This window comes from Cibotium barometz, chromosome 60, assembly GCF_041138505.1.
Source record: "Cibotium barometz isolate CiBa-2024 chromosome 60, ASM4113850v1, whole genome shotgun sequence".
NCBI lineage: Eukaryota > Viridiplantae > Streptophyta > Polypodiopsida > Cyatheales > Cibotiaceae > Cibotium > Cibotium barometz.
This window is the reverse complement of record NC_141105.1, coordinates 31,955,829-32,100,007: the sequence shown is the minus strand read 5'-3', so window position 1 is coordinate 32,100,007 and position 144,179 is coordinate 31,955,829. Positions and strand designations below refer to the sequence as shown.

Sequence of the window (144,179 nt, the reverse complement as noted above, 5' to 3'; positions counted from 1 at the left end):
TTCCTTGGTCATCCTTTGCACTCCCTTTTTGCCTACTTTCATCTTCACTCTCTGTCTTGGAGCCGCTTATTCACCCCTTGTCTTTTTAATTTCTTCTCAATGTTCACCCCTTGTCTTTTTAATGTCTTCTCAATGTTCACCCCTTGTCTTTTTAATTTCTTCTCAATGTTCACCCCTTGTCTTTTTAATGTCTTCTCAATTTTCACCCCTTGTGTCCTTGATGTCTTCTCGATGTTAACCCCTTGTGTCCTTGATGTCTTTTCAATGTTCACCCCTTGTATACTCGATGTTCTCTAGGTTTTAGATAGGAGGAAGTCCTTGATCTTGTGTGTGAGGTGGCTTCACTAGAAGTCCAAAACTTGTTGGTCTAAGTGATTCCCTTGAGATTTTAGTAATAGAAAGGATTTACATATATTTAGATTGGGTGATCACTATATTAGACTAATCACCTCTGTCTCAATGAGTTCTGGGTCCAAGTTAGGAATGATAGGGTTAGGGTCAAAAGCCATTGTGCTAATGGGGATGAAGTTGACTAGAGGGTTTGTACCTCATGTGTTAACGAGGTTCACAATCTCATCTACAAAAAACTCGTCACCCTGAGGATGAAGGTTAAGAGATTGCTAGTTAATCAAGTTTTGAGCTCATGGTTACGGATGTGGTTTATGAGTTGGCATTGTACCTGTGCTATGCCTACATGAATGTGCATGCCTTACTACAAATGCAATATTAGGTATAGAGATAACTCGGTGTTGTGTAATTTGGTTTGTTCCTAAACAATAAATAAAAGAAAGAGAGACCTATTTATAAGAAGTGACTACCTTATAAGTGAGACTAATTTATAGATATAGAAAAACACATCTCCATATCTCTTGACAACGTTTAGACCGTGGAACCACTTCTTATCATGTGCCAATGAGGTGTTCATCGATGGCTTCCCTTCCCATGCATACGAGGCTACCTATGCAAATATTCTTCACGTACTTATGACCTTTTTGATGAAAAAATGTAAGGGAGGATTTTATTTTTGGTATTGCATGTGCTTCCTCTCACCCAAACTTCTAAATAACCAATTGAACATTTCATGGACGGTGTTTCTCTTCCTTATTCCCCTGCCATGCTTGGTGTTCTTAAGAACATTGCTTTCATGAGGTAATGGGATCTCTCCATTCCTTGTGCTAGACCCGAATTCATCGAGAATATATGTTGGAAAATATATATTTAAATAAATTTACACATGTTAGCAAGATCTTTCTTACCATGTAAAGTGTAATATGCATTTCTCCCCATGTATCAACCATGGCTGTAATAAACTCATCTTACCATGTAATGTGTAATATGTGTTTCTCCCCATGAATCAACCATGTAATGTGTAATATGCATTTCTCCCCATGTAATAAACTCGTCTTACCATGTAATGTGTTATATGCATTTATCCCCATGCATCAACCATGGCCGTATCGTAATAAACTCATCGATGCTCTTCTTGAAGGTTCTCACCTCGTCCTTTGTCAATCTTACTTTCTCAAGTATAGTAACAAGGCAAAGTCATACCTTTGCACGTTTTAAGCCCATTTTAGCCTCATTTCCTGTATGTGTCGTGAAGTCACATATTTTCTTCCACACCTCAAACTCTATATGCCTTTCAACATTTGTATGGTTGGATAGAAGTTGCCTTGCCTTTTGAGCCACCCATGCAAATTTTACTAGGCCAATCTTGTGTTTTCCTAGATGTTTTAGTATCCTTTATGAATTTAACTGATCCTCCATGCAATTCCACTTTTGACAAAATCTCCTCTAGTTTTCCATGCCAATAGACTCGGCACGTCTCTATTCCGTCTCCATATTCCATGCATAGTTGACATGCAACATGAGAAGCTTGTCTAATATCCTAAGCCTTGATGTGAAAAAGAAATAATTGCTCCCAGTATTTATTAATTTCATGCTAATTTAGGGAAAGAAATTAATTTCAACTCTTGATCTTGTTGGCCCATTTGTTGGGTTTTTTGCCTTCTCCTTTTCGTTTTGTGTTTCCCTCTTTCTAGCCTATTCGCTTTACATTCCTTCCTTTCTTTTTCTTTTCCTTTTTCTTTGCATCAATTCCTTTCTCATCTTCAACTCTAGTGTGGCAATAGAATAGGTATGTGAATTTTGAGTTTAACCCATGTTCACATCCATGCATTCTCTTCAGTGTCTTCAAATCACCTGTCAAGTGCCATCCACCGATGCTAAATATGCCGATTCCATCTACCTCTAGATTCATCCCTATAGGTTGTTGTTTAATGACATTGGGATTGAACTCCTTTCAAAATACCATTTAAAACGTAGCGATCCATGAAATATTTTTCTTAATAACTCAATTTTTTTAGGAGCCAATGGTGTCATAAGTTCATTTCTCTTTATCACTTAGTGCTCTATTCATCAATGTCAAGCTTACCCTCTCTAGCTTGTGACCCTTGACCACTTGACATTCATCCAACTTGATGAGACAAATATAACTATTCCATAGCACTCATCCCATGTCAATCCATAAGAGTTGATCATGCTTATTAAACTATAACTAAGACCAAGTAAAGGTTATTAAAATCATTTTAAGGAAAAGAAGTTACTTACAAGAAATTTTATGGAATATTCAGCTTGTGACCCTTGACGGCTTGACATTCATCCAACTTGATGACAAATACAATTGTTCCATTGCACTCATCCAATGTTAATCTATAAGAGTTGGTCATTGTCCATTGAACTATAAACAAATCCGAGTAAAGTTATTAAAATTATTCAAAGGAAAGGAAGTTACTTTTGAGATAGGCAATATTCAGCATAGTTATAAAACCGCCCAACATGGTGCCTACATCAAAATTCGTGCATTGTCTAGCCATGCTAATATTGTAAGGAGGCAAAAAATAAGGGTCTCATTAAACCTATTTCCCCTATGTGCATCTGCGAAGATTCTATATATTGCTTTATATCCCCTATGGACTAACAAGATCCTTTAGTATGCCAATAAACCTATTGTGTAACATGTCATGTAAACATTTGTTATTGGGATCGTCCAACATTGATATGTGCATTTTTTATGACATGCACTTCAAGTGACCAGTTCTTGTTTACTTTGCTCCAATATTGTATCCCATCATTTGACTAGTAAAATTTTTGCAAAACAAATCAAAAGAGTAACTTTAAGTAACCTATGAACATTCAATGAAACTTTTAAAAAATGAAATTAGAGAAGGAGCTCACACCTTGTGGCCCTTAGTCTTCTTTTTCTTGCACCACTACATTCGACAAACGAGTCCACCACTTGTTGCTTCTTTTTTCTTTCTATGAATCCCATGAGTATGCTTTTTATATTTGCAAGGTGTTTTTGGAGATTTCAAGCCATTCTCTTTGCAAATGAAAGTATTGTTACATATCTTAACTTTATCGGCTTCTAGTACTCTTGATGACAATATGTCCTCCTTCCCCAATGCCTTTATCTTAGTAGTTAGCTCATCAACTTGTTCTTGCATCCTTTTGATTATTTGATGACTTAGTAAATAAGATTCTCTACTTGTAACCTTCCTTGTGCTTCTCCTAGAGCTAAGAAGTGTAGCCTTCTACAACATTTAGTAGAATAAGATTCTCTGCTTATAACCTTCTTTGTGCTTCACCTAGAGCTAAGAAGTGTAGCCTTCTATAATATCCAAGAATAAGTTTGAGTCCATCACCCAAAAAACATAGAAACATAGTTGTGGAGTACTCGATAAAGGATCTATTGGGTAAATCTTACCATTTTTCCAAAGATCAATGCTCTTTCTAATATGTGCTTGCATGCTTTCCAACTTGATGTATGTGTAAATTTAACCTTCTTTAGAACTCTGAAGGTGTGCATATACTCATGGTCAAGATCTACATGTAACCTATATTTGGGAGGTTTATTAGAGATATCTTGGAGAGGGATCTTAGAGTAAGGGAGATGGAAATTCAGGGAGACAAGCCTCAAGGGAAGAAAAATGCCATGACAAAAAGCATTAGGGGAGTATGCATAATGCAAGGAAGAGAGGCGGTGCGAGGAAAAGTCTTAAATGAGTGATATAGGTGATTTCCAGAACAAGAAGAGGAATCACATTAAAAAAAGCTTCATAGAAGTGTGCAAATTACAAGGAAGAGAAGTGACACGAGGAAAAGCCTTGGTGACTAATATAGGTGATATAGATAAGAGGAAGGGTAGAGGTGAAGTAGTGGTGGTGAGAACACGCATGAGGGAGAGGAATGGAGAACTAGAAATATACAAGGGGTGACAAGTGGAAGAGGGAAGGAGAGGAGGGGTGGCAACTAGGGGAGGAAGAGAAGGAGAAGGGAGAAGAAAGAAGGTGAAAGGAGTCAAAAGTTTGAAATATGAAATTTAAATTTTGGGGGAGCAAAAAGTGACTCCAAGAGGATTGTATCACCAACAAGCTCTTGAAGCTTGGAAGAAGAAGAAGGAGATCGTGATCCGGCAAGAAAAAAAACATTGTTGTAAGTCCATTCTAATTTTCTGTCGAAAAATTCCATTTGCATTTTTTCCATCGTCGATCCCTCTTTGAAGCCTTAGAACCGTGAAGAAGAGGCATGGGAGCCTCTTTGTTGTGAGCTTCTAAAGAACTGAAGGTGTTGCTAGGAAGGTCTTCTTAGCCCACATTAAAAGGAGGAAGCAAGAGAGAGGTACATCATCGCTGGCAGGGCCTAAATTTGACGGCTGTTTTTCCTGTCAAGGGCCATTTTGCCTGTCAAAAAAGGTAGTTGAAAAAAATTCCTGTCAAACGACAAGCCCGAGAAAAAAATTTGCCTGTCACCTCGACAAGCTATTCCAAATACTGCCAGTCAATTGAAATTTGACATGCTTAGTAATTGTTACTAAATTTCCGTGTGGGCACTGAATGATGCATTTATGGCAATTAAGTTTGGTTGTTCCAGCAAGTACTGCTGCATGTGAGCGCAGATTTTCTCGCCAAAATTTCATCAAAAGTACCTCAAGATCTGGCTTACGACTAGACACTTTGGATGCTTTGATGTTTCTATCTATTGATGCATGTGGGAGTTCTTTGATTGACTGGGACGATGTGTTTGATATTTGGGGTAAAGCAAAAAAGAGGAGAGCTATGCCATTAGAGTGATTTTTGGATTGCACAACTTTGATGATTGTTCAAATTTTTAGTCTTTTGTCCGAGGTTTATTGTGATCTAGTGGTTTTTTTTAAATATCTTTTGATGATTAGGGATTTTGCACTGGCAAGATATGCATGAATGTGATTTTAAAGAGAGCTGGTCCGTAGGTTATTCTCTATTTTATGTGTTCTTTTTATGGTATCTATGTTGATATAAATTTACCTGTCATTTGACAAGAACTTTTTTGTTGAAACCTGTCAAGCGAAAGGCGGGAAAAAAAATTGCCTGTCATAAAAAATTTCATAGGCACCCGTCAAATTTAGGCCCTGATCGCTGGCCCCATCAACAGAGCATTTATGTGGTCCATCGACAACAACAACAGCACTGTCCATTGATGACGAGGGCAGCAGTACTGTCATCTATCAATGGCTGCGCCATCTCCTATAAAGCATCCGGCAATGTATCTCTATCCCTTGCATAGGATAAGCCAACAACATCCCTTTGTTTGGAGTGTTGAAGAAGAGGAGCTCTTTGACAATATCAATATCTACTCTCCACCTTGCCCATAGATTGGACACAAACCTTTTATGTGAGTCTCAGTGTCGATAAAAATTCAATTAGAGCAGTTTTAATGCAAAAAGGACTGAGGCAATCCTATATGAGACCTATGTATTACATTAACAAAGCCCTGGGAAGTGAGGTTTTGGCATGAGGTGGAACTGATGGTATGGAAATCGGTCTATCCAGTCAAGATACTGAGGAGTTACTTAGTATACATGCCCTTTGTGGTATTAACATCCTACAGCTTACTGCCCCATCTGCTAAGCTTTCTAGGAGAAAACCCCAAGGTACAGAGGTGGATCTTGGCCCTACAAGGAGCTTAATCAAGGAGGACAGTGTGAGGGAACATATGGTAGATATGTTAACCTATAGAGAAGTGTAGATGAAGCCCAAATTAGTTAAGGATGTTGAAAGACAAGTAGTTCCCAGTCATAGTCTACATGAAGAATTATAGGATGTTGAGGAGACTGTGTGCTTTGTTGGTGCTTTCAGTATGGGCAAAGGAGGGGTTGGATATGTATTTCTGAATGCACAGGGAGAAGAGGTTTGGTGAAGAGCAACAATGAGGCAGAGTACAATAGCTTATGTTGGGGGCTCGAAGAATGTAAAAGAAGAAAAATTAGGAAGTTGATAATAAAAGGGGATGCACTACTCAGCACACAGACAAATCCAAGGAGTTTGGATTTGTCTATATGGATGCTGGGGGTAGAGTACAATAGCTTATGTTGGGGGCTTGAAGAGTGTAAAAGAAGAAAAAATTAGAAAGTTAATAATAAAAGGGGATGCACTGTTGGTCATCAGCACAGACAAATCCAAGGAGTTTGGAAAGTCAATAAGGATAAATTGAAACAGTGGTTCTTCAAGGCCAAGAAGCTACTTGAGAGCTTTCAAGCTACTCAAATTTGGCATGCATCTAGAGATCAGAATAAAAGGGCTCATGAGCTGGCTAAGCAGGTATTGGTTCTAGCTATGCATGGGGTAAAGTTGCAAGAGCCCTTATATCAAGGAAGAGAGTCTTTACATCCACCAAAAGAGGAAAATGTTCTGCTGACTGGTTTTTCTGGGAGGGATCTGAGTGCTTCAAGCAGACATTCAGTGACTAGAAGGGCCATGAAGTATGTGCTAATAGGAGATCAGCTGTATCACAAGGGATCAAATGGGGTTTTAAGGAGAGTCTTATACCATGATGAGATACAACAGTGTTTAACAGCATGTCATGAGGAAGATTGTGACACTATGGGGAAGATATCACCAGAAGGAAAATCGTGGGAGCTCAATCGATATGGCCAAGTATGAACAGGGATATCACCCACTGGTGTAGAAATTGTGCAGAATGTCAAGTCTTTAAAAAAGGATGTTAGTACTAGAGCCCATGCAACATGTTATGAGTTATGGGGCATTTGAGAAATGGGGAGTAGATGTCATAGGACCTCTTCTAGGAACCAAGAATATGAAGATGTACATTATCAGTGCAATAGACTATTTAACTAGATGGCCAGAGGCAAGGGCAACCAGTAAAGCAAATGCAAAGTAGGTGAGTAAGTTTCTATGAGATGAATCATCCGCCGATGGTGACCAAACTTTGTGCGTATGTGGGGATTCCCCTCCCACCCACATGCTCGCAAAGTTTGGTTGCCATCGGACAATGTTTGGGTATGATGGCATGGGGAAGAGCGGGATTTTTTCTCGGATCTCTTGATCACAAAGAGACTTGAAAATTGCACACTGGCTACTTGGGTGCTACTTGACTTTGCGTCCAATACCAAACTTTGCGAGCATGTGAAGGGTTCGATGCTCACAAGGTTTGGTCACCATCGGACGATGGCATGGGGAAGAGCGGGATTTTCCATGGCCTCTTGAGAACTAAGAGACTTGAAAAATGCCCATTAGGCACTACTTAACTTTGTGAACATCGTCCTATGGTGACCAAACCATGCCTCTCGAGCACTAAGAGACTTGAAAAATGCCCATTGGGCACTACTTAACTTTTCAAACATTGTCTGTTGGTTACCAAACCATCAGACAATGTTTGGGTATGATGGCATGGAAAAGAGCGAGATTTTCCATGGCCTCTCGAGCACTAAGAGACTTGAAAAATCCACACTGGACACTACTTGACTTTGCGAACATCGTTCATGGTGACCAAACTTTGCGTGCATGTGGGGGGGTTCCACATGCTTGCAAAGTTTAGTCACCATCGAACAATGTGTGGGTAAGATGGCATGGAGAAGAACGGGATTTTCCAGGGCCTCTCGAGCACCGTGGGAGACTTGAAAAATGCACAATGGGTGCTACTTGACTTTGCAAACATCATCCAATGGTGAGACCAAACTTTGCGAGCATCTGGGGGGAACCCCCATCCACATGCTCGTAACGTTTGGTCACCGGATGATGTTTGAGTATGATGACATGGGGAAGAGAGGGATTTTAAATAGAAAATATGATAGCCAAAGTGTAAAAAACTCCATAAACCATGAACATCAACTAAAATGCAATGATCCTCAATAAAGACATAACTCATAAAATATAAACATCAACTAAGTACATCATAATGTGAGGTAACCTAGCTACTCTGGGTTTAGCCACTATCTCAATAGATTAAGGTACAATGTAAATGAGCTAACCCAGCTAGTTTGAGTTTAGTCACTGTTAATAAGTCTAAGTACACCATAAATGAGCTAACCCAGTTAGTCTAAGTTTAGTCACTCTGTTAATAAATCTAAGTACAATGTAAGTGAGCTAATCCAGCTAGTCTGAGTTAAGTCACTATCAATGGACACGTCATCTCTAAGCGGTGGCCGACATGCATGTTGGAGGAACGGGAGTCATCGAATCTCTACGGGGGGAGGTATGCCTCAAAGGTAAGCTGCTACAACCCTCTCCCTCTCTCGATGCCATGCTACTACAAGATGTTTCTGTTTATAAACCCAAAATCTATAATCAACAACAATGATTCGTGCCTGCCACTCTATACGCATGTAAGCTGCTACAACCCTCTCCCTCTCTCGATGTCATGCTACTACAAGATGTCTCTGTTTGTAAATCCAAAATCTATAATCAACAATGATCCGTGCTTGTCACTTTACACGCGTGTGAGCTCCTCTATTGTAAGGACACACTGCTCATGTGAAGCAGCACTATTGCCACCACCATCACTTTAGGTGCCATTGGGACTAGAACCATCCACATGCTCATATATGCTATGAGCCAGCCCTCATGAAGGAATCTCTAGTATCCATAAAACTCGTGTGCACTTCACTCAATCTTTGGAGGCACCTCAGGCTACTAAACTCTATCGTCGTCGAGGCGCCATCAACTCCTAAGCCACTAGCTAATGAAAATCCAGAGGCTTGCCAGTCCTAGCATCGACTCAAGCGAAGCCTAGGTGAAGGCATCAATGCAGAGAACTCTGTATGTGGCCAGGTCAACTTGTGCTTGGTAAGAGGGACATGCTAAGAAAAGTAGTAGCTCCTCGGTGATGCATGACAAATGGAGAAAATGGCCACATCCCAGAGCATATCTGCCAATACCATCTATGTCCTCGAGGCATAGAGCGCAGTAGGCATCATGGAGAAATGGTGGTGCATCCCGAAGGAGAGATCACCAAAAAACCTCCGTAATAGGATGTGGATACATGGCTAAGTAAGGCACTGTCACATCAGAAGACTTGCAGAACTCTGGAATATGTAGGATCAACTGCTTTGCCTTGTGTTGAGCAATCCTCTCCATGATCATATGCTGCTCTGCCGCCGCAGCTCTAGCACTCTCTGCCTCAGCCATGGCTTTCTCAAAAAGTAAAGCATACAAAAAATTGATTATTCTCTCTAATTAGGTATAACTTAAAGAAAGTTATAAGTTTAGACCTTAACTATAAATCTTTTAAATACAAAGAGAGAGACCTACCAAGTGGATATTAATATCTCTCGCCCAACGTGCCTCTTTCGTGGCTGCCTCTACCATTTACAATGCTACTCTAAGATGGTTAATCTGTGTTCTCGCCTCTAGCAACTCCTATGTGAGTCTCTCACTCGCAGAAGCAGATGTGGGACCCTACATAACACAATTAACCACCATCAATTTTAAACATCCCCTGGTCTGTAAACAACCTCAACTAACACTACCGCCGAGCTGATTAATGGTGTAGTCAACCTACTCCCCCAAGACAAACTCTACATATAATTGCTTTGCAAAGTAGAGGGGATCTCGTGGTTGTTTGACATCCTCCCATATGTGACAATATATCGACTACTATAGATATGTGCTACCAAACACTGCGAAATAGTAAGGGGGCTTTCCTACCCCTGACTGCATCCCACAGCTATTAAGAAAAAGGTCCAAGTATGCTCCATCTCTAATAGGTCCAAGCTCACAAATCGATATGTCAAGCCATGTGATACTAGAGAAATATGGTGATGTGCTATCCACTCATCCACATAAACGACATCGTGAAGGTTACGAAGGGATGAGAGCATTGCCTCTAAGTCCAACACAATATGTAAAGTAGATAGATGGTGTGTTTCTAGCACTCCTATGGATAGCCCCACTAACTCACGGTCTATCTGTGCGATGAGGTCCACAATAGAAGAGCGGCCCTCCTCGTGTGACTCCATGCTAGAACCTAAGCCTAACACAGATGGACATGCCAATGTGAAAGGTCCAATGACTAGTGCCAAGACAATACTAATCTAGCACTAATGAAGCTTTAAAACACCACTAATGTTGGATTCTAATTGCTCTTTAATCGAAGAGAGAACACAAAGGAAGGGAGAGTGAAACGGTGAAAACGACGAGAGAATAAGGGAAAAAAAACTTAGGGCTTTGATAATATCATTCAAGGTCATGTGGGCATAAATATTAGGGTTTGAAAGATGAACGGCTCTAACGTATGCGTGGTTTTAGGGTTTGTAAAATGAATGGCCCCAATGTATGCATGGTTTTAGGATTGTTAAAATGAACAGCTTATATCTCTCGATCGAGATACATGGACGGCTCCAATTTTAACCACGTATCTCGATCGAGATACATTTATGGTGGCTGGGATCGCATCTCAGTATCAAGGTACATGGACGGCTCCGATTTTAACCACATATCTTGATCAAGATACATTTACGGCTAAGATCGCATCTTAGTATCTCGATCAAGATAAATGAATGGATGAGATCACATCTAACTATCTCGATTGAGATATGTCAACGGTGGAGATCACATTTCCATATCTCGTTTGAGATACGTGGATTGTAGAGATGGCATCATTGTGTATGTTGAATGTACATCCAAGTGGGCATGTCGATTGAGATCCCTCATGGCATTGACGTGGATCCTAGTGGCCTACGTATCTCGATCAAAACATGGACTGTGTGACAGCCCTTCCAAGGCTGCTGACATGGCAATTGTTGGTTCGTATCTCGATCAAGATTTTGGGCTTTTGGCTCGAGGGGCACATGTCAAGTTGTTATTGATGTTGATATCTCAATCGAGATACCCCACCCCATCAGTTTTTCTACTTGTTGCGTTGATGTCCTATTTCCCTTGTGAATGAATGAAAGTGAGTACCCTTACCTAAGCTAGGCAAGTCTTTTGGAGCATTATTTCATATTTGGGAGCTTGTGGGGCATAATGCCCTAGCAAAAGGAGGCATGGATTTCTTGAGATAATTGGAGGCTTTATCAACACCCTACATCACATAACCTCAAGCTTTTACAACTCTATAAGTAGGAGATTCAACCCTTTGTCATATTTTTGAATTTTTGGAAGTATATATGTAAATTATGGGTTAAAAGAGTCTTGGAGTTAATGCTTATTCTAGCATGAATTATGGGAAAAAGAATCTAGGTCAAGATTACAAATAGATTAGGTTATGCTCAAATCGGCAAAACCCTAGTGCATTCTTGAGAGCATAGGAAACACATACTACAACCTTATCCATGGGAACCTGTAGGATAATGAGTGGGAAGATGAGATTATTCACCTTAGAATATCCAGCCTTTTTTTGTACATAAGGCTAAGAGAAAATGACCATAAACCTTGAAAATTTCTAGAGAGAGAGAGAGAGACAATGTGGACCTAGAGAGAGAGAGAGAGACAATGTGGACCTAGAGAAAATTTCTAGAGAGAGAGAGAGAGAGACAATGTGGACCTAGAGAGTGTAAAAATGCTCTATAAATTTTGTATAGAAATTGACCTTAACATTGGTGCCAAGTTCATCTTAAGGTTAGATGAACTTTTCTAAGGATAAGGGTAATCTTATATAAGGAAAAGACCCTTAGGAGATAGAAAAAGGATGCAAAGTTTGAGACTACCTCGGTGAATCTCATAAACCCAAACTCACTTAGAAAGTTAGAAGCTTTATCATCAATAATATAATTATGAACGTGGATCAAGACCTTAGAGTAAGAACTTGAATATGGCCTTTTAAATAAGACTTAGGGTCTAGTTATGATACATCTAGAAGACCTATGGCTTCAGAGAAAATGTCTTAGGATTGATTAAGGGTTACAGTTGGAAACCCTTAGAGACCTAGTGCTTATGATTTAAGGAAGGAAAGACTTTGGGAATTCGAATGTTTATTCAAAGGATCAAGAAGGCCTGAACAAGGACTTATCAGTTTGAAAAACACATTTGGATATTCGATGGAGAACGTGATTATCTCATCGAAGATTGCAATGGTTTACTCCATTTTGCGATGCACCATGTATGTGTGATGCATGGTTTCTTGATCATGTCTGATACTTATTTGGATACTGTTTATTGAAGTAATGTTTGTGTTGTGGATCTTGTGAAGGTACCACACAAGCTGATTTGATGCCAGAGAGACGTCATTCGAGTGGTGAATCCTATCGAGAAGATAATTGTCTGAGACCTTTACCCATCTTGGAGGACGTGGGTGTACTCATGACATGCCTGGTGTGAAGATAGAGGCGGCTCCTACATGTCATTAGGCTAGGCATGGTCTAGGGATAGACATACACGTTGGTCTCTACACTTTCGTGTGATCGTGATCTAGAGTGTTCATGCCTTGGGAATGGTATAGCCATAAAAAATAGCTCCTATTGATGTTGATGTGAGACATAGGGGCTCCTCACTGGATGGTAGCACAAGTTTAAGTGTTGGGCTCAGGGGTGCATATCTTCCTAGTTACAACGAGCAGAAGCATCGAGTGCGAGGAGATATTTTTGGATATATATGACATGGTTTTAATTGCTAGCGGATGATATTACATAGTTTCATTATGTATGTTTCACTAATTTTTTATGTATAAAAGCTTTAAGTTTAAATAATCAGTTTTCAAAAGACTTGTATAAAAGCTTTAATTTTAAATAATCAGTTTTCAAAAGACTTGTATTCTGTGGATTGTGTGTATAAGATGTTTTTCATTATTTTAGTTGGGTGTGTGGGTAATGAACTAGGAATAATCTAAGTGGTAGGGTGATAGACTAGATCTAGGGGGCTAGATGATGTCTTGGTTGTGCTATGGATCTAGTTGAAGTAGAAAATGGATATATCACTTGTGAAAGAAGCGGGTGGCAGGGTGGACCTGAATAAGCAGATTTTTTGCAAACAAAACCAAGATCTATTTGTAAAACTTAGAAAAGAATAGGTAACTCTAGGAAATGATGGAGGTAGTCCAAAGGCGTGAAAGGCTATTTACTTTATGATCGAGGGGTAAGATGTTAGTGTGATGTATGTAGCTGCCAATCGCCTCTTACTTGTAAGAATCATGAAGAGATCATGGTCAAGGAGTAAGAGATTTGTGTGTGCTATGCATAACCATGCCTCTTACTTGTGAGAATCATGAAGGGAAATATGTGAAGGAGGAATCATTTGCATTTCTTGGTGTAAGGATTGTCTGGCAGATGCGGGACGCATGACGTTGTTAGTTAGCAAATACTAGGCCATTACGTATGACACCCTCACCAAGTGGGACTCTCTACCCGATATGTGTAGACATCATTACCAGACTTCATACTTAGGGAAGACATATTTTATTGTATATAAGGGGTGGGGGTTCTCACACAGGTGGTATCAAAGCTCAGGTTATTTTTTTGAGGGATCAAAGTGTGAAGTAGAGCATCAATTTAGTGAGTATGATTGTTTTTAGTTTGCCAGATTAGAAAAAGGCATGGAAACTTATACAGTTTCTTCTTTTCTAGATGGCTCAGTAGTAGATCCCCGTCGCCATCTAAGGATTACGTATCATCAAGGAATTGGAGTCGGATTATATTGCTTACTCTTTTGAGCACCTACTCTCCTAAGGTCTAGAGTCACGACCTACCTTGATCCACCTTTATACTGATAGGTTCTTCCCGACTCAGGAGGACCGATACTACTTATGGTACTATGGCGAGCAAGGGTGTGAATATTGCACCTTGACTTCCAGATTTTGGGAGAATGCTACATTGACGATGGTACTCATGTGCAACTTAGAGTTATATGTGAGCTAGTGTTATGCTCTACCTTACTCTAGATTGCATTCTTTATTGCAATCTATTCTTTAGTGGAGATTGTATAGATTGCTAAGGGATTATATACCCCTAGACAGGATAGTTATTCTTGGTGGTGGGGAGGATGTTGACTTTGTGCGAGCTGATTGAGTCTTAGCTGACTCCACATTGTATATAAACAATCTTAATATATATACACAATGGTTTTTTAATTGTAAAAATTATCTTTATTTTTCTTATATCTTGTTTTTAAATTTTCTTATTAAGTTAAATTAAGTAAATGACGATTATAGCGATAATTACAAAATGGCATAGCGAATGACTCAACCATACCTATTTAATATATTGAGATTATCCCAAGAAGATGATATGATAGCATTTGCATTTGAACTTATTTTATCTTCACGTAATCAACACAAAAGGGTCATTCTGATGCGGCATTTTAAAAATCTCTTCTTCCCAACATGGCACGAACAAAAGCAACAATGGTGTGTTGTTAATGGCTCCTTTAGCACTGTTTATTCTTGTTGCCATTAGGCGGGAATGCCCAGAGAGAATATCTGTATAGCTATGATTTGCTACAGATTTGGAACAATAAATAGGCTCAAGTTATATACATCTGTGCCTAGATACCTTGTAACTCATAAAATTTCTTTATCCCTAGAACCCAGATCCTTTCAATAACCATAGATGGCATTATAAGACCCGTCGTCATGTGAGAAATGGAGTACTAAACCAAAGATAAATTTGAGGAAGCAAAAGACAATGTTGTACATAAATAATATTGATATATAAATAAAGCTTTTTCTTTTGTTGATCATTATCTTTAAATATTAAATGTATATCTATGTGACATAGTGAGCATCAAGTTGTTAGCCTCGCTTTCTAGTATATGACAAATGATAAAGTAAGAATGGAGATCTTTTGAGTAAATAAAGAGATCTTTTCTTTCACCTTTACTCAAGTTTCCTGTCTCAAAGCTTTAAGTTTGTGATTATCTTTTTCTAGAATAGTCACCATGATCCATACAGGTAAATCTTCCCACTCAGTCGAAGAACTTGACAATAACATTTGTGAAGCCTTACACAAATCTCAACCAAGACCTTTTGTGCTGAAGTAAATAATTTGGCCAAAGTTGTTTGTAATAACTAGATTGATACAATGGATGAGTATTTTTATATTGCCAGTTTACAACAATGAACAAAGCAAGATGGCATGTCTTAAGATCTTTTGTTTGGCTCATTTAGGCTAGAAGAATCTTGTTGAGGCCAACCACCTTAATCAAGACCAACTAAAGTGGGATGATTTGAAGATGTATTTAATCAAGACCAACTAAAGTGGGATGATTTGAAGACGTATTTTCTCTAAAGATATTTCCCACTAGGGTGTGAAGAAGATAAGATGAACAAGTTCTTGGAACTATCCCAAGATGTAAATCTATTGAGCGATGCGTATCATCAGTCTTGTGCTAATCTAATGCGGTTCACTCCGTCCATGGATGATACCATATTGCTCACAACGGATTTGTTTCTTATAGATAAGTTGATTAAAAATGCTAATCTAGACTCTATAGCTGAAGCGATGCATATGGCATAAGACTTAACCAAGGGGTACCCTCAATCTAGAAGGTTGCCTTAAATTGCACAAAGAGATCATCCACCCTAGTTGAGAACCAAAATCCACCCTCAATCTAGAAGGTTGCCTTAAATTGCACAAAGAGATCATCCACCCTAGTTGAGAACCAAAATCCACCCAAGTCAAAAAAGAACATGACTCAAATCTGAGCCAAGATTTTCAAAATGTGGAGTCAAGAAGAGAAAGTTCCTAAGTATCTGACGGATCTCTCCAATAGCTTAGAAGGGAATGAAAATGTTATTGATGTCACCATTATGAGAGAATGTCCCAATGCACCAATCATAACTTATCCAAGGGCCTTTATCCCAGAATTGGGGAAATCAAAGAAGGAACTTCCCAACTCAACGAGCTACCTCTAGAGCTATCATGGTTGTTGCTGATTTAGATGAGGATGATAAAGGTAGAATTCATGCAACCATTAAGCATCAAGGCCAAAATTAGTTGTTCTCTATGATTCGAGTGCCTACTAAATTACCAAGGTAAGCAGTTTGAGTTTTTGGTTGATTCTGCAAAAGCACTCATTCTTTCATTTTGCTTGCTTGTTTCTTGCAAAAGTTAGAACTAAACTAGAAACAAGGTAAACTAATGCAAGTCGAATTGGCTAGTGGGAAACTTTTACTCACATGCCATGAGACCGACAATCTCAAATTCTCTCCAGATGGAAACTCCAATGAATGTAAATTCAAGGTCTTGTCTTTAGATGTTTATGATGGAATTCTCAAAATGAATTGGCTTATTCAGAACCAAATAGATATCCACTACCACAAGGAGACCATCTCTTTTATGGATCTTCATGGAGTTAAGGTTCGAGGAATTGGAGTGGCAGGATCTCCAAAATTACAGTTTTGGTAAAGTTATCTAGAATGTTTAAAGGCCTTAAGAACAAGGAAGCAGTATATCTTATTAAGCTTAACTCTACTGAAAAAGAGTCAGGATCATTTGAACTTGAATGATTGAGTGAGTATGCAGATGTATTTCCCAAAGACTTAACACAAAAATGCCCCCAACCCGTGAACAAGTGGATCATGAGATAGATCTTGTACCCAGAGCTAAACCTATTGCAAAGAGGGCTTATAAAATGGCTGCCACAGAAGCAATTGAGCTCAAAGAACAACTAATATCAAACCTAATGTATCCTTCTGGGGCGGGCATGCTAGTTCTCTTTTAGAGAAGAAGAATGGAACTCTAAGTTTCTGCCATTGACTATAGGGGATTAAATCATCTTATAGTCAAGAGATATCTAGGATTGGTGAAGTTTTAGATCAATTGCATTGTGCGTGAATATTCACCAAGATTGACTTGAGATCTAGATATGACCACATCTGGATCAAGGAGCACAAGAAAGAACAAAGATGATATTAAATACTAGATATGGACACTATGAGTTCTCGGTAATGCCTTTTGGTCTGACAAATGCACCTGCATCTTTCAATTGGTATATGCAAGAAATCTTTAGAGAGTATCTGGATGATTTTGTTTTGGTATTCTTTGATGATATCTTGGTTTAGTCCAAGAATGCTACCGATCATGAAAAACGTGTTCGCAAAAGTCTTGGGAAGCACATACTCTTTACCAAGAAGAGTAAATGTACATTCTTCATTGAATTCTTGGGATTTGTTATATCCAAGGATGGCATTTTGGCTTACCCTACTAAGCTATAAGCTTTCATTTATTGGCCGGAACCAAAAACAGTAAAAGGCATTCGAGGTTTTCTTGGATTAACAAGATGCTATTGCATATTCATCCAAATATGCCAAGATTTCTTCACCTTTAACGCATCTTCTAAAGAAGGATATACCCTTTAACTAGATGCCGATGTGTCAAAATGCATTTGATAAACTTAATACTATCTTTGGTGATGACCAACCCCATGCTGAAATTGCCAGAATTTGGCAAGCCTTTTAAGGTAATCATTGCTGCAAGTGGCTTTGTAGTTGGTGGAATTCTTATGCAAGATGGGAGGCCATTCATAAAATCTTAAGCCCCCCATGAGTGGAATTATGCAGTCCATGGCTTGAAACTTTTGGCAGTCACTCATGCATTGAAGGTATGGAGGCATTATCTTCCTGGACAAAGATTCACTTTGATAACAAACCACAAAAGTTTGAAGCGGATATTTTCCCAAAGTGAACTCAATATGCATAAAAGGAGATCGATGCAAATATTACAAAAGAGTTTGACTTTGAGATCAAATATAAGTCAGGAAAAGAAAATGTAGCCATGCAGATGCCCTAAGTCAGAAAGTATCCTTGCTTAGTATAACATTTATATCAAATCCACTTCCTATAGAAATTAAAGAGAATATTGGTGGGAAGGATGCATTATTTGCCCTAAGTATTGCCTTGTTGATGGAGGAAAGTAAAACTGTTCAAGAAATGAACAACTTGAAGATATGTACTATATAATAATAACACCTTATTGTCCCAAAGAAATGGGGATTTCAAGAAGGGAATCTTAGTTGAGGCTCATGATAGCCCAATTTTTTTGCAGGTCATCATGGATATGTGAAGACCTTGCAATGATCAAGAAGAGCTTCTTTTGGCCAAGATTGAAAAAAATGTATTAAACTATGTCCGCCAATGCCTTATTTGTCAAAAGATTAAAGCAAAAAGGGATAAATTACCTTGGAATTACATATTTTGGATATTCCAATGATGAAATGGGAATGCATAAGTATGGATTTCATCACTATATTTCTAGTAAATGCCAAATATGATTCCTTGTTGTAGTCGACAAACTCACCAAAGTTGCACACCTTATCCCAATAAAGAAGACCTTCACTACTTCAGATATTGCCATGATATTTTTGTGTTAATCCCATTTTGGATTAACAAATATACTCCTTCATTTGAGGAAATTAATAAGTGTCATGCAAAGGCACTATAAAAGTTGTACATTATGAGATATTGGCCACCCAAGGCCTTAGTTAGTAAGTTATGGGCACCTAAGTGTGAATAAGGGCCAATTGTATATAAGGCATTTTCTCATAATAGAATGACATAATCCCCCTTGTGCTATGAGAGTTCTTGCCTTATCTTGTGAAAGAGAGAGAGAGTGTGAGAGTGTACTCTAGTGTATGTTCCTTCTCTATGTTTGTATGTGTAAAGGAGTGAGAGAGAGATTGCCTTGTGTTATGGTGTGAGCAACTCTACGGTGGCAGTGTGGAGGTGGAGCTTGGAAGATTGGAGCTTATTTAAGTGAGCTTGGAACCTCAAGGGATGTGAGCTCAAAGCATTGATAAGTACCCAATGATGGTTGTTGTCTATTTCTTCTTTTAATTGTGAATGTTTAGAGTTCTCTCTTAGGAAGTGTGGTAGTCATTAACATTTTTGGTGTCGTTGCCAAGGAACACCATTGTTTCTTCCATCCTCTTTGAGCTTCAGCTCCCACTATGTAAGATTCATAATTGCCTTTGCATTCAAAAAGTGTATTGTGATGAGAATGAATGGATAAGGTTTGATTGGAAGTGAAGAGTTGTTAGAAATTGTTTGTTTTTGGTGTGTGGGTGAGTACTTTGGTTGTCCTAGAGGAAAGTGTTGGAAACAATACAACAAATCATCCATGTGACATTAGGAATTAGGGCACATGGTTCATATGGTCACTTAACCTTAGAACTTTTGGTGGACTATGGTTTATGACATACATTATAATATATGGAGCATATTCTAGGCGCCTAGAGCAAGTGGGGGGAGATCTCCTTTGCACTCCAATCTAGGTCTTTGGGTGCTCTCTTCTAGATATAATTAGGGTTCTGCTTAGGGGTCAATCACACTCTAATCCATTGTACTCCAGCCTATATAAGAGGCTCTCATCTAATGCAAGATAACACAACCTCCATTATCCCATCTCTTGTATCATTATGCTGTCCATTTAGTTAATGATGTGATTAGCATTAATCTTCATCTTATCTAGTTTGTCTTATGCAATTATCATGAGTATGATCATGGTGTCTCTAGATATAATTAGGGTTCTGCTTAGGGGTCAATCACACTCTAATCCATTGTACTCCAGCCTATATAAGAGGCTCTCATCTAATGCAAGATAACACAACCTCCATTATCCCATCTCTTGTATCATTATGCTGTCCATTTAGTTAATGATGTGATTAGCATTAATCTTCATCTTATCTAGTTTGTCTTATGCAATTATCATGAGTATGATCGTGGTGTCTCTCCATCCACCCTAATTTCATCATGGTATCAAGAGCTCGGTTATCATCCTAATCTTACATTAGCTACTCCTAATCACCTTCTTCTTCCAAAGTAGGATTAGTCATCACTAATCTAGCCATGGCAACATTGTTGTGGACATCTCCATAGCCACTTGCTAGTGGAGGATAGAATCCACTCTACATACTCAACCAAAGCCCACATTGCCTCTTCTAGCTTCTTTCCAACTCAGAGGCGAAGAGGCGGACCACTTCAATGGCTGCACAATGAAGCTCGTGACCGCTAGAAAATTGTAGCGCAACCGGTGCCCAAAATTTTGGGGGAAAGGAGAAATTTTTCGTCCTCAAGCCAGCATTGCATAAATCCCCCCACCCCCAGGGGTTTTTAATCATTGTGAATCGACTGGAGAGCTCAAAGTTTTAAATCATCCACTCCAGGTTCCCCAATAAGTCATGCAACTTTTGTGGAAAACCAGGGCACGAAGAAAAAGACTGTTTCTATAGAAACAAATCTCAGAAAGCTCTACTTGTTGGAATAGCTGCCGCCGACAGCTCAAGCGAAGACATAAACAACAACAAAAAGGAAGGAGCCTCAGTGGAGGCTAACTTCATCGAAGATGATTGGGCTTTTTAGACCATTTAGGATCTGCTGCCTATAGTCACCCCTCTATTCTAAGCGAAATGTAAACATAACTAGTATCCTAGCATCTGTCTCATCAACTTCTAGCATTGCAAACCACCATGAGTAAGACCTACGGGCACTTGGATGGTCATCATAACTAGAGTTGTAAACAGTAACTAGATCTAGCATTGTCATCTTAGAAGCCATAGATATTTGTTGAGGGAGGGTGTTGGAAACAATACAACAGATCATCTATGTGACATTGGTTTGTCTTATGCAATTATCATGAGTATGATCATGGTGTCTCTCCATCCACCCTAATTTCATCAGAAAGATGCATCATTTTTTCTTTTAATTTTGATGTTTGTATCACCAAACTTACCGTGGAACGAGCAGGTGTGATACTGTGTTTTTTGTTTTTCTGAGGGATTTGTGAAGGTTACGGGAATAGGGAGCCGGTGGTTGTGCTTATAACTTACATTACATTCCTTACTTCTAGCACAACCATTCCAGAACATCTGGATAGGTAAATTACACCCAAACTTCATTTTGTCGATGCGAGGGTCAAACACGTGAAAGTGCAGAAAGCGGTTGTAAAACACTCATCTCTACCCTCGGAGGGATCTGGTGTGGTTCTCCCTTTGCAGAATGAATCACACCTCTACCAAAAGCCCTCAATTAAGAGTAAGGCCACTACTCTATTGTGCTCATTATGTGAAATTAGGAAACCATGACACTTCTATGTGTAGGTATCCGAGGTTCCAAACCATAGCACAACTGTCGGCACCTAGAGTGCCATTAGCCTTACTAGCACCACCTGTGCAAACCGTTGCGGTTGTAGGGCAGCCAAACCCATCCTACTTACTAAGAGGGATGTTCCAGATACAGGACATGTTGCCCCTACCGCCACCTGTTCTATTGCCACAACCACCACAGGCCAAAATCAACCAAGTATTGATTAAGGAGCCATTGGACGAGGGTGAGATGGTGCGTGAGGTAGAAATTAATAATTAGTATTATGAGGAGGCTGCGGAGATTACACCAGAGTTTATGTCTTACAAAATAATATGCTAGTGCTAGTGTTCCAAACCACGGTGCAATGGAGAGGTAAAGATGTGAACTCAGGTATAAGAAGGGGGCCACTACAATGTTTTGGTTGCGGTGGACCTCATTGAATAGCAAATTGTCCTAACAAGAATGTGGTTCATGTGCATTAAACTCAGCCAATGGCAGCACCACCTAATGACATGTTAACACTTACTTGTGTTAAGTGTGGGTTGATCATTTGATCAAGGACTGTCCATATCGTGCTAGTAGTTCCATTTCCACTTCTAACTAGGCCACTATCCAAAGCATAAGTGTGCAACCTGGGAACATCATGCCACTGAATGTCCTAGCACGAGCTTAAGACATTAAGAGGACAAAGGAAAGAACCCAGCAGGTGCTACACAACCTCTAGAACTGGTAGAAGAAGGAGAGTGAAAAAAGTAGATAAGGGTGACACTATGGTCACAATCCAGGATGGGTCCGAAGAAGATACTATTGACACTGGATCCACCCAATCAAAGGACAAAGTATGTGAAGCGTGCCAGCTCGGTAAGCAGGCCAAACATGCTTTTCCACATGAAAAGCATGTCAATGCAAGGCCATTAGATGTCATACATTTAGATGTATGGGGACTGACCACCAAGACTGCAACAATTGCAGGTTGCAGGTATTATGTTACATTCATTGATGACCACACTAGGAAAGTGTGGGTTTACTTCATGAAGGAGAAAAGTGAGGTGTTTGCTCACTTTTAGAGATTTAAAGCCTTGGTCAAGAAGGAAAAAGGCAGGCAAATAAAATGCCTGAGATCAGATGGTGGGGGAGAATATTTCTCCAATGAGTTCTGCGATTTCTTGAGGAAGTAAGGAATCAAGAGATAGTTTACATGAAGGTACACTCTGCAACAGAATGGTGTTGTAGAAAGAAAAAATAGGCACATTGCAGAAGTGGCACGTGCCTTGATTGGCTGAAAAGAATATGTCACATTATTTTTGAGCTGAAGCAGTAGCAATTACTGCTGTGTACATTATGAAAAGGACACCCACTGCAGCTGTTCATTGTATGACACTTGCATAGAGTTTACAGGCATAAGACCAGATGTGTCTCACTTGAAAGTGTTTGGGTTTATTGCATATGTGCATGTTCTTGATGAAGTGAGAACAAAGTTGGATCCAAAGATAGAGAAATGTATCTTTATTGGTTATGCTATGGAGAAGAAAGGGTATAGATGTTATAACCCTACCACTCATGAGATGAGAGTAAGCAGAGATGTATTTGATGAGATGAGTTGCTGGTATGCACCAATAGTGAAGGCAATAGAAGATGCAGATGTAAGAAGTGTTGATGTTGGACCACATGTAGAGCAGCAATCACAGGTGCTTAGTGGACCTGGAGAGTCCTCTAGCAGTGGATCCAATGTTAGTCCATGGTCAGACAGCAGGTTGAGGATACATGTAGGTACACATGTATCATGCAGAGGGAAGGAAAAGGTAGATCAACCTTTTGTGCCTAATCTGTCAACATGTCACTCATATGTGGATGGTGACTCTAGTGGCTCTAAAGCCTTGATGAGGAGCTTGGCATTCCATCTATGGTTACTCCTGGTGTAAGGAGAACGAGGACTGTTTTTAGGACACATGGTAGCAATCTAGGTGTACGCAAGTCTACGAGGGTTAGGTACCCTGTTGACATGTTGAGATATGATGGATGATATACAGCCCATCATTATGCTTACATGGTTAAAGCAATACAGGAATTGGAGCAGCCCACTTGTTTTGAGCAGGCACTTGGCAATATGAAATGGGAAAATGTCATGAAGGAGGAGATGGCAGGATTGGATTCAAATGCAACATGAGAGTTAGTGTCTTTGCCTAAGGAAAAGAAGTCAATAGTATGTAAGTGGGTGTATAAAGTCAAGCATAATGATAATGGTTCAGTGAGTAGGTATAAGCCAAGATTGGTGGCCAAAGGCTATGTGCAGACTTATGACTAACTATGAAGAGACATTCAGCTTGGTTGCAAGAATGGCAACCGTGAGAGCTATCATTGCTATGGTGGCTGCAGCAAAGGGTTGGTCTTTACATGAGATGAATGTAAAGAATGCCTTCTTGCATGGTGATTTGCAAGAAGAAGTTTACATGATGCAGCCTCTAGGTTATGAGAGTGATGCACACCTAGATTTTGTATGAAGGTTACGCAAAGCCCTCTATATGGCTTGGTCAAACAAGATCGAGGAGTATCTTGTTACCATTGGATTTCAGATATCCAATGTAGATTTTTCACTTTATGTGAAAAAGATAGATAGAGGGATCATGCTATTAGTCATCTATGTAGATGACTTGATTATCATTGGTGATAGTGATGACATACACAATGTCAAGAGGATTTTGAAGCAAAATTTTGAGATGAAGGATTTGGGTGAGCTATGGTATATCTTGGGCATAGAGGTGGTGAGATCACCTCATGGCATTTTGTTACTGTAGAGGCAATATGTCTTGCACTGTTGTCCAAGTATGGTATGACATGCTGTAAGCCTATTTCAGTGCCATTGGAGCAGAACACAAAGCTTTCCACAGCACAAAACTTTTCGCAGATACATGTGAGCTTTTGGAGGACCCCACTACATATACAAGTGCATAGTGGTTAGCTTGATCTACATGACCATTACTAGGCCAGAGTTATGCTGTTGGACTTGTGCGTCAGTTTACGCAGGCTCCTATAGGAAGCCACATTTGGATGCGGCTAGATGGATTCTCAAGTACATAAAGTCCACAATCGATTACGGACTTTTCTATGAGGCTAGTATAGAGATACAGGTACATGGGTACACAGATGTTGATTGGGCTGGTAGTGTTACAGACAAGAGATCTACTAGTGGATTTATGTTCTCATTTGGGAGTGATGCTGTGAGTTAGAACAGTAAGAGGCAGCCAAAAGTTACCTTGTCGAGTACAAAGGTAGAGTACAGGGGTGTTGCTATGGCAGCTTGTGAGGTAGCTTGGTTTTAGAAGCTACTTGGTGATATGGGTGAGCCCGTGGATAGGGCAGTTGTCATTTATTGTGACAACATGAGTAGCATACATTTGGCTAATAACCTAGTATAGCATGCTAGAACGAGGCGCATTGAGGTGCATTATCACTTTGCGAGGGAGAAGGTTCTAGGAGGTGATGTAGATCTGGTATACGTAAGCATAGAGGATTAGGTGGTTGACATCCTAACAAAGACATTGGGCACAAAGAAGCTCCACAGGTTTAGGAGCTTACTTGGAGTGCAGTGTGTGGAGTTAATCTCAAGGGGGAGTGTTGAGATAGCAAGCTCAACTAGTGCTACGGTGGACATTGATAACCCACCTGGGGTGATAGCTTCCGCACTTGTCACTGGCACGGTTGGTGCGATTATGGTTGATATGCTGCCAGTGGTGGATGACAAGCTGTTTGACTACTGTGGTATATAACTTTGATAAAATGCATATTGAATATCTGGACATAACTTCAGAAGATAATGGAACTCTAGGAGTTTATGAAAATACACAAGCCCGCCGCCCATGCACTCCCTAGTTCAATAGAGGACTAGGAAGAAACACAAGGTTCTTCAACTTAATATATTTATCTGGTGTTTTCTTCTATAGTCAGTAAAATACTAAACCCTTATCCAAGTGTTAGTCCAACTAACAAATCTGAGAGGCTGATTGCATTTTCTCTCGTCTTCCTTCTATACCTATAGATTTTCCCATTGACACTCTCACCCTCGAGGCGTTTCCGGCACACCACCCGTCTCTACCAAGGCCGCTTCAAGATGTATGTTGAAAATACAAGTGAATAGGGTGTATGCGGGGAACAAGCCCTTGGTTAGAGGCTATAAAAGAGAATGAGTAAATGTGAAAGAACCTGTAAAAAGGTGAGAAGAATCTACTGGGAGAGAATAAAGGGTACCATGAGAAGATTTAGGAAGTGTGGAGATATTCTGGGAGATATTCTAGGAAAAGTGAAGAGGTGGAGAGAATCAAGCAAAAGAGGTGGAGTGAATCAAGGAGAAATCAGTGGGATTAGATGCTTGGATGTAAACTCTATAAATTGAGGCATTTCCCTAATGAGAATTTGCTGGTTTTTGATTATCCATGCCTACATTAAACTATTTGCTAATTATTCACTAATTACATCTTAATTATTTACTAATCACTGGTTAATGATGTTGATTCTAGTATTTGATCCACCATAGCTCATCACATTCCTCTAATTTCAACATGGTATCAGAGCCATGCCTAGAATCCATCATTTTGTGAGCTCATTATCTTGCTAATTATTTTGCCAATTAGGATTAGTAGAAAATTATAATTTTCCCTCTTTTTTTAACTAGCCTCTGTACCCCCAGCTGGTGGAGGAGCTCTAGCTCCTTGCACACTTAAAATTAGGCCAAACCCTTTTAACCATAGCTAGCTATAAGCCTTGTGCTCTAGCTAGTTGAATCCACCCAGCAAACTGCCGCCTACAGAGCTACCGATTTTCGCTGATTTGCTAGCACCGTTTTTCTGGAGAAGAATGGAGATGTTGTCTTGCTCAGCTACAATGGGACTAATTCCTCTTAGCCCAAGGTGTTTTCAAGCATGCTCTACAAGCTGGTGAAGACAAAATTCAATTTGATCAAGTCTACAGTGAGATCCAAGCTCTTCATCAAATCTACATGTGACTTTGGTAAAACAGAGATTAAGCATTCAATATTTGGTCAAATCTTTCTTAGCCCAAGGTGTTTTCAAGCATGCTCTACAAGCTGGTGAAGACAAAATTCAATTTGATCAAGTCTACAGTGAGATCCAAGCTCTTCATCAAATCTACAGGTGACTTTGGTAAAACAGAGATTAAGCATTCAATATTTGGTCAAATCTTGTATTTATTGGCTTAATCCTCTACTAGACTCATTGCTATTGATGGCTTTGAAAGCATTTGAGCTCATTTGAAGTCTAAGGCACTAGATCTGGACTCCCCGCATACTCTGTTTTTTGCACACAAAACAATGGATTAATTTGCTAATCAGTGATTAATCAACTAATCACTGATTAATTTACTAATCACTGATTAATCAACTAATCACTGTATTTTGGTGCAATTGAGGGTTCAAATTAACCATTAGGTATCTGATACAGATCCCTATAACTTCAGATTACAATTCGGAGTTTGTTTGATACTCCAACCATTCCGTACAAATTGGTTACCCTTGATTTAATGTAATTTTTGGTAAAATTATGCTGGTAAAATTGTGATAATCATCATTTTGCATTTAACCCTTGGTTAATGCCTGTAAATCTCACTCAAATTCAAGATTATTCACGACCAGAGTTGCATTTGGGAATGTGCATAAGAATGAATGCCATATGCATTATGTATTGGGCACATTACATCAGTGTAAAAATGGGAACAGACACCAAAGTCAAGTTCCAACAACTACACTATCAAAAGTCTTAAGACAAGTCCAAATCCCAATTGGCTCCTTACTTGTTTAGTCCAAGCTGCTCTAGCCTCTGATCCTAAGGTTCAAGATGATCAAACCCTTCTTCACCTTTTCCCACATTCTATGATCACCTTTGATCTTCCAATTCCACCTTGTATCCGTGTCTTGGTCATCCAAAAGTCCAATCCTTCCTCGCTTCTCTCACATCTCCTGGCACAGGTTTCTTCTGTCTAATTCACCTCTATTCTAGCTTGATAATCATCCAAAAATCCAAGCTCTCTCTTCCTATAGAAAAAAACTTGTCATTTTTTCTTCTCTACTTCTTCCTGTGCTGAGAACCATGCATACCCCCAATTAGGAATTAACTCCCAAAGCTGTCACCTTCTACTCATACTTCTTTTGGGTTCTCCCCAACTGGTGGTATCTCTCCCTAATGCCAAGTGGACTAGTACCTATGTATGGATATTGGATCATCATTATGCACATGATCAACCATGGTAAATTTCTAACACCATCCTACATACATTCACACATATCCCAACATCCTCACATCATGACCATCCCATAATAATCTAAGGCAATCCCCTCTTAGATTTATACCCCCAATAGACCTTTGTTTCCATGTGAACAAGTTTACCATATTTGTGTTACATGCATATGATCATGTATCATCACCATGGGAATCATCAACAATAGCTCATTCTCATCACTCTCTACATGCACTCATTCAACTTTCGTCAAACCCCATACTATCAAGATTCAAGAACTACCTAGAGCTACTTCTCATATTCACACCTACCATGGACTTTTTGTTGGGGCTTTGATTCCTCACGAAAGCATCACCAAAATGCTCCTCACATACTGCCCCAACCCCAAAGTGGAACACTTTCCCAATTGTTCCACCATCTTGTGTACTGAATTCACATAATCCTGATATGATAAGGCCTCAACCTCAGGCCATTGACTCTATTGGGATATAGTCTACCATAAAATTCCTTGAGGTGGTAACTTCAATTGGAGAATGCTTGATGTATCACATATGGCCCTTCCCATTTAACCCTGAATTTAGAATGAAAAGTGTTGTCTAGAGCACTATTATACCTCATAACCAACAAGCCCTCAGTTAAACCCTTGTTCCCCAAAATTTCATTAAACTTTTTTTATCATTTTTAAAATTGCATTCTCATACCATTTGACTGCCTCATCTCTGTCTAACAAAAGAGCATGCAACTTGGCCCATCTATTCCTTTCTTGTTCCTCTTGTTCTACACTATGTTGCAGCATAAAGTCTAGAGAAGGTAACACGACATTGATGGGTAGCACACAATTCTCCCCATAAACCAAATGAAAGGGTGTAAAGCTTGTTGCATGCTTCTTTGAAACCCTATAGCCCACAATGCTCTATTTAGATATAGATCTCAGTCTCTAGGATGTTCCTCCACAAGCTTGAATAGCAGCCTCTGTAGTAAAACCCCATTGAAGCTCTCTACCAACCCATTGCATTAAGGATGGTAGGGTGTGGTAAACTTGTATTTGATGTGCAACAACCTGGTTAGATCTTGGATCAAATTGGCTCTAAATTCTTTGCATTGATCTATCACCAACTCCAAGGGAACCCTAAACCTGGGTCGCACCCATTGTGCATTTTTCAAGTTTCCTAGTGCTTGAGAGGCCATGGAAAATCCCACTCTTCCTCATGCCATCGTACCCAAATATCATTGCACAATGTTTGGTATGTCAAATAGCAACTAGCATGCATTTTTCAAGAACTTTAGTGCTCGAGAGGCCATGGAAAATCTCGCTCTTGCCATTGTACCCAAACATTGTCCTATGCTGACCAAACTTTGTGAGCATGTGGGGGGATCCAAATGATGGAAACACCATGGCTCCCCATCCTGATATGTACCTACATGGATCTATTTTTTGAAAGAGAAAAGTGAAGCCCTAGAAGCTTAGGTAGAGACAGGCTAAGAGCAAAGTTAGCGAAGACGAAGCTCAAAAGCCTCGCTTATATCATTCTCCAACAATCAATTGATAAGGTGCGGCCAACTTAATGAGCCGACACATCTTATCCTTGTTCAAAGGTCGATCTTGTGGAGACCCATAACCCCCACATGCTCGCAAAGTTTGGTCACCATCGGACGATGTTTGGGTCCCCCCCCACATGCTCACAAAATTTGGTCACCATCCAACAATGTTTGGGGCTCTCCCATATGCTCACAAAGTTTGGGCACCCATCAGACGATATTTGGTATATCAAGTAGTGCCCACTGTGCATTTTTCAAGCCTCTTCGTGCTTGAGAGGCCATGGAAAATGCCACTCTTCCCCATGCCATCGTACCTAAACATCATCCGATGGTAACCTAAATTTCTGAGCATGTGGGGTACTCGCAAAGTTTGGTCACCATCGGACGATGGTTGATATGTCAAGTAGCGCCTAGTGTGCATTTTTCAAGTCTCTTTAGTGCTTGAGAGGCCATGGTAAATCTTTCTCTTCCCTATGCGTCCAATAGTGGCCAAACTTTACGAGCATGTGGGGGGGACCCTCCCATATGCACAAAGTTTGGTCACCATCGGATGATGTTCGCAAAGTCAATTAACGCCTAGTGTGCATTTTTCAAGTCTCCTCATGCTCAAGAGACCCTAGAAAATCCTGATGTTACCCATGCCATCATACCTAAACATCGTTCGATGGTGACTAGACTTTACGAGCATGTGGGGGAGACCCCTCACATGCTTGCAAAGTTTGGTCACCATCAGACGATGTTCGCAAAATCAAGCAGCACCCAGTGTGCATTTTTCAAGTCTCTTAGTGATCTCAAGAGGCCAAGGAAAATCCTCCTCTTCCCTATGCCATCGTACCCAAACATCGTCCGATTGTGACCAAACTTTGCGAGCATGTGAGAGGAGTTCCCTCCCACTGTTTGGTCACCATTCGGATGATATTCGATATGAAAGTAGCACCCATTGTGCATTTTTCAAGTCTCTTAATGCTTGAGAGGGCCTAGAAAATCCCACTCTTCTCCAAAATGCTCTCATGGTCATCCACTCGAAGCTGAAAACGCGGGCAAGATATGTGTTTTTGACTCTATACTCAATCAAGAGCGAGCCTGAGAGCAAGCACTAGGAGTACTGAAGTGTCTCTAACTCCCACTGCCACTGCTTGGACTTAAGACTCCCTCGATGATGTCCAATCTACTGGTAGAACCGGCCTGCCACAATCATGTTGTGGGCATCAAAAGACAACCCATGATGATCCACCATCTTATCTTGGTTGAGGATGCACTTCAGCCTAGTGCAACTCATGAGATAGTAGTCTACTCCCTTGCTATTTCCCTCATCGACAATAACAGCAAATACATCACCCTCCTGTAGGCAAATATGTCAGCTCATCATTGTTGGCCATGAACACAAGTCCAATGTGCTCATTGGACAACACTCAATGTGAAGGATGTTCAGGAGAGAGCACTGTCTGTATCCATGCATCTACCCATCCTCCTCTCGAGGCACAATCTGACCAATCACCATCTATACATGCTCCACAAAAGCATGCAAACCGTTGTGTGTGAATTGTGGGGCTGCCATGCACGTGCTCCTAATGATGGAATATAAGCCTGAGGTTCCTGGTACTATGTCACAATCATGTGGGCCTCTACGGTTAATAAGGCCACGCTCCACACACCAAAAAAATCTCCTGACAATCCAAGTATCATGTGAGGGATAGGATGATGTTGTGCTCCCACACAAATGCTAGGAACGCCTGGTGCCATCTCTGAACCTCTCAACATCTTGCCGCAATTGATGACATCTCAAATCACGTTTCACACACGTGCCCGCACCATCATGCTCACCCTTCCCATGACCAGTCTCAAAGAAGCTCCAAATCACTTGAATACTTGATTGCACATGCCACCTATAAACCCATAAAAACAAGTTTTGATTATTGTTTTCTTTAAGATATTCTAGTGAATTTAGGTTATTTACGGATCCTTGAGAACTATAAGTACTACATGTCGTGCCAACTTGAATTGTGCACCATAACCATCCGACCAAATCCATCGTTGATGCCATGTGACCCCGTGATCTCATAAAAAATCATCATGGAGATGGAAACAGTATTCCACAAAATATACCTCATGTGAGCGATCATCATTGATGTAAAAATGATACTCCTGAACAATGGCACGGGCCTCGAGGGTACTCGCTATCCCATCTACATGTGCCTCTGCATGCCGATAGTTAATGTGGACCATAATAGCAACCTGGTGAGGTTAGGGGAAGAGAAGATTAGGTCACAAAAATCAATTAAGTAATATAGCTCAAATACAAAACAAATAATATGAAATATAACCATTACTTGCTCCGAGAAGTAATACTCAGATTATATCCCTTGAAAGGTGTGAGGTGTAGTTCTCTGAAAAATCGACTACAAAGACAAGCATACCAATAGGTAACTCCACCAGGCATGCTTGGAACTAGAAATCCTGCCACTTGTCACAATGAGTGTGCCGTATATAGGGTAGATTTTCTCCCTAAATGTCAGTATTGTGAAGTGACAATGTGGTGAATGTTTCTCCATGAGCTACAACTTCCTGGACTGCCTAGCACTATGGAGCCAATGTGTCACATACTCATAGCATCACTATGTCACTATCTCTTGGTCACTTATATACACACACAAAAGAGAGTGGATGAAATCACGAGGACTATGAGGCAACTCTCTATGCCCACTAACAGGACAGAACACATCATAGTTGGAACTCAACATGGTAGCGATAACATGTGCCGTGTTGTCGTGAGAGTACCTCACAAACCAAGGCTTACACCCCTCAAACGACCTTTACCCAATTTTAAGGTCTGGAAATGATGCCACAAACTGAGAATACAACTCAGTTTGGGTCATTTCAAGAAAGCAAGAACCATGTTCAATGAACACTCTCTTGCTTAAAGCTTTCTTGAAAATTGGTGAGGCACAATAATTTTCCTCCCAAAACCTTTCTATCGAGACTCAAGTGGCTTTATCTAGTAGACTATCATGCCTAGCTACATGACCACTACTCGTCCATAAAGCACCCGCCTCATTGGCATCTAGACTTTACGTCTACTAGAGCCAACTCTAAGTGCGTGTGGTGCTATGGAAAGGATGCAAGATGTGGCACTCACCTTACCCTTCATTTAGGAGCTACTTATGGCCACCACAATAGCCAGTCAAGCAACCAAAGCGTTTGTACAGTTCCTCTTCTTGTTAACTGCATAGGAATGATGAAAACTTTGTAGCACCGCCATGCCGGTTGTCCTCTGTCTTTGATCTCCAATGTCAAAAAGCGCCCTGCACTCGGCCATGTTGGGCTGATCGATCAAAGCATTAAGCATGCATGCTTGTGTGTTGAAGGCATAAGGTCTTTGAAATAGGATTGGATGATTGCATGGGCACGGCAATGCATCTCTGACTTTGATAGTTCTTTCCTATCCACACTATGGGCACCCAAAGGAGAAGGGGTGGATTCTTGTGGAAGAGAAGGAGAGGGTTCTTGAGGAGAAGGAAGGGCTGGTTCATGTGGATTATCTAAATAAGGAATAGTGGTGGAAAGAGGGCAGAGGGAGAGAAAGAGAAGGGGCAAGGCTTGGATTGTCGCCAACTGAAGGTGTTGCTCGTTGACATGCTTTTCACTCTCTGTTTCTCTCACGAGCTACCCTTTTCCTCTCCTCCTCTTGAGCTTGGTGGATGTAGGAAAGTCTAGTCCTATCACGTTTTTAACTCCTACGACTTTGAGAAGCCATTCTTAAGGAAGCTAAGAGAGAGAAAAATATGAGGGCTCAATGATGAGATGTGTGTTTATAAAGGAAAATTAGCTTATTAACTTCACATCTCATTGGATTTCCTATCTATATAGTGCATGATTGATTGGATAATTAAGACAAACATAAAGATAAAAATAAATCTATTATCCACTTGAAAAAATATTATTAATAACAAATATTTATAAATCTAAATATTTATCTAAATATTTATAAATCTAAATATTATCCACTTGAAAAAATATTATTAATAACAAATATTTATAAATCTATTATTTATCTTTGTACAACCTCTATTAGCTATTGGGGGGGTGGGCGGGAGGGGTATACTGACAAGATTATGACAACATAGACAACATAGAAGAGCTCAAAAGTAGGCATGGAAAAGAGAAGAATTGGAGGAGTCCTTGTATAGTTTGGCGACCCTCTGTATACATGAAGATGACCCTTATATGGCATAGCACACCATGCACATTAGTTAACCAATGCTAAGGTCAAGTAGTTGGCTAAGGATATCCAATGCATGAGCTTACCATGCCTAATGCAACTAAGAGAAGAGGAGCCCAACACCACCCTCTCAAAAAACCACTCTCCAATACCATTACCCCCCATACCACCTACACAAAGACCACTAGCAATACCATGTGTGCGAATCCACTTACCATTTTTCACTTACCACACTCCTCACCATCCACCAATCCACCTTGTTTCCAATAGACCATGGTTTTTGGGCTCTAACCATTTAACCTATCCTTTTAATTTTATGGTGCATTCACCTTAATTTTTCTATGGTGCTAGCCTCTTAATTTTGATATGGTGCTGGCTCTTAATTTTTGACCAAGCACATAATCCTAGGGATACTCCGACCTTAAATATGGACTCAGATTTTTCAAATTCTCTTAGGATTCACACATGGGCACAGACCCGAACACTTGTGTACAAGTGCTCCCATATTCCATATATAATTTCTCAAGGCATGTGAACCTTAGCATTTAGGGTCAAAATCAATGTTACTGCACCTTTTACCCATCTCAAAGCAATCTTTCCATGTGTTCACTCTATTTACACATTTTACCTTTCTTCAAAAGTATATGATTTTTTCATTTTTGAGCCAAAAAATCTTTTATTTAATAAATTCTTTTTACACGGGCAGGAGGGATTTTAGAAGTCATGAACGACTTCACACCTAGGATGGCGCAGCCAAAGATGGAGTCTTGTTTTCTTTGGGTTAGGGTAGTTTTAACATGTTATCTTTGAATTCTATGGCCACCTTGTAGCATACATCCAATTAGTTAGTGGTTTAGGAAAGAGAAAATATGCATTTTTGGATCTCATACTCCCTTTTAGAAGCACTACAACAACTATTGAATGGCAATAAGACGCAACCTCTCCCGAAACTTACATCGAGAGTTCAAATGTTTGAGACGTGCTTCTCCTATGTGTGTCCTAGATCATTTGGATTAGAATTAATCTAGTTTTCCATGAACCTCCATGAACCTTTTGGTATGCATCAATGTTAGCACTTATGTGACAAGTTGTAGCATCATAGGTTACCGGTACTCTGCATCTCAAGATTCAAGAAATCCTTAGCACTCATGCCAATGTTGTCAACAATTTCCAAGACGCCTCTCCTAATGATCATTTCAATTTCAACATAGTAGTGACTATTGTCCTCCTTAATATTTGTTGCCAATTGTCTCGGAAGAATGTTCTCACGACATGCACACACATGCCTTTTTAAATTTCACCCGGGAAAATTACACTACTAACCAGGTTATGTGAGCACTGGTTCTCACGACATGCACGCACATGCCTTTGGACGAACACAACATGAATGTGTTTTTCCACCTAGGACGCCGTCAAGATTCAACTATCGTGAAATGACGAACCGCGGTAACGCCTTCTTTGCTACGACCTCAATCTTCTACTCGCTAGCGCTTTGCTACGACCTCAATCTTCTACTCGCTAGCGCGATGAATACGTCGCGTACCTATTCTTCATGGTCATCCTAGTGAGCGCGTCTCGAACTGCACGCTTGTCTGTCTCGGTTTCCAGCGCCTCCTTTGAGCAGTCGCTGCAGCCCACTAGTGGATCTCTCTCTCTCTCTCTCTCTCTCTCTCTCTCTCTCACACACACACACACACACACATTGGAACACGGACCATTTTTATCAGAGATGGGTCACACTTTCCAAAACATTCATCTCTCGCTCTCTCTCTCTCTCTCTTTTAAGATCAAGAAGCACACACAGCCCAGTACACTCAACAACTATTATTTCCAAAGGGCTTGACCTAGTTACATAGAAGGTCCAACCATCACCCCTCACATGTATATTTTTTACATTTAATTTATCATTACTTATTTTGGCTTTCACATTTTTGTTGAAACCACCATTGGTCTTCAATTTGTCCGCCCTCCTGGCCACTAGATCCTCGTCTTCATGTGCCTATCCACACGACCATCCGCACGCCCACCCAACCGTGCACTACAAAGCCATGTAGCCTCACCAACCAGTCCACTTGGCAGGCTCTTTACAAGCCCCGCCCCCTTTCTTCCCCCTCATTCAAGGTTCGAGAAAGACGGGTTCACCTTATCCTGGAGCCTGCTCAACTTTGAAAAATCCGTGGAGAAAAAAAAAACACGGCCTCCAATTTTTCCAAAAGTATTAGTAATTATTCCCATGGTGAGAATGATTCATGTCAGGTTCACTCAAAAATGAGGTTCACTCAAAAATGTTTTCGAGGAACACTGCCCTCATTCCCTTTCTCTTTTTAAATTGTACCTGAGAAAGCAAAACATTTACTGAGCACAACCATCTGCACATCAAGAGCAAGTCTTAGTGGACGGTTTGACAAAGGTACATTATTGCAAACATGGACCGTGAATCTTTCATATAAAAAAGAGTGTTGTTACACGTTGGCAGGTTAATAATACAAACAAAGAAGGTAGTTGAAACGCCCACTAGAGTCTTGTTTCTTTTGATTTCTGACAATATTTCTGATTAGATTACATATACATTGGACATAACACTTGTGGCCGTGCTCCTCCGACAACAATGAGGATACCTACTACTCTTTTACCAGTTTAGGTAATAACTGCCTGCTTGCAGCAAAGGATGGCAGAAATAAGCACCGAGTGTCAAGGCCAGGATGGTTAAGTATGGTAGGCGTAGGAACTCTTTATAGTAATCCTCTGGCAACTTCTGCCGACCATCTACAATAGCTGCAAATGGTACAATGCTGGTACGTTTCTTCACGGCATCAAAAGCTTCACCATATCGGATAGCAAGCCGCCTGTCCCCATTCCAAACTCCAAAGAGGTGATGGGCAAGAAGGCCAAATGAAGTGGTCAGCATGAAAGAGTTGCCGATCCAAAGCGTGTGCGCAATGCACCAAAGAAATTGGCCAACCATCTGAAAACACCTAATGCTCATGATGAGTACAGAGTAATTAACATGAGCTCTTTTGCATTAATAGAGACCAAACGCTTGAAAGAAAATAATCTGAATAAGAACCAATCGCTTGCCTGGGGATGCCTTGTAATCCGCATGATGCCTGTCTCATACATGTGCATCTTCGGTTTATCAACAGCTGCTACCTCTAGCAAGTTGAACGTGGAGGGATATAAGAAGAAAAAAGAGATGAATGACATTGCCCACACAAACTCATGCATGCCGGGAACACCTCGCAGTTGCCATAATTGGGCACCATCATACCTATGATCAATAAAGTAGACCTGCGGAATCATGAAGAAAGATCACAAATGATTTACAAGGAGGCGCATACAAACTACTCAGCAAAGACACACAAAAGTTTATGTACATACCACGGCCGAAACTGCCAGAGGTAAGGAAAGTCCTGCAAATAGGACCCTGAAAGTGCGCTCACCGACTAATTTCTCGCCTAGGTCACGAAAACTAGCCAGGCCACTATGGACCAAGGCAAAAACCAGAAGAATAATCAACATGACCACCTGCAAAACAGCAAACAACCACTGTTTCTAAAACTGCAACTCCATTTGAAATCTGAAATAGCCAAGGTTAGCTTCTTTAAAGCATTCCTCCCCGCCCCTCCCACCGCCCCGAAACCCCCAACCACCAACAGATATCACAAGGCACCTGGATTAACTAAAAATAGATGCAGCTGTTACCTTTTTATCCTTTGTAGAATTACTTTTGATGAGCATTTCATATAACACAGCGTATTAGCTTTCAAAATTTTGGCATGCAGAAGGTGACCCTTGCAGCCTGCAGGTGCACCTAAGGGCCAGGGAGCATGCACTCATGCAAGTACATCTAACGGCCTGCTCACGACCTGAATAAACAGCAACAAAGAGGCGCCCTTTCACACGTGTGGGTATGCTGGCCGACAAGGTCCTGATCTGCACCTAAGGCTGCTATTGCCCAAACCTACTATTTTATTTGTTGCCTAATCAGGGATTAGGCTTGGAAAGCTGCCATGTCCATGTGTGCACATGACATCCCCTCCTGCTTAACTTTATGACGGGATTCCAACCTTTGACCTTAGATGATTGTAATCATCCCTAGTCTCCACGTACTCCCAAACTTGTCATCCTTTCCTTCCTGGCAACCTTTTCACTGAAACCTTGCCCTATCTCTGATTCCACTCCAAGTCTGATGTAGAGATCTGTGCATCTGTTCCACTTTGTCCCCTTGCCTTCTTGCCCTCTCCCTAAACACAAACATGAATCCGTCTTCTTAAAACTGATAATGGCACCCTTGGCTCCACCCCTTGGATGAACATCATCCCTCGGAGTTGCTCCATAAAAGCCTTCCTTGGCAGCCCCAACTGGCTATAGCGACTCTCGTGCAACCCTTCCCTTGGTTTTGCCAAACACCAACCAACTTTTGGGGGTCTTGACACATGCTGAGTTACTTTCCTTGGACCAGTGCACTTCTTCTAGGACACCTTCAGCACTTAGCCTTGCTGAGCCTAACTCTGACACAATGTTGCATGGTCACCACACCACCAAAAGATCAAGACATGAGCGATGGTTTCATCCATGCGCGATGCAGTAAGGGTGGGTAGGACATGGGCACCAACAGTATCTTAGAACCACCCTGAAGCTCTGATACCAATCTTACAAGTACCGAAGTTAGAGCTTCAAACACAGGCAGCAACTCACCCTGCTGCACAAGAGGAACAAAGACGACACATGGAGCACGAGCGGTTCCTTGCAATTCTTGAAAGGACGGTACTGGCAACTTCCTCGACTCACCTTCACGAAAGGGTGAATTTTAGTAAGTATAACGGCATACTTGACCCCACAACTTTGTACTGATGGATTCATTAGTTTATCTTCTAGCCTGGAGTAGCCAAGGCAGCAACTGCCAATGGCAAGGGCCAGAACCAGAACCAATCGGGGTCTACCCCAAGAGCCTCTCACTCCAAGAACTCGAACAATGCACCTTGCCTTACTCCAGACTAGAAGACTCAAGCCAGCAAGACACGTGGTAAGCTCAACCCTAAGGAGCACAACCAGTATAAGGAGGAGGGGCGATGTTCCTTTTGTCATACAAAAAGACATACTTCTAGGGCACGCCCTAAGAAGACCCATGCACAAACCACCACTCTCGGCTCAACAGCTTCTATGGTGAGCCAGACTCCCACAACACCGACTTCTTAGGTTGTCGCTAGTCCTCCAACTCCTAATCCTACGGATGGCGCCATTGTCAACCGAGAGCTCGAAGATAAGCAAAAGGGCAACCATGACCAGAAGTACGAGCCAAATGAGTTGCTCAAGACATTTGGCTACATAAGTGGCCAAAGAGTCCTTGTCCTATTTGAGAGCGGCAGTACGGAGATGTGCCACAAGGCAAGCTCGGTTCCCGTTGACTTCGATAGATAAGCACGTGGAGGGATTTAGCACAAACATGACCACGAGCATCAACTTTAAAGCTCGTCGTGCTAAATTAGTCATCCAAGATAGAATTTGTGCGAGATTTTATGGTTGCTCCTCTTGTAGGCGCAGACATTATCTTAGGGATCTAGTGGTTTCACAAGTTTACCCTAGATATTGACTGGAATCAGCACACTTTCCGGATTACCCGAAATGTGTCCAAGGCACCCGTGATCATGAAATGTAAGCCAAGGATACCTAACTTTCCGGTCATTAGCTATATCCACAATAAATGAGAGATTCGGAGAGGTTAACAATGTGCAATGATCTATGTTCAGACCACCCATATGGTTGCTAGTGCTTCTGAGAAGTACAAGGCCCTACATGACCGATTCTAGAAGATCTTTCTTCGGGACAATCTCCGAGAGGACCACAAAATTGAACTCCTCCCAGTTTCTGAACCCTCCAGCAAGTTTCCATATCACCTTCACAAGGCCATGGAAACAGAGTTGGACCGCCAACTCCAAGAGTTGATGTAATTTGATTTAATACGCTCTAGTGTCCCCCCGTTCGCAGCCCCGATCCTTTTTGTCAAAAAGAAGGATGGTCCTCCCGACTTTGCGTAGACTATCGCGCAATAAGCTGATAGTCAAAAGCAAGTTCCCAATGCCTCGGCCGGATTGACAATATATTAGAGAGGCTAAATGGAGCTAAGATGTTTTCGAATATTGACCTAAAAAGTGGGTACTAGCAGGTACGAATTGTGGAAGGGGACACCCCCAAAACCGCATTCCAAACTGAATGGCCCACTACGAGTTTGTGGTCATGCCCTTTGATATGACAAATACCCAAGCTACATTTAACCACATGATGATGCGTGTGCTTAGAGACTTGATCAACAAGTGTGTCTTCATCTTCTTGGATGACATACCGATTTTTCAGTACAGAACAGCAACACGACATTGACGTCAAGAAAGTGATGAAATTGCTGGAAAGCAATGAGCTATATGTCAATGAGAAAAAAATGGAGTTTTATCTATTCGAGGTTCATTACCTTGGATACATAATTAGTGCCGAAGGCATCCAATTAGGTCCCGCAACGGTGGCGGAAATCCTAAACTGGGAGATCCCACAAACCACTTATGATATTCAGTCATTTGTCAGCATTTGCCAGGCATATTCCACCCACATGACAAATTTTCTAACATCTTGGTAATATATATACCTAGATGAATCCAAGAACATGCCCAAATTCACCTTATAAGAAAGTACAATTTATAACCTCATGGTAGTCATCCACAAGACAATAAACCATAAACTCCATCATGCATAGTATGGACTAGATACTATGACATCCCCACTAACGTCATCAGTGCCCAATAGTGGGTGTAGAACTTGGTATCAAAGGTGTCAAGACTAGGAGGCACCGTATTCACATGACCCCTCGTGGATTATAGGCTTTCAAGGACCTTAAGGTTGCATTATCTAAGGCTCCTTGCTTAGCACTAGCCTCATGGGATGACCCATTCCAAGTGATCACACCTATGCGAGTAAAATCACTATTGGGGCGGTCTTACAGCAAAATGGGCATCTAGTCACTTACATGTCCGTAAGCTGATACAAAAGTGTATATGTCTCAACAAATTCCATGGCCTTTGTCCTACCCAAAAGGGTGACTAATGACCTTCTAAGACTGACTCTTGACCTTCCTCATAGTGGGGATCATATGACTAAACAATGGAAAAAGCCTTGTCTTTTATAGGCCCAAGAAAGGCTGGTCGGTCTGCCCTTCTCCCTGTCGCTTGCCCACGACCTGAATAAACAGCAACAAAGAGACACCCTTTCACACATGGGGGCATCCTGCGCCGGCTGATGGCTCCTTAAGCTAGCTGACAAGGTCCTAGTCTGATACAATGTTGCATGGTCACCACACCACCAAAAGATTAAGACACGGGGGATAGTTTCATCCATGCACGATGCAGTAAGGGTGGGTGGGACATGGACAGTAAGGGTATCTCAGTAAGGGTATCTCAGAGCCACCCCCAAGTTCTTATACCAATGTTACATGCATGGAAGCTCTATATCTTCTTTCAACCCTAAACACTGAGATAGGAACATCCTCATGCATAACACAAAGAGAGAGAGAGAGAGAGAGAGAGAGAGAGAGAGAGAGAGAGAGATGGCTGTGTATTTAGTATATTCATATGATACAAAAAATGTGCATATGTCTATACAAATTCCATGGCCTTTGGCCTACCCAAAAGGGTGACTAATGACCTTCCAAGACTGACTCTTGATCTTCCCCATAGTGGGGATCAGATGACTAAAAAATGGAAAAATCCTTGCCTTTTATAGTCACAAGAAAGGATGGTCGGTCTGCCCTTCTCCCTGTCAGCCTACTCACGACCTGAATAAATAACAACAAAGAGGTGCCCTTTCAAACATGTGGGCATCCTGCTGGCCAGTGGCTCCTTAAGCTGGCCGAGAAGGTCCCAGTCTGCACCTAAGGCTGCTATTTCCAAAACCTATCTTATCTGTTGCCTTTACGATTAGCCTTGGAAAGCTGCCATGTCATGGCACCCTTGGCTCCACCCCTTGGATGAACATCACCCCTTAGAGTTTCTCCATAAAAGCCTTCCTTGGTAGGCCCAACTGGCTCCCGACTCTCATGAAACCCTTCCCTTAGTTTTGCCTGATACCAACCAGCTTCTAGCGGTCTTGACACATGTGTTAGAAGTCATCTCCTGTCTAGAATTATACACCAGGGCCTTTGTTGTGGGTGTGCCCGCCCTTATGAGGTATTTTCCCATTTTTCCCCACTCTCCGTATTTTTCCCCTATTTTTTCCCATTTTTCTGAGGCTTGGGAGGGCTGCCAGAGGGTGCCAAGAGCAGTACAGTGCTGGCCGACTGGGTGTTTATCAGTCGTGGACACTCTTGCTGCTGGCCGACTGGTTTTCATCAGTCGTGGGCACCAGATTGCTGGCCGACTGCATTTATGCAGTCGTGGGACCTCTTTCTTCAGTCGTGGGCTTTTCTTTATGCTAGCCGACTGCCTTCCAGGGAGGTATATATAGGTCCTCAGCCCCCATACCTCATTTGTATCATATTCGGGATCTTCTTGTGTATATCAGAGCAGAGTTACACGCCTACATCTCTCTCTCTCTTGTGCTGTTTTTCTTCCTGCGTTTTTGCTCTCGTGTTCCCAGATCTGGTCATCATCTCCGCTGCATATTCTGACATGGTATCAGAGCCCTAGGCTCTAGATAGGTCTTGGGATTTGTGTGAGCAAGAGGGGGACTGTTTTGTGGCTGATTGGTGGACTGTTTTGGACTGTTCGGGAAGAGGAGAAGCAAGAGGAAGGCGGGCTGATTTGCTGGACAGCCACTTGCAGGTTTTAGTTCTTCTTTGTTCCCACCCACCCACCCTTTTCAGAGTACATCCCCGCTATGGCAGATCTGTATGAGATGGCCGAGAGGCATGTGAAGATCCCAACACTCCCCACGTTCCCGGTGGACCGTCAGTTGGACGGGAGCAACTACGGCATATGGAAGGTGATGATGGAATCTGTTCTGGAGTCATACGACCTCGCCAATTTCGTCGTTGTTGGTGTTCCACGGTCGGAAGTAGAGGAAGGGGAGTTACCGTCAACCCGAAAGGACCGGGAGGCCCAAACACAGATGTGGGATCATGTCAACGCCAGGGTCCGTTCGTTTATTTTCCTCAACTGCACACCGCAGGTAATCAATCATGTCAAGCACATGACGCTGGCCAGAGGTATATGGCAGCATTTGGCTTCTCTGTACAACAGGGTATCCCCTATGAAGAGGATTTCATTGGAAGTACAGATGCGGGTTATGAGCCCTGCAAAGTCGTCGACGATGCGGGAGCATATTAACAAGCTGCAGGCTCTTCAGCAGGAAGTTCTTCAGGCTGGGAAGGAGATATCGTCAGAGGACATGGCCATCACGTTGCTGTCACATTTGCCCTCTTCATACTCAGCATTTTACTCCTCTTTGATTACCAGTGGCAGGCTCAGCACCATCACGTGGGAGGAGCTTGTGCCCATGGTCTTGGACCAGGAGGAACGATTCACGAACCCTCCTCAGGGTGGAGGTTCGGAGGCCTTAACTGGCCAACGGTCGAAAGGCCGTAACTCGGGCAAAGGGAAGGCTTCATCGGAGAAGTCTTCTGAGAAGAAGTCCGACGCTGACCGCGAGAAACTGAAGGCAGAGAGGACCTGTAATGATTGTGGCGAGAAAGGCCACTATTGGAGGCAGTATCCCAAGCGGAAGACCCAGAAGGGTGAAGACTCCTCAACAGCAATCATGAAGACTTCGGCTTTTGTGCACCTGGAGGTGATGGACACCGATGCTTCATTTTCTTCAGGCAGGGAGGAGATTGGAGGACTCTCCGCAACGGATACTCGGGAGTGGATTCTCGATAGTGGTGCTTCCAGGCACATGACTCCTTCCCGTTCCGGTTTACAGGATCTCTGCAGACTTTCTGGTCATATTCTTACTGGGGATACGTCCACTATCCCAGTTCACAGTGAGGGCAGGATGGAGATAGTTCCCGATGGCAGAGGGGGGAAGCAATCCTCCCAGGTGTTGTATGTTCCGGCACTTGGTTTTCATCTGTTGTCAGTGCATTAGGTTTGCAAGACTAGCGTACGGGTGGAGTTTGATGAGCATTTTGTTGCTCTCCGGGACAAAGCAAGAGGCCAAGTGGTTTGGGAAGGCGGAGTGGAGAATGGAGTCTACAGGCTTTCAGCACTCTCTCTCCCAGGTCCTCAGGATTGTGATGAGTGGCAGTCTGGTAATGGCTACTCAAGTGTGGATACGCTGCAGGAGCGGGCTTTCCGAGACCAGGTGGTGGATAGCTTGCCAGTAGATGGCAGCAGTTGGCAGGAACTTTCCATTACTGATGTTGGTAGTTCTTGTGTTCGTGAGTCAGAGGAAGCTGAACAGGTCACTTATGCTCTGATGTCTCGTCGTGTTCGGGACATAGAACTTCCAGTTGTTGAGGATGTTCTTTCCACGGGGACCTTTCGGAAAGCCAGGCAGGTAGCAGGTGATTACTTGCAGAAGGAGGTGGTTTCTCCAGGCTTAGTGGTTCCGGATTCAGAGGGGGTGGTTGACAGGTTTCATCAGGCTTCCAGGACTTGTTTGTGCACCGTAACAGGTGTTGATCCTTGTGAGCAGTGTGATGTCTCTGTGACTCAGAAGCTGTATGGTTCATTGATCTGGTTGATGGACACCGGATTGGACGGGAGCTTCTTGATGAGGTTCTTCTAGGATACCTTCAGCACTTTGGGTTGCTGAGCCTAATTCTGATACAATGTTGCATGGTCACCACACGACCAAAAGATCAAGACACGGGCGATAGTTTCATCCATGCGCGATGCAGTAAGGGTGGGTGGGACATGGCCAGTAAGGGTATCTCAGAGCCACCCTCAAGCTCTCATACCAAGGTTACATGTGTGGAAGCATGTGCATGATCAATGCCATGGACAAACTTCAAACGTTGATCCAGAAAAGGCAGCCAGATAAAGACTTTGAAGAACCAAAAGTGGAGCACAAGAGGACAAAGGTGGATTTAGAGCAAGGCCTGGAGGGGCTTCTAGACCATGCGTTAGGAGCCAGATCAGGGGGGTCGGCTGAACCAGCATTGGAGGGCTGAAACGGAGGAAGGCTGCAGCCGACGCATCTTAATCAATGGAATATTCTGGTCGGGCAGCGCTGAAAAGGAAGTTGTGGACTGTGGACTGGCCGACTAGCAGTCGGCCAGTTGGCCAAGCTTGGAGAGGTCCTATAAAAAGGGACCATGTGCTCATTATTAAGGCATTCAGCCCTCTAGGGATTTGGGTCACTAGGAGTCCCATAGGGGGACAGTTTGGGGTGTTAATCACCTTTTATTCAAGGCAGCCTAGGGCTGTGTGTAAGAGTACCTTTTTGTACTATAGCAATATACTGAATTTCCAGCATCTCTCTCTCTCTCTCTACTCTCTCTCTATATCTGCGTTTGCATCAGCATGTTGCCAAGAGTGTTTAGGGCTGAAAGAAGACTCTCAAAGCTTCCGTGTGTTACACTCTATATCTTCTTTCAACCCTAAACACTGAGATAGGAACATCCTGATGCATGGTGCAAATAGAGAGAGAGAGAGAGAGAGAGAGAGAGATCGTTGTGTATTTAGTATATTCATATGATACAAAAACGTGTATATATCTATACAAATTCCATCGCCTTTGGCCTACCCAAAAGGGTGACTAATGACCTTCTAAGACTGACTCTTGATCTGCCCCATAGTGGGGATTAGATGACTAAACAATGGACAAAGCCTTGCCTTTTATAGGCCCAAAAAAGGATGGCCGGTCTGCCCTTCTCCCTATCGGCCTGCTCACGACTTAAATAAATAACAACAAAGAGGCGCCCTTCTAAACGTGTGGGTGTGAGGTGTGGAGCCACGAGATGGACTTTATCTAGTGGATCTGAAACTTTAGCTAAAGGAAAATATGCAACAAATTGGTGAATAAACTATGAAACTGCAGAATGATCACCCTTATAAAAATTTGGTTAAGCTTGTACGACGGTGGTTGATGGAGTGGATGAGGTACTAGGGGAGAAGCCATTACTTGGTTTCTGCATTTGTGAGGTCTCCATACAGACATAATGTCATGTGCACACATGGACATGGCAGCTTTCCAAGGCTAATCCCTGATAAGGCAACAAATAAGATAGGTTTGGGCAATAGCAACCTTAGGTGCAGACCGGGACCTTCTTGGCCAGATTAAGGAGCCGTTGGCCGGTGCCAATTTGGGAAGAGTTGTCATAAGTCTGGCTTGTAAGGTTGCTAGCAACTACTAATGCTGAAGTTGCATGGCTTCCCGATCGAGCTTATGTTGATATTCCAACCCCGCCCGTTCCGCCTAGCGTTGGTCTTCAGCCTCCCTATGTTTGGCTTCCTCTATCTGTCGTCGTGTCTCATCAAGTTCCCGTCTTCTTTGTTCCTCCATGAGAAGAAGCATGTGCTGAAACCCTGCTTTGTAAACTGCTCTTTAGGTTGCTCTTTAGGCTGCTCTTTTTTTTTGCTTTTGCTTCTTTTGCTTGTTGTAGTTGTAGTCTGAGTAACTTGTTTTTGCTCCATTAGCCCTTGAAGGAGTATATTTGCACTTTCAGAAGTATTTTTTCTTTTCTTGTGTCTTCGTGGACACTTTCTTCTCCAATGGTGTCTTCAAGGACGCTTCTTGCTTCTACGGTGATGCCTTTTTGGTTGCTTCTTTCTTCTTCTCTTGACATGGTAAATGGCTGGGTGTTTTTCCTAATCCCAGTTTTACCATTCATGGATTAGGTAGTCAATCTGGATCACAACCAAAAGCTCTGATACCAATGTAACATGCAATTGGTTCAATCATGTAATGCCCAGCAAGACCTTCTTTATACCTTTATCCTAGTGAACATGAAGCAATCCACTTTAATCTTTATACACAGGAGGTAGAGCTGAAGAGAGAGAGAGAGAGAGAGAGAGAGAGAGCAGAGATTACACCAAATTGGGTCCCAGTATACCCACTAAAGGGCCCTCTCCCGCAAGCAAGAGTATTTTCTTTATTGCCTTGGAGAACTCTTACAATACAGGAGAACTTACGGAGTATGCCTCACGGAGACTACCAAACGTAGCCCGGACGTCTATTGAACCATCAAGCAGGTTGAAAGCCACTTCAAATAGCCTTATGCACACCCAGATCTGGTGAGGGAGATGCACTACTGAAGGCTGAATGCTGAAGAAAACTTCGGGGCTGCCTATGTGTTACAAAATTGTGCATCTCTGTGTTATGGGATTGTGCCTATTTTATGGGCTTTTATCTATTTTCTTCTTGGTTAGTAGGTCGGGGAGCAGTGGGCCAGCTCTTACGGGCTGTCAGCCACTTCCTAGATTCACTATATAAGAAGTCTCCCAATTATTCACTTCTTGTATCCAATCGAAGCACAATGCAACACTTCTTTGCTGGCTATTGCCATTGTAAAGCTTCATGCTATTATAAAAGGTGATCTTGTCAACAAGCTCTCTCTCTCCTTTGCTCTCCCTCTCTCTCTTTTCTTGCCTATGCTTCCGCCTCTGCATACTCCAACACTATGGACTGAAGCACTATGTGCTTGGCTGAGACTTATGCATGCAAAAGACCAAGGTCTTTAGGCACAGATATTCTGCCCTGTTTCTACTGCTGAATGAATGATTGATGAGATGATTTATGCAAGAGATTATGAGGCTGCTTATAGTGACAAAAGCTACTGGTCGATGACCTATACTGTTGTCGGTCAGGAATGCTATAAATTGGCATTTAATGCTAAGCGCTTTTCTCTTGTGTGAGTCCCTGGCTGCTGGCATTTAATTCTTGCACTTTTCTCTTGTGTGAGTCTTGGCTGCTGGCCGACTGAATGCTAAGGCCTTGTATGCCTATAAGGTGTAGCCTATGGTGCCCACAATGCCCAAGGTTCATAGGCTGGTCCCTCCAAGGCTACCCTAGAGCATTACAGCCTCTGTATTTTGTTATCTACTTTGTGTATGCACCTAATGGACTGACTTAACATGCCCTAATCCTCGGATGACCCTGACATGAGATTGACCTACGTAGCTCATGCCTGACATGTCCCGGACTGGGAATCACAATGGGATCACGGCATACAACAAATATCCCTAATAAAGTTATTACATACTTTTTTTTTTTTCCGGAAAAAAGATCCTTCTATTAGTTAATGAGAAAACGCCATAAGGCTACAAAGCTCACCTCGCAAGGAGGGATAAAAACACAGTAAACTCCTAAGCTCCACCCCCGTGGCTGGCCGCTCTCTGGGGGGGGCTACCTAATAATACATGTGGGAGGTGAGAAAAGCCAAACTGGAGGCCTGTAGTGCCAAGTGACATCCTCGCCCCTCGCGGTGAGGAAAGGGCCAGGCTGCCAAGTGCGGAGGAAAGCCTTGCGGCGCCCTCTCATGCGGTCCGAGTCGCCCTGGAGTTTCCCCCAGTGTCCTCTCAAGGTATGAATGATGTCCACCCAAAGGGCCTGTATGACCTCCGCCGGTGGAGTCGCCTGGCGGTCAATGGCCTCCCTGCATCGGGCTCTCCAAATGTGCCAAGCCGTCATGCTGCTGATCAACTCCCATCTGTGCCCGACCCCCTCCTGAGGGGCTGCCGAAGAGAAATCTGGCGTCGGAACCACCACCATCACCCTGTCAGAGACCTGGATGGTCGCACTGCCAGGGACGTCCTCATATCCAAGGGCCGGGCCGCTGTCCGTGGCCCAAGCCACCGCACCCCACGTCACCAGCATCTCACCTGGTGAGCCTGCAAAAACCATCCTGAGAGCGCGCTGCCAGACCTGCTGTGCCTGTGGGCAATCCCATAAGCAGTGCCGCTGCGACTCCTGTGCATGGCCGCACCGAGGGCAGGACCCTGGGTGACTGCCGAAAGCTAGCCAAGCCCCCACAGCCAGTCCTCTATGCGCTGTGAGCCAGAGAAACAGCGTCACCTTCCGGGGCCGGAAGCTGGTCCAAAGGCGCTGCCAGAAGTCCCTAAGAAAGGCAGGGGAGAGCCCCTGTCGCCGCCAATGCTCGGCCGCCGCCGGGGTGCTCGCTATCCTGTGTCTCGAATCCGCCTTCCCAGCCTCGCTGTGTACTGAAAAAAGGGAATGCCTGGGCTGGTAGGGGCCAAGTAGGGATCTCGCCAAAACCACTCACCTGGATCCCACTGAAGGCGAATAAGAGGCCTGCTGTCCCAAGCCCATAATCTCCAAGAACAGTCCTCCCCTATCGAGGCCGGTGAGGGGTCTACATGCCACTGTCTCTGATGAAAGCCGACCACCCGCACCCTCTGAAGAATACATCCCTGGAACCCATCCAAATCTAGTCGTGTCCTCTGAAGCTGGCCACCCTCTCCCCACCTCGAAAGTGAGTGGGGCGACTCTCTCGGCTGTGCCGCAGACCGCTAGAAGGATCTCATGCCGAGTAAAGACACCCATCCACTGTGGAGGTGGAGGGTCCTGTACTGGGGTCCGCCACTCCCGGGGGATGGCCGCCTCAATGTCCTGTCTCATCAACTCTCTGCCCCTCATCCCACTGAGTCTCCTCTCCTGAGCCTCTAGAGGCAGCTGCTGAAAACCTATCCAGTCGTCTAGGGACTGGGCTGGGCCAGAGCTCAGCGGGCCCCACGACACGTGAGACCGCGATCCAACCATATGGCCACTGGGGAGACGAATCAAGGGGTTCCAGATCAAAGGCTGCCTCAGGCGCTCCTCATCGGTGCCCGGGGGAGTCTGGAAGAGTGACGGCCTCAGATGCGACCAGGCCCTCAGAAGGCTAGCTGCAAAACGCTCCTCGAAGCCTAGGCCCACTCCTCTGGATCGCTGCTCTGTAAAGATCCACCTGATGCTGGGGGTCCAAGGGCCGCTAAGAGAAGGGGTGCGGCTGAGCATCCTGGAAACAAGAAACTCCTTCCACGGCTCAGCGCTTGGCAGGAGGCCACGAACTACCAGCTTGCCAAGCAATGCTCGGCTTTGGCAAATAGGATCAACAATGCCCAGGCCGCCTCTCTCCCTCGGCTGAGTGATCACCGCCCATGCCACCTTGGCCCTGGCGGGCCGCCCGTCGCCACCGGACCAAAGAAAGTTCCTGATGAGCCTCTGCACCTGGCCAATGCACGCCCGAGAGAAGGCCCAGCAAGAAGTGATGTATCACATAGTAGCGAGCAGAACCTGGTTGGCCACAACTACTCGGCCAGCCAGAGATAAACGAGCGGTACTCCAATACAGAAGCTTCTTCCGAATGCTCAGAAGAAGGGGGGCTATCTGTTGCTCCGGAGATATGTCAATGCCCACATAACATCCCAAATAACGCACTGTAGTGCCGGGGGGCAGCCACTGAAAACCGTCAACTGGCCTCCAAGTCGGGGGGGGCATAGAGCTGACCCACAACCCACACGACTTGTGCCAGTTGATCAAAGCGCCCGAAGCTCTGCAAAACCTGTCCATGGCTAAGGCGAAGCGGCGGAGGTTCTCCTCCCCCCCTGAAGATAGACAGCAGTGTCATCCGCGAACTCCGAGTCTAGGAGCTCCTCCGAGGTGCGGATGGGAAGCTGGAGGCCCCGCAAACCTGTATCCTGTGCCGTCAAAAAAGTGCTCATGGCCTCCGCCACAAAAAGAAAAAGAAAGGGCGCCAAGGGGCACCCCTGCCACACCGAGCGCGAGAGCTGGAACCTCTCTCCGCGCACGCCCTGTATCAGCACCTGGCTATGAGCCGATGTGTAGAGTGCAGAGACCCCACGGATCCACTGAGGGGGGAAGCCCATCCTCTCCATAGTGCCTTCCAAGAAGGCCCAGTCCACCCGATCATATGCCTTCTCGAAGTCGAGAAGGAGCACTGCCAGATCCTCCTGTCGAAATCTAGCCAGAGCCGTAGCCTCCCAGAAAGAGAAAATGTTATCCAGAATGCTCCTATCCTGGATGAAGCCTGTCTGCGTGGAGTGGATGATGTCCGGAAGGTGAGGCTGAAGCCGCCTGCTGATCGCCTTAGCTAGGACCTTGTAGGCCGTGCCTAGCAAGGTGATCGGTCGCCACTGTCTAATCTCCAGTCTGTCTCCTCCCTCTTTGGGGATCAAGTGGATCAACCCCTCTGCCATGCTGTCCGGCATGACTCCTGACTCCATAATCTCCTGGAATGCCACTCTGAAGCCCCTATGTAAGAGGCCCCAGTACCTCTGGAAGAAAGCCACCGAAAGACCGTCCTCTCCAGGGCATTTGCCCCGAGGTAATGCCTGAAGAGCCTCCTCCAGTTCCGTATCCGAGAAGGGGGAGAGAAGGGAGTGCTGCAAATGGGCCGGCACAACCGGTCTCGTGAAGCTCCAGACTGCCTCTCGAGCCTCTCTCACCCTGTCATCTGCTGGCTCAGCAGAGAGAAGATCCCTGTAAAAATCTGTGGCTATAGCCCGAACCCTGGGGGGATCCACCACAACCTGGCCATCAGCCTGCCGAAGACGCCTGAGACCCTCTCATCTGAAGCGAGGCCCTGTCGCCTCAAAGAAATCTCGAGTCACTCTGTCTCCAGCCTGTGTCCAAAAGGACGCCCGAGCATGGAATCGGAACTCCACCCTCCTCTCCTCGATGGATCTGATCTCAGTGCGAGCTGACTCCATCTGCTCTGAGATCCAAGGGCTCGTAGGATCCCTCTCCTGGAGTCTCTGGAGGGACGCAAGACTCCTCCGTAGGCTCCGCTCCTGCTCTCTGAAGGCCTCCAGCCGGTCCAAGGCAGCCTGTCTGAGCATCTGGCTGATCTCCTGCAAGCCACTGGCAAGATCGCTGGCTGCCGATCCTCTCCTGAACTGCAGCTCCTGCCAGACCTGCTCAACTCTGATCGCAATCTCGGGCTCCTCTATGAGACAATCTGGAATCCGGACGCTCTGGCCCTGCTCTCCTCTCGTGGGGTCCTCGATCTGGAGACGCACTGGAAAGTGGTCTGAAAACGAGGAGCCTGCAAGTATGCCCACTGTGCCACCTCTATCACAGGCCCACTCATCAATGTAAAACCTGTCGATGCGGGAAAGGTTAACTCCTGTGGCCCGTCTATCCGAGCGCGAGAAAGATAGACTCCCCTGCAACCTGCCAAACTCCGGGAGAGTCCACGGATCCTGGCCTCTCACCTGTAGCACTAGTTCCTCCCAGGCAGCGAGCTCCGGCCCATGAATGGTCTCCTGGCTGCCCCCCATCCTGTCGTCTGCATCCTCCAGCATGTTGCAATCCCCTCCGAGGCACCAGTGGTCTGCCAAGGGGAGGGACTGCCTAATGGTGCTCCAGAACTCGGCTCTCCCGGTCGCCCCATTAGGGGCGTAGAAGTTGAGGAAGCCAATGCGGTCTTCCCCAACCCGAAGGATGATCCACTGCGCACGACCCTGGACCAGAATGCCAGAGTCCACAACCTCGGATAGAAGCTGCTCGCTGACTGAGATGCATACTCCACCCTGGTTCCCCTGGGAGCCATATGCCGATGACCAAAAAGTGTGACTCCTGCCTGGCAAGATCTTCCCGCAGGTGCGGGTACGCCCGGCAGAAAGGTGGTGCTCCTGGATGAAAAGGATATCTATGGGTCCTCCAACGAGAGCCCTCTGGATCTCCTGACGAAGTCTGCCCCGACCAATGTAGCAGCGATGTCCACCGAGACCCTGGATGTTCCATGAGAGGATCCTCATGGATGAGCTATGGCAAGTGAAGCAGCCTCCACTGGCTCACCCCTCTCAGCCGGCCCGGATGATCTGCCCTCCACTCTGTGAGTCTTGGGCGCCGGCTTGGAGGGAGAATAATCACTGTCTGTCCGGGTGCGGAGTCTCTCCAAAAAGAGGGTGACCTGTCTCTGTGTCCAGCCCCACTCCGCCTTCGCCCTGTCCAGGGCATAGGCGTGAGACCAATCCTCAGCATATATGTATCTAAAGGTAGGCTGCACCCTCGGGGCGGCATGCAAGAGAATCAGAAGCACCGCCTCAACTGAGGTGTGGACCGGATCCGCCCGCCAGTCTCCTATACCAAACAAGCTCATGCGGGCCGAGTGTAATCGGGTCTGCAATAGGTCCGTGAGCCCCAAGTCACTGAAGTGGTGGGAAAACTCCAGTATCTGATCACGCAAAACTTCCTCTACAGAGTTGCAATCCCAAGCTGTGTCTGGGGCAACACTGAGAGGAAAGGAGAAAGCCACCATGCTGCTCACCATAGAGGGAGAACGAGAGGGATGGCACACCACGCAAACTCGCAAGGGCGCGACCAGTGTCTCGAAAGGGCCAGCATCCAACTGGAGGCACCTGAAAAAACCGTAATCCACTGGTAGCCCCATCACTCGCGGGGGCCCCCCAGGGGAGGCTGGAGAGAACTCTGTGGCGGGCGAAGCAAGGATCGCCATCTCCACCGGCCCGGAGTGGCGGTGGAACAGCCGCTGGACTGAGCTCTGGCCTACCCAGCTGCGCTGCCCCGGGGCAGTGGGTGGTCTGGTGAAGTATCCTGGAGAGGCCGAGGGAGGGATGGGGGCTCGCGGCGAGGAGGGGGGAGAGCGAGGAGAGGATGGAGAGGCATCTGCCAGAGGATAGGTGTCAGGGGGGGCCGCCGGGGGAGGAGGGAGGGGGGGGGCTGGGGGGGGAGAGGGGAGGGTGGAAGGAGTGCTCTCCGGGTGGGGGGAAGGGGAGCCGGGGGGCGAAGAGTGCGGCCCGGGATCCTCAGGAATCTGCTCCAAGGAGGGGGCGGGGCCCCCCGCGGGGGGAGGCGGGAGCGGGGTCTCCACGTGGGAGGCTCCACCAGCGGCCTCAACGGGCACTGAGTCTGAATCCTCGTCCATCGGGGTGGGACCTGCTGGCCGCCTAACCCTGACAGGAGCATAAGTGCGGGTAGGTGCCTGTACGCCACCCGGAGTCGCCTGTCCGCCAGCCTGTCCGCCAGCCTGTGCTGCCTGCTGGCGTCTGCGACGGTCCCTGCGGGCCGGGCGTTTCCGCCGGCGAACCTCCTGCCATCCGCCAGCCTCCTGGGACTGCGCGGCATCCTCCGCCGGGGCCTGCTCGTCAGATGATGGCGCCTGCTGTGGCGAGCCAGGGATGTCCGGTCTCTGAAGTGGATGGCCACCCTCGAGACTCCTGCAGGGGGTCCAGAGGCGGCATAGCGTGAAGGATGAGTCCCCTTGCGGGGACAGGCGCGTGCGAGATGGCCCATCTCCCGACATGTGTAACACTGGCCGGGGAGGCCCGAATACTCCACGCGCTGTATCATATGACCTCCAGAAAGACAAGGGAGAAGGATCGTCTTCGGGAGTGACTCCGGTGACGGAACCACAACCCGAATGGCCGGGAGTCCTGCTGCCCGAGCAATCACTGAAGCCGCTGTCTGAGGCGTCTCCACCACCTGCCCGAACGCCTTGCCAATGGATGACAAGAGGGGCAAGTACTCCCTACGGAGTCCAGGAAAGCAGATAGTGACGGGGAAACCTGTCGCGCCTGCTAGCGGGTCAGAAGCGGGGTCGAAACCATGAGTCCATCGCGCCAGGAACGCCCGGGATGAGCGGAGGGCAATGGGGCTCCGAGCCAGCACCATCTGAGCTGCCTGTGGGGACTCGAAATCCACCTGGTAGTAGCCACGTCCCAAAAAATCTACGCTGACGATCTTGGCGGGCACGCCAACAAGGCTGCCTTGCAGAAGGTCGTGAAGCTCTCTCCGCATCGGACGGCTACCCACTATCTTGCAGACCAAGGAGGAGGCCTCAAGAGCGGAAACTGTGGAAACAAACAATTGAAGATCTTCAGCTGTGAACTCCAGACGGAGACCGGTAAATCGGAGCGGCTTCCATGGAGTCCCCAAAGGGAAAAAGCAGAAACCGGGGTCACCAACAGGAGGGACACAGCCCTGCGAGGAAAAAAGGGGAGGCGGAGGGCTACAGGATAGCGGGGAGCGGGGGGGGGGGGGGGGGGGGGGGGGGGGGGGGGGGGGGGGGGCTAATGGCGGGGAGGGAAGAGAGACGGAAGGGAGAGAGAGACGGCGGAGGGGGCGAGAGGAGGGGGAAGGAAGGAAGGGAGGAGAGAGAAGGCGGGGGGGGGACGACAAGGGGGAGAGAGAAGGGCGGAGGGGGGAGAGGAGGAGAGGGAGGGGGAGACGAAAGGGAGGAGAGAGAAGGCGGAGGGGGGAGGAAGAGGAGGCGGGGGAGAAGAGAGGCGGGGGGAGAAGGAGGGGAAGGGGGTTAGAGAAGCGGAGGAAAAGAAGACGGGGGAAGGAAGCAAGCAAGCGGCGGGATGGCTGGGCCGGCAGCGTGGAAGGTGGCGAAGGAAGAGAAGGCGGGGGGAAAGAAGGCGGAAACGAGGAGGGAGGCGGGGGAGTGAAGGCGGGGGAGGACGTGAGGCAGAAGGCGGAGGAGAGAAGTCGCAATGCAGGCGGACTGGCGGGGGGGAGAGGGGGGCGCGAAGGCGAGAAGCAGCGGGGGGGGGGGGGGGGGGGGGGGGGGGGGAGAAGCGGGGCTCGCAGGCGATTCACAGCAGTCGTCGTTTTCCGTCGATAAAGTTATTACATACTGTATAAGTGTAGCACTATTAATGAACCAGTGTATCACACTACACCTCAGTGCATGGTGCATGCGACAGGTAGCCACAAGACTGTCTGCTCAGCAACATCTCCTTGCTATCGGTCTTCACAACTTCTAGAAGTCTTGCTAGAGATTTGTTGCAGCTTTGTCCTTTTCTAAATGGTCCCAAAGCAACTTCCAAAGTCATGTGCATCACATATGTGAGTCCACAAATGGACATGATTTCCCATTTGCAGCCAATATCTAGGCAAGATATAACCAGTGTTTTGCCAGCCGTAACGGTGCTCGAACATGCCCAAGACTGCACCCATGGATGCGTCACGTGCATCCCGCACTTCGATGCCACGTGACATATCTGTACAACAGGTGTGGGACCTCGAGTGGGAACTGGTCCCTTGTGAGCCCCAATCCGGGACGAGTCAGCCACGAGCCCGCTCTAAGCGTCCAAGGTCACATGTACAAGTCCCGTACATGGTCTTAGTCAGGTGTGCAAGTCCCGCATGCCAGTCCGTACTGTGCTCAATGATGACAAGTGTTCGATGTGTTTGGCTTGTAGCCAAATACCAGGCATCCGAGTCTTAGAGCATGTAGTGGCATGTAGAAGTAAGGGGCAGCCCTTTAGGCTACCCCAGAAAGGGGTTTGTATCCCTTGAGTAGGCATGGGGTAGGCCTTGGGCCACCCTAAGGGTCTAGGTGACCCATGGCTATTGCCCAACAGCCAAGAGCAGGGCTGGGCATGCTGTCTGCCAGCCCTACTAGGGAGGCCTGGACAGCAAGGCAGCCAGCCCAATGGTCTGGGCAGCCCAGTCAGCCAGCCCTTGAGGCTTGGCCAGACTGTAGGCTAGCCCATGGGCAGCTAGTCCAGCAATGTAGGCAGCATGCGCAGGCTGGACAGCATAAATCAGGTCGTGGAGAGCTCATCAACAGGCCGACCCCCACCGACCAGTGTATTTGCTTGATTAGAATGATGAGAATCTATAGATCTTCTGACTCTTGACCTTTCACCTTCACCTTGGCTCTAGGATTTCCTGTGAATTGTAAGATGGTAAAATGACTCCCTATCTGTGGTGGGGGCCCTACAAAGGGTATTCGGGACCCAATATTGTGTCCGACTCTCTATCTGTGGTGGGGGCCCTACAAAGGGTATTCGGGACCCAATATTCGGGACCCACCTCGTCCTATTGGGGCAGATCATACATACTTGGCATTTTCACTAGCCGGATCACCAGTATCACCAGCCCCCCACATACCGACGCCACACACTACCATCTACTTCACACATGACATGGCAGACATATACACTGGTAGAGTAGAGGATGGGCTCCTACTCATGGATCCCCTGGCATCTATGGATACCATTACAGCCTAGCTCGCATCACTCCTACACACGGCTGCATTACAGAGCTTCCCACATCGTGTACACTCAGGAGAGCCTGCGAGACCTGGGACTATGCCCCAGAACAGATGGTATGATGACGAGTGCAGAGTCCTATACTCACGGCTCCGCATACAGAGAGCCTTGGGAGCCATCACAGAGCAAGAGTCGAGGAGAGAGATGAGGAGACTTACTCGTCGCAAAAGGCGGGCCTTCGCAGAGATACAGGAGCTAGAGATCTTTCATTTCTTCATGAGTAGAGATAGCCCTGTCTCATGGCGGCACTTCAGAGAGCCCTGGACCCCGACACCTATTGCAGACCCACAGACATGGCACACATATGCAGAGGGTCTATACCATGCCCCACAGCAGCCACCTATACCTCAGCCACAGGAGCCTCGACCTACCACAGCTAGCTTCTTTACCCACTCGATGGTACAGGAAGCTATCCGCCGCCTACAGCATGGACGGGCCGCCGACCATATGGGCCTGCAGGGTGAGCATCTCATATATGCAGTAGATTCTTTAGCTCCTTTTCTTGCACACCTGTTTAACAGGGCACTAGCAGAGGGTTTGCCTGCGGAGTGGACGATGCACACCATTGTGCCGATTCACAAAACAGGGGATATGCTCGATCCGAGCAACTACAGGACGGTTATGGTTGGCCACGTGACAAACCGTCAGTACCTCGTGACATTATCCGAGCAGAGTTTGCTGCGCCTCCTATGATGGTAGAGGCCATATTTCAGACTATATGCCTGCCAGACAGATTCAGAGAGATGCCACAGGACAGATTATCATTCAAAGCTTTTCAGGCATCTAGACAGTTGGCTGAGGCACGAGACAGAGGATCATGGTATGCACAGGTCACACATTGGTTCTCACAGCATGGCCTAGACATGGATCATCTACCACCATTCCAGTATGACAGGGATGCACCACATATCCGTCTCTCTCATAGTGAGAGGAACAGAGTATTGAGACAGGATCTATGGCAGCTCTATACACGAGAGACATGGATATCGCCTACACAGCCTCTTCCACCGAAGATGCTATACTACAGAGATCACTTCATGAGTATCACTGATGATGGATTTATAGAGAGACCTAGATACATGGAGGGCTTTTTACCACACGGCTCCCGAGTGGCTATTGGTCAGCTCAGAGTTTCATCACACCGATTGGAGATTGAGACTGGCAGAGCAGCACGGATCCCCCGAGAGGAGAGGGTATGCAGATTGTGCAGAGAGGAGGTGGAGAGTGAGGAGCATTATGTATGCAGATGCAGAGCATATACAGCCATCAGAGAGAGATATCCCAGAGCCACATTCCCTACGCCAGATCTTTGAGGCAGCAGAGCAGCGCATACTGGGGAGATACATTCTAGACATACAGCGCCACAGAGAGAAAATTATTACAGGCTCAGACAGCTCCAGAGGGGGGGCGACAGACACAGATTACTACATTTTTTCAGAGATCCATACCCCTCCCAGCCCCTACACGGCAGGGAATTACTCTCCAGAGAGCAGAGACACTTACAGCCCGCAGGAGACAGAGGACACCTGGCTTTCGGACACCACGCCTATACCAGAGAGAGATGACAGAGATCAGAGCTCAGTTTCACAGAGAGGGTGCGGAGCGACTGGCTCGCTTCAGAGCACACCCAGGCATGTTCTTCAGGGAGCTGTGGACACCCCCTTCACTGATGTATACCATTTTATACCCCCAGTATGGTACAGGATGGAGCTAGCTAGGTTGCATATCATGATTGTATACTCCATGCATATAGCTTTGCATTCTCCTAGTAGTAGAGCTCCATCCCCTGCACACCCAGATTCAGCTTTTTTATTCAATACTTTTTCATTTTGTTGGGATGACAGAGGATACCCCATACAGGTACTCCGATTTGTCTCATAGGCCGAGTTCGGTCTTTTGGAAGACGTTAATAAAATCTCTCTCTCTCTCTCTCTCTCTCTCTCTCTCTCTCTCTCTCTCTCTCTCTCTCTCTCGCATTATCTTCGTCACGAAAGATTGCTGAATTCTGCCCATTGAAGAGCTTCCGCATGTTACATTGGTATCAGAGCCTTCTTCTGCAAGTGTGAAGATTCAGCCAGAAAACCAGAAAAAAAAGGATTTTTTTTTTCACTTGTGTGGTTGGTTTCTAGATTCCAAAGGACCACCCCTTTCGGTTGAAGGATGGTTGGTTTTTAGCCCTCCGGAGAGTCTCCCACACACATAGTGGAGGGATTTGTTGCGGTCCGGAAAGGACGTGACTATTCCCACTATGGCGAACTTCAACGAAGAGAGAGAACAAAGAAATCCGGAACAAGGAGCACCAGGTGGTCCTTAGGTAACCCTCCTGAAGGGTTACTACCGCAGCCGAGTTCGCCACTCAAGTTGCAGATGTGAGCATTGGAGATTCAATTGATGGAAGACCATGCGGCAAGCATCCCGTGCTGCCACACAAGAAGATGCCAGACGACACGTGGAGCACGAAAGATTTCTTGCGGCTTTAGACGCAACAGCAACATCAGCTTCTTCTAGTGGAAAGTGCATATGTTCCGGCCAGCCACCTTTGAGGATGCACTCTTGCTTGTGCAGAGTGCTAAGATGAAGTACAATGAAAGAAAGCCCAAGACCTCCCAGCCTTCCACTCCCAAGGCACCCGCCTCAGGGGGAAAAGGCCAGAACTAGACGTGGTCTAAAAGAACGCGGAGCACCAAGCGAACTAAGGTGCAGCACGCAGAAGAGGGCCATCAACTAGCCGGGTCCCCCCCCCCCCACACCCTAACATCCCATGAGACCACCAATAAAGGTGGGGAATAAGGGGAGACCAAGGGGCATTTTGCCCTATATAGAGGGGTTAAGTTGACCCCAATCCACTATTTGGGATAATAGACTGCCACATGGCAACGTGAGAGTGGAGAGCAAGAATCCATTCCAACACGCCCCTTGGATGTGAAGCCCGAAGCCGAGCAACAAGAGCCGACAAGGCTCTGATACCATGAAAGAATGTGGAGCACAACCAACCGGATTCCTCCCCCCACCCAAACATCCCATGAGACCACCAATAAAGGTGGGGGTTAAGGGGAGACCAAGGGGCATTTTGCCCTATATAGTGTAGAGGGATTAAGTTGATCCCAACCCACTATGGGATAATATATTGCCACATGGCAGCGTGAGATGCAGAGGGCAAGAATCCATTCCAACAGGGTCTTCCTGAGGAGAGAGCACGGGAGCCTCTAGCTCCCAGAACTCGACTAATGTGCCCAAGATTACTCCAGACGAGAAAGCTCGCACAGGCAAGACCAGTGGTAAGCTCAATCTAGAAGAGATAGCCCAATACAAGGAGGAGGGTAGGTATTTCTTTTGTCATACAAAAGGACACACTTCTAAGGATTGTCCAAAGAAGACTACCACCCCCACCTTCACGACATTCGTGGTGGGCCCCGCTCCCACACAGACCCCAACAATTGTCCCTGGTTCTTTGGACACCGAGTCATCGGTTGGTGCAACCATTAGCCGAGAGCTCGAAGATAAGCAGAAGGGCGCCGAAGACTAGGAGTATGAGCGCAATGAACTACTCAAGACGTTTGGCTACATAGGTGGCGTGAAAGTCCTCGTCTTGTTTGACATTGACAACACGAAGGATGTGGTCACAAAACACCTGTTGACTTCGGTAGACAATAAGATCGAGGGATTTAGCGCACGCATGACGACAAGCATCAAGTTTGAAGCTCAAGGTGCTAAACTAGTTATTCAGGGCATAGAATTTGTGCGCGATTTTAAGGTCGCCCCTCTTGTAGGGACAGACATTATTTTCGGAATTCAATGGTTTCACAAGCTCCAGCCAAACATTGATTGGGATAGGCATACTTTTTGGATTACCCGAAATGTGAGCCAAGGATCCTGAACTTTCCTCTCATAAGCCACACGCAAGCTAAACAAGAAATGCGAAAAGGTGCACAATGTACAGTGATTTATATCCAGACTGCCCAGACAATGGCTAGTGCTTTCGAGAAGTACCAAGCTCTCCATGACAAACTCCATAAGATTTTTCTTTGGGATAATCTCCCTCCCCAGCTCCCCCTGTCTAGATCAAAGAACCACAAGATAGACCTCCTCTGAAGCTCGGATTCCCCGAGCAAGTTCTTTCTTGTACTCATTGTGCATCATCCATGATTGGAATAGTATGCTTGCAGACTTCGGGAGGAATCCCTTTCATGTTTGAGTATTTCCAAGCAAAAACCTCTTTGAATTCCTCGAGAAGATCAATGAGATCCTTCTCTTCTTTTTTAGTTAAGTTCATAGCGTTGTAGACTAGTTTGGGATCTTCACTAAGGTTCAGGATGTATAGACATAGTTCCTAACAAGATGGTGCGAACAAGATTTATGAATGTCAATAATGAATTCGATGTAATCCCATACCACCTATCCAAGGCAATGGAGACAGAGTTGGACCACCAACTCCACATCAACAAGTTCTCTGACCTCTCGGCGTATCTTACAGCTAAAAGGCAACAGATCTGAATGACTCCACGAGCTTTGGAGACATTCAAGAACCTCAAGGTGGCCTTGTCAGAGGCTCCTTGTCTAGCCCTGGCCTCGTGGGATGAGCCATTCCAGGTAATCACCGATGCAAGTCACATCGCGATTGGAGCTGTTTTACAGCAAAACGGCCATCTAGTAGCTTACATGTCTCGCAAGCTGCTACCCCCGGAAAAACATTACTCGGTCTATGATCAAGAACTCCCCGAAGTGATTCAGGCCCTAAAACATTGGAAGCATTTCCTTTATGGGCGAGCCTTTGAGGTTCGCACTAACCATCAGGCATTGCGATGTACATTCCAAGAACGGCCAATCCAATGGCCAATGCTTTGAGCAAGAAGGGAGCATTGACTACGATTCAGACCACTAAACTAGACCTTGTTGGCACGGGACCAGATGATATAAAGCACATCTTAGCAGCCATCTCCTATCCGTACATATTACTCAGTGAGAGGGCCTTTGTTGTGGGTGTGCCTGCCCAAGAGTTTTCTCATTTTTCCATGTTTTTTCTCCCTGTTTTTGGGTCATGGGGGCTGTCTGTTGCTGACTTTTGTAGCCTCGTCTTCATTTTTTTTCCCACGCGCCCTCTCCCTTCACAAGACTTTGTGAACCCTTGAGATGGCTGAGAAGCACATGAGGCTCCCCACTCCCCACATTCTCAGTGGATCGACAATTAGACAGGACCAACTATGGCATCTGGAAGGTAGTGATGGAGTCTGTGTCGGAGTCTTATGACTTGGCTGATTTCATTGTGGTTGGTGTTCCGCAGCCGGAGTTGGAGGACGGGGAGCTTTTACCCTCTACTAGGAAAGAACGGGAGGCTCAGGCACAATTACGAGATCGTGTCAATGCCCGTGTGCGTTCTTTCATCTTCCTTAATTGCACATGACGCTGGCCAGAGGGATTTGGTAGCACTTGGCTTCTTTGTATAACAGGGTATCACCCATGAAGCGGATTTCCTTGGAAGTGCAAATGTGGGTGATGAATCTTGCAAAGTCTTCGACGATGCAGGAGCACATCAACAAGCTCCAGGCTCTTCAACAGGAGGTTCTTCAGGCTGGGAAAGAGATATCTTCAAAGGACATGGCCATCACTTTGTTGTCTCATCTGACCTATCAGTATTCAGCTTTCTACTCCTCTTTGATCACTAGTGGGAGGCTCAGCACCATCAAATGGGAGGAGCTTGTGCCTATGGTCTTGGACCAGGAAGAGCGTTTTATGAACCCTCCACAGGGCGGAGGTTCTGAAGCCTTGACTGGCCAGCGATCGAAAGGCCGCAACAAGGACAAAGGGAAGTCTTCACAAGAGAAGTCTTCTGAGCAAGAGCCCGAGTTGGATCGTGACGCCTTGAAGGCAGAGCAGACCTATAACCATTGTGGCGAGAAAGGCCACTACTAAAGGAAATGTCCTCAACGGAGCATCGAGAGAGGTGCAGATTCCTCAATAGTAACCGAAGGCTCCAACTTTTGTGCACTTGGTGATTATGGACACCGGTGTTTCATCTTCTTCGAGCAGGGAGGCAATTGGACTCACCACTAGGGTTACTCGGGACTGGATTCTATACAGTGGTGCTTCCAGGCACATGACTCCTTCCCGAGAGTCATTACAGGATCTTCCGAGGCACGTAGGTCACATCCTGATTGGTGAAAGTCCACTATCCCTATTCACAGTGAGGGCAGGTTAGAGATCGTTCCAGATGGCAGAGGGGGGAAGCATTCCTCCCAGGTTCTTTATGTCCCATCCCTTGGTTTTCATCTGTTGTTCGTGCATGAGGTTTGCCAGACTGGTGTACAAGTGGAGTTGGATGAGTATTTTGTTGCTCTTCGGGACAAAGCAACAGGCCAGGTTGTATGGGAAGGCGGAGTGGAGAATGGGATTTACAAACTCTCAGCACTCTCTCTTACAAGTTCTCAGTTAGGTGATTTGTGGCAGTTTCGTCATGACCACTTGATGGTGGATGGCTAGCCAGATGTTGGCAGTAGGCAGGGACATTCCAATTCTTGCATTCGTCAGTCAGAGGAGCCTTTACAGGTGAACCATGCTTTGATGTCTCGTATCATTCGGGACAAAGAGCCTACTGCAGTTGAGGAAGCTCTTTCCCAGGGGACTTGTAGGAAAGCCATGCAAGTGGTAGATGGTGACTTGCAGGAGGAGGTGTATGTTGAGCAGCCTCCAGGCTTTGAGGTTCCGGGATCAAAGGGGATGGTTTATAGGTTGCAGAAGGCCTTGTATGGTCTTAAGCAGGCTCCCAGGGCTTGGAATCAGAAGATTGATTCCTTCTTTCTACGGACAAGTTTCCAGGGATCAGTTGCAGATTAGGCTTACTCCATTTCTTCTTGGGATTGGAGATTTGGCAAACCCAGAGGGGGTTCTTTGTTTCTCAACAGCGGTATGTTTATGAGTTGCTGGAGACCTTTGGGATAGAGAATTGCAAGCCTATTACTTCACCGATGGACCCGAACACCAAACTTACAGTGAATGATCCTTGTGAGCAGGTTGATGCCTCTTTGTATCGGAAGCTTGTTGGTTCATTGATTTGGTTGTTGAACACCAGATTGGACTTGCGCTTTCCAGTGGGATTGTTGAGCTCATTTATGCAGACACCTTTGAAGACTCATTGGGACACAGGATTGTGGATCTTGCAGTATCTGCAGGGTACGAAGGATCTTGGACTCTTCTATGACACTAGAGGGGGAACGACGGAACGAGTCAGACTTCAAGTTTGGAGTGACTCAGATTGGGGAGGAGATCCAGACACGAGGAGATCTACATCAGGCTACGGATTTACCCTCGGCTTAGGAGCTATTTCATGGAGCAGCAAGAGGCAGCCAACTATTGCCTTGTCTTCTACAAAGGCAGAGTACCAGGCTGCTTGTGGTGCTGCTTGCGAGGTTGTGTCGCTGCGGAGGTTATTGGGTTTCCACAGAAGGAACCCACGATCATCCAGTGCGATAACCAGAGCTATATAGCTATTACTCGGAACCCGGTCTTCCATGCCCGGACAAAGCATAGAGATACAATATCACTTTGTTGGTGAGAAGATTTTGGCTGGTGACATCTTGCTTGTTTATTGTTCGACGGAGGACAATGCGGCAGATCTCTTCACGAAGTCTCTACCTCAAGCGATGCTCCAGCAACACTCCAGCTCACTGGGGTTGGTTCCACATCCATGAGCTGAGAGGGTCTGTACATGTTACTTAGTGAAGGCCTTTATTGTGGGTGTGCCCTCCCTGTTTTTTGGGTCGTGGGAGCTATCTGTTGCTGGCCGACTCCCTTTGTTGCTGGCCGACTGTTGTTTTGTCTTGGCCGACTGACGATGTGCTGGCCGACTAGTCATTTCTCAGTTGTGGACAGGTCCAAGTGCAATCGGCTACTTTTGGCCTAGCCAACCAACACTGTAGGGTGGTATTTATACCCACCCTTGCCCCCCACACTCTTCTGCGTTTATACAGCTTCTCTCTCTCTACACTTCTGCGTTTTGTTTTCCACAGCTTGTCTCATTTTTCGCTGTGCATTCTGACAGCACGTGTACACGGATTCCGAGGAATTCGGTACACAATGGGAACAGGTGTTGGACGCCACAAGACCATGCCACTTTTTGATACGAGAAGGATGGCTTTTCTACAAAGATCGCCTGTGTCATGAAGTCATTCAGGGAGGCTCTTCTCCACGATGCCCATGATGCCATCACCGGTGGTCACAAGGGCATGAATTCAAGTTTGGAGAAGAAAGAAAGGCAATACTATTGGCCAAAGATGAGGCGAGACATGTTCACTCATGGGCAACACTGTGGGGTTTGTCAGAAAGTGAAAGCTCCTCGTGGGAAGAAGATAAGGTTGTTACAGCCTTTACCCATTCTTGAAGAATCTTTCCAAGATATATCTATGGATTTTGTGACAAATTTGCCTCCCAGTCTAGGCAAGCGTAACATGAAATGTTTGACTATTTGTTGATAGATTTGGCAAATTTGTTATGCTTATTCCATGCAGAGCCAAAGTGACCGCCAAGGACATTGCAACTCTTGTTCATTCGGCATTGGTTACCCGATTGATGGGATTCTTAGGACCATAGCATCAGACCATGATACCAAGTTTACAAGTCATTTTTGGAGGGCATTGTTTGACAACTTTGATACTAAATTGAAGTTTTCTAGTGCATTTCACCCCCCCCACAAACGAACGGCCAAACGGAGATTTACAACCAGTTGGCCTTTGATGTGCTAAAATGTTATGTACACGATGAGCAAGATAAGTGGGAATCTTTTTTGCCTTTGGTTCAGGTAGTTTTGAATGATTCATTTTCTTCAACTATTGGCAGGACTCCTTATCAAGCAGCATTTGGAAGACCATTCCAGTCGCTATTGACCAAAACCTCCTCTTTAGTCACTAGTGACAGAACCTCGTCTTCAGTCCCTAAAGCGAGCAGATTGATGGAGTCTTATAAGGAAATCTTGGAACTAGTCAAAGACAGTCTAGCTAAAGCACAGGAGGCCTACACTCGACAAGCCAATAAAGATAGAAGGGATGTGAAATTCTCAAAAGGAGATTGGGTATATCTTCGGATTATGAACCAACGGCTAAAACAAGTGGGCAACTGATGCCCAAAGTTATCTTTGAGAAGCTTCGGACCATGTCCAACAAGGTGTCAATGAAGTTTAAGTTACCTCCAAGCTGGACCATGCACAATGTGTTCCATTCCATATCAGTTGGCTCAAATCATATGAGGTCAAATACCTTCACAGATTAAAGATGAAGCAGAACCAAACATTATTCACGAAGCTGAAGTGATGGTTCTCGAAGAGATCCTTCTACACCGCTTCAAGCACGGTTCCAACCGAAGACAAAGACAGTTCCTCACAAAGTTTCAAGACCGAGGGACACACGAAGTAGTTTGGTTTGACAATGAATTTTTCGACGACTATCCAGCTTTATTGACAGACTATCTCGAGGCTCTGCAGCTTCCATCAAGTTAAGCAGAACGTGCATCCCGCACTTGGATGCCGCGTGGACATATATGTACAACAGGTGCAGGACTTGGAGTTGAAACTGGTCCCTTCTGAGCCCAAGATCAGGACGAGTCAGCCAGGGTTCCACTCTAAGCGTCCAAGCTCAGGTGTACAAGTCTCGTACACGCTCTTAATCAGGTGTGCAAGTCCTGCACATGAAGCAGTGCCAATTTGTACTGTGAGTCACCCTCTGGAATGATGACAGGTGTTCCAAGTGTTCGGCTTGTAGCCAAAAGTTGCATGTAGAAGAAAGGGGCAGCCCTTTGGGCTACCCTAGCAAGGGGTTTGTATCGCTTGACTAGGCATGGGATAAGCCTTAGGTCACCCTAAGGGTCTAGGTGAACCATGGCCATTGCCCAACAGCCAAGAGTACGGTTGGGCATGTTCTAGGCCAGGACCCTAGGGAGGCCTGGACAGCAAGGCGTCCAGCCTTTGTGGCTTGGTCAGCCTGTCGGCCAGCCTCATGGGCAGCCAGTCCAGCAATGTGGGCAGCATGCGCAGGCTGGACAGCACAGAAAAAGGGCAGCCAGAGCATATAGCAAGAGGTGCCTATTAAAGGGGCATTAAATCACCTCGTGGAGAGCTCATCAACAGGCCGACCCCTGTTTTCAAGGCACCCGCCTCTGAGGGAAAAGGCCAGAACCAGACATGGTCTGAAAGAACGCGGGGTGCGCAGCACCAAGCGAACCGAGGCGCAGCATGCGGAAGAGGGCCATCAACTGGCCAGGCCCCCCCCCACCCTAACATCCCATGAGACCACCAATAGAGGTGGGGGATGAGGGGAGACCAAGGGGCATTTTGCCCCATATAGAGGGGTTAAGTTGACCCCAACCCACTGTGTGCGCTAATAGACTGCCACATGGCAGTGTGAGAAGCGGAGGGCAAGAATCCATTCTAACACCCCCTTGGATGCAAAGCCCGAAGCCAAGCAACAGGAGCCGACAAGGCTCTGATACCATGAAAGACCCTAGAGCTCAGAGCACCAAGCAAACAAAGGTGCAGCACGCGGAAGACGGCCATCAACCAGCCGAGTTCCTCCCCCCACCCAAACATCTCATGAGACCATCAATAAAGGTGGGGGATGAGGGGAGACTAAGGGGAATTCTACCCTATATAGTGCAGAGGGATTAAGTTGACCCCAACCCACTATGGGATAATAGACTGCCACATGGCAGCGTGAGAAGCAGAGGGCAAGAATCCATTCCAACAGGGTCCTCCCTAGGAGAGAGCACAGGGAGCCTTTGGCTCCAAGAACTCAACTAATGCGCCCAAGCTTACTCCAGACCAAAAAGCTCATGCACGCAAGACCAGTGGGTAAGCTCAGTCTAGAAGAGAGAGCCCAATATAAGGAGGGTAGGTGTTTCTTATGTCATACAAAAGGACACACTTCTAAGGATTGTCCAAAGAAGACTACTAGCCCAGCCTCCACGACATCCGTGGGTGAGCCCCGCTCCCACACAGACCCCAACAATCGTCCCTGGTTCTTTGGAACCCGGGTCTTCGGTTGGTGCAACCATTAGCTGGGAGCTCAAAGAAAGCAAAAGAGCGCCCAAGACCGGGAGTATGAGCGCAATGAACAACTATTCAAGACGTTTGGCTACATAGGTGGCCAAAGAGTCATCGTCTTGTTTGACAGCGCGACACCACAGAGGATGTGGTCCCGGAACACCTATTTACTTCGGTAGACAAGAAGATCGAGGGATTTAGCACAAGCGTGACCACAAGGATCAAGTTTGAAGCTCAAGGTGCTAAACTAGTTATTCAAGGCATAGAATTTGTGAGCGATTTTATGGTTGCCTGTAACGTCCCTCCCAAGCCATGTATGTATGTGTCTCTTTTAATATAGATTTCAATAAGAAAAGAGAGTGTAATTAGAAAGAGTGAGACAATAAGGCTAGAAACATTAGAAAAGTGTTAGAATAAAAATATTAGCTCCAAAAATCCTAAAAGAAATAAGAACATAAGAATAGTTCTATTAAGAGATAAGTATCCCCAAAAATAGAATTTCGATTTTAGGTGATAAGAGGTCATATTTAGAGTACTTTTACACATTTAGAGTCCATGCATACTAAAAATGTGAAAAAACAACGCGTTTCTAAAGATGGTGCGTTTGCGGCTATATACAGACGTTTTTGCCTATTCTGCCCGCGTTGGCTTGTAGACTAGATGCCTTCCCCTTCTTTTGACTGGTTATATGACCATATTCTGAGTTTTTATCAGAGAGTTATGGCCGAAACAATTTGCTGTTTCTGTCAGGGTCTCTACATAGAGAAAACTGTGAGAAGACAGCAAGTAGCCTCAAGGTAATCCTAGAGTTTGAGATGCATATATCCCTTCATTCTTATCTAATATCTCAGAAAAGAAGCTTAGATTGCTATAGTCTTTCGGAGGAAGAGACCAAAACTCCATAGCTTTTCTTTTAGAGAAAGAATAGTATGCCATAGCCCTGTAAGAGAAGGCTATTTTGCCACCATAGATCTTAGAAAGAGAGAAGAGTCACAGTATGAGTAAGAGGAGATAAAGCTTGGAGATGATTGGATGATTTCAATTGTAAGACAAGGTATTAGAAGACTCTACTCTCATATGTCAAGTTCTAAAGCTCTTGTTAACGAGCAAAGGCAACGATAAACGACAAATTTCTATAAGGTATATACATATTTTGTTTTTCAATTATATATCATTCTTAGGGGTTGAGGTATGGCCCCGGCTTCTCTATTGATTGTTACAGTGATCTATTTGATTGATTTACCATTTAAAGTTTGTATTCTTTTAAGCAATAGCATATGCCTTAATAAAGAATATCTTATCGCAATCTCAAGTTGAAATGCTAAAATCTTTGTGAAAAAGATTGTTTTCTTAAAGAAGGTGACATGGATCCTAGTCATATGGTTTAGTGAGTAAATGGATTGTTATCTTGGTTAAATTAAGGTACAGGTACAACCTCTCCCTGCCTTGACGCTGCCCCGTTATTGTGCTTGTATAGCCGGACGGCGGAGACGTTAGTAAGGCCCGGAGTTGGCCCATGGTATCCCTCATACCATTGGGAGAATGAGGTTTGCCGATTGAGGCAAGTGATTGTGATGATGCTGCCTAGTTCTGAGGGCCCAGGCTAGTGCGGTAAATTAGCCCACCCTAGTGCGCAGACATCCCTCTGAGGGGCGGGAGGATCGAGCGATGGAGCCTGAGAGGGCGACAGGCCAGCTTGAGTCCTCGCCAGCGGCCGACGATGAGGTGTATGGTCCCGTAGGGTTTTGCCCAGCATGTGGAGGCTGGAAGGCCGAATTCTAGATCATCGGCAGTATAAAGGAAAAGAATAAGAGAGCCAGTTTGGCTTGTATGAAATTGATTCATGTTTAAACTTTGTTTTTATAAATCTTGTCTTTGGTATGATTGTATTGTAGAAAAAGACTGTTTTAATAAACCCTGTGAAAAGGCTGTTTTAATAAACCTTGTGAAAAGGGCCTTAATTAAGGAACATGTTTTTTTTATGTCAAACAGTGTGGTAGGATTAATTAGAAAACAAATTGACGCGTGAGTAGGGTGGAAAGTGGGAGGATGAAATGCCCCGACGGCACCATCCTACGGACGGGTGGACCCGATTAGTCGGGTAGCTTTCCAACAGATTAAGTGGAAGCCCTACGCTAGATAAATAGGTTCTCGGGCAACTCTATTCTAGAAGACTAGGCCAGCGGCGGCTGTGCCTTGCATGGATGAGGAAAAAAGCGTTGCCTCTAGAAATCAAGTCTTGTAGTTGCCCAAATTTATGTGATCAATTACCCTATGGGTGATTTGATTTTAGAAGACCACGCTTCCCCTGCGGGATAGAACTAGGTCTTACCTATGAATCGTATCCTTGAATCTCTGTATGGTCAAGGTGTCGATGAGTAGGAAATTTTCTCTAAGATAAGACTTAGCGGACTATCTTAAGTGTTTCCCCTATTTGTGGAAAGGGGGAACCTTACAAGTGGTATCAGAGCCGATCTTAGTTCCTAGGATTTGTTTTTCAAAGGTTAATTGTCAAGGGATTAAAACAAGTGATTGTTTATCATATGAGGACGAATCAATCATCTCTACTGGCCATAGAAGTTGTTTGAATATCCTCACATGTTGAGACAATCATCCTATGAAATTGTGCTTGTATCTTGGGAGTGCACACGCAAGATATTTGTACAATAAATTTGAGAAATAAGATTGGGGAGAAAACCTTTTGTGAGGAAAAACATAGGGTGATCAAATTAAGAAACTAGTGATGACTGAATAGAAGGATAGACCAAAACATAGGGTAATCAAATTAAGAAACTAGTGGGAGACTGGAAGGATAGACCGAAACTTGTTTAGAGAAATTTTCAGGATATATCTCATTAACTTGCATATTATAAATTATTAAGATTATAACTCCATTAAGATTTGAATAGTTGATGTGTGAATGCCATCCATTGGATGCTTTACACTAGGACAATCATCCAAGATCTTGAATCCATCTCAGACAAACATGGGTCTCGAATGTGTAATTCCCAAAGGATCATGCTCTTAGATGTGTTAATCCCAAGATACTAGATGTGTAATTTTCAGAAAACTAATCATCTTAGATGTGTCAATCCTGATAATCTTTGGATGTGTCAATCCCAAGACACCAAATGTGTAATTCTTAAAAAATGAAGATCTCACATATATTAATCCAGAGTGCCTTTAGATGTGGCACTATGATAAGTATTTGGATAGTTTTGAACTTTTCATGGATATAATGAAAGAAGCAAGTTCACCCTTGCTCATCTAAAAATTGAAAGAAATGCCGAATTAGTTGGAAGCACTGTTGTCAATCTTACCACTGGAGCTAGAATCAGTTTATAAGATGCCATGAAATTACACCTTCGTGAAAGGTTTTGTCCTCCAGAATTTCAAGAGGATAAATTGAAAGAATTTTTGGAGCTAACCCGAGAGAGGAAGACCTTAAAAGAATACCACCAAACTTTTGTTAAACTTCTTCGATTTGCTCTAGAGATGGATGAGGTAACTCTTCTTCATCGAGGTAACTCTTCTTCATCGATTCATTTAGAAGCTTAATCTACCTTTGAATAACCTCATCAAGAATGTGAAACCATCCTCTATTTCAGAAGCCATAATTATAGCCAGAGACTGTGATAAAGTTTTTTTATACAAAGTGTCGAGAAGGACATGAGTCCTTCCATGTTAATCAAGAAGAGGTCTCGTAATGCAAGAGGAACGTCTAGCCCACCCCTGGCTACAAGGAATCATGAGCTAGAGCAAAAATTAGGTCAAGAAATAGGGATAGCAGGATTAAAGATAACCGAATTAAACAAGTATTTCTATGAGTAAATAGAAGAGGATTGGTGCAAGATTCATGTGAAGTAATGTGCATGATGAATAGAGGTATTCTACAAGACGATACCAAAATTATGAAATTGCTATCATAGGTTAGATTGCGTAAAGAATTGATTTCCTTACATTTTTCCATGAAAATTTGTTAAGTACCATATTACATGGGGGTATAGAATAAGGATTTCGAAGGTTCATATCATATGAGAGGTATATGGATGCATGAATTTAGGATAATAAGGCCTATTAACTTTAGAATGATAGACATTTTGGAGGCACAACAAAACAAGCCAAACACATGAAATAAAAGACTCTTTAAGGACAATGTTTAGATAAAAGAAGATTTTTACCTAGTGATGGGGACACCAATTTGAAAGAGACAGGAGGATTTACTTAGATACTACCCCAGCTCGCGAGATGAGGACATCTCGAATCTTTTAAGTGGGGGAGATTGTAACGTCCCTCCCAAGCCATGTATGTATGTGTCTCTTTTAATATAGATTTCAATAAGAAAAGAGAGTGTAATTAGAAAGAGTGAGACAATAAGGCTAGAAACATTAGAAAAGTGTTAGAATAAAAATATTAGCTCCAAAAATCCTAAAAGAAATAAGAACATAAGAATAGTTCTATTAAGAGATAAGTATCCCCAAAAATAGAATTTCGATTTTAGGTGATAAGAGGTCATATTTAGAGTACTTTTACACATTTAGAGTCCATGCATACTAAAAATGTGGAAAAACAACGCGTTTCTAAAGATGGTGCGTTTGCGGCTATATACAGACGTTTTTGCCTATTCTGCCCGCGTTGGCTTGTAGACTAGATGCCTTCCCCTTCTTTTGACTGGTTATATGACCATATTCTGAGTTTTTATCAGAGAGTTATGGCCGAAACAATTTGCTGTTTCTGTCAGGGTCTCTACATAGAGAAAACTGTGAGAAGACAGCAAGTAGCCTCAAGGTAATCCTAGAGTTTGAGATGCATATATCCCTTCATTCTTATCTAATATCTCATAAAAGAAGCTTAGATTGCTATAGTCTTTCGGAGGAAGAGACCAAAACTCCATAGCTTTTCTTTTAGAGAAAGAATAGTATGCCATAGCCCTGTAAGAGAAGGCTATTTTGCCACCATAGATCTTAGAAAGAGAGAAGAGTCACAGTATGAGTAAGAGGAGATAAAGCTTGGAGATGATTGGATGATTTCAATCGTAAGACAAGGTATTAGAAGACTCTACTCTCATATGTCAAGTTCTAAAGCTCTTGTTAACGAGCAAAGGCAACGATAAACGACAAATTTCTATAAGGTATATACATATTTTGTTTTTCAATTATATATCATTCTTAGGGGTTGAGGTATGGCCCCGGCTTCTCTATTGATTGTTACAGTGATCTATTTGATTGATTTACCATTTAAAGTTTGTATTCTTTTAAGCAATAGCATATGCCTTAATAAAGAATATCTTATCGCAATCTCAAGTTGAAATGCTAAAATCTTTGTGAAAAAGATTGTTTTCTTAAAGAAGGTGACATGGATCCTAGTCATATGGTTTAGTGAGTAAATGGATTGTTATCTTGGTTAAATTAAGGTACAGGTACAACCTCTCCCTGCCTTGACGCTGCCCCGTTCTTGTGCTTGTATAGCCGGACGGCGGAGACGTTAGTAAGGCCCGGAGTTGGCCCATGGTATCCCTCATACCATTGGGAGAATGAGGTTTGCGATTGAGGCAAGTGATTGTGATGATGCTGCCTAGTTCTGAGGGCCCAGGCTAGTACGGTAAATTAGCCCACCCTAGTGCGCAGACATCCCTGAGGGGCGGGAGGATCGAGCGATGGAGCCTGAGAGGGCGACAGGCCGGCTTGAGTCCTCGCCAGCGGCCGACGATGAGGTGTATGGTCCCGTAGGGTTTTGCCCAGCATGTGGAGGCTGGAAGGCCGAATTCTAGATCATCGGCAGTATAAAGGAAAAGAATAAGAGAGCCAGTTTGGCTTGTATGAAATTGATTCATGTTTAAACTTTGTTTTTATAAATCTTGTCTTTGGTATGATTGTATTGTAGAAAAAGGCTGTTTTAATAAACCCTGTGAAAAGGCTGTTTTAATAAACCTTGTGAAAAGGGCCTTAATTAAGGAACATGTTTTTTTTATGTCAAACAGTGTGGTAGGATTAATTAGAAAACAAATTGACGCGTGAGTAGGGTGGAAAGTGGGAGGATGAAATGCCCCGACGGCACTATCCTACGGACGGGTGGACCCGATTAGTCGGGTAGCTTTCCAACAGATTAAGTGAAAGCCCTACGCTAGATAAATAGGTTCTCGGGCAACTCTATTCTAGAAGACTAGGCCAGCGGCTGTGCCTTGCATGGATGAGGAAAAAAGCGTTGCCTCTAGAAATCAAGTCTTGTAGTTGCCCAAATTTATGTGATCAATTACCCTATGGGTGATTTGATTTTAGAAGACCACGCTTCCCCTGCGGGATAGAACTAGGTCTTACCTATGAATCGTATCCTTGAATCTCTGTATGGTCAAGGTGTCGATGAGTAGGAAATTTTCTCTAAGATAAGACTTAGCGGACTATCTTAAGTGTTTCCCCTATTTGTGGAAGGGGGGAACCTTACATTGCCCTTCTTGTAGGAGGGGCAGACATTATTTTGGGAATTCAATGGTTTCACAAGCTCCAGCTAGACATTCATTGGGATAGGCACACTTTTCGGATTACCCGAAATGTGAGCCAAGGATCCTGAACTTTCTCATAAGCCACATGCAAACTAAACGAGAAATACGAAAAAGGTGCACAATGTACAGTGATTTATATCCAGACTACCCAAACAATGGTCAGTGCTTCAGAGAGAAGTATCAGGCTCTCCATGACAAGCTCCATAAGATTTTTATTTGGGATAATCTTCCTCCCCAGCTCCCCCTGTCTAGATTGGAGGACCACAAGATAGACCTCCTCCCATGCTTGGATCCCCCGAGCAAGTTCCCATACCGCCTATCCAAGGCAATGGAAACAGAGTTGGACCACCAACTCCACATCGACAAGTTCTCTAACCTCTCGGCAGATCTTACATAACTGCTTAAGGGTGTCAAGGCTAAAAGGCAACGGATCCGAATGACTCCACGAGCTTTGGAGGCATTCAAGAACCTCAAGGTGGCCTTGTCAGAGGCTCCTTGTCTAGCGCTGGCCTCGTGGGATGAGCTGTTCCATGTAGTCATCGATACGAGTAACATCACGATTGGAGTTGTTTTACAACAGAATGGCCATCCAGTAGCTTACATGTCTCGTAAGCTACTACCCGCAAAAAAAAAGTACTTGGTCTATGATCAGGAACTCCTCGCACAAATTTAGGCCTAAAACATTGGAAGTATTTCCTTTATGGACAAGCCTTTGAGGTTCGCACTGACCATCAAGCATTGCGTTGTACCTTCCAAGAAAGGCCAATCTAGTGGCCGATGCTTTGAGCAGGAAGGGAACAGTGACTACGATTCAAACCACTAGACAAGACCTTGTTGGTGCGGTACTAGATGATATGAAGCACATGTGTGCGGATTCCGAGGAATTAAGTACACAACACGAGTTGGACGTCACAAGACCATGCCACTTTTTGATACGAGATGGTTGGCTTTTCTACAAAGATCGCCTTTGTGTCATGAAGTCATTCATGGCAACTCTTCTTCATGATACCCATGATGCCATCATTGGTGGTCACAAGGGTAAGAATTCGAGTTTGGAGAAGAAAGAAAGGCAATACTATTGTACAAAGATGAGGCGAGACGTATTCACCCATGTGCAACATTGTGAGGTGTGTCATAAAGTGAAAGCTCCTCGTGGGAAGAAGATAGCATTGTTACAGCCTTTATCCATTCTCGAAGGATCTTTCCAAGATATATCTATGGATTTTGTGACAAATTTGCCTCCCAGTCCAGGTAAGCGTAACATGTTTGACTATTTGGTAAATTTGTTATGCTTATTCCATGTAGGGCCAAAGTGACCGCGGAGGACGTTGCACTCTTGTTCATTCGGCATTGGTTACCCGATTGGTAGGATTCCTAGGACCATAATGTCAGACTATGATGCCAAATTTACGAGTCATTTTTGAAGGGCATTATTTGAAAACTTTGATACTAAATTGAAGTTTTCCAGTGCATTTACCCCCACGAACGGACGGCCAAACGGAGATTTACAACTAGTTGGCCTTTGATGTGCTAAAATGTTATGTACACGATCAACAAGGTAAGTGGGAATCTTATTTGCCTTTACTTTAAGCAATTTTGAATGATTCATTTTCTTCAACTATTGGCAGAACTCCTTATCAAGGAGCGTTTGGAAGACTTCCACTCGCTATTGACTAGAACCTCGTCTTAAGTCCCTAAAGCGAACAAATTGACGGAGTCTTATTAGGAAATCTTGGAATCAATCAAAGACATGATGGCTAAAGCGTAGGAGGCCTACACTCGACAAGCCAATAAAGATAGAAGGGATGTGAAATTCTCAAAAGGAGATTAGGTATATCTTTGGATTATGAAGCAACGGCTGAAACAAGTGCCCAAAGTTATCTTACAAAAGCTTCGGACCATTTTCAACAAGGTGTCGATGAAGTTGAAGTTACCTCCAAGCTAGACCATGCACGATGTGTTCCATGTCAGTTGGCTCAAACCATATGCAAGTCCAATCCCTTCAGAGATTAAAGACGAAGCATAACCAGACATTATTGTGACGAAGCTGAAGTGATGGTTCTCAAGCAGATCCTTCTACATCACTGCAAGCACGGTTCCAACCAAAGACAGCGAGAGTTCCTCACAAAGTTTCAAGACCGAGGAACACATGAAGCAGTTTGGCTTGACAACGAATTTTTCGACGACTATCCAACTTCATTGACAGACTATCTCGATGCTATGCAGCTTCCGTCAAGTTAAGCAAAAGGGAATGTCACATGCATCGCGCACTTGGATGCCACGTGGACATATATGTACAACAGGTGCAAGACCTGGAGTGGAAACCGGTCCCTTGTGATCCTCAGTCCGGAACAAGTCAGCTAGGGTTCCACTTTAGGCGTCCAAGAACAAGTCCCGTACATGGTCTTAGTCAGGTGTGCAAGTCCCGCACATGAAGCAGTGCCAATCTGTACTGTGAGTCACCCTCTGGAATGATGACAAGTGTTCCAAGTGTTCGGCTTGTAGCCAAATACCAGGCGTCTGAGTCTTAGAGCCTATAGCAGATGTAAGGAGCAGCCCTTTGGGCTACCCCAGGGTTTGTATCCCTTGACTAGGCATGGGGTAGGCCTTAGGCCACCCTAAAGGTCTAGGTGACCCATGGCCATTGCAAGAGTATGGTTGGGCATGCTGTCAGCCAGCCCCTAGGGAGGCTTGGACAGCAAGGCGGCCAGCCTTTGTGGCATGGCCAGCCTGTCAGCCAGCCCTATGGCCTGGGCAGCCCAGTCGGCCAGCCCTTGTGGCTTGGCAAGACTGTGGGCTATCCCATGGGCAGCCAGTCCAGCAATGTGGGCAGCATGCCCTGGGACAGCACAGCAAAAGGGCAGCCAGAGCACACAGCAAGAGGTGCCTGTTAAAGGGGCATTACATCAGGTCATGGAGAGCTCATCAACAGGCCGACCCCTGTTTTCATCCTGTTGGCTTGTTGATGAGCTCTCCACCAACCAGTATCTAGAAGAACTATAAAAGCAAAAGCTAGTGAGCCATTCCATCTTACAATTGACAAGGGGCTGAAGAATTCCAAGGGCCAGGACAGCCAAGGGGAATCCTAAAGCCAAGGTGAAGGTGAAAGGTCAAGAGTCAGAAGATCTACAGATTTGCATCATTCTAATAAAGCAAATACACCATGTGTGGTGGGGGCCCCTACAGAGGGTATCCGGGACCTACTCTCTCTCTCTCTCTCTCTCTCTCTCTCTCTCTCTCCCTATTTCTGCACATACCTCTCTATCTTGAGTGTTATCTTCATCACGAAAGATTGCTGAAATTTGTCCATTGAAGAACCGATTCTATTCATCAAGCTTCCGAATGTTGCAGGATGGGACACCTTTAGGGCATTGTTTGGATACAAAATTGGGCATTGTTTTATGGGCTAAAAAGGAAAAATCGACTTGATTACAACTTTCCCACTTGTAGCCTATTAAAGGAGGCATTATCCCATTCAATATGCATCCATATGCTCTGCAAGACTAGAAGCAAGGCAGCAAGGACACATTTGTGGATCAGCAGGAGCTACTTCTGCATTAGCAAGTGAAGGAAAGCGAGAGTTTTTGGTATGCATCATAGGATAGCATGCATGAACTGAGATAGCCTATAACAGGAGGCATTATGCCATTCAATATGCATCCATATGCTCTGCAAGACTGGAAGCAAGGCAGCAAGGGCACATTTGTGGATCAGCAGGAGCTACTTCTGCATTAGCAAGTGAAGGAAAGCGAGAGTTTTTGGTATGCATCATAGGATAGCATGCATGAACTGGATCTAAGTCTAGATCCAAGAATCATTGTACATATTCATGTTTTGAAATATACAGTTACATCTCTTGTCTTATGTGTGTTGCTTAGCATTAATCAAGAAAGTGCTTCGGCAACACACATGACATGTAGCTTCAACACATCCCCATTATGCCTCCTCTACCTGAAATCAACTCCCTACTCATTTGACTCCCCTTCATCCATGCCACAATTGGCCCCCTCCGTCACTGTGTCCAGTTAACAAGCCACATCATCATGTCTAGTCAGCATGCTATGTCGCTCGTCCTTTTGGCGTTGCTGATGTCAGCAGCCATTCATGCGTACCAAAAAAAAAGATAGGTGAGATAATAAAAGCCCAACTTATCAGTCTTTTATTAGATAGAAAACATGCTATGATAGTGTGAGTTGCATGTGCACCAAGGAAAGAAGCAGAATGTGCTGCCAAGGGTGCAAAAATATCACCCCAATGCAACCAACTGCCCACGTGGTTGTCCTAGGCAGCCCATGATGAGGTGTGTCACACTCTTAGGCTAGTAGACACCCATCCACATACACTGGTGGACACAGCTGGACATCAGAATTCAGCACTAGGTTCGGCAGTGAAAAGTGGTGCAAAGGGGCAAGAAAAGTGCCTTCACCATAGTACATGGTTGGGGTAAGAGATTGCACCAAAAAATAACCCTAAAGGGGTCTTTTTCCAGGAGAAAATAAGGGTAAAAGGATACAGTAGTAGTTGTAGGTTATTGGCGTGTGCTTGTGTTTTTATTAAGTCATCTCTATTAACACCTGGATCCAACCGATGGCCTTATGATAAGGGTGTGGGGCAGGGAACTGCAGAAGCAGAGAGGTGTGATGGGCAGACCGCACTGTGCTCAAAAGACGGGCTCTTTAAAGTAGATTTTGAGCATCAAAAAGGCCAGACGAAGGGACCAGGCAGGCTGGAAGTCCAACTTTTGGATAAAAGACTTTTAGACTGATCGGTTATTGATTGGATGCAGGCTGGACTGGCTGGACCACCAGCATGCTGGAGGGTTTCAAGCCCCTATATAAGAGGCAATCTTCCTCAGCTGTGAGGGTATGTTCCCCAGCCTTCATTGACTTGGAAGAACCTTCATTGAAAATTACAACCAAGGAAGAAAGAATCTTGATTTTAGTTAAGGATTCTAAGAACACAAAATTTCTTTCATTGACTTGTGATTACCTCGTGGTTGTCAGAGACGGAGGATATGGCCTGTACAAAAGTATTTCCATAGCCAGTTGTTGGATCAATCCAGATGTAGTTTAAGATGGCCAGAACGACTCCAAGAATGACTGAAAAGTAGACCCAAGATGACAACTTTTGGCTACTGAGTTCGAAAACCGCGGCATCTTCTCCAACTAATTTGGACTCTGCAAGAACTTGGTCTTGCTCAACTGATTCCTCTGTTCCAAAGCTTCTCTCTGAAGCTTTGATGGGATTGGGGTCTGGTTTTATCTCTGCAAACCATCTTTGCAAGCCGGCAGGTTTGATGCCGCAAACCCCAAGACTCAGGGTGAATCGTTCTTTGGTTGAAGCTAATTCTGGCCTTAAACCCTGCAGAGATATGAGAGAAAGTTACGTTATCAAAATAAGACAAGAAAGACTATAAGAGAAACAGCCATCTCCTTGTGCACTGAGATGATATCATCCATTTTTTTTCAGTGGCATCCCCCAATATCAAATTAAGCTAAAACTGGTTTTAAAACCAGTATTAAACAAGGGTTAGCTTGAAGCTAATTCTGGTTTTAAACCCCTGCTGTTAATTACCTTCCCAGACTTAGCTGTTATAAGATTAGGGAAAAGATGGTCAGGTTAACAACAGCAAGGTTACAAAGATCAAGCAAGACAAGGGCATTCTAAATATTTTCCATAGCCAATGGAGTTAGTGTCACGTTCAAAGCCATTCGAAGATCGGGTTAAGTAAACCAGCATGCACAATGGATTGTACAGTGTTGGAGTTACGCAATGCAAAAACATAGAGAGAAAACGGCAAATTTACTTGGAACGACTGCAGACGAGAGCTGCTCTGCTTGCGATGGGATAACGGGAGAACAGAACGAATGGGATTGAAAGAAAGGGAAGGAGAATGGATCAGTAGGGAAGCCATAGCACAGAGAGAGAGAGAGAGAGAGAGCGCTATCGATCATCCACTAAAGCGACGTAGAAGAGAAGCCCGCAAGGGTATCCAACCCTTCGCTATCCGACAACAACGCAACATACTCCTCTCTTATTTTTAGTTTAAGTGAACACATTCTAGTTGATACTCCAAATGCATAGGCAGGAACACTCCAACATACTCCTCTCTTATTTTTAGTTTAACACATTCTAGTTGATACTCCAAAGGCATAGGCATAGGCGCATGCTAGTTGACACTCCAAGGCATAGGCGCATTTTGGACGGCCAAGAATGCATGTCATAAAGCACCCAACGTTTACTTGCCAAGAATGCATGTCATAAAGCACCCAACGTTTACTTTTGCTCTTAATTTATTGAGAATATTTTCTTTTCCAAGGTTATTATGTAAAGTTTATCGAGTAATCATTTAAAGAAATATTTTTTTTAATTCCTCTAGTGAGATTCGGTGAGATTTTGTCTTTCATGCATGAGATTCTTGCAACACCCTATCTCTCTCTTTGATGAGTAGGCACTCTCTCTCACATATCCTTATGGGCTACACACGGTGGGAAGGGCGGTGTCATGCTCTCTGATGGGAAGGGCGTCCTCTCTCGTTGACCCTTATGAGTTGCGCACAATGGGAACAACGTCCTCTTGCTCTTTGTTGTGAGAAAGGGTTGTCTAACATACCCCCTAAGGATAAGGGCCACGAACACAGCTTTCAAAGGTTCAACGACTCTCTCAGAACAACCCCTTATATGGGTTTAGTGTGGCCGTCCAACAAGATTGTTTTGATGGCCATAATTTTTTTTTGGCTCCCCCTCTGTGCGCTATCACGTTGCAACAAACAGCAGAAGGTCGTGAGGATTTAATGTACAAGGTTTAAAAACCTTTTGTCATTTTATGTCTAAGGTCTAAAAACCTTTGTTTTATGATAGCACACCTTTAAAATCCTTAATTAATTAATGCCCGTGATAGTGGGCATTAATTAATTAATGAAGAAAAAGCCAATAGTAGGTACCCCACAACCAGGAACTCGAAGTGCGTAGAAAATGAAAATTGATTAACTAGATTTGATGGTTTCTTGAGTAACCTTTGATTTTTGAAATTTTTATTTAATAATGAAAGGTTGCATGTCAATTGGCACCCAAAATCCTTTTTGGGATTAATTTTCATGGCATATGCCTTTGGAATAAGGTTTTAAATTTGAGAGTTTTTTCACCATTATGATGGAAATTTTGGCATGTGATTATGACACCTTGGGTTTAGGTGATTTTATATTCTTTGCTTTTTTCTCGTTTGGGTACACCACCTAGGATATAATGAAATAAATATTATAAAAAAATAGGAGACCCTCTCTCTCTCTCTCTCTCTCTCTCTCTCTCTCTCTCTCTCTCTCTCTCTCTCTTTTTCACACAAGAGGCTAAGCCTCTCTCTCTCTTACTCTTTCTCCCTCTGTCTATCCCAGATGGATGTAGCCCTCTCTTTCCTCTATGAGTGAGGGCACCTTGCCCCTCTCTCTTTCCTTTGGCTAAGGGCATGCATTGCATCTCTACCTTCGCTAGGGACACAAGACTGTGCCTCTCTACCTCTACCTTACGCACACAAGACTACATCCTCTCTCCTCTAGTGAGTTGAGGGCGTCTGCTTCCACCTAAAGGACATAAGATTCCAAAAGCAAAAGAGAGAGATTCTCCCTCTCAAGTACACTGGACCGCAAACAAAAGACATAACTTCTCCCTCTCAAGTACTTAGGATTGCACACAAAAGAGAGAGCTTCTCTCAAGGACACGGGATTGTAGGCTAAACAGAGAGCAAGGACACATGATTGTAGGCAAAAGAGAGAGCAAGGACAAGAGACTCCGACAAAGAGAGATCTTCCCTCTTGCACGCTTAACATGTGTGCTCAGTAAGGGTAATCTCTCTCTCTCTCTCTCTCTCTCTCTCTCTCTCTCTCTCTCAGACCATGCATGCACAAGCAAGGGGATTTTTCTCCCATGATTTTATTATTATTACTATTATTGAATGCGGCAATTCCTCTCACTCTCTTTCTTTAGCTCTCTTCTTTGTGCTTAGCAAGGGAGAGACGAAGGAGGAGGGGGACATGTAAAGAGAGAACGTATTACATATTGTCCACCCTTAGCTAAACGGGGATGCCCATGATGCTAGTGTGCCATGCTAGTGAATTGATATTGTGGGTGACCCCACATTAAATAAAAGTTACCTAGCTTGAGACCATGCTTGACAAGTGTATTTTATTGAAGTGTGACAAGTAGTGCCATGCTTGTTGAATGTGTGTCATCGAAAGTGAAACAAATAGACTACGCTAGACAACTACACAGTCTAAGTGTAACAAGTGGTGAGACACACCATGCTAGATGATGTGTATAGTGATACACTCACATTGAAGTGTAACAAGTGGTGATCGTGCTATGTTTATGCCTATCAATGTTTCATATTGTGATTAATTATTGTGACAACAATAAATTGAAAAAACTAATGTATGTTTGGGAGATAGGTGATGAGCAGTGTGTATGTCACACATGGAGGATCTTGTCTATATCATCTCGAATTATTATTTCATTTGGATTATTTTGTGGCCATGTGTGCCAAATGATTTTACATATTATTTATGCACACTTGTGCATGGCGTTGTTATTTTACTGATACGTGTGTTAGAGGAGTTTTGGTTATTTTACACTTAGTGTGTGAACAAGCTTTAGTGCTTGAGTTTTTTTTTTTAAGTGGGAAAAAAAATGCAAAGCGCTATTTTGTATGCACAACTATTATTAGCTCCTTGGGCTATATTTTGAATACAATTCTCAAAATACTCATGTCGTGAAGCAGGAGCTACATGCATGAGGGAGAAGATTGCACCCAATAATGTGTCGATGGTGATGTTTACTCTCTCTCATGTTTTTATGTTATGCATTAATCTTGTCAATTTGATTTAAGTCTATGATTTGTTCCTTGATGTGTATGTGAGTTTCGATTAATTCTTCAAGAAGTACATGAGGTCCCATGACAGTGGTATCAAAGCTATGGGTACTTGTACTTGAAGAAAAGGGAGAAGCTCACAAAAATCCAAAGGATAAAGAAGACAAGAGCTTAAAGAATCTTGGACAAAGGTTGAATGGTTTATGGGAAAATTGTGGACCATTGGATGGAGGTTTGAATCAAGGGCATAGAGAGATAATCAACCTTTTTGCCATAACCACTTTTGCATAGTGAAAACCACCCTTCTTCTCTCAAAACCTCTTTCTTCAATCTTCCATCCCTTAAAGATCAAGAAGCATGGATGCAATCAGCAGGTCAAGAGCAACAACACCCTATTCTCAGAATTGCTAAGGTCTTAAGCTGGAGGATTTTATAAAATTGAGGGTTCTCCTTTCTCCTTCTCCATCTCGGGCTTGTGCTAAATCGCCGTAAGAGTTTATTTTATTTATTTATACTTATTTTCTCTCTTTGTGAAATTACGTGGCTACTGGGGGGACTGCTTCTTTCTCCTGTTGCGCTGATGACCACCGCTCGTCACACACACACTCTCTCTCCCCCCCCTTTCCCTTACGCCCTGATGGCCATGCCATCGCCTTTCTCTTCCTCTTTTTGCTAAGCGCCTGCTACCGCCGTCACTGTTGCCTTTTCACTCTCCATGCTGTGTGTTGGCCAACTACATGGCCAAGCCATAAAGCTTTACTTACATCAAGTTCGAAATCTTTAACAAGTTTTATTGTAAATCTTATTAAGCTTTAAAACCTTATAAGTTTGAAAGCTCTACAGTTCAAGTAATAAAAGCTTTAAAAACTTTTTCAAGCTTAAAAATCATGATTCTCTCAAAAAGCTTCTATAAGGGTACACTAAGGTGCAAAGTTTCAAAAAGGCTACCTCTTGAAAATTGTGATCTCAAGCATTATTTGTAGGGATTCATCAAGGGTTCAAGGCAGTTCTTCTTCAAGGTTAATTCTTTTGATCGAAGAAAAATTAGCACCGACATACGACTTCCCATCAAATTTGAAGCAAGGCTAATTCAAAGCCAAATTCTCTTGAGCTTTCTATGGCGAGTACACACTCGCTTTAATGCTACTCGACAGTCTCTTGGCACTTGTGGATTTTTCTTCTCATAGCACGAGTTGAATGAGCTTCCGACTTCTTACAAATTGCAGGTGAAAGCTAAGTATTAACATTATTTCAGCAATTTCCATTTCCATCTATTTCTACATTTAAAATTTGCACCTTTTATCTATCTACATCTTTCTTTTCATCATGAATCCTTTACCCCCAACCATTCAAGAGCAATTCAAGCACTCCAAAATCAAATTCTAGTTGAGAAGGAGTTAAGAATGGATTTAGAGGATAAGTTATCCCGCAAGAAGAGGCATAGAGGTGCGCTAGTAATGGTGTGACCGAATTCAGAGAGCTATGCAAGCTACTCTTAGAGCTAAGGAGTTTAGGAAGAGAATAGAATTAGCCGCAAAGCTTTAGCTTTACCAAATTTTGATGGAAAGAAAGATGCTCGCATAATACTTGCTTGGCTAAGCTTAGTCAACTTGATGATTACTTTTTGGGGGAGAAATTCAGTGTGAAGGATAAAATCAAGTGTGCTATTAATCATTTAGTAAAAAATATAGCTTTATGGTGGAGCGTGACTAGAACCAGCAAGCATAAATCTTAATATCGAAAGAAATGGGAGCAAATTCCATCTCGGCTACTATGTCTCATTCTTATCTAAAAGGTATTGAGAAAGACATGGGGTTTGATTCACCCACTAGATGCATGGAGATGTGAGGTGTAGCCAATCACCTAAAAACTTGTTGCCAATGGCAGCAAGTTAAGTTCCAACTCAGCTACTATGGATCATTTTTATCTAAAGGGCATCGAGAAACAGCTGCATGGATTGTTCTTATCTAAAGGGTATCAAGAAATAGAGTTATTATATAATAACTCTATTGTACAATAGAGTTATAATAAGAAAATGCATTTCAGAACAACAAATAATTAGGCCTATCTTTACTCTAGGATTCACAATCTTCTTTTTTTGGAAATTTGAATACGACTAACCATATTCATAACATGGCAGTAATTTGTGAATATGAGTAAGATGTAAACATTTTTTTTAAAAAATCAAACATTAATCATGTCAATTTCAAGTGTCTTAGTATATGCAAGTTTGGAATTTATACTTCTCATGCACATCACATAAACAATAAAGCTACTTACTTATTTTAACATCTAGCTCAAATGCAACTCAATAAAGTAAAGCAAGAGAATACAATCTTACTCACTAGAGTACATGTATATGATGTGTGTGTATTAAATATATATATATATATATATATATATATATACACATACACATACATACATACATACATACATACATACATATACATATATAATACACTAAAAGAATTATATATACATATATATAAATATAGATTTTGAGCACAAATGTTTAAAAAAAACTCCAACTTAGAAAGTGTGTGTGTGTGTGTGTGTGTGTTTGTGTTTGTGTGTGTGTGCACGCGTACGTGCACAGAAGCCTAGAGGTGATAAGTGTACCAGTAACCTAGGTGCAGCCCACGAGGTCTAGACCATCCCCCAAGGTTGGTAAATGTAGGCATGGAGGAGAGAGAAGGAGTATCTTTTCACTCTGTCTCATTGTTGTGAAGAAAGGTATGTCACTTTTGTTATATGTAGTAGTGCCTTAGAGTTTGTATGTGTACCTCATGTGGGACAACCCTAGTCCACATGATGAGAGTTTATGGGGATGAAAGAAAAAAGTTAGTGCATGAAGGAAAATAGAGAGAATATTTGCATATGTATATCTTTTGACTCATGAAGTATCTGTTAGGCCAAACTTACATAGAGTTATAAGTAAACCATAACTAGAGCTAGAGGGATGATTTTTGGATGCCATCTTTTAGAGAGAATAAAGGGTTCAAGAGAGCATTTATTATTAGTCTTTTAGAGGAGGGTTAACAATGCTTAGGTTTCATAAGGACCATGTAGACTAGTAAAGTTTGTATCTAGAGATGTATATACATTTTTTGAGAACTATTTGTTGGGCCATGTGTAAGCCTAAAATTTACACTAAAAATATAGGCATTACGAGAAATAAAAAGTTATAAGAAAAGTGGGAGTTTTGGACATGGGCATGAGTTGTCAATTGGGTAAAACATTTATCATCAAGTCTCTTGATTTGTATGTTTGATAAAGCTTGATTAGAGTTAGTTTGTATAAGAGGACTATTATGGTTGAAATTAACTAGCAAAAATACATCTTCAAGATAAAGGAATTAGACTTAAGTAAAGGCCAATGTTCGCTTAGTGTAAAATATTTTGGTGAAGCACAAGGTCATAAGTTATTTTGAGTTTATTATGGACATTTCAACAAGTGGTTTACATATTTAAGCAAGATACTATTTAATGACTATGACTAGGGTTCTAGATCTCAAGTAAACACATTTACTATGTTAAGTGTGCGATATCAATAGATGTCCTAGTCATCACTTATAGGTGTTAATGTAGGACTGTAAAAGAAAGGAAAAAGAAGTGAAAAATCTTATGCCCAAATATGTCAGACTTAGAGAGATATATGGACCAGCTAAATGCAAGTATAGAACACAAACTTGAAGTCATGCACTAGGAAAAGAAGTAATTCCACGATCATGTGTAAAGACCTTAGATGAAATCCTCCATCATTTGGAGGTTTAGAAACACTCTTGAAAGGGTCAAATGGAGTATGCCATTAAAAAGATTTTAGGGTGGTTTGACCAATTCATAGGATTTCTCAAGTATCTAGATGAGACATTGTTGATGATATTCATGTGTAGCATTTTGCATGTATGAACGTGTATAGCATTATCTTTTATGTGGTGCATCTTATAAACTATGCAAGTTCTATATTAGAACCACCATGGTGGAATAATGTCTCTCTACTACAATTAATATAGGCAATCCACTATGGACAGAATGGTTAATATGTTGCTAGTGGATTAGACGTATGGCATCCACTTTGGTTACTAGAGTTATGTCATAGTTATAGCGCTAGCTCATATAGTCAGGTTCACATTATGGATCTTTAATGTTTTAGTAATAGATTACTTTCCTTTATAGTATATACTCTTATCTTTATTGTATGGTGGTAGTAGAGAAGTGAAGAACATAGTAGAAAATTCAGCCATCCATCCCTCTTGTGTGCTTATTGTCTACTTCTATGCATGTGTGAAGAAGTTTTCTTGAAATATCAAGCTCATCCTTTTCCTTGAATTCTTCTCATGGTATCAAAGCATCATTTCACATAATGAGCATAAGAGGAAAGCAAAGGAAGTGGTATATGGATAAGGAAAGAAAAGGAAGCGATACATGGGTAAGAAAAGTAAAGGAAGTGGTACATAGGTATGAAAAACAAAGGAAGTGGTACATGGATAAGGGTAACTCCATCTCTTTCCCTTTGATTCATAAGCAAGTAGTTTCTAGGTCAAGAGGATAGTAGCAATAGGTACATGGGGGCAAGGGTAACTCCATCTCTTTTCCGTTGATTCATAAGAAAATCTCTGCAGCAGCAGGTAGTTATCAAGGAGGACAACAACAATAGGCACAACAAAAGGGGTATCTTGGGGATCCCTCTTTGGTGAAGCAAAAGCACATTATATATTGTTTTCGCCATCTAGAGTCATTTTAGACCCCTTTTGGCCCTGTAAGGTTTTTGCAAACACTCTTTATGCAGACAGTGATAACGTTTCTGCTGCTATGTATCATTTATTACATGTTTCACATAGACTGTTATACACTATGATTCATTTGAAGTGCCTAGAGAGATTTTGGGATCTACATATATATTACAGATGTATGTTGATGTGATTCGTTTACATAAAGTGGCTATATAACATGTTTACAGTACCGTTGGTGGTAACTATGTATGTTATACACCCCAAGGTGAAACACTGGGCCTTATGAATCCTTGCTCTAACAATTGTTTGGCCTAAAGAATATTGTATATGGTGTAGGCCAAGGTGGTGGCCGACAAGGAAACCAGAATTCTAAACAACATCAGTCCAATGATTCGGAGAGCAGCAATTATACACAGGTGGAAGAGGCCAGTTGAGAGGCAGGGAAAACCAAAGAGGCCAAGGTGGTTAGCAAATAAATTAAAGTGCAAATAGCATAGAGTGCTATTATTATGGCAAACCAAGGTAAATGGCAAAGGACTACTATAGAAAGCAAAATGACATTGAAAGTGGAAAGTTGCAGCAAGGCAACTATGCTTCATCTAGTAAACATGGTGGTGATGATGACAAGTGAGCAGCTATTTGTGAGGCAGCACATGCTCAGTTACACAATAGGAGATGTGTTAAGATCTCAAGGTATATGGTATGTGGATTCTGGCACCTCTAACCATAAGACCATTCATGGGGGTGAGTGGTTTACAGACATGCAAAAAATGGAAAAACCAGGTTATGTAGAAACAGGTGATGATACTGCGCATCCCATTGCACATGTTGGTAAAGTGCCATTGTTTATGTAGGATGGAAAAATGAAGTACTTGACAGATGTACTTCATGTTCCAAATATTATAAAGAACCTGGTTTATATTGGATAGATGGTTGAGAAGGGTTTGTAAGTGAGGTTTAATCCTTAAGGATATTTTGTGGAAGACTTCAAAATCAGTGTTGCTTGGTTGCAAAGGGTAATAGAAATGGCAAGATGTTTACTTTGGATGTGAACACGTCTGAGGTAAAGGCAGCCATGTTTGCGCATGGAACATGTGTCATTACAGATATTGACATATGGCACAAGTGCATTGGTCATATGAATATATAGCAGGGCTGAAGTCTATGCAAACCCAAAATATTCTTACAAGTCTGCCAAAGTTTAAGGTTGATGGTATGTATAAAGTATGTGAAGCATTCCAGCTCTATAAGCAGGCAAAACATTCTTTCCCATATGTAAAGCATGTCAGTGCAAGGCCATTTATACATTTAGATGTATAGGGAACGACCAAGATTGCAACAATTATAGGTTGTAGGTATTATCTTACATTTATTGATAACCATACTAGGAAAGTGTGGGTTTACGTCATGAAGGAGAAAAGTGAGGTATTTTCTCACTTTCAACGATTTAAAGCCTTGTTCAAGAAGGAAAAAGGCATGTAAATAAAATGCCTAAGATCATATGGTGGGGAAGAATATTTCTCCAATGAGCTCGGCAATTTCCTAAGAAAGTAGTGAATTAAGAGACAGTTTACATGTAGGTACACTCTGCAAGAATGGTGTTGCAGAAAAAAAAATAAGCACATTGTAGAAGTGGCACATGCCTTGATGGGCTAAAAAGAATCTGCCACATTATTTTTAGGCAGAAGCAGTAGCATCTGATGTGTACATTATGAACAGGATACCCACTGCAGCAGTTGTTCATGGTATTGTGACACAAAGTTGGGGTTTTGACTTCGGTCACTTCTTAGAATCAAAACACACTTGTATGAAATCTCACAGCCTCCTCACCTCCCTTTCTCTCCCTAGGTTAAGATAAAGATAAACACATCAAAGGTGAGATCATAATTCATGGAAGGAAAGATGAAAGGCTCAGGAGAAGCAAGAATTTTTGCCAGTCTTGCAGCTCCAAACAAGAGGGCAATTCTTTGTTTTGGAAGAAAATCTTTCGACTCAGGATTATGTGAACGGAAACATACGAGGAATGTTGGTAAGGTTCATCCGTTCAAATTGGGCGATTTGGACGGAACATCTTAAAGTAAAAGAATATAGCAATCACTTACAAGAGGATAAGATACATGGGATTTGCTTTTTGATAAGAGATTAAGAGAAATTAATCATTATTAAGAAGAAATAATGGCCAAAAGTCTATAAAAACAGAGATACATAGATAATTGCAGTTTTAAATACATATAGATTGTACAAAAGAGGGTTACATAGCTACGTAGAGCTTGAAGAGAGCTTCGCGCCTATATAAAAACTTTCAAAAACGGGCAATCGAGCGAAAAGTTATGAGCATTTTACTACAAGACTATAAAACTGCCAAAATTCACCTTAAAAGTTAACAACTTTGGGAGAAATTCTGATCATCAATGAAGTAAAGGATTAAGAAATTAGTTACATGAGTGGAAAGAGCATATAAAGAGCTTCCTAGCCATATAATCAATTTTAGAAACCAATACCTGAGTGATGAGTAATTACCAATTGAAATTTGGGTATTAGACCACAAGAACTGCACTTCCCTCTCTTTGCATGAAACCTCAATTTTCACATAGCCTCTTGCCTTTCATCTCCTTCATGATTCAAGCTAGAGGGTAAGGGTTAACATTGCTCAGCGAACAATCCTAAAGATTTACCTATGGTCCCTAAAGTCTTTCCATATGCTCATTACCGCTAAAACCATTGGTACCTCCAAAGGAGGGCGGCAATAAGGCAAGGGCTAGCTTGAGAAGTCACATGCCCACCAAGATAATAACTCCTTATCCCACTTATCATGAATCATCAAAGAGGTCCAAAATTGGGTTAAGCATGAGGAGCTAATGCTAAATGAGGCATTCACATGTAAAGAGAGTGTTTGAATAAGGGTTTGAAGATAAGAGAATGGCAATGACACAAAATAAAAAATTGAGGAGGCTTCATTCCTTGATTTGAAAGGGAGAGGAGGGCTCCTTTTATAGGTGGAGAACCACCCTCTCTTCCATTGTTATAAATTACTACATAAAAATCTTCAACCCTTTAGTGACATAAGGGTAGATGTCACCATCAATTGTCCTCTTAGACTAAGTCTTCTATTGATTATTAAATTGAAGACTTTTTGACTTTGAAAGTGTGATGAGATAATAGCCAAGTCTAAGTGGCATGTAGGTGGAGATCCCACTTACACATGGCGGAATTCTCCTCTTCCATGTAGGCATTCTAGAAGAATCTTTCCCAATTATGCACCTACACACACTCCTCCACATGCCTTCCACACTCCCCAACTTGTAGCGTTATGGTGAATACTATATTAATAATACAATAAAAATCCATGTGAGCCTCAAGGCCCACTTTTATTTTCCGCATCACTAGCCTATCTACCATACCAAAGTATTTATCAAATGTGTTCACCCTAAATCAAGTAAAACCATTATATTTGAAGATAGAAAGCTATTATTAGGGTAGCCGCCAAGCCGCCGCATCACCATGTCGTTATTCCATTGTGTGGGAGCCGCAATATTCTTGGACAAGCTTCCACCTTATTACCATTGAGAAACCATTAAAATATGTACAAAATTGAAAATAAAAGATATCAATTTTTCATGTCACAGTATGACGCCTGAACATAAGTTTACAGACATAAGACCGGATGTGTATCACTTGAAAGTGTTTGGGTGTATTATATATGTGCATGTTATGTTCCTAATTAAGTAAGAACAAAGTTGGATCCAAAGGCAGAGAAATGTATCTTTATTGATTATACTATGGAGTAGAAAGGTTATAGATATTATAACTCTACCACTCGTGAGATGTGAGTAAGCAGAGATGTTGTCTTTGATGAGATGAGTAACTGGTATACACTAGCGGGTGAAGGCAACATAAGATGCAGATGTAAGAAGTGCTGATGCTACACCACATGTAGAGCAGCAATCACAAGTGCTTAGTGGACCTAGAGAGTCCTCTAGCAATATCAATGTTAGTCCATGGTCAGGTAGGTTGAGGAAACAGATATAGGTACGCATGTATCACGCAAAGGGAAGGAAATGGTAGATCAACATTTTATGCTTGATCTATTTAGCAAGTCACTCATATGTGGATGGTGATTCTAGTGGCTTTAAAGCAGAGCCTTGATAAGGAGCTTAGCATTCCGTCTGTGGTTTCTCCTAGTGTAAGAAGAACCAGGGATGTTTTGAGGACACCTAGCAGTGATCTAGGTGTACGTAGGTCTACGAGGGTTAGGTACCCTATTGATAGATTGAGATATGATGGATATATAACCCATCATTATGCTTACATGGTTAAAAGCAATACAGGAGCTGGAGCTCAGTTGTTTTGTGCAGGCACTTGGAAATAAGAAATGGAAAGATGCTATAAATGAGGAGATGGCAGCATTGGATACAACTGCGACATGAGAGTTAGTGCCTTTGCCTAAGGAAAAGAAGGCAATTGGATGTAAGTGGGTGTATAAAGTCAAGCATAACGCTGATGGTTCAGTGAGAAGGTATAAGGCAAGATTGGTTGCCAAGGGCTATGCATAGACTTATGGCATGGACTATGAGGAGACATTTAGTCCAGTTGCAAGAATGGCAACTGTGAGAGTTGTCATAGCTACAAAAGGTTGGTATTTACATCGGATAGATGTAAAGAATGCCTTATTGCATGGTGATTTGCAAGAAGAAGTATACATGATGCAACCACTAGGTTATGAGAGCAATGCACACCTAGATTTTGTGTGCAGGTTACGCAAAGCCTTGTATGGCTTGAAGTAGGCACCTAGAGCATGGTCCAACAAGATCAAGGAGTATCTTGTTACCATTAGATTTCATATATATCTAATGCAAAATTTACAGTTTATGTGAAAAAGACAAAATAGAGGGATCATGCTATTAATCATTTGTGGATGACCTGATTATCACTGATGATAGTGATGCTGACATACATGATGCCAGGAGGCTTTTGAAGCAAGAGTTTTAGATGAAGGATTTGGGTGAGTTGCGGTATTCCTTGGGCATAGAGGTGGTGAGATCACCTCATGGCATTTTGTTATTATACAGACAGTATGGCTTGGACATGTTGTCCAAGTATGGTATGACAGTCTGTAAGCCTATTTTAGTGCCATTGGAGGAGAACACAAAGCTTTTTGTAGATACAGGCGAGCTTTTGGAGGACCCCACTATGCACAAGTGCATAGTGGGTAGCTTGATCTACATGACCATTATTAGGCCAGACTTGAGCTATGTTGTTGAACTTGTGAGTCAATTTATACAGGCCCCTAGGAAGCCACACTTAGATGCGGCTAGATGGATTCTCGGGTACATAAAGTCCACAATTGATTGTGAACTTTTCTATGAGGATGGTATAGAGATATAACTACATGGGTACACAGATGCTGATTGGGCCGGTAGTGTTGCAAACATGAGATCTACTAGTGGTTTTATGTTCTCATTTGGAAGTACTGTTGTGAGCTGGAGCAATAAGAAGCAGCCAAAAGTTACCTTATCGAGTATAGCGGCAGAGTACAAGGGTGTTGCTATGGCATCTTGTGAGGTAGCGTGGTTTCAAAATCCACTTGGTGATGTGGGTTAGCCCATAGGAAGTTGTCATTTATTGTGACAACATGAGGAGCAAATAGTTGGCCAGTATACCATGCTAGAACGAAGCACATTGAGGTGCACTATCAGTTTGTGAGGGAGTATGTCCCCAGGTGATGTAGATTTGGTATATGTCAGCACACAGAGGATCAGGTGGCTGATATCTTTATCAAGGAATTGGGCATAGAGAAGCTTTACAGGTTTAGGAGCTTACTTGGAGTGCAGCGTGCAGAGTTGAGCTCAAGGGGGAGTGTTGAGATATCAAGCTCAACTAGTGCTACTTGGCATGGTGGGATTTTTAACAGAAGGCTAATGTTACACGTGATCATCAGAAACAATTGGCACTGAGAAGAAAGATGGACATACATTAGATTCTTAGATGGTGTGTTTGATCACATGAGCACCGAGTCGTCAGAAGCCAAGCAAGGAATCACACAAGAGGACATTTTTCAAGAGATATCACAAGACTCTACTACTAAACAAGAGACTCTTGGGATGATTTATGCTTTTAACAAGTTTCAGCAGATTTCACTTTTCATGTGGATCATCAAGCTCTTTGGTACTTGATCAATAAGCCAAACTTGACAGACGATAAGTTGACCTGATGGGTGTTACTTCTTTACGAACTCAATTTTAAAATGCACCACACTCCGGGGGAGGAGCATATTTCTTGTCAATGGAAGCTTCTATTGGTGTCCCCAATTCTCTTGAGATGCTGATCTTTTTATGATGGAAGTACCTCAATACCCCTTTAGATTGGCATGATGAGGTTTATAATAGAGAGATTATTTCCACCTAATCTTACACGGGATCAGCGAGGCGGATTAGCATAGAGGAGAAAAACTTTTATGAAGATTGTTGGTTAATTATATAAGATGGGCATAGACAAGATTCTTACACAATGCCATCTTGGCAGAAGTCCATCAAGGAATCAGACAAGAGGACATTTTTCAGGAGAAATCACAAGAGGGTGGAAAGTGTTCTACACAAGATTATGGTGGTGGCTGGCAGTTCTCAAAGATGCCTCTGGTGGTCAGCTCAGGAATGTGATGTATGTCAATGTCTTGGCTAGCTTGCGACAACAGATCAGATATCTCACAATAATGCCTTGCCTTTGTAGCCTTTCCAGAAGTGGGTCCGCATAGACCTCCTGTGCACGAAATCTTGACAATGAGTTACTGTATGAAATGGGTGGCAACGCGGACATTCCGAGATAATTGGGCGAAATTCCGAGATAATTGGGCGAAATCAGTGGCTAAGTTCCAATATAAGAAGACTATCACCCATTTTGGTTGGCCAATCGAGCTTGTAAGCGATCAAGGTGGACATTTTCTTAACGCTATGATTGCAATCTGACAAAGCCACCATACAAAAAAAAATCAACAGCGTATTCTCCACAGGCAAATAATGGCCAATCGAAATCCACTAATAAACTCCGAGGCAGTAGTGCGACTCACAACATGCTTGATCCCCATTGAAAAGACAACCTTGATAAACTAAACTTATAACAGACACTGCAAAAAGCCTGCTCGATTTTAGAAAACGGCCTTTCATGTGTGGCATGTACAGAGATCTCACTGAGGGAGATCGCATGTACATCCCAGTGGGTTTTGGTGGGGCGATGCAAGCTTGGGTTCATTGCATGATGGCCAACTTGGATCAAAAGGCTGCCACAGTATAGACAAAACATGTTCTTTTATAAGATTGAAAAATATCCAACCTGACAATTTGAGAGAGCAACTGCACTTATTTGACAACAGACAAACACAAACAAGAAAAGAAAACACCAGAACAAGGTTACAGAAGAAAAAATACAAAAATCTGAAGTTTAACTCATAGTAGGTAGCTACTGAATTCAAGAAACTTGGCGAGCTAGCAAGTTATGTGATTTAAAACAAGGAGGGAGAGAGAGAGAGAGAGAGAGAGAGAGAGAGAGAGGTATGAATCACCCACAGTCCTACAACTCAGAAAAGCCTCAATCCTCAGAACTTGCTAGTAGACATGACAGTTGGAAGACTAGCCTGTTATGTTCAATGAACTCACTCCTCACAAGGTCTTCTCTCTCCTCTAACATCTGAGCTTGAGCGGGTAGTTAAAGCCTGAAATGGTCGCATAGACATAAAGCAACAAATGCTGTTCATGGTGAAAGTGCTGCCTGCAATCATCCTGCTAGAAAAGAGAATAGCACAGATAGATGATGGTGCCACAGGCTCGCAGCCCTCTCAACATTTGAGCTTTACCACACATGAATAGATCACCCATTTTAATACGCTAGAATGAAAATGGCTTGGGGAGATGTTGATGAGACAAGACTCCTGACACCTCAAGCTTACAATCACGCATAGACATATCACCCATTCCAGTACACTAGAAAGAGAATGGCATGGAGGGATGATGAGACCAAGACCCCCAAAGCCTCACGCTAATCCATCACAGGAATATAGAGGTTTTAGTATGCTCTCAAATATGTTATCCTCTCAAGCTTCACCTCCCATCAGGTCTCACTCATGGTCTGACCGGTCCATCCTCGCTCTCCACAAAGCTGCGACTTACCACTGTGCTCTCCTCCCATTGCTCTTGAACAGGCTGCAATAAGGGAAGCTCCAAGATTCTATCTGCATTTTCATCTTTTACATTGTGGGGGGCCACCGTCTCTTGCAACTGCAGAGCATACTCTAGATTCCACAGAACTTGGCCAATTGCAGGCCTACTGATGCCATCTTCAGCCAAACACTTCTCTGCTGTTTCTCCAAATTTCGCCAAGGATTCCATGCTGATGGTGCCGGCCAAGTGAGGATCAATGATCTGATCCAACATTCCCTTACTCTGCCAATGCATTGCCCATTCGGCAATGTTCACTTGATCCCTAGGAAGGGCAGGGTTGATAGCTGGGCGGGCACATAAGACCTCCATGAGCACCACACCAAAGGAATATACATCAGACTTTTCTGTGAGCTGCTGTCTTCTGAAGTACTCCGGGTCCAAGTAGCCGAAGCTTCCTTTCACTGCTGTGCTCACATGGGTTTGATCAAGGGTAGGGCCGGTCTTGGAGAGGCCGAAATCTGACACTTTGGCTACTAAATTCTCGTCCAAAAGGATATTGGTGGTCTTCACATCACGGTGAATAATGGACTGAGTTGCCCCCGTGTGAAGGTAATGAAGCCCCCGGGCAGCTCCAATGCAGATCTCTAACCTCTGTCGCCATGTTAATGGGGGGAGGTTAGCACCATAGAGATGGCTTCTGAGAGGCCCATTGGCCATGAACTCATACACCAAGACCATCTCCTGATTCTCGTTGCAGTAGCCAATCAGAGAGACAAGGTGGCGATGGCGTAGCTTAGACAACATCTCAATCTCTGTCTGGAACTCTGTAAGGCCCTGTTCGGACCTTGGGTTTCCTCTCTTCACTGCCACCTTTGTCCCATCATCAAGCTCCCCTTGGTACACCTTGCCAAAACCCCCTACCCCAATCACACGGGTTTCATCAAAGGTATGGGTTGCTTCCAGAATCTCAGAGAAGGTGAAGATGTGCCCCATGCTCAAGGGCGCCGACGAAGCGTAGCTGCCAGCACCACTAACCATGGTGGTTTTGCTCACCACACTGACAGAATGGCCTCCATGCAACGGAAGGGGTATCCATGCTGAAGTGGGCTGTTTCACAACCTTGGCTCTCTGCCTGCAGAAGCAGCAAATGGCCATCATCACGAGCGCTACTGCCGCTGCCATTGACCCCACTACACCACCTACTATGGGTGCCACCCCAGCTTTTGAACCCGACTGAGGTGCCGATGATCCCCCATCTCCAGGCCCATCTAAACTTTTTTGAGAATTATTCAGCTTCCAAATCTCAATGCCGTTCATAAAGGCTTCATTGAAAACGCTGGAACCAGAGTTCAGGGGAGGGCCAGCTTGAATCCAAATGCTGGTATCTCTTTCTGCTACGAGAGAAAAATCAATATAGTAAGGTATATACTGACCGGGCAGCTGCCCTAAATCTAGGTTGGTGTAAGCAGTCTGATTCTGCAGGTAGACATTGAAAACCCTCTTGCCTCCTGTACTATACTGCAACTCACAGAAGTGTAGCCTTATCACATACCCATAATCTGCATCAACAGGGAAAACCCAGGAAATGTTCAGGCCCTTCGAGTTAGTTGCATCTGGGTAGACAATCTCCAGGGCGGTGCTGTAGACGATGGGAGGAGCAGCAAAAACGCTGCTGGATGCAAATGAATATGTGATGGAGGATACAGAAGAGTTGATCTCATTTACACCTGCAGATGAAAAGAGGAATTCTTTGTTGGGCAGCCATGTCCTGTAGAGGCCTCCAGTATCATTGGATGGGGTGACAAGCGGGCCGCCCACATTGACTCTGTACATGGTCTCCATGGCCATGGAGGGGATGCCGATGGGGGTAGGAGAGTTGACTCCAAGGGGCCTTGTATCATCAGAGATAAGCTGAGAAGGGGCGGATATCAATTCTATGGCATTGATGAATGCATAAGAGGAGTTCGACATGCTTGGGATAAAGGTGATTTGCAGAGGAGAGTCAGTAGCATTGACGTTATACTCCTTGAAGACATAGCCAGTGTTGCCATCATAGCTTGTAGGGCTGGAGATGATGGTGTTTGCGGTGGGGTTGAAGTTAGAGAGGAGGGTGAATTGGGCTGCCGTGACAGAGAAGGTCGCTGCAGATGGGTTGAAGGTTTGGTAAGAGAAAGGGTAGAAGTAGAGGCGGAGCCAGTGGCGGCCGGGGGAGACCGGAAAGGTGTAGGTTGCTTTTTGTGTGAAGATGCGAGATGTGTTCAATAAGGGAAGGCTGCTGTTAGAGATCGAAGCAACAATGGAGGCTTGAGATGAAGAAGAGGAGATCAAACTAGACAGCTCGTTGTCTCCCTGCCATACCCTACTATCAATGGTGATGTTGCCCTGCCCACCACACTTGATCAGATAGCTGTCTGTTGGACTGTACACCTGCTGAGAGCTCGCAAGCTCGATAGCCATAGCCATTGCCCAACAGCACAAAAGAGCCCACAACAAGGAAGAAGATGCCTTCTTCATACCGCCGTTCTCCTCTATGTAATCAGAGATTACAACGCCTTCTTAAATTGGTCAAATGCTTGCCCTAATAAGAGTTCGACAAATGTTACCCTTATCACAGCTCAGCCCGCCAAATGTTGCTCTGATCCGAGCTCGGCCCATCAAGTGTTAACCCTAATCAAAGCTCAGCCCAGCAAATGTTACCCTGATCCGAGCTCAGCTCATCTACCCTGATCAGAGCTCAGCCAAGTAAACGTTAACCTTGCAGAGCCCGTGTCCATAGGTAGTTGGCGTTCAATCTTTAAAAACTGAAATCCTTGGCCTAATCAGGGATAATCTTCTTCTTACACATAATAAGAGCTCAGCCCATCTGCTCTGACGCGCTTCTAATGCAAGATAACGAACATTTCGCAAACCCATAACAGCATTGCCTACAACGCAAGCAAGATTAGATAACTAAGCCTGTCGGAAGCCCTCTTCAAGAGTCAAATCCTTGCCATAATCAAAGCTCCGCCCAGCAGTTTAAGTCTATGGGCGGCATTCTAAGGCAGAGGGTGTTAGCCAGCTCGAAAAACAAAATAACCCAGCAAATGTACCAGATCATACCCTCATTAGTGCGAAGCCCATCAATTTATACCCTTATTGGAGAAAGGCTCGAAATGATGCAAAAACTACAAAACAGCACTAACCTTTTGGTCACAGAATTTTTTGTTTTTGGAGCCGGGGTTAGAAGTGAGCACGCTCGTTCTAAGACTCTTGGTTCTTTGGTCACAGAACTAGCACCACAGTTTGGCTAGGAATGAAGGGATGAGTGGCTTTTGAGTAAGCTTTTATACCCCTAGCCTAGGGTTTCTTGCTGCCTGAAAACATAATTTAATAATCATGATTCTTATTATTACATAACCCCTTCTATATATATCTTATACGCCTTCACTTGCTAGAGACACGTGGCGAAGTTTTTAGCTCTTTCATCAGGTGGCAACTAGCTCTTTCATCAATGTCAGCTGGCAGGACTCTGATTCACAGACACAGAGAGACGTTGTGGTTAGGCGCAATAAATAGTGCTATCAAACATTACCAATTTTGAATAATCTTCCCTCCCCACCAACTACTCGACGCTATCAAACCCTTCTCCAAGCAGGCACCTTCGTTTTTGCACTCTGTTGAGCCTGTAGTGGATGAGGAAGTAGGCCACGGGGCTCTCTCTCTCTCTCTCTCTCTCTCTCTCTCTCTCTCTCTCTCTCTCTCTCTCTCTCTCTCTCTCTCAATTCTGGGGCCAGAGAGGTTGTGCGATGGTAGTTAACATGGTTTTGTAGGTGTAGCGTGCAACTTGTAAAATACTAGGAGATGGTAACAATTCACTGTGCATGTACTTAATCACACACAGAGAGAGGTAAACACAGAGACAGGTATATTATTGATGCCCGAATGGGTTAGTTAATGTAATATGACGTCCCATTCAAACGAGCATTTGATGTTTCATATATAGTCCATATTTAAATCTTCCCTTCATATACTTGCCTCAAATAAGCTATGAAGCTTTAACACATGCTAAATACTTTCTTTTTATGGGATTAATAGGGTTTCATAGGGCTAGCCTGAAACTTATAAAATACTAGGAGATGGTAACAATTCACTTATATAATCACACACAGAGAGAGGTAAACACACAGATATATTATTGATTGCCCGAATGGGCTAGTTAAATGCAAGATGACGTCCATTCAAAGGGACGTTTTGACGTTTCATATATCAGGCTACCCCTATGAAACCCTCTTAATCCTTGCAAAAAAAAAAGTATTTAGCACATGTTAAAACTTCACAACTCAACCGTAGTTGTAAAAGCTGCCATGTACTCAGCTTCACATTTGGAAGTGGCCATTGTAGGCTGCTTCTTACTGAGCCATGATATACATGAATCACCAAGGCGAAAGCAAAACCCACTAGTGGACACGTGTGTCATAACATCCAGCCCAGTCTGAATCACTGAAAGTATGCATCTGTGACTCATCCCCTTTGGATAAAATAATCTAAAATATTGAGTGCCCTGTAAATAGTGGAAAACCCGCTTAATAGCCTGGCAATGCTTCGTACCTGGGTTATGCATAAATCTACTCAACTGTGAGACCACATACTGTATATCTGGCCTCGTGTTGCACACATAAAGAAGGGTTCCAACAGCTTGCTAATACAAACTAGCATCAAAAGAGTCTCCTGCATCTTGAAGACTAAGTCGAGTACCTGTCTCCATAGGTGTAGCCACAGGTTTACAGTCTTCAAGATTAAACCTCTTCATAGACTAGATGGATTGGAAAGGGGCTCTAAATGGTTTCATTAGACTAATGTGAAAAGAGTTATGAATATGCCATTGTGAGGGAATATCTAGACGATAAGCATTAACATTAATTTTTGTTAGAATCTTAAATGGGCCATAAAATCTAAGGGCTAATTTAACCACAGGGTGTCTGTCCACACTTTTGATTTAGATATAGCTTCATGTACTTGTTATTATAGTATATGGGTGTGGTCTCTAGTGAAATCATTAAGTTGAGAAGTAATTTCTTACCATATACAACTTCAAAAGGATCTTTCCCTATGGTAGAGTGTGGGTGATTTCTTACCATATACAACTTCAAAAGGAGCTTTCCCTATGGTAGAGTGTGGTGTATTGTTGTAAGAAAATTTTAGCAAATGAAGATGTTGGTCCCAATTAGCTGGTGTAGAGTCTAGAATGGTACTATTAGTTGCTTTGGTTTGGCCATTACTTTTAGGATGAAAAGAAGATGTGAAATCAATTTTAGATCCAAGATTTGAAAATATAGCAATCTAAAAATAATTATAAAATCTAAATTCACGATCTAATACAATAACTTTAGGTAGACCATAATGTGCAAAGACATGTTTAATTAAAAGATGTGCATCTTGTGAAGAAGTACACAATGCCTTTTGCATGCAATAAAATATGTGCATCTTATGAAGTAGACAATGCCTTTTGCATGTAATAAAATATGCTTGCTTACTAAATCTATCAACAATAGTCCAAAGCATATCATTTTGTGCACAAGTAATAGGCAAACCAATAATGAAATCCATAGGTGTTTGTTCCCAAGGACCATCAGGAATAGGCAATGGCATAAGTAAGCCATGAACATGTTTTCCATGATATATCACTTAACTCATTGTTGACAAACAATACATTCAAAAATAAAGTTGGAAACATCATTGTTTACGTTAAGCCAATAGAAATATCTATTACTACTTTTAAAGTAGTAATTATGGCTCTATGACCAATGTAGGGAGGATTATGTAATTCTTATAGAAGCAATTATCTAGATGGAAGAGTTATGCATAAATGTTTTTCAAAGAAAAGGAATCCATCATGGTATGAATAATAATTAATAGGAAAATAGTTTATTAGAATACAATTTTAACCATATATCATGAAAGTGAAGATCATTCACATATGTATTATGCAGATGTCGTATACTTTGTTGGTTTGTTTTAGTGAGAAACTCAAAACCCATGAAATAACGTTTCTACATGCAAAGTGCATAGAGAACAGCAAGAAGTCCTTTATCATAAGTGTTGTATTTAATTTTAAAAGGTTTGAGCTTACGACTTTCATATGCAAGAGGATGACCATCCTTGCATAAGGACTGCACCAATACCAAATCCATTGACATTAGCAGACGATAAGGAAGAAAGATTGAGAAAAATCAGATAATTAAAGGACTGGGGTATGTGTCAAAATATGCTTGAGCATGTCGAAGGATTTTTGTTGGTGATCACCCCAATGAAAAATAGTTAGCATGAAAAGAAGCATAGTCAAAGGCAATGCAATCAAATAAAAATTGCAAACAAATTTTCTATAATAACTACAAAGACCTAGAAAAGAATGAACCTCAGTAACATTCTTTAGAGTAGGACAAGTCTAGACCTTTTTGGGATCTACTCTAATACCTTCAGCTGAAGCAATGTGACCTAAATATTCAATTTTCTTTTGAAAGAAAGACCTTTTCTCTAGATTAACATATAATTGTTTTACTTTCAAAAGTTTGAAGACAAATGCAAGATGTTTTTTGTGCTCTTCTTCATTTTAACTGAAAATAAGAATAAGATAAATGCAAGACATTGTTTGTGCTCTTATTCATTTTAACTGAAAACAAGAATGTCATCAAAGAAAACAATAATGAAGTGTTGGTATTTCAAGAAAATGTGGTTCATCATTCTAGTAAATGGTGCAGGCGCATTGGTAAGCCAAAAGGCATAACAAGAGATTTATAGTGCCTTGAAGTCTTGTAAATGTCAAAAGCATGCATATCTTGTTCAAGAGGCCAAAAAATTAGAAAATGTGTTAATTGGGGTCTAAATTGATCATATGAGTAGTCGAAATTGGGATTTCTGAGTATTTTGAGAGCATCTATATGCATCAAAACACCTAATCACATCAATTTTTTGATCAATTAGAGAAATTTGACTCTCTGCTTAATTTTACCTTAAAAGAGGAGACTATAATTAAGAGTCTAATAAATCTCCTAATTTATATTAATTTACATAATTGTTGATGCACAAAGATTAGCATTCCCTTGCTCTATCCAATGATGTGCTCAATTGTATGAATTAATTAGGGATTAATGGTTAATTAGCATTCCCTTGCTCTATCCAATGATGTGCTCAATTGTATGAATTAATTAGGGATTAATGGTTAATTAGAGTCCTTGATTAGTGTAAAAGAGGAAAAAATTAGTGAAAGGATTAATTTTAGATTAATTCTTAATCATTTTTTACATAACTCATTAAGGCTAATGAGCATTCAATGAGTAGATGCTCATGAGTTGTTAATTTGTCCATTTTGGGGGTCATTTATGAAGGGTGTAAGGGGTGTCATTAAAAGGTTGACTTTTTTTATTCACACTTACCTTTTTCGGAAAATGCCCATATCCCTTTCATTTTAAATTCAAAAAATATTCCCCCCCCCGAAAAGGAAAATTTGTATTTCTCACTAGACTCCAAAATATATATATATATATAATTTAAAAAATTTAAATTTAAAAAAAATCGATCGTGAAGACAGTTTTGGCGAACATTTCTGGCTGTGTGAAAGATAATTCCGACAAAAATTCTAGCCGCGAGGCAATTCGGTCGAAAATTCTGACCGTGAGAAAGGCAATTCCAGCAAAAATTTCAGCCATTAAAAGGCAATTCTGACGAAAATTTTCAGCGGTGAAAGGCAATTCCAGCGAAAATTCCGACCGTGTAAGGCAATTTCGACGAAAAATTACGGCTGTGAAAGATAATTCCGACGAAAAATTATGGCTGTGAAAGATAATTCCGACGAAAAATTATGGCTGTGAAAGATAATTCCAACGAAAATTTCCAGCCGTATGGAAAGACAAATCCGATGAAAATTTCTGGCCGTGAAAGACAATTCTAGTGAAAAAATCTGACCGTGAAAGACAAACCTAGCGAGAAAATCCGACCGTGAAAGACAAACCTGGCAAAAATTTCTGGCCGTGAAAGGCAATTCCAACGAAAAATGCTGGCCCTGAAAAGCACGAAAATTTTCGGCCGTGAAAGGCAAATCTAGCAAAAAATTTCGGCCCCATGAGAAAGGCCCGGCGAAAAGTTCCGGCCATGAAAGACAAATCCGACAAAAAATTACGGCCATGAAAGGCAATTCTGGCATGAAAAGAGGTCCGTCGACAAATTAAAAAAAATCAGCCAAAAAAAAGGGAGTATGGAAACCACCCCTGTTTGGAGGCCCATATCTCCTAAACCGTATATCCGATGAAGGCGCTCTAGGGCTCATCAAAAAATTGACATCGAGCTCTTTGACTTTGGACTGGTCTTCCAAAGTCAAAATCGACCATTTTAGCCTCCGACCAATAGCCTCAAAATTCGACCCGAAAATCGAGGCAAAAAACAACCCAAAAACCATGAAAAATCGTAAAAATTAGCGCAAAAAAACAACGACGAGCCATATTCAGGCTACGAACACCCGTTTGATCCAACGAAGAGTACATCAAGCCTCTTTAGGCTGTAATGGGCTGTGGGAAAGTATAAAAAGCAAAAAAAAAATGTAATTGCTCATTAAGGAGCATTTAGGCACTCTGACATGGCCATAATAGAGGGATTGCCAAGGATTACACAAGGACTGAACCCAATAGCTAACATATTCGAGCCATTGAGATCTATGCTGCAAATTCACCTCCCAATGCCATTGGCCATGCCTATAACAAGCGTGTCATCGGGTTTTACACCCCTTGTCACTTCGATTCCACCGGGCTTTGGTCCCTTGCCTAACATTCCCGTGAATCCTATAAGTACCAACCCTTTCCTGGATGCCCACTGTTAGGCGTTTTTCTGAGTGGTCTTTTTGGCTTGTGTACATACGTGTGCATGGTGTGAATGAAAACTTGGCCGTGGAATGCCTTGCCAGGTGTATAGGGTGGACAGTTTTGGTTTTGAGCAAGGTCAGATGGAGGTGGTTTCAGCTGTTCGGCCGTCTGAGTGTGCATGCGTCCAAAATAAAGTGGCATTGGAAGCAGTATGAAAGTGTATGGAGTGGGCACTGGAGGGTTGCATTTGAAGGTGGTGTGTGGAAGGCATGGTAATTTAAAGGTTAAAGGACATATGTAAGATGTGAGTGTGAAAGCATTTGGTGGCCATCCATTAGGCCTTGGAAAATGATAAAATATAATAAACGTGGCTTGCAATATAAAAAAACATGTGGAGGCGTGAGCTGCTGCCAGCGCAAAATCCAGAAGCTGGCGAGTCGGCGCCTGCTGCAGACAAAAGAGGGTCGCTTTGTTTGTGATGAGGGGGGGCTTCTTGGGACGCTGACAGGAGAGAGCGCAGCTGCAAGTAAGAGCCATGGGGGCTCTCTGGCGCAACAGCAGATTATGAGAAGGCGCAGCCGTGTGAAGAGGTAACAGGTAGTTGGTGTGGGCTACGCCTTCTGTGGGCCGCCTTGTGACGACTGGGGGACCAGTGGAGCGTAGACAAGGGAGTGCAGAGGAGGGCAAAGCGTGGGGCTGCAGCTGAGGCAGATAGGACCATCGCGTAGTCGTGGGGAGCCTCCCCGTGTGAAGAGAAGGTGCAGAGGAAGCTGGCGACAGGTTGGCTACGCAAGGAGCGTAGAGGGGCTGGCGTGGTTGGAGCGCAGCCGTGTGCGAGAGGGTAGCGAGCGAAGGCTTATGTGTTGAGCGACAAGTGGAGGGCGGCGGCTGGAAGGCAAGGTGTGTAGAGGCCGTCTTTGAGTTGGTGGCTGCAGCGCAGCTGCGAACAGAGAGAGCTATAGGGAAGGTGCAGCTGCAGTATGGTAGCGCATGAGGCGCCAAAGAACGGGCTGTGTGCGGGCAGAGCACACAAAGAGTGGAAGCCGCTTTGGTTTTCGACAAGTAGAGAGGTCAGCGAGAGCTACTGGAGGCCGCCTTTGAGGTGAGGAAGAGCTGGATGTACAGTTGCAGGTGTGCAGCTGGTTGGAAGCAAAGGGGATAGGCAAAGCGTAGGCTGGTGTGGGCCGCGTAGGTGAAGCCGACTGTGGACAGCGCGAGAGGGTGCCGATTGGAAGCGAAAGACAGGTGTTGCTGCTTGGTGGTGGGCCGGTAGCAGGGCAGATAAGCTGCTTGGGTTTGTTGCGAGGCTGACAGAGGATCAGCACAGAGAGAGAGAAAGAGATGATGGTCGAGCTGCTGACGCCACATGCAAAAGTGATGGGCTACAGAGAGACTTTCTGAAGTGAGTGGCCGGGTTCATTCTGGTGTGATTGGTACAGCAGGCAGGCATGTGGTTCGTGGTGATTGGGGATGTGGTGTATCCTCGGCAGTGTGACAGGCCTGACTGAGTGTTTTGTTTATGGTTGTGTGAGTAAGGCTTCTGTGTCGAGAGAAGCTTGTATGAAATGTTTTGACTGGAAATATATTGCTGGGTGTTTGCTTGGTCTATGGTGCCCCTGTTTGGTGATGTCTGTCTGGCGTGGGTTGGGTGGTGAAGTGTGAGAGAGTGTTCCAGCCGGTGGCTGGTGGTGCCCCCGTTCGTGTTGTTATTCCAAGTTTGCGAGGTGGAAGAGCTGTAGAGGCAAGGGTTTTCTTTCTTTTTTTCACCTCACATCCTTCTGGTGCCCCCACTGAGGAGTTGCTCTGACATTGTTTCACTGAGGATAGCTCTGGTGTTGTTCTTTGCCTAGAAGGGCGTGTGTTCCACTGAGGAGAGCTCAGGGATTGGTACAGGTTGTCATGATGTGGTCTTATCCGGAGTTTCATGGCAGGAAGGGTGAAGACGTGGTTGATTTTTTGGAGCAAATGGAGCTGGCATGCATTAGCAATCATGTCACAGATGAAGAGCAGGTTCTGAGGCTGAGAAAGATTTTCTTGAAGGGAGATGCTTGAAGATGGCTTAAGGATTTTGAAGTACAGGATGCTGGTGTTTTGACCTTGGACAGGTTGAAAGAAGGCCTTTTGAAGCGTTTTCAACCAGTGGAGGATCCTAGTGTGCTTTGGCAGGAGTTGAGAATCTTGAAGCAGGTACATGGGCAATCATTGGATGATTTTGTGCAGGTATTTACATGTTTGTGGAGTAAGTGGTGTATGACATTGAAGCAGGAAGTTCCTCCAATGTTTCTGAAGAAGAGTTTGTTTATTGATGGTTTGTTACCCCATTTAAAGGTCAGGGTTGAGTTGAAGAATCCCAGGTCATTTGATGATGCTGTTAGGGTTGTAGGGAAAAGGAAGGCAAGGTTTTGAAGCAGATGGAAATGGGTATTTATCCGTATGAGGGTGTCGTGTCTGTAAGGAATATGCATGTGAAATTGGTTGAGGTGGATAAGAGTTCTATGCAAAGTTTGATTAGACAGGAGCCTCAAAGGCCGATACAGGTGCAGAGGGGGATGTTTTATATGCCTTCTGACTTTTTTCCAAAGTTTTTAAAGCAGGTCCAGGTGGATGAAAAGAAGGTGGTGGATGAGAAGCAGGTGAAGGAGACTTGTGCAGATAAGGAGTTGCCAGTGGATTCTTCTTTGGATTTGGACGTCATGGCTTTGCAGGACAGTGATTTGGAAGGTCCTATTGGAGATCATTTTGATCTGGATGATATGCATGCACATGGAAGCAAAGAGGATGATGCCCTGGGATTGGCTGATGATAAGAAAGAGGAGCCGGATACAGAATGCTTTGAGGATGATTTCTTGTCAGATTCTGCAAGGGAGGAGGATGGGGTAGAGACTTCTGATGAAGTGAAGATGGTTTGTGATGCGGATGTGGTAAGCGTGGAGGAAGATCCTATCATCTTGGATTTTCTTGGACAACTGGATGATGGTATGGTACCTACAATGAACGAAGTGGATGTTGTTCCATTGGATGCATTATGTGCTGAGGAGTCTTTGGACGATGATACCAGGGGGGTTGGCAGCACTCAAGAAGGTATGCATGTGGATATGGCTGATGAAGAGCGTTGTGATGTGAGTATTGTGCCTGAGGATGATATCTGGGAAATTGCTAGCCTGGATGAACAGGAGCCAGAAGTAGAGATGGATGCAGATATGGTTGAGAGTGTAGCTAAGGCTTCTTTGCGGATTGCTGAAATGCTGAAGGCAAAGTCCCTGGAAGACAAAGATTCTGAGCCAGTTGAGCTGTATGGTGGTGAAGAGATGCCTGAAATACAGGAACTGGAAGTGCTGGTAGACACTGCTCTTGGGAAGGATGTGGATTTTGGTGTGTAGAAAGGTCAAGATACTGGAACCTGGCCTTCACTGGTGTTGATGAATGGAATGCTAAATGCTGGAATGCCACAGGTTTTGAAGACAAGGAGGTTTGTTTTGGATGAAGTGGACGTGGATGATTTTTTGGATATGGTTGATGTTTGGTATACAGTGATGCAGCCATGGTGTTTAACAGATGTCGGGGAATGGAATGGTGAACAGATGTTTCCTTTTGATCCTGGTGGATAGCTACTGGACTTTGTTTTTTGCTGCTGAGCATGAATGCTCTAGCAGATGGGGGGTGGCAAAGTATGTCAGGCGTTTTTCTGAGTGGTCGTTTTGGCTTGTGTACATACGTGTGCATGGTGTGAATGAAAACTTGGCCGTGGAATGCCTTGCCAGGTGTATAGGGTGGACAGTTTTGGTTTTGAGCCTGTTTTACAGGCCTGCCCGGAGTAAGGTCAAATGGAGGTGGTTTCAGCTGTTCGGCCGTCTGAGTGTGCATGCGTCCAAAATAAAGTGGCATTGGAAGCAGTATGAAAGTGTATGGAGTGGGCACTGGTGGAGGGTTGCATTTGAAGGTGGTGTGTGGAAGGCATGGTAATTTAAAGGTTAAAGGACATATGTAAGATGTGAGTGTGAAAGCATTTGTTGGTGGCCATCCATTAGGCCTTGGAAAATGATAAAATATAATAAACGTGGCTTGCAATATAAAAAACATGTGGAGGCGTGAGCTGCTGCCAGCGCGAAATCCAGAAGCTGGCGAGTCGGCGCCCGCCTGCAGACAAAAGAGGGTCGCTTTGTTTGTGATGAGGGGGGGCTTCTTGGGACGCTGACAGGAGAGAGCGCAGCTGCAAGTAAGAGCCATGGGGGCTCTCTGGCGCAACAGTAGATTATGAGAAGGCGCAGCCGTATGAAGAGGTGACAGGTAGCTGGTGTGGGCTACGCCTTCTGTGGGCCGCCTTGTGACGACTGGGGGACCAGTGGAGCGCAGACAAGGGAGTGCAGAGGAGGGCAAAGCGTGGAGCTGCAGCTGAGGCAGATAGGACCATCGCGTAGTCGTGGGGAGCCTCCCCGTGTGAAGAGAAGGTGCAGAGGAAGCTGGCGACAGGTTGGCTACGCAAGGAGCGTAAAGGGGCTGGCGTGGTTGGAGCGCAGCCGTGTGCGAGAGGGTAGCGAGCGAAGGCTTATGTGTTGGGCGACAAGTGGAGGGCGACGGCTGGAAGGCAAGGTGTGTAGAGGCCGTCTTTGGGTTGGTGGTTGCAGCGCAGCTACGAACAGAGAGAGCTATAGGGAAGGTGCAGCTGCAGTATGGTAGCGCATGAGGCGCCAAAGAACGGGCGGGCAGAGCACACAAAGAGTGGAAGCCGCTTTGGTTTTCGACAAGTAGAGAGGTCAGCGAGAGCTGTTGGAGGCTGCCTTTGAGGTGAGGAAGAGCTGGATGTACAGTTGCAGGTGTGCAGCTGGTTGGAAGAAAAGGGGACAGGCAAAGCGTAGGCTGGTGTGGGCCGCGTAGGTGAAGCCGACTGTGGACAGCGCAAGAGGGTGTCGATTGGAAGCGAAAGACAGGTGTTGTTGCTTGGTGGTGGGCCGATAGTAGCAGGGCAGATAAGTTGCTTGGGTTTGTTGCGAGGCTGACAGAGGAGCAGCACAGAGAGAGAGAAAGAGATGATGGTCGAGCTGCTGCTGACGACACATGCAAAAGTGATGGGCTGCAGAGAGACTTGAGGGTTAGCTGGTGTGGGCGCCTTCTGAAGTGAGTGGCCGGGTTCATTCTGGTGTGATTGGTACAGTAGGCAGGCGTGTGGTTCGTGGTGATTGGGGATGTGGTGTATCCTCGGCAGTGACAGGCCTGACTGAGTGTTTTGTTTATGGTTGTGTGAGTAAGGCTTCTGTGTCGAGAGAAGCTTTTATGAAATATTTTGACTGGAAATATATTGCTGGGTGTTTGCTTGGTCTATGGTGCCCCTGTTTGGTGATGTCTATCTAGCGTGGGTTGGGTGGTGAAGTGTGAGAGAGTGTTCCAGCCGATGGCTGGTGGTCCGTTCGTGTTGTTATTCCAAGTTTGCGAGGTGGAAGAGCTGTAGAGGCAAGGGTTTTCTTTCGTTTTTTCACCTCACACCCACACCTAGGACATACTGACTAGTCTAGGAAGGGGGGTGGCCCAAGGACTCACTGAGTCTCTTCCAACAAGAGCACTCACATACGGCCTCAATGATTCATACAAAAATACGATCATACAAATTTCCAAAATTATGGACAAATATGACGGAACAACAAACCCTGTTCAATTCATTCAAATGTTTGAACAGAGATGTGAAGCCTTTGGAAATCCCAACTTCCCCACTAAGGTACATGCGTTGAACTTATGCTTAGAGGGAAAAGCTAGTCTATGGTTCATCGCATTGATGCTGCCGGTGATCAAGACCAACTTCAAAACCTTGAAATCAGCCTTTATACATGGCTTTTCCAGACAAGGTGTCGATGGAGTGCAATAACAAAACTATTCAATTGAGCATCAACCAAATGAATCCATTAGTGATTTTATCCTTATGATAAAACTCTTGGACTCACATTGTGAGTCATGGGAAAAATTAAATGATGTTCATTTGAGGAGATGTTTCATGATGGGCTTGAAAAATAACTGCTTACATAACTTGATCATTGTATCCAATCCGGAAACATTCGATCAATGTTGCAAAGAAGCAATACGTTTAGATGACAATATGATAGAAGATGATCATACTACGAGGTGTTCCTTGTCTAAACCAAGTGAAGCAATGGCAAAAGAAAGATCAATCTCGGAATTGACATTTTCACAATTTTATGCAGCCTTGCTTAAAACCTTACAGCAAACATCTCTAAGAGAGGATGAAAACCTTCAAAACCAAACACTTAATGCCTCTAAAAGTGTGGAGCGAAATGCCTTGTGTTGAATGCAATCACTATGACCATCTCAATCCTCAATCATTGTGCATACAAGGCACCTATTCTTCTATACTACATATATTGTAAAACCTTTGACCATGATACTAAAAGTGTCCTGCTTCATCCACAATGGACTCAAAACCTCTCGTGCACCAAACAGAAAGAGTCCAAAGGGTAGAAACTACTCAGGAGACAGTTAATCAAACACTTCAGTGTTTCTATTGTCGTGGACCTCACAAGGTGGCAGACTGTACAGTTTGGAATACTTCCATGCCCATAGTCATTGACACCTTGCGAACCAATGTGTGAACGATGTGGCATTGATCACGTGTTCCAAGATTGCCCAAGATGAGTTGCTTCAATGCAACTTGTCTCACAAATTATAACTCTTAACATCTTAAGTGTACAAAACGGGCAACTGGCCATGGTACCCTTGAATGTGCGTACACGCTTACAAGCCAAGGCACAAGAAACAGTCAAAAGGAATGTAAAAGACAACACCTCAACATGGGTAGAAGAACATGCTTTAAAACAGAACCCAAAAGAGAAAATAAAACCTTCTAAACCTAAGAAAGACAAGGGACAAAAAACTATCGAAACCAAGGTTGAATTAAAAGATAGGGAAAACGAGTCTGTAGAGGACATAAGCCCAAAAAGGGATATAAACACAAAAGAGCCAAAAGCTATACATGATGCAGAAGCATCCATCTCAAAAACCACCACACAAACCACAACACCCATATGTGCAACACAAAATACAAAAACCTAAAAGAAAATCCGATCTCATTGCATGGGTAAACATAATGAAAAACTGACAAACCAAAGAAAGTCAGAGAATGAAACAAGTTCTAGTACATCACTAAGTGACGATGAAATAAATTCTTACTCTCTGTTCAGTGCACCACAGAGACCGATCAAGAAACTAGAACCCACCCAACCAACCCAAATGGAAAATAATGATCACATCACTAAGTTCTAGTACATCACTAAGTGACGATGAAATAAATTCTTACTCTCTGTTCAGTGCACCACAGAGACCGATCAAGAAACTAGAACCCACCCAACCACCCCAAATGGAAAATAATGATCACATCACATATATGGAACGCAAAAAGCAAGCTCGGGAGAGCATGCTTAGGTTGGTTGAATGTCTTACAGGGCCACCGGTTGTGATTGAGCCTCATAATGCCAATCCTGAAAGAGCAACCAAGATACAAAGCCTAAAGGAGTACGGCTTCCCCTTTCAAGAGAAAGACATACTCTCTACAGAGAAGAGTCATTTTAAACAGATTGTACGAACTATAGGCTTGAGAAAGCACATGAGGAATTCGATAATTCCCTTACAAGATTAAAACAGTCTCTCAAAATCTCATTCAGAGGAATGCTTTTCTCTCATCATAAAGCCAGCATCACATCGGCACTTGCATCTTTAATGGCTCAACCTGAGTTATACAAGGACATAATGACTGTGAGGATTCGCAAGTTTCCAAATAGTCCTCATTAAGAATTGTGAGAGGGCCAAATGTGCTAGTGTACGCATTGGGTACTCTTGAAAAAGCTGAGACCCAAACAAAGGATAAAAGTGAATGGGAATATGAAACAGAAACAGGATCTGAAGTTGAAACAATAACCAAAACACCCATGGTTCCCTTGGAAGATTCTATCATGGTATGGTTGGATTTCCCTACAGGCAATGATGTTTAGCGCAAACGCGCATTGATTAGCCCTCGAGCTAGTCATAACACCGTGACAATAGACACCTTGATATCATTGGGACAACCTAAACTCATCCCTGCAATAGTCTTGCATGAGGATCCAATGGACAAAACATTGAAGTTCCATGTTACTTTAGATACACTACTCATCGATGGCGATATGGAATTTACATTCCATGTCACCCTAGATTCCTTTGAGTATGATGTCATCTTTGGTGGACCTTCGATAAGTGAATCGTTGTATTCACTAGATGAATCCATGCAAACAATCACCTTGAACACTCCTATAGGCAATGTACAATTGCTTTATGGGAGGAAGAAACCTTGCAGGAGTTGGAACTTCAACATATCTTACTGAAAAGATCCCTAGAATTTTTGTTGGATTGGAAATTTCAAATAAAATCACCACAGCTTAAGCACAACTTTATCCAACACGAGAACACAATCTCATGACCCTAGATCTATGGGATTTGTTAGGTCAACCAACACTCACGGCCCATCCTGAAAGAATAAAATTTACACAAGACTTGAACATGCCATGTTTGGGGTACTTTGTGAACATACAATGTATATTGAAACTAACCCCCTTACTTGCAAGTTTTTTGTGGTTGAGTATGTGTTGGAAGCAGATTTAATCTTGAGGCATAAATGGATTGTTATTGCCCAAGCACACTGTGCTTTGCTAGTGATAGAGTCATCATGATGGTCAACGATAAAAAGTTGGTAATACCATATTGCCAGGAAGAGGATCCAACTTTAATGGATTTTTATGATGCTGAATGCAAAAGGATACAAGCCTCTTCCACAAAAGTCCCTCTACAAAATGACCTACCTGCATCAACAACCAACTCCAATAAAGCCTCTACTCCCTCAACCCCATCCTCACCTACGAAGTTCAATGCCAAAACCTTGCAATCAACAGCTATTTCTAAAGAAGTTCCCAGAGCCAAACCATCTATCTCTAACAGGGAACTCAATGGAAAGGCCCTGGATCCTATGCATCTTTATCTCGACAAACCTCATCAAAGGAGACAGCCACATGCTCAAAGGCCTCGTTCATCGACATCCACTCCACAAGAGACTCTAACCTCATCATCATCAACAATGCCCATGAGTCTAAAACCCACAGCCTCAGCACCAGCCAAAGTCAAGGAAGGCCCCAAACCTTTCCACATCAACCAAGACTCCCACAATCACGATATCTTAATAGTATCAAAATGTGGGTGGAGAAGTAGTTACTTGTAGTTCAAGGCTACTATGAAGGTGCCAATCAACTTTGGGTGCCTCAATAGTCAAAACCTCTTCCTCAACATAGCACTGGAAAGCCAAGTATAAAGAAAATTACTCCACAACACCGTCCACAAAAGCCTATGAGAGTTCCTCAAAAAACTCCACCAATGCAACAAGTGTGGGTACCAAAAACACTGCTACAACACCAGGGTACTATGAAAGCTTGGGTCCCCAAGCGCATCACAAAGTCCCCTAAGCAGAAGAAAGCCTCAACATGAAGCACATCGGTCACCAAATTACAGTGTTCGTCAAAGATGGGTGCCTATGCATGTACTTCAACAAGAAGGATTCTATGATGGTAATTCCGTCATATGGTTACCAAAATCAAACAATGTGAAGAAAACCTCACCACCGACTTCAACCCCAACAACTTCACCTAAAGTTTGACAAGAAATGGAGGCCCAAGAGATAGCAAGCAAATCACTCAACCACTCTCGTGCATTCAGCACCAACACAAGAGCTTGTCTATTCAAGCAAACAATCAGCAGTCTTCCCTACTTCCTCGATATCATTTCAGCAACAAATTCAAGAAGCAATACGGAGACTTAGGAGCACATCAAGAATAACAATGCTCTTGTCACCTCTCTGGAAATGAGAAATGAGTGCACAAGAAGCTAATGCTTGCAAATCATAACCTAGATGACCTTTTTTATATACAAAAAAAACCTCGAGGTCAAAACCTGCAAATTCACGGAGTTCCATCTCACGGCTTAAGAACCTGCACTTTCACAATTTAAGCCCATCACAGATAAATCCATATCACGCAATAGCCACTATATATTTGTTAAGCTTAGTGCTTACTATTCTTTTGGCTAAATTAATGTAGCAGTTGCTCCATGGGTACATATACATACTCATGCACTGGAGAACATTTGCACCGAAGCCTCCCATCGACAACTTCCAGGTACATCTCTGGATGGGGGGGCCATGGTGGGCAAAAGTCTGGTCAATATAACCCATCGCCTGGAATTTTCCTTCAAATTACAAACCTCTCCAAACGATGCCACAATCTTCATAACTCAATGATTTTCAATCCCTAGTGAAGATCTCTATATTAGCCTCACAAGCCGACGTAATTCTTTCAATCCTCACCAAACAAGTGGCTACTTTAACACAGAACAGTTCAATAAGAGTCTATATGACTCAATTCTTGTACTTCATGAAAATCTACTTCTAAGAGCACTTAAATATACATAAAAACATAAAAAGCACATGGGAAAAAGAAGACAGGATCATGTCCTACTCAACAACATTTGACAAGAATCCTGCCACAAAAGGGACATCATCATAAGCCAATTACTTCAAAGGATGAATGTCGCTTCAATGAATCAAATGAGAAATTGAGAATCACCATCTCGTTCTGATGATTAAGTCTACATTCCTCCGAATCCTTCTCTCTCTTCTCTCCCATTATTAACATCTCTTAGTGTCCCCACTAACAAAAATCACATGTAACCTTACCGATGATTGCCAAAAATAAATTGAGCCCCAAAAAGAAAAAAGAAAAAAAAGGGGGACTCACACAAATGTAAAAATGCAATCATTCGCAAAAAACTCCACCCCCCACCCCGTTAAAAATTCCCAATAAACCACTAACCTCTTCATTCATTAACTAGCTTTTCTTATTTCCTCCAGAGGAACAAAGACCATTTAACGTCATTTAACATCAAAGCCATCGACAAAGCTTGTTCATGCTCCCCGCACAAAGGTCTTCAACGCGATCACGCGGATGTGATCGTCATCAAGAAGGGGGGGATGTTAATCCAATTCTATGATTAACAAGAGCTACCGCCATTATCTTACATCAAGGAGTCACGATAGATACACCAAAGGAACATACATTCAAGATATGAAGGAATAGTGTCCAAAGCTACAACTTGAACGAACGCCCGTAATGGTATGACGGAGTATTTATGGCGATTCCCGCTTCAAGAGCATGTGGTAGCAAGTTAGGATGAAGTCCTAAGTGATGTACTTCTATATTATGAGAGTAGTCATTTTAATAGCATTAGGCCTCTTATGAGCCTAAAGTGCCCGGCTGGCCATAGTTTAAGTGAGTGTGAACACTTATGGCCATGTATATAAGTGAATTTCTCTCATAATACAACAGACTCTTCCATTGTATGTCTTTCTCTTGCTAATCTCTCTCCCTAATGCATGCTAGTGAGTGTGTGTGAGTAAAGTGAGGTGAGAGGAGCGACGAGGACCCATAGTGTAACGTGGCGGTGTGACAACACTCGTAAGAGTTGTAGAGCTTAGAGACCTCAAGGGTTACGAGCTCGGCCACTGGAAAGATCCTCATCACACGACAGTTGTGGTTCACCAGGTAATCTCTTTTTGGATATGTTTCAAGGAGGGTTAGGGTGAGCCATAACAGCCTGGTTGGCTACACGTGTAGCATGTAAGCAAGGTTTCTTTGTAATATTAATGTTGTGACTAATAGGCTTAGGTTGAGTTACATTGCTTTGATCATTAATATTCTTTACATTTTGATTGGAATTTCTACATACATTACTAGGTGCTATCCAAGGCTTTCTATTTGCATTAAAATTATTAAAAGAACATGGTCCACCAGTAGGAGCACCATAATGACAAGAGGAAAGCGTTGTTGGTTGAAAGATCCTAGCCCTCTCCGTGCAACGAATTCGGGGGTGTTAGCAGCGGAAGTAGCACTTCTTGTGCAGGACAGAGCCTCTCACTCGGGGCCTCACCACAACAAATATCTGGACAAGAGACTAATCCCTTGGTTTATTCCAAAACCGAACCCGAAAAAACTTTCCTCGCCCAGAAAGCACGGGCGATTCCTCAAGGATATTTTTATTCTAACGTAGTCAAGAGCCTTAACTAACCAAACTGATCCGACCGAACCAGTAATAAGTCACATGGTCAAATCAAGAAAGAGATTTGCACTTGGATCATAGAGACCAACGCTTTTTTCCTCGTCAAGAGGCACAGCCGTTGATTCTTTTCCATAGAACAAGGACTATCCGAGATTTACTTCATCTATCGTAACATAACAGAATTGAGTCTCTCTTTAGGGATCCATCAGTCCGCCTAACCCCATCCACCAGTCCCATGGGTTAGCCAACCGCCCAACCACTGTAGTGATAGGATCCATTCAGGAATTTGGTTATGTTTTGTCCCGAGTACCAGGGAAAAGATTTCCCAGGCCCCCTAGCCAGCGCTTAAAGCAAACTTCAAGATAGTCACACCACTTACACACCCAATATGAAATTGCCTGTTTCACAGATTCAACTGTCTTTAAAACAATCTTTTCATGAAAACATAGTATCATTGATAATAATCCTCCAAAATATCCAAGTTGAATTCTAATTTCCAATCATTCTTTCATCGGTGTACCTATGGCATCATTGGGTGGCAACAACCAGAACGCTCACCACTTGTTCACTCAGGGGCCTTTTCAATAGTTCCTAGCTCATAGTACCCGAAAATATATTCACTTATAAAAATCCAGATGGACTCTCCGTTTGAAGATCAGCAAGATCAACCAGCAGATCCATATAAAAGAGCCATGGACTCATCCGTTGGAGGACCAGCAAGGACAATCAACCAGATCCATGCTCCAGTTCAGAAAACAACTCTAACTCCTTGTTCCATTTTCTTCCTCGACGCACGTGTGGGTATCTTCGGCGACCCAGAGCCCGAGCACCGTATGGTCAGCACCCTCTAGGCTCCTTCGCAGGTCACCTAGCGCTTCACTCATAGGCCGCTTCCCTGGTCCCTCATCCACCGTACCGGAAGCTCACCATTTAAATCGAACCGAGGCTGGTCAAGACCTTGGTCCACCTTGCTACGCGAGACGTCCTCCATTGACTCTCCGTCAGCTGTTGCAACTTTATCACTTAGGTCTCCACGACCTCATTCACAAGATGGTCAAAATGCTTCCCTAGCATTCTTGACATAAAACGGTCATTTAAAAACAAGTCATAAATATAGTTTCTAACAAATTCTCATCTTTCCACATTGTTCCACATCATTTCTCGTTGTTCCACATTCTTCTACATCAATTCACATTGCTAAATCCACATCCAATCATATGTATTCCCATCGTCCTTCATCCATTCTCATCTAGTCACATCATATTACATCTCATCATCCATTCTCATCTAGTCACATCATATTACATCTCATCACATCTATCCTCATCACATCTCATCCATTCACATCTACCCATATCCATATCTTATCACATCACATCCATTCACATTGCATCTCATCCATTCACATCTATCCCGATTCACATCACATCACATCTATTTCACATCACATCACATCTATTCACATCACATCTCATCCATTCACATCACATCTCATCCATTCACATCTATCCATATCACATCACATCACATCCATTCACATTGATTCACATCACATCCATTTCACATCACATCACATCCATTCACATCTATTTACATCACATCACATTCACATCCATTCACATCTATTTACATCACATCACATGTCATCCATTCACATCTCATCACATCCATTCACATCCATCTCATTCATTACATCCACATCACATCACATACATCCCATCCACATTACATCGCGTCCGCATCTCATTCTCATCCATTTACATCACATCACTTCCTTTCACATATCATCACATCTCAATCTCATCTCATCACATTCACATCCACATCCATTTACATCACATCACATCCCATCCACATCTCTTCACATCCATTGATATCACATCACATCCCATCCACATCTCATCACATCCACATCCATTTACATCACATCACATCCCATCCACATCTCTTCACATCCACATCCATTTACATCACATTCACATCCACTCACATCCTATCATATTGCATTCACATCTTATCACATCCACTCACATCTTATCACATCCACTCACATCCTATCATATTGCATTCACATCTTATCACATCGCATTCTCATCTTATTCACATCGTATTCACATCTATTCACATTTAGTAACATTTTCTACTTTCGATACCGATGAGACTTTTTCTAAATTTCTGCCAATTGCTTGGCCTAGTTAAAGGTACTTTTTCTCGATGGATAATTTTATATTCTTTCTCAAATCAAGTGAACTATATTCAATATTCTTCTTTTGAATAAAAGATTCAATAATGCTCAAAATTTCACTTTTGATAAATACTCATAATTTGAATTATAATAAAAATTCCTCTTTTTCCATTTAATTTCTTAGATCTCAAATATCATGGAAATTCCTCTTTTTGCATTTAAATGATTGAATTCCAAATGTCATGGGAATTTCTCTTTTATCATAAAATAAATTTATATAAAATATCTCTTTTCTTTCATAAAAATATCCATTATTTCAAATATACCAAGAATTTCACTTTTACCATTTAAATGATTGAATTCCAATTGTCATGGGAATTCCTCTTTTATCATTTAAATTTTCTCATGCATAAAATAAATTTATCTAAAATTTCTCTTTAAATTAAATATTTATTATTTTAATATACCAAAATTTCTCTTTTTCCATTTAATTACATGGATCTCCATTATCATGGGAATTCCTCTTTTTGCATAAAAATAAAAATACCAAAAAATTTCTCTTTTCTTTAATTAATTATTTATGCATAAATACTAAAAATTAGTTTCCCATGAATTTGATGAAAATCATTCTTTTAGCATAGGATATCCAATCCTAGAATATGGTAGGAAGTCCTCTTTTCACATTATGCATAAAAATGAGTTATGTAGTATTAATTTCTAAAATTTTTGCCATAGCTTCGCTGCTATTACTGATAATTTTTAATATTTTTAGAAAGAATAAGACTTTGTAATACAATTGTGATAGAATACTATCCTTAGACTTAAATCCAATTTATGGAATTAAATCATAAGTTTACCATAATTTTATTAGCATAAAAGTATTAAAAAATCATTTTCTTAACCTCTAGCTTAACAAGCTTAGAGATTGATTTTGAATTAAGAATTTATCAATGAAAAGCATTCATTTGCTAAAGAATTAGTCATAGGAATGACTATTCTTTTGGGGAGAGAGAGATATACATAAAAAGCATCCTAATTAAGCATAAAAACTAACTTTTTGTGATTAATCATTAGAATTCTTATAGAAAGCTTGATTTGCATTGAAAACAATTAATTTGCAACTTCTCAAGCTTGAGAGGGACTGAGAAGTGAAATCTTTTGAGAATATTAATGAAAACCATGAAATCACTTCTTACCTCATGATTTGGCTTGCTTCTTTATCTTAGAAGGAAGCCCCCAACCAATCAATTGGTTTAGTATGTTGAGAAGAAAGCTCCAAGGATTGTTGAAGAGAGAGAGAAGCTCCAATCTCTCCAAAAGTAGAGGATTTTTAAGGGATAATAGAAAATATCATTATTTTAATGTAATACTGGCATGGTATAGTTCACAAATTTTTTTACAAAAGACTAAGGAGCTATTTATAGGTGAGGGAGGCCACTAACCAAGTCCAACTGGGTTCTAGAATTTTTTAGGTTCAGTTTGACTCGATTTGGACAAGATTTAAACCAGTTTGGCTCCCTTTTTTATTTGGTTTGATCTAGGAGAGAGGAGAGATAAAAATATCACAATTTTTTTGAATTAAAAACTCATCCACATGTGTGAATTAGGCGCCTACCTCAAGAGTCTCCCTCTCCTTACCAAGGTGTCAAAAATGCATCATTATTCTAAAATATCTCATTTTTTTAGTAATATCTCATAGTTTTTAACTAATAAACCTTGTACTCAGTCAACTCTTCATCTTATGTGAGCATTTACTCATTTTTGGGTATTTTCTTTTATTCTTTGGATTTATATCATCCCAACACTTGGATTAATCCAATTGGCCCATTGGAACCTTAATTGGACCATAATCCAAAAATTTCTGAAAATGTAGACCCTTAGGCTAAGGTCCTTTATATACATTTTCAATTAATTCCAAATGCACATTGGAAAGTTCTTTTTGAATTTCTGTTTCAAGAGAATCCATTTTAGACACTAGGAGGATTTTTACATCCAAAGATATCTTAATATAGGATTATCTCTCTCTAGACTTTTTCTCTCTCTAAGCCAAAACAGGGTAAAACAAGATCTTTCTTCTATTTCAGAGAGGGGAATAATTACAAAAACAAAGGGGAGGTTCTTACACCTTTACACCTTACATTGGTTGTTATTGAAGCATGAGGAATCTTACATTGGTTGTTATTGAAGCATGACGTTTGCTGATTATTTGATAAAGAAGTATTGAATTAATGAGGGGGTTTTGTCGATTGTTGCTGAAGCCTGAGGTTTGTTGATTATTTGATAAAGAAGTATTGAATTGATGAGGGGGTTTATGCAAACCTCTTTTACATTCCACTTCATAAGCTAAAGAAATAACTTCATCAAAGTGAAGTAGGTTTGAACATGTTTACCTCCGCTTGAATAGTCTCTTTGAGTCCAAATTCGTACAAAAGTTGAATTGTATCTTCAATTACTTCTTCAAGTTTACAGAGTTGTAGTAGATTTTACCAAAATTTCTCCATGTATTGAAAGTATTAGGGTATCGTCTCGCGTTCGAACATAGTCAAAGTGTCCCATGCAGTACATGCCTTATGAGTAGACTGAGGTGGCAAAAAGCTTGACTTCACTTTGCATTGGAATTCCACCCACGTAACTGGTCTGTCACAACTATTACAAAGAACATTCCACCATAATGATGCCTGGTCAACCATGTGGTTAGCATGACATTTTATCTTATCCCTTTCTGAAAAGGTATCCTCTCATAACAATAATCATCCAATTAACTTAGCCATGAAAGCACAAGACGAGCATCCTTTTTGCCATCAAATTTGATAAAAGAGAAAGTACAACGGCTAATCTTACTATCCTTTTTTATTTTTTGAACATTGAAAGTATCCGTGATGATCTTGGTGATGCATGCATCTTCAGAAGGAGGAGTAGAGACTTCATTACCAATCAAGTCATTGAAAGTATCCATGATGATCTTGGTGATGCATGCATCTTCAGAAGGAGGAGTAGAGACTTCATTACCAATCAGGTCATTTGAGGACAAGGCATTTATGTTGTTCATCTTGAAGAAGTTGCTTAAGAAGTTGAATACGATCTTCAAAAGTCAATTGTGGAAGTGGACAATTAGAAAATCCACCATCTTATGCATTAGTGTCTTCATTAGTGGGTGATGTCGTTGATGGGTTGGCTGAAATCAGCACATGAATCCATCGGTTTGAGATGAAGAAGCTTGAATTGTTTCAGTTATGTGGCTAGAAATCTCTTCTTGATTTTTCCAAAGCAGCCTCTTTGTCTTTTGGTTCTTCACCGCTTTCAATTTTTTCAATCAACCTTGGCTCTCATACCACTATTATGGGAGGTTGACATGAACCAAATGACTTGATTACAAAATATTAAATACCAAGCATAAAATAGAATAAACAATTTCTCAAGACACAAGATTGGATCCAATTTTCGCCACACAAGAGTGAGCCCACACTTCCTCTTGGTGTACATTCAAACGCTTCCTCCATGGGTAGTGAGGGCATTTCTTTGAGTGGCAATGAGATAGGTTTCCATGGATAGAGAAAGGGAGGGTCTTAGTTCTTGCCTTATACATTGGTCAAGGGCAATGTCTACTCCAAAACATCCAAGAGAGCTTATATGCATGTTTACAAAATACCCATAAGGGTGTTGAGATACAAGCCTCAACCCAACAAGATACACTCTTCTTGGCTCAATAGGGGCAAAGAACATAGCTTATAGACTTGCCAATTTTGTAAGATTCCTCCCCAGCCCCTCAAGATGTCCAATCTCTCCTCCTGTAATCATTCCCCTTGTCAGAATATTAACAGATCTTGTTTCTACCTATTTTGGCTTAGAGAGAGAAAATATTCTAGAGAGAAGTTATTTAATTTTTAGATATTTTTGGATGGAAAAATATCTCTTCTTATTAAAATAAATTCCCCGGAAACAGAAGTTCAAAAAGAAATTCAGAAGGTGCATTAGAAATAAATTATAATCTATTCAAAAGGCCTTAGCCTAAGGGTCCAGATTTTTAAAAAATTTTAGATTAAGGTTCTGAGGTGCCAATTAGATTAGTCCAAATGTAGGGAGGAGATAAATTGAAGAAATAAAGAAAATCTCCCCAAAAATGAGTAAATACTCACATAAGATGAAGAGTTGACTAAGGACAAGGTTATTAGCTTAAAAAGAAGAGATATTTAGAAGAAATGATGCATTTTTGACACCTCAGTGTTGTGGGGGAATTCCCCTCATGAAGGAGGCACCTATTTCATGTGTGGTTGAGTTTTAAACTCACAAATAATGAGATATTTTCATCTCTCCTCTCTCTTGCTTCATCTAGATCCAAAAAGTAAGCTAAACTGACCTAAAAATGGTCAAAAATTGACCAAACTGATCTGAAAAATTCTAGAATCAGTTTGCTTGGTTAGAGGCTCACTTTTTCCTATAAATGAAGCCTCCCCCTTTGTAAATGGTTAATAGTGTTTTATGCACTGTTACTTTACTTCTCCCCAGAGCCAAAAACAGTGAATTCATTGATAATTCATTTGTTTTTTACCATTTCCTCTTCAAAAGAATTAGTGGCCACTCTTGTTGCAACAAGAGTAGATCCCTCAAACCATCAAGCCAAAGGAAAGCTCACAAAACTCCTAGTAAGTTAGAAATTCTACTTTTTCTTATTCTATTTTATGGTTTTCTGATTTTTGCTTTCTTTAAAATGAAAATGGATGTTATGCCTTGCTGGAAAGGCTTTCCCCCTTCTCTTCATTATTGAATTCAGCCTTTGTTTATCCTAGATGTGTAATCAAATTGATGGAATTAAACTTTTCATATTGTTTACTCTTAATAAAGTGAAAATTGATTAGATTAGAATGATTTAAATCATCTTGGATAATTTCTAGTAAATTTTAGAGTGAAAATTTTGAAAAATGGTCAGTCATACAAAGGAAGTTATGGCAAAATTTTCTTAAATTTGGTGAAATAAGTTTTATCTTTTTATGATTCAAAAAGAGTAATCCCCACCAGTTGTGTATTCTAAAAGTGTTATTTTTATTCTATGCATAGAAAAATGCATATTAGAAATATTTTTATTATAAAAGTGTTATTTTCATTAAAATTATTTTCTATGCATAGAAAGATGCATACTGGGAATATTTTGATTATGTTTTATGTCAAGAATGCTGGGGAGGCATTTTTGACCGTCTGTGGTGAATGGGGTCATGGAGACCTATCTGTTAAAGTTGCAACTGCTGTGACGGAGAGTCAACGGAGGACGTCTCGCATAGCAAGGTCGGTCGAGGTCTTGACCAACCTCGGTTCGATTTAAGTGGTGAGCTTCCGGTACGGTGGATGAGGGACCAAGGAAGCGGTCTATGAGTGAAGTGCTAGGTCACCTGCAAAGGATCCTAGAGGGTGCTGACCATACGATGCTCGGGCTCTGGGTCGTCGACGATATCCACACGTGCATCGTGGAAGATATTGGAACAAGGAGTAAGAGTTGTTTTCCGAATTCGGGCATGGATCTAGTTGATTGACCTTGCTGGTCCTCAACGGATGAGTCCATGGCTCTTTTATATGGATCCGTTGGTTAATCTTGCTGATCTTCAATGGAGATTCCATTTTGATATGTGAATATATTTCCGGTTACTATGAGCTAGGAACTATCGAAAAGGCCCCTGAGTGGACAGGTGGTGAGCGTTCTGGTTGCCAACGATGCCATAGGTACACTGATGAAGGAATGATTAGAAATAAGGATTCAACCGGAGATTTTGACGATTATGATCAGCAACACAATGGTTTCATTAAAGGATTGTTTTTAGAAGATGCTAATTCTGTGAAAAAAGGTAATTTCATATTGGGTGTGTAAGTGGTGTGACTAGTTTTAAGTTTGCATGAATTTCCGGCTAGGGGGCCTGGGAACTCTTTTCCCTGGTACCTAGGACAAAACCTAACCAAATTCCTAATTGGATCCCATCACTACAGTGGTTGGGCGGTTGGCTAACCCATGAGACTAAATTTCTGTTGGTACGATAAATGAAGTAAATCTCGGATAAAAATTGTTCTATTGGAAAGAATCAACGGCTGTGCCTCTCAATGAGGAAAAAAGCGTTGGTCTCTATGATCCAAGTGCAATCTTTCCCTTGATCTGACTATGGGACTTACAGGTTCGGTCAAATCAGTTCAGCTAGTTAAGGCTTTTGACTACGTTAGAGAAAAGTTATCCTGGAGGAATCGCCCGTGCCTTCCGGGTAAGTGAAGTTTTTTCGAGTTCAGTTTTGGAAGAACCGATGGATTAGTCTCTTGTTTGGATATCCGTGGGCGAGGCCCGAGTATGGGACCCTGCCCCGCGCAAGAAGTGCTACTTCCGCTACTAGCACCCCAGAATTCGTTGTGCAGTGGGGTCAGGGATCTTACAGCAGCTGGTATCAGAGCAATTTGGCTAAAGTGGATCAACCGAGAAGCCAAGAATGTCATAAATTTATGAAGTAGCAGTAAAAGGTTGGAATTGTGTGATGAAACTCATACAAATTGATATTCAGAATGAAATCCTAATTTGATAATTGGGTCTTCAGATGGAAGTACTGCAATTGTATGGAATCCCTGACTTGCTTGAGGCCTAGACATGATGGTATATACCTTATAATTCCAAGGACCGTGACTGCCCGTATATACCGAGGGTATAACTGCAGCTCTTTACTGACAGTATATATGAGTAAATCTAAGATCTTGAAATTATAAGCTAAAATGCTATCCAGATGATGAATTCGAATGTTGTTGATATGATTTTAAAATTCTGGTTGAGAACTGATGAGTTGAATTGGATTCTGATTGAAAAATGATGATTCCTAAATTTTTGGTTGAAAAGCAATAAACTGAGCAAAACCACAATGAGGATGAATGTGACGAGTCCCTGTGTTGATGTTTGTAACTGGAATGATGATAATGACTTCAGCAAATCACTATGAGATTAGTGGATTGTGCTGAACAGATTGCTATTGTTAACTCTTGACCCAATGGATCAAGTTAACGGATGACAAATTTAAAATCTATAAATGATAATGCGAGTATCTTTATCCCACGATTCTGTGGGGAGCCGACCTATCTAAAGAACCCCAGAATCAGATGAATCAAAAAATTGGATTTGAATCATAAAAAAAGGAAACTTAACAAGATTTTTCGTATTGATAGGGACATGGATCGAGGTCGTCGTGGTAGAAATGATAACCCCCAACTCGATGAGGAAGAGCTCGACCTGGATGTTCGTAAAACTCTTCATAGCTCGCAGCCTGGACCTTTCAAGGGTGAAGGGAAAAACTTGGGAGAGGCCGTGGGGAAGTGGATCGAAGCAATGGAAAAATACTTTGATGTCACCGGGTACAATGAGAAGAGCAAAATGGCTCTTGCAAGGCTGAAGATTGTAGAAACAGCCAGAGTGGCATGGAGAAACCACTGCGAGACAAATCGTCTGGATCGAAATACCCAGACATGGAATGATCTCAAAATTTACCTAAGGACGAGGTTTTGTCCTCCCGGCTTTTTGGAAACAAAGATGAACAAATTCTTAGAGCTAACCCAGGGGAGCAGAACTATTGAAGTATATCACCAAGCGTTCGCTCTTCTCCTTAAATACTCACCACCCCGCTGAATGAAGAACAACTGATGGCTAGGTTCATTCCGGGGACTGAACAAACCTTTGAATATTTTTGGTGAAGAACGCGAAGCCAGTTTCCATGGCCGCCGAAGCAGTGCGGATGGCAAAGGATTTCTCCAAGGCCTTTGATGTCAAGGTCCCACCAAAGCCAGCACCATCACCTTTCAAAAGATTATTAGTTCCAGAAGGTGATTCCAACCTTCCACCGCCTAAGAGATATCAGGGTCAATCCCATGATAGGGGAAGTTCCAGAATGGAAGAAATGTCCTTTTCCTCCCGAAACTCAATCCCCTGGAATTTAACTTGAGAAGTTCCACCCTTGAACTGTAACCAAAAAAAGGGGAAAAAAAGAAGAAAAAAGGGAGAAAAACAAGAAGATGATTTTTTTTTGGGATTCACCCTTACTAGACATGCTTCATTCATACCTCTGAATCACACTAAAGAGAATTTAATAAGTTACATGGCTGTAATACTTGGTGTGAAAGGACATGTTATCATCAGTAACTAATCATAATAATGGGTAAGCTCATTGGGTTACCATTCTTCTTTCGATTGGGGCTAATTACTGTAGAGCAGATGTTTAGTGAGTAGACACAAATGCTCACCCACTGGTGGAAAAATACAAGTATGTATTATGCACCATAGTCTTGTCATTGACATCTTTCTAAGTACATCTCTTGATGGGGGGGACATGGCAGGTGAAAGCCTGTTCAATGGTATGACCCATCATTAGGATTCCCCTTAAAGAGGTGCAACAAGCACAATAGGTTGTCCTTAGTGGCACCCATTCACACTCACTAGCAACATACCCCTTCGATTGTAGTATCTTCACCATAAAATCCCATAATCATCTCAACAAGATGAATTTTTTAATTAACCTCGTAAGTCAAAATATTTCTTTCATGCCTCTGCAACAATTTTGACTTTAACAACAGCTACATCAGTTGACTCACTTTAATCCACTTCATTGTATATTTGCTTGTAAGAGCATAAAATATTTTTTGTACATAAAAAAATAAAAAAGCACATGGGATGAAGCATATAGGGACATGCCCACTTCAAGATCAGCCTGACAAAGACGTCACAAAGTCCTACAAAAGCACATGGGATGAAGCATATAGGGACATGCCCACTTCAAGATCAGCTGACAAAGACGTCACAAAGTCCTACAAAAAAAAGGAAAGTAATAACTAAGAAGCCACATATTTGCATCACCTTAATATATCAAATGAGGTACCGAGATGCACTCTCTCATTCTGATGATTGTGGAAACATGCCTTGGACCCTCCCTCCATCTTTCCTCCATTGTTGCTAACAAGCTTTAGAATTATTGCTAACTTGATATAAACAATTTAAACTCACTTTCAAGATTGCAAAAGTAGAAAAAAATTACAATCACTCACAAAAATCCCCACCCCCTTTAGTAACTTCATCATTCACTACCTAGCCTTCCTCATTCTTTTTGGATAAACAATCATTGAACTTTCATGTAGCATCATAACTTTCATTGCCAAAGGAGGAGGTGCTGCTATCCAAAGATGGAGGAGGTATGGTGAGAAGCATGAGGCATGTTAATGGAAATCTCATATGCAAATCACTAAAGCAAGGGTGGCATCCTTGTATTGATCATTGTGTGATAATGATCAAGGTGGCATGTATGTCTTAAGCATGTCCACTATAAGAGGAACAACAAGCAGAAAGAGTTGGGTGCACCATCATTAAAGTGTACATGTTCATATCCAGTGGGACATTATTAAGTCCTAGTTTAGGAACAACATCTCCAGTCAACACACATTGTAACTCACGATCCAATTCTTGTACAAGCCTATAATATAAAGGCTTTCTCCTTGTTTTTGGTGTATGAGTATGTCCAATGCCTTCCCATGTCCCATATGGCCATGTCCCATGGTTAGCATTGAGAGGGGGTGTTGAAATTATATGCTCATTTCATAGATAAGATGTGTGTGTGTGTGTGTGTGTGTGTGTGTGTGTGTGTGTGTGTGTGTGTGTGTGTGTGTGTGTGTGTGTGTGTGTGAAGCAAACCATCTCTTGTTGAGATAAAGGTTTGTGTGTACCAAACCCTAGCCTAGAGGCTATAAAGAGATCATCTCTCTCTCATACTTTGTTAGAGGAGAAAGGTATTGTAAGCCTTGTTTTTAGCTAAAGTACTCATAAACTTTTTGCTACATTTTGTCTCTCTCTCTCTCTCTCCACGTTTAGCTTATCCTCATCTTCCCACGTTTACTCTCCTCCAAGGTTATCAACATGGTTTACATCTAGGTAATGTTGAGAGTGCCCTTCATTCTAGGAGTAGCCAATTGAGGTCTATATAGATTGGGTTTTGAGTAGTCTCATGATAATCATAACGTTGTAACACATAGATCCCACTTGAAGTATGGATTTGTGTTCTTGCACCCTCGCTCTAGCAGCTCTCCTTACACCCATCTTGTTGGGCATTTGAGCTTTCTTAGCTCTTCTAAAAGATTCACCAATAACTACTTAACACTCCCACAGTTCCATTTCAGCTCTTCTAGATGATTCACCAATAACTACTGAAAGTTCTATAGGATTTATACCCTAGAACACTCATCTAGACTCCTTCGTGTGGTGGTAAAGACTTTTGGTCTAATTCAGAATTAGTGTGTCTCCACTCGTGGTCTAGTACCACTCCCTAGCATCGGAGCAGCATAGGTCATGATGTGTCATCTTTAAAAGTAGGATTAGAATATGATATGATGGCTTGACCACAAATACATAAGCACCTAATCCAGTGCCATAATCATGTGCTGAGATTCTTTTTATGGGTTTTTTTAAATTTTTAATGTTTTTGGTACCTTCTTGTTTTCCAGCTTTTTTTCAATGGCTTTTTCAAAGAATTTTCTAATGTTTTTGAACTTTTTTTAGTTTTTGGGCTTTATGATTTTTTTGGGTGATTTTTGAGTCTTTTTTATTTTTATAGTTTTTCTAATATTTTTTGTATTTTGAAGTTTTCTTAACCATGAAAGGTGAATTTAGGAAGCAATCACATAGATTAGGGTGATCAATCAAAATAGACTTGGTCAACTCAGAGCAATCTGGTCCTAAGATACCCTCCTAACTGACTTAAGAGGTTTTTGTGAATTTTCCTTTTAACAAGTGAATCAGATGATTCATTAACCTAGATTAGCGATTTAAGTCTAGCATCTCACAATTCACCATTTAGGATGCTCTCAGATCGGGAAATTCAGGATTTGGAATCACAATCGCGAAGACTAGTCATAATTCACAAGTTTAGATGTCCATGATTGATGGTCCACACGATCCACAATTCATGGTTTATGATCAACGATTCTGACATCCCCAAGCTGTCACATTAAATCTGGCATAATTATTTTTTAGATTCTAGCGTAATGATGATGTCAATCTAGGTGCATTTATGACCAAATATTCTCTGATTGCAATGAAGAGAAGGGATTAAATGGTCCTAATGGACTGGTTCTATGACATAGAGAACCCTAGAACTCTGAGAGAAAGCTCAAAGATCCTCACAAGCTCATAGAGAGGAACAAACAAATCCTATTGAGAATATGGGTGTGGGAACAAGTACTAGCCTAGCAGTAAGTGGTAAACTCTGATAAATGGTGAAGAAGTTTCTTCTAGATTTGTGAAGCATGAAGTTAGGAGATTCTACTTAAAAGTAAGTGTCAAAATTGTGGAAAGGTGGAGATGATTTAGGGAGGAGATTTGCATCATTGAATATGTCATCATGAGTTTTGTATCTACCAATGTTGGAAACTGCAATTAGGCAAACAATGCCATAGAAAGACACATAAAGCACAAAAAGGGAGGCCACCAAAACTTGCCACCAATAGAGAGTAGCAGTAATAGAGAGGCCTTAATTTGGGCTTAATTTTGCATCATAAAAGAGGTCTCATGAGATGAGAAGATCAAAAGCTTGGAGAAATAGACTCACCACCTAAAGTAGAGGGCTAGTGAGAAGAGAAGCTTGAGAGCTTGTAGCAATGTATTGAGAATCTAAAAGGCAAGCAACATAAGAAGAGGGTGCAAAGTGGAGAAAAAAGGAGTGCAACAGCTCAAGCTGTTGGTCATAAGAAGTTTTGGGAGAGAAGAAACTCGTTGCCGTTAAGCTCAATTGTGCACAGTAGCGGCACCTCAAGCAACTGTAGTAGAGGAAGCACGAGCAATAACATGTAAAGCAACACGCTATCGACGTAAGCTGTAGAAGGAGAAGGCATCTACTAGGGGAAACTCGCTGGTAAAAGCGTGCCCAAGTGAATCATGAAAACACAACCACAAATAGAAATAGAGCACATGATTCTATGTGGGCATTGTGTGGCCTCCGGCGGGTGATGACCTCTATACACCACCAGAGTAGGCACACAAGGGAGAAATAATGGGATCATAACTGGGGGACACTAGGATCCCAGCTCCAAGGGCTCCAACCAGACCTGCACCTGTCCTCCTACCTCCAGCTGACACAATACAAAACTTCTATACCCTCCCAACCTCCCTGTCAAACTCAGTTGCCTACTTTAGATGTCCTCTCAGGTTAGCTCTTAGCTCTAGAAGCTCTGAACATACACCAAAAGGCCTCTCCTAACCACAATTGACACTCAGCTGACCAAACTAACCCTTAGCTGTCTGATACAAAATGATTGGATTATGCCTCTGAAATCTGACGTCTTATCCCCAAGCATAAATCTGTCCTCTAGGCCTCACAGAGTGTCCTCCAACTGTCAACTGGTCATATATCCTCAACCCTAGGTACTGCGTGGAACCTCTGCTAACTCTCCTCTGGTCCCTCTACTGATTGATCTAGATTGACTTTTGCCTCAGAATTCTACTTTTGAACCTTTACAGAAACAAACCTTTCCCTCTGTGTCCCGCAGATTCTCCTTGGCCCTCAAACAACCCTCACCATGCAAAGATACCACACAATTGGCTCTTGTTGCCTGTTGCCACAGTTGCCTCAGAATGACTGTCCTCTCAAAGATACCACACAGTTGGCTCTCTGCTATACCTGTTGGTGCCTAGCTAATCCATAGCTATCTCCGAATGACTATCCTCTCAAGGATGACAAATCTGACTCATCTGAAGTAGACTCTCTCTTCTCTGGGTAAATTGACATACAAAAGCTCTCAAAACATTCAAACCCAACCAAGATCCATCACTACATGCCCTCAATAATTGACATCTTGCTACCTCAGAAACAACTTATGTCCACTAGCCTTTTTATAGCTAACTGTTGGTAGTCCAGATTGTCAGCTCTGACCCTTTACTTCTCTCAAGCTCAAACAGTTCAGAGAAAGCCTTTTGTACCATATTCAATCTCAGTTGACATGAGATGACCTTGTACCCTTTCTCAACAGATTCTGACTCAAAATCTATTCTCTAGTCGTCAAACAGGCTCACTCAAGGGTTCAATCCTCATGTATTCTATGAAAACACCACACATATCATAGCTAAACATCAAAGCAAAAAACTGACACAACTAACACAAGCCCAACTCTCTGTCTTCTTCATATACAAAATCATTACAACGTCTCAACAACCATGAGACATGGGAAAAATAATACAAGAAGAAAATCCATGAAAAACTCAAAGAACATCCATAGATAGACCTTGACAATAGTACTTCAAAGCCCCATCTTCAATGGCCACTGTCGGAGAAGAAATCAAACTAGATCATGTATCTAACAGAGGAGATGCTTTGAGAACCCTCAGACATACTATCCAACATCCAACCCTCTCTCTACTTTGATCCACAAACTACTCTTCTCAAGTTACGCTGGTCATCACTGTCCATTGAAAAGAACTGCAGGAACTCTAGCCTGCATGCATCCAGGTGAAATCAAACTTACAGGAGTCCCCCTCCAGTGTAGTCTTCCACTCTCCTCTCTTTTGTGGTAGCACGAACCACACTCACTTGGAGAGCCCCTTAGAAGATCTCAATCGTGTCTCGTGAACCTGCATCGCCACCTTTGCTCCTTCCAAATTCTCACGCCGCCCCTGCTTTTTTGCTCAAAAGATCTCGATCCCACCTCTTGAACTTGCGTTGCCGCCTTTGCTCCTTCCAGATTCTCACGTCGCCCTGGCTCTTTTGCTCTCCCATACAATTTCTATTTTGATTTGGTGCACGCGATCTTATCCATTTAGATGCTCACACACTCTATACACCTTTATATACAGCAAAGGCATGATCCAATATTTCATTGCCCTCCTATATCAAAAGGGTACAAAAGCTTCCTCCATAGCCATTTTGTTGACTGGCCCACCTACCATTGCACGCTATTCTCTGTGGTTAAAAGCTTTAATCTAAGCTTTAAATAAAACTTTGTTAATATATATATATATATATATATATATATATAAAGCCTTATTTTCTATTATTTCCCGACAGCACATACTGAAAATTTCATCTTCTTTCTCTCCAAAAATGCGAGTTGCGCGAATTAGCAGCTTAAAGGGACCTTAACTATGTGTTAATTAGTGCTTAATGTTTGATTTCGCATTGTTGATCGGATTTTTGGAAAGCCTTAACTTAGGCTTTAATAAAGGTTAAATACTAAGTATATATATATGTATGTATATATATATAGGACCACATATCCTTGTTGTATTCAAAAACCGTAAATCTAAGGCTTTAGTTGAAGCCATGTAATAAAGCCTTATATTATAAAACTTATAATATAAGCCTATATAGCAAAGCTTATAAGCTTTATATATTGATTATTATAATTAAGGACTTTGTAAACAACCAAGATAAACAAATACTTTTAAGATTCTTCTATCATTGCTTTTTGGAGGTTAAATTAAAGATTTCAAGGGCTACAACCAACATTAGATTTTCAAAAGTTTTGTCAAGGTTTGCTTTTTATAGATTTTATTAGGGGTTGTTTCAGTAAGGCTAAGTAAGGTCTTGACCTAAAATAATTATCACAAATTATTGTGGCAAAGCTTATCCATTGGGCCTATATATACTTCCCTACCTGTTATCAAAAAGCAGAGACATATGTGGCTTAATTACGGGATTCATTGGTTAATGAGCTAGGCTTAGATTTTGTGACACACCCATGCCCATTCTAAAGGTAGTCTCTCGATGCAGCCTCCCATAGGTAATTCTCCAAGAGTATATTTCTTCTCTTATTGGTTGAGCCTTTCTTTTATGATGTGCTCATGGAGAAAGCTCATATTCTATGTTCCCGCAAGCTCTTATGGAGAATCATAACTTACTAGATATACACCATGATTCATGCAAAGTTAGAGATAGACTAAACTTAATTAAGAATAAGCAACTGAGCACAATGTTGAGCAAGGATTGATGACAATTATTAGATTGATTGATTCATAGAATCCCCTTAAATAGGCAAGATACAAAACTCTTGATGACATAATCTATGATGCAAATCTCCTCTGTAAATCATCTCCACCTTTCCTTAATCTTCTCACTCACTTTTAGGTAGAATCTCCTAGCTTTAAGCTTCACCAAATCTAGTAGAACCTTCTTCACCACTTACCAGAGTTTACCACTTACTACTACGCTAGTACTTCCCATACACACCCATATTCTCAACACCCCCCCTCAAGAATAACATTCTTGCACATGCTCTCTAGACACATTATCGTATTCATCTACTCTCACATAGACACTAGGCCCACATGCTCACAATGGCCACCAACTTGGCACATGATCAAAGTGCCACATGCAAACTCTCCCACATGATCACAGTGGGTACAACTAGGGGGTTCTCACACTACCACATGATCACAGTGGTGGCTACATGATCACAATAGCATCAGAGTTTTGTGTCAAGTCTCTTACGCCTCTTCCTTCCTCAGCATAGTTCTATTATAGGCTCCTCTCCACTTGGAGCCTTCTTCAATCTTATGGGCACGAACAGCTAGGAGTGCCACATCATTTGGAATGATACAAAGCGATTTTATGTGTACACACATACTCATTTGGTTGCAGCGTTTCACAACAATTCTACACACAATGTTTTCTTTCTTGCTCATGTTAACGGGATGATACAGGGCATTTTTAATGCACAAAGAGATTTCCATGTCAAGGAAGTCAGTGATAGTTGTGTAGAAACAAGCAACAATGTTTGTAGGCATGAGTATTCACAAGAGATTCAAATAGGGTTTTAGCGTGTGAACTCACCCTTAAAGAAGAAATAAAAACTTTAGGTAGTGTAAATTATGATAAGATTTCATGGTGCTCATGCTAGATCAACTATGTGGAGGAGAGAGACTCACAAAATACAAGAAAATATCTTGCTTATTAAGTTGCTCAAATACAACTAGGCTTCTTGCTCCTTACAAAATGCCTTCTAGCTCCACCTTTAAATAGGTGAGCTAATGGACCATAAGTCCATTCACACACACAACCTTCTCTTCCCCTTTTATAAAACCTTAGTCTCTTAATACCCCCCCTCAATACCAACTATGAAAGAAAATTGGAATAGGTGGTATTGGACATAGGTTGCCTTTATAACATTAGGCGTACAAGAATGTCATGGTGGTGTGGTTATCTAGGACTTACAACTATGTTCCTAGAGCCTTAGAGGCTAATACAATGATGCCATCTAAGTCTTTATTTGATGTCGATGAAAGATGTACACCTTAATGATGGTGCACCCCACTCTTTGTGCTTGCTTGACCTCTTGTAGTTGACATGCTTTGGACATACATGCCATTGTTTCCACATGCTTTCCACCTTGACCATTCTCACACAATGATCAAAACAAGGCTGCCACCCTTGCTTACGTGGTTTGCACATAGATGTTCCTTCAACATGCTTGATGCTTTTCTGCATACCATACCTCCTCCATGGGCAATGAGGGCCTTTCTTCTTAGAGTAATGGTTATGAGGTAGATTTATATGGGAAAGGGAAAGGGAGGGTCTTACCACTTGCCTTATAGATTGGTCAAGGGCAGTGTCTACTCCATAATTACAACAAAAGCTTTTGTGCATATTGGTTACATGATACCCATTAGGGTTTGAAGGTACAAGCTTAATGAAAGTGAGTAAGTGGTTGAGGTAAATGCTCAAACCAATAAGGTACATCATTCTTGGCTCAAGAATGTGAGTGCATGGCTCATTATGTTGCCTATGCCTCTTACAAAGACAATGCCAAGAGATGCTTAAAAACATGACAAACAACAAGGTAGAGCACTTAGTGATGCTATGCTCAACGTACAACCCATCTTAGAAGATGAAAATGTTGAATATGCAGCGAAATAACATGCCTTGGGCTTGGGAAATGAGAGTATATGGCTTATGACATGCCTATGCCTCTTACAAACAAGAGCCTCAAGGGTGATACACAACAACATTAAAGATGCGCACTTAGTGTACATGTGCCCAACTTTAAACCACTCAAAAACTAAATTTGTTGATGAAAAATCAGAAAACTTTAATCCTTTGGCTTATGGGATGAAGACAATGGCGTATGGTTGCACCATTTCTCCTTGGGAAGCTTGCCAAGGTAAGCATAAAAGCGGGTTGACGATGAAGACTTATAATGTGGCACTTATGGTGTGTGCCCGACCTCCAATGTTGATGAAGACTTATAATGTTGACGATGAAGACTTATAATGTGGCACTTATGGTGTGTGCCCGACCTCCAATGTTGATGAAGAAGAGCCTCCTTAGTGTTAAATACCTCCTCCTTTGATGGTTAAGACCACATTAGTATTAAGCAACACTTTGTTTGGTGATTAAGATCACCATTAGTGTTTAAAAGTACAATTAGTGCTTAAGAGCACATTTCTAGCATCTAATGACACTTGTATTGGTGATTAGATTCACCATTAGTGTTTAAGAACACTCTTAGTGTTTAAAAACACTTTAGAATGACTCCCCTCTACTGGATTAGTAGCCTTATTAGTGTTAATCAACACTATTAGTGCTTATAAGCACACTTTGAAGAGCTTTGTCCACTTGAAAATGATGTTGATGATGGAGCTTGATGAGCATGAGGCTCATGAATACCTCATGGTGTATGTCCACCACTTCAAGCTCACAATAGGATCTGCAACAAGCCCTCACAAGAGCACTTAGGTGATTAGAGCAAAGAGGAGAGGATTAGAGCAAGAAAAAACTTGATTTTGAAGCTTTAATGGTGAGCTTCAATGGTTTTCAAGAGGGCACCCCTGGTTTTTTCACTGTAGCAGACACGTCGATGCACCATTGAGGCTGAGATTCAAGCTGTAGGTACTAGAGGCTATGGGCTTCAAAAGCCCTAAGCCCACGTGGCGGCTTGCCATCACCTACACACGGCGTATGGCTGTACGACCTCCAGCATAGCAAAAAATGGCGCCGGCTCCCTCAGGTGGCAATGCCGCGGCAACGAAGCATGAAACACGCCGATTGACTGTACGAATGTGTGCGCCCGGCAGTCCTCTACATTTCCCTTTATGAAAGCTCGACGAGTTGTTGCCTCCATGAGCTGCTAGAGCTCCTCCACTAGCAGGTTCAGCTCCACACAAGAAAAGGTGATAGATTTGACCTATTCTACACCACAAAAAAGGGCCTAATCCACCAAAGCTCTAGATACCATGATAAGATTTCGTGGTGCTCATGCTAGATCAACTATGTGGAGGAGAGAGACTCACAAAATACAAGAAAATATCTTGCTTATTAAGTTGCTCAAATACAACTAGGCTTCTTGCTCCATACAAAATGCCTTCTAGCTCCACCTTTAAATAGGTGAGCTAGTGGACCATAAGTCCATTCACACACACACCCTTCTCTTCCCCTTTTACAAAACCTTAGTCTCTTAATAAATTACCCCTTAGAGAACTTAGAAGATAGGTTTTAATTTGCAACCACACTTAATAAAACAAACTTTTATCTTCTTCTTCACAAGCAGTGATCTGCAGTTTGATGGCTATAGTGGGCTTTTGCTATAACTTCTTTTCTATTGTTGTGCATGCTGTGAGGAGAAAATGAGCCCCTCACAAACATAGTGTATGGAGAGGAGAAGTGTGTAAAAGATGATGTGTGGTAAATCCAAGGTGGCAAAGACAGTGTGGCATCTAAATAGATAAGAGTGCATGGGCCGAATTAAAATAGAAATTGTATGGGAGAGCAAAAGAGTCGAGGTGGCATGAGAATCTGGAAGGAGAAAATGCAGCGATGCAGGTTCAAGAGGCAGGATCAAGATCTTGAGGGGCTCTCCAAGCGAGTGTGGTTTGTGCTACCACACAAAAGAGAGGAGAGTGGAAGCCTATAGTGGAGAACTCCTGCAAGTTTGATTTCACCTCGACACATGTAAGTTAGAGTTCCTGCAGTTCCTTTCAGTGTGCAATGAGATGGCCAGTGCAACGTGAGAAGAGTAGTTCATGGATCAAAGCAAAGAGAGGATTGGATGCTGGAGAATTGGCCATGGTATGTCCCAGGGTTCTCAGAGCAGCTCCTCTATTAGATACATGATTCGGTTCAATTTCTTCTCCGACAGTGGCCACTGAAGATGGGGCTTTGAAGTACTATTGTTAGGGTCTATCTATGGAAGTTCTTTGAGTTTTTTGTGGAGTTTCTTCTTGTCTGATTTTTCCCATGTCTCATGGTTGAGACACTACAATGATTTTGTATATGAAGAAGACAGAGAGTTGGGCTTATGTCACTTGTGTCAGTTTTCTACTTTGATTGTTTAGCTATGATATGTGTGGTGTTTTCATAGAATACATGAGGGTTGAACCCTTGAGTGAGCTCGTTTGACGACTAGAGACCAGATTCTGAGTTAGAATCTGTTGAGAAAGGGTACAGGGTCATTTGGTGTCAGCTGAGCTTCAAGCTGAGCTTCAAAATATGATACAAAAGGCTTTCTCTGAGCTATTTAAACTTGAGAGAAGTGTGTATGGGTCAGTGCTAAGAATCTAGACTATTAGCAGTTAGCAATAAAAAGGCTAGTGGACATAAGGTGTTACGAAGGAAGAAAGATATCAGTTACTATCAGTTGAGGGCATGTAGTGATGGATATTGGTTGGGTTTGAATGTTTTGAGAGCTTGAGTATGTCGGCTGACCCAAAGAAAAGAGAGTATGCTTCAAATGAGTCAGATTTTTCAACCTTGAGAGGATAGTCATTCGGAGGCATCTGTGGATCAACAGTAGGCATTAGAGAGCCAATTGTGTGGTATCTTTGCATGGTGAGGTAGTCTGAGGGCTAGGGAGAGTGTGTAGGACATAGAGGGAAAGGTTTGTTTTTGTAAAGGTTTTGGAAGTAGAATTCTGCATCAGAATTCTGAGGTAGAAGTCAGTCTAGATAAGTCAGTAGAGGGATCAGAGGAGAGTTAACAAAGGTTCCAGGGAGTACCTGGGGTTGAGGATATATGACCAGCTGATAGGTGGAGGACTTGCATCAACAATAGTGTAGTGTTGAATGTTATAGGCAGTTTGTGGAAAGAAGAGGCTGAGGATGCTGACGAGGAAGATCAGTAGGTTGTTGATGTGGGTTGCCTGGATGAAAATATTCAAGATGTTGTCAGGACGTTTTGTTGGGTGATGAAGGTGCGTTGGAGAAAAATAATGAAGGGGTCATGAGGGGGAAGAGAGTTGTAAAATGTTATGAGATGTGTGAGCTCAAAACTGGCGGATTTATATATATATGTCAAAAAGCTCTCATTTTAAATCATTTTAATAAACCTCTAAGGCATCTCAATGGGCTGGAAGAAAAGACCGCGGCCAGCTGGAAGAAAAAGACCGCGACTGATGAAAAAAATAAAATTAAAAATAAACCCCCCATTGGATTGCTGCGCTCTCTGTCGCCCGCCGTAGGAGGGAGGAGATGCGCTGTCGCCCTTCAAAAGAGAATGGGTGGAGAAAAAAATAATATAAAAACATATATATAAACTATGTTTTAATTAACCTTTTTACCAAGGGCCCCCCCAACCCAATGAACTGCACCCGATCAGCGGCGCACAGAACTCAACGAAATCCATCAGCGCGCAGCGCGGACTTGAAGAGAGAAGGAAAATTTTCTTTTTGAAGCTTTTAATTAAAAAAAAGAAAAGAAAATTAAAAACCTGCAAATGCAAATAGTTTTCTCAATGGGGAGATTGAAGACCATCCATTATAGATTTTCTACACTTCCACTAGCTTAGCAATCTTGCTATGGCTCCCCTCTTTGCTCATTCAATCCTTATGGACTGATTATGAAGAGGATTAGTGTTGAGGAAGGTGGTTTTGGGAAACCCACTAATGGTTTTCCACCTAGTTTTACCTTTTGGGCAATAGATTGATGGAGATTGGTTATCCAATGGTTAAAAACAAGCCTTCTTTCAACCATTCATAAACATAAATCTATAAACGTGTTCTTCTTCAATTTAAATTTTAAAAATTTACCAAAATCACCTCTATTTTTGTCTCTTTACCTCTTTGTCCACAAGTTTTTGACCACCTTCAAGAAGATGAAATTAAACCAAAGCTCTGATACCACTATCACTCACTGGACCCTTTAATCTTCTTGAAGAACTTCTTGAAGAAATAATTAAAAACTCATCAATATATAAAAAATTAAAACAAAGACTTGAATTTAATTGAAAATCAAATCACATAACATAACATAAGACAAGAGAAAAAGAATAGCATCACCATCAAGACAAGATTGGGTGCAATCTCCCCCCCCCCCCCCCCCCCAATGCGATGTAACTACCTTCCACGACATGAGTATTTAGAGATTTTTTTTTTCATGAAAATAGCCCAAGGAGCTAAGAATAGGTGAGCGTACAAATTGGGATTCCTTTTCCCACTTTTGGGGTATTGCTTTTACACATATTTAACCATATGAAGTCTCCTAAGGTTTGTACATATAAAAACCTTTGCCCAAATAAAATTGCTGTGAGTAGGCCTTGTTACATAAAATGACTATGTGCACATTTATACCTATACATTAATCTTATGCCCACTTGCATATTCCATTAAATTGAATCCTGCATAAATTAAATTAAATATATTTTTTTAAGATTATTAATTCATCAAAAATATGAATAAATATATACCAAGGAAAACACAATTCACTAAGATATCACTAAGAGAAAATGAATGTCACACAGACTTGTAACAATGTAAGGAGCACAAAGCTTTTAGAAAAGATTATCACTGGTGGTGGCCACATTGGCCTTATGATGACTTCTTCCAGATTGCTGAGCTTCTTTCTACTTATTCTCCTCATCTCGCTTCTTTTTGAAACACACTTTGGCTTCATGTCCCTTCTTCTTGCAGTAATAGCAAGTTCGAAGAAACTTCTTCTTCTTCTCATCCATGATGAGAGCCGACTCCATCTGAACTGATGATGTGGACTCTTTGGAAGTTTTTTTTGCTGCAATTCTTGTTGCCATATATATAGGTAGTGATGTGTGTGAACACACTTAGGACCGCCGGGGTACTTTTATTCTCTTTAGGAGGTTTTTTCCCCTGGCTTGTATATACGCCATCATTCTAGGGCTAACTTATCTTTTGTACATTGACACAATCTAATACATTGTGTGTTGTGTGCATTCTTGCTTCTTCTTCTCCAAGCTTTGTGTGCTTTCCTGCAAACCTAATTCCAACAATTGGTATCAGAGCAGGCATCGGCTCCCAGGGTACACCGCCAGCACCCTCCGACTCACGTTCTCCGATTGAGGTGAGCTTTCGCGAGCGCTTGCAAGTTCCTAAACTCTGCAAATTTAAGGTCGTTTCGGGCTCCGTTTTTGCATTTCAAGTTATGCACAGGTGTTTTCGTCATTTTGTGCAAAAATTTCGACAGTGCAGTTTTCTGCAAAACAGGCATACGTATTCTATTGTGGACCGTGCTACATAGCACGAGTTGTTCTCTGTTCAGTCTTTGCTTCATTACAGGTAGCTTTTGCATCAGTTTCAGTCAGTGGCCATGGCTAATAACAACAATGATGTATTTCGCATATTGTCTGCTGAAGACAAACTGGATGGAGACAGCAACTACCCACTTTGGGTATACATGATGCAGCATGTTTTGGTTGCAAAAGGAGTGTGGAACATTGTGCAGGGTATGGATGTACGTCCAGGTTCTTTAGATGTAGGATCTATTGAGGATGTTGCAGGTTCTAGCAGCTCTACTGTTGCTGCTGTTTTACCCACTGCTAAACAAGCTCGTTGGGATGGTAAAGATACGCAGGCTCATGCCTTGATTGCACTTTCTGTCAAACGTAACATCACCCCATATATTCGTTCAGCTAAAACAGTAAAATAGGTTTGGGATATTCTAGCTAGTTTGTATGCAGGTCGTAACGAGGCAAAAATCTCTTACCTGCGTAAAGAGCTAGAATTGAAGATTATGCAGGAAGATAATGACATGAATATTTTTCTTGCTGAGATTAAAGATCTCAAGGAACAGTTGATTTCTGCAGGTGAGATTATTCTTGATCATTCTCTTGTGCAGACTGTTCTTGATGCTTTACCTGAGACATATCAGACTTTTGCTTCCACGTGGAGACTTCTTGCTGAGGACAGACCTGATGCTATCAAGTATGATACTTTAGTCAACAAGCTCTTGCAAGAAGCGCAGTCCAGGCAAAACAGGGCTAGGCAGCGTGCAGTTGATCAAGCATTTATTACTGCCCAGCAGAGAGCAGAGAAGAAGTGGTAAGGCAGCCCCTTCCACTGTTTCTTCTCCTATTAGTAGGTCTGCAACTTCTTCTCCTTCCACAGGTAGTAGCAACAATAAGTCTGAGAAGGCTCTTGATAAGTCTGAGAAGAAGAAGTGGTAAGGCAGCCCCTTCCACTGTTTCTTCTTCTATTAGTAGGTCTGCAACTTCTTCTCCTTCCCAGCAGAGCAGAGAAGAAGTGGTAAGGCAGCCCCTTCCACTGTTTCTTCTCCTATTAGTAGGTCTGCAACTTCTTCTCCTTCCACAGGTAGTAGCAACAATAAGTCTGAGAAGGCTCTTGATAAAGGCAAGAAAAAGACCAAGTGCAACTATTGTAAGGCAAATGATCATGTCATTAAGAATTGCCCTAAGCTAAAGGCTAAAGAGGTAAAGAAGAAAGTGTCAAATGCAGCCACAATAGCGGATGCTTCTACAAATGCTGAGTCTGTAAATGTTGTGCAGGATACAGAATGGGCATGCGTGTATTGCCAGTATGACCCATCTGTACATGATGCATGTTTGGCAGTTTCTGTTGACTCTTACTGCTGCAAATGGCAGCGCTGAGTCACACTTTCATATGCTTTGTATATGCCAGGGATAAAGAAGAATCTATTGTCTGTCTCTGCGCTTGCTAGACTTGGACTTGTAGTCAAATTTGTGGATGACAGATGTACCGTTCATGATTTGACTTCTGGTGATACGATTATTGCATCTGGCACCTTGTTTCGTGGGCTGTATAGGCTCAATTCTTATGACAAGTGTGTGGAAGATTCAGCAAATGCAGTTTCTGATGAAAAGGCAGTTTCAGATGCAAAACTATGGCATGCTCGTTTTGGTCATCTGAACTTTGCTAGTTTGCTGCGTTTGCAGAAATTTGATATGGTTGCTTCATTGCCCCCTCTTGAGGCACCATTGAAACATGTTTGTGAAGGCTGTATTTTGGGCAAAATGCAGCGTTCTGCGTTTCAAAAGGATGGTTCTGTGCGGGCCACTCGCAAATTGTAACTTGTACATAGTGATGTATGTGGGCCTATGCAAACTCCGTCATTTGGTAAACACTTGTACTTCATGACTTTCATTGATGATTACTCAAGGCATGCATGGGTATATCCACTGAAGGCAAAGTCCGAAGTGTTTTTGTGCTTCAAACAGTTTTTTCTTATGGTTGAAAATGTACCCAATTATACTGTGGGCACCCTCCATTCTAATCGAGGGGGGGAGTACATGTCTAAAGAGTTTGATGCATTTCTGGCTAGTCGTGGGATAAAACACCAATGTACAGTGCCGTATACCCCTCAGCAAAATGGTGTTGCTGAGAGGAAAAACAGGTCACTTATGGAGATGGCACGATGTATGGTCAAGAGCCAAGCTTTGCCACATGCGTTTTGGCTTGAGGCTGTCATGTGTGCTGCATATGTACTCAACAGGTGTCCCACTAAGGCCTTGCAGTCTATTACTCCATACGAAGCTTGGCATGGCACGAAGCCTTCTATTGGTCACTTGCGTGTCTTTGGTGTTGAGATATCGAGCTCTAGTGAGGCGGTGGACACTGATGACCCGCCTGGGGGATAGGCCCCGCACTTACACCACTGGCATGGTTGGTGAGATCTTGGGTGATATGCGGCCAGTGGGATGACAGGCTGTGTGACAGCCACTCTAGAGACTGGCATAGTTATAGCGCCAGCTCATTTAGTCGGGTTCACACTATAGAGAACCCGTGTATGTATTGGTTGAGTACCTTTCATATTATTGTGTACTCTTATCTTGTATATGGTGTGTTGAGTGTTGAGTAGAGAAGAAGAAGATTTTCAGCCTCTCACCTTGTGTGTTCTCTATTAGGGTTTGTGAGTGTGTGTGTGTGCTTGCAAGAGCTCAAGCTCTCTTCCCCCCTGCATCTTTTCATGGTATCAGAGCCTGGTTCGTGCTAAGGGCTGAGCTGCAAGCAAGAGAACCACAGGAAGCGGTACGAGGGTAAGAGCTTCAACTACTCTTCCCTATTGTGTTGGTGACTACACCCTTGTCGGGAGCTCTACGGGAGGCACCGGCAAACGATCTCCGATTGAGGAGCTTTCTTCGCGGGAGTGAAGCTACAGGGCAACTATACAGTCCTTCGGACTACTATTTTCAGGCCGAAAACGCGTTTCGGGCGCGTCTGGACCTCCGTTTTTCAGAAAGCAGGCGATTTCGAGCACTGCGGGTAAGTCATCGATTCTCTGCAGAACTCTGTTTTAAGAACTGCAGGAAGACAGATTGACTGTGCAGACACTGTGGGTGCTGCAAAGAGGTCTACAGTTGCCATTGGGTGTATGTATGC

At 42.8% G+C, this 144,179-nt stretch overlaps 1 protein-coding gene and 1 pseudogene across 2 annotated transcripts; both read right to left on the bottom strand.

The window, feature by feature from the left end:
- Positions 1 to 35,704: 35,704 nt before the first annotated feature.
- On the bottom strand, positions 35,705 to 79,735 carry Z-ISO (15-cis-zeta-carotene isomerase). Its single transcript, XM_086793714.1, has 5 exons — positions 79,528 to 79,735; positions 78,711 to 79,082; positions 36,668 to 36,814; positions 36,368 to 36,577; positions 35,705 to 36,254 (listed from the first exon to the last, which is right to left on the bottom strand). Exons 1-5 carry the CDS (start codon positions 79,633 to 79,635, stop codon positions 35,919 to 35,921), a joined length of 1,173 nt encoding a protein of 390 aa, XP_086649840.1. The 5' UTR covers positions 79,636 to 79,735; the 3' UTR covers positions 35,705 to 35,918.
- Positions 79,736 to 94,900: 15,165 nt separating this feature from the next.
- Positions 94,901 to 98,724, bottom strand: LOC147605238 (receptor-like protein kinase THESEUS 1 pseudogene; annotated as a pseudogene). Its single transcript, XR_015265200.1, has one exon. The product of XR_015265200.1 is annotated as a receptor-like protein kinase THESEUS 1 pseudogene (transcript).
- Positions 98,725 to 144,179: the final 45,455 nt, after the last annotated feature.

Excerpts from the sequence above, each read along its gene's own strand:
- Z-ISO (XM_086793714.1), bottom strand. The coding sequence starts at position 79,635 with ATGGCTTCCCTACTGATCCATTCTCCTTCCCTTTCTTTCAATCCCATT. Across the intron at positions 79,083-79,527 it reads CTCGTCTGCAGTCGTTCCAA|GGTTTAAGGCCAGAATTAGC; the intron begins GTAAATTTGCCG and ends ATATCTCTGCAG. Across the intron at positions 36,815-78,710 it reads CCGTCTCTGACAACCACGAG|GTGGTCATGTTGATTATTCT; the intron begins GTAATCACAAGT and ends GCTGTTTTGCAG.